This window comes from Oryctolagus cuniculus, chromosome 5 (genome assembly GCF_051225735.1).
Source record: "Oryctolagus cuniculus isolate XC-2025 breed Fujian yellow rabbit chromosome 5, ASM5122573v1, whole genome shotgun sequence".
Taxonomy (NCBI): domain Eukaryota; kingdom Metazoa; phylum Chordata; class Mammalia; order Lagomorpha; family Leporidae; genus Oryctolagus; species Oryctolagus cuniculus.
The window spans coordinates 117,212,553-117,329,121 of record NC_142871.1 but is presented as its reverse complement, the minus strand read 5'-3'; the positions used below and the strand labels follow the sequence as shown (position 1 = coordinate 117,329,121).

Here is a 116,569-nt window from a genome sequence, read left to right as displayed (position 1 = left end):
CTCAACACCCACCCCCCACACACACACACCCCTCCTACTTTTTCTTTGGAGAACCCTTAGCATAGATGTGGAATGATTAACAGCAGGAGGAATGACAGATTTTCTGGAAGCATTTGGATATCAGAAATAAGCATAGTATTGCTATTGCTGCTAGCCAATGTCCCCCCTCCACCTCCCTGCCCCAGTATTGAAGGGAAATGTTTTTCATGTCCACATGTTTTTAAACTGTCGTTCTAGGCCCAATTAGTACTCCTGTATTTTTAAAGGATATAATAGATAATATCAATGTGGTACACATATTAGGGTTTTTTTTTCATGAGACTTCCATTTCATCTGAGTATGTTTTACTGGGCCGTAATATAAAATATCTTTCTTGATATAGGTTGCAGTTTAAAAAAAATGAGGAAAACACTGCTTTTGGGAGCCTGGCCTTCAGACAGGAGGGAAAGGCTGGTAGCAGTTGCTGGTTCTCTGCTGAGTGCTGCCTTTGTAGAACCAGGGCTGCTCTTTAGTGGAAGTCGGTCACCACCTTCACCTCCAAAAATGCCATCTCAAATTCCTGCCTGCCATGCAAAGTGGTAAGAAGGAGGACGGAGTTATTTAGGGTCCAGGTTGGCTGGGCCCCCTCAGAACAGCTGGGGAACGTCCCTTGGTCTTTTCTAATGAGCTAGGCCACCTCCCACCAGCTTCTCAAAAGGCTGTCTGTTATGTTCTTTTCTGTGCCAGCTTATCTCAGGAAGAACACATGTTTTGTTTTTTCCCCCACTTATAGCTATTAAAATCTCATATTCATATTTTAAAAGTATTTTGATCTTAAAAAAAAAATCCCAATTTCTACTGTGCCTGCCCCAAATTCAGTACTGCCCCAGGCCTGGAATCCTATAGTAGAGTATGTGCTGGGGCAGGTAGAAAGGTTTTCTGCTTCCTTCCCTCCTCAGGCTTCTGCCCTTTGGCCCAGTTCCCCATGCTGCTGTGTCTGGCCCATTTAGGTTTGGAAGAATTAAGGGATGGAAAGCAGAGGAAAAAAGGCAAAGTCTTAAGCCTATGGCTAGTAATGTAATCATCTAGGGTGGGTTCTCTGTCCCCAAGACCATTTTTGTTGACTTCTTAGGACTCTTCTCCCTCAGGAAACTCATTCTCAGATGCAAATGGCCTGGTCTGCAGAGACTGCCCGCCTTCTTATAGGGCTCCTATCCTCTCAGCAGGTCCTCTTGGGTGGGGGCATTTGCAGGCTGACATGCCCTTTTCCAGGGTGTCCACTGTCACCCACGGTTGGGATTAACACAGCTCCGCTGGCTGTGCAGCTGAGCAGCTCAGTCTCTTTCTTGGAGACCTGTTTTAGCTGAGAAGCAGGCACTCAAATCTTCTGCTCGCCATACTGCAGGGGCACATGTCAAACCCTGAGTGTTAAAGCTTAGCTTGCAGCTCACAGCACTCCAACGATCCCTCTTAAGAAAACTGCATCCCAGTATTTCCTGTCACCCTTTCCTCTACGGAAGGGCAATTTCACAAAAGCGTTGGCCATCGCCTCAGCAAAGCGTCCATGGGTCTGCAGCAACCTGCAGCACATGAATGCACCTGCCAATTTTTGTCTACAGCTTTGGGCTTCACCCAAAGCCTGTTAAACATCCTCTTACCTGTTCTTTTAAACCAGGTGCTCACAACCCTCTACCCTCATTTCTAACCACTCATCTCTTATTTTCCTTTATCATTCCCACTAGATAAAATGTCGGTATCTTCATTGAATGTAATGGGGACCAGTTTTTAAATGTCAGCCCCACTGTAATTGTTGTCTCAGAGCTGTCTTGAGTAAGGTTAGCACTATCCAATATTCCTTACACTTGCCATCCACTGCTCATCTTCCATCTCCTTCCAAGTTTACCCAAGACTGAAAGCAGAGATTTGACAGTGCCATCACAAGGCACTTGCGGCACCTTGTGGGTGCCAATTGGCTGTGAGTTAGCCACTACTCAACAGCCCTGGCCTATATTCTGTGTGTACCACTAGGGGGCCTTGGAAATACCACTTAGTAAATGAAGGTATATCAAGCAGAGAAGACTTTTCTAAATATTTCCAGAGAATCAGGGGTTCCTTGGGTAAGTGACTCCTGAATATCCTGAGGTACTTGAGAAGGAACATGTTCATTAGACAAAGCAATTTACCAAGTGCTTTTAGCATTCACTACATCTCACCACCAGCATTCCTCCTCAAAGAAAAACCTTCAGGACAGAGATGAGCAGTTCTCATAGCAGAGCAGAATTAAAACCCAAGTCAGCGTCAAAGCTTGCTGTTAATTCTGCTCACCGGTACCTCAAGTAGACCTTTCCTGTTTAACTGTCACTCCTGTGGGTGTCCTTGGCTAACCATGGCCGATACCCACACTCATCTCCTGAGTTCTCGCCAAAGATGGTTCTAGAAAATGCAGCAGGCAACTGCAGGCAATCCAAGTGATACCAGCAATGCCCATTGGCCCCCATTACTATGGACATCTAACCATGTGGCTTTTACACACACACATGCTGGATCCTACCTCCTGCATTCCAAATGACTTCATAATATAGTAGGCACCAGACCTGGTGTGCTTCCTTCTGGAGCTTCCCACAAGCCCCCATGTTAAGGAAATTCTCTTTCTCTCCTTTACTATTACAAATCAAATAAAAATGATGCATGTTACCATCCAGCACTCCATATATGACCTTTCTCTCCACCCTGAACTCTAGTCTCATTCACACCACCACTATGGACAATATACCCCCAAGAAATGACAAATATAATTAAAACATTTAGACATGGGGCTTAAATGGATACACAGTTTTTCAAGTAAAACCAAGTAAGCAGCTGTATTAGAAAGCACTATTCTGTAAAAACATGTCAAGGAATTACAGCAGGAGATTAGACTGATAATTCTATGCCTTTTATTCCGTTATTTCAGAAAATATTTGATCATTTGTTTCAAAATGTACATTAAAAAATCCGTACAAAACTGTCATTTGTTTTAAAACCAGACAGAAACAGTGGAAAAGGGTTTTTGAAAAAAGTCCACCAAAAGTAAACAGATACCCCTCCCCCCGAACCCTTTTACATGAAAGCATAAATACCGAAGGTACAAATTTTCCTTGAGTTCCTTGTTGAAATTTGGTCCATAACATGAACAGACTAAAGTAGAAAAACAAAGAGACAATACATCCATATTTGCATTACAAGTTGCTCAGGGCACCAGCAGCCTCAGCTCATCCTTCAGGTGTTTATGAAACAGAGGAACTGAAAAATGAGGTTTATCGTCTCAGCACATAAACCCTGGAATCTGTACCCAAGGAAATGGTGGCACGTCATATCGCAGCCAGACCCTCCCAGGTGAGCAGGGCTATCCACCTGCGGTGGGCTCTCAGAAAAAAACCTTCCTCACGCAAATGACAAACTCTGGAATGCTTTTAGGCATGGGGACGGTGATGCCAGGCGCGAGCGGATATTCATCATATCTGGTTCCCAGATGCTAACTTCTGTCCCATCACGAGGATGGACTGTTTCTCAACAGATTGTAAAATAAGTAAATGGACTTGTAAGATGATGCTACATGTTCTACAGGAGCGCCATAGAAACCGCCCAGGAACAGGAGAATGACAGCAACAGAGAAAGTGGCTGACATTTCTTCTGTAAGGGATGACGACTACCCCTCCTCTGAGTCCCATCTCTTCCCCAGTGACGGGGCACTGTAAGGGACAATAAGGCCTGTGGACAAGACCACTGGCTGGGAGAGTTATTGCACAACCCGGAAGAGCAAGGAAAAGGCAGGCAGGCAGGCAGGGGCAGAGGACAGGTGGCTGCTGCTCACACAGGTAACACTGAAGAAGGGCCAAGAACAGTGTACAACAGCCAGGCCAGACCACTGTCCAATGGGTTATCTATGAGTTAACACTTGAGACTGGGAAGTCAAAGTAAACACCTTTTTCATATAAACTTTGGGTTGAATGGGCAGTAAAATAGATGGAAAAGAGGTTACAGCAAGAGTGCCTTTTGTTTTTCCGTCTAGAGTACGAGGGGCCTGGAAGAGCAGGGCTTGCTGTGTGGGGCAGTGGCCCAGGGGCCGGGAAGGGAACCTGGGAGTCTCCGAGTTTCCCTCAGAGGGTGCAGGGCACGGTGCCTGTGGTTGAGCCCTCACAGGCTTCTACGGTCACCCAGCAGGGCCAAAAGGGGACACACAAGGGAGACACTAGACACAAAGCAGAAAACACTCCAGACCCTACAGCAGTGGGGGTGTGGGTGGAACAAATGAGGCGAAACCGTCGATCCATGTCCCTTTTCTATTGAACTGCACTGAGGTACGGTGTCTTTGGCTGCGTACGACAAACAGCCCTTAGTGCCCTGGCAGTGGGGGTTGGCCTTACACAGTACGAGTGAAAGCCACACAGCAAAGTAAGGCACTTAGGACACAAAGAGAAAAGGGATCTGCTCAGGACAAAAACGCTGTAGGGAGCTTACAAGTCCCAGTGCCTCTCCATCAAAGACTGAGAGGTGGGAGGTGAGGAAGCTGGGGGCATGGGGTGGAGGGGGGGAGGTTGGTCTTTCCCAGCCTTCTGGGAGCTGGAGCTAATACCCATGCAAGAAGCAGAGAGAAGGCGGCAAGGCCTCCCTCACTGGGGCCAGCCATGGGCCAGAGAGGAAGTCTATTCAGGTGGTGTGACAAGGAGCTGATTCTCTGGTAGGAGACAGGCTGTAGCTGGGAAGGCAGGGGAGGGGAAGAAAGTGACCCCTGCTGTCTGATGCGTGGGCAGCCAGTCTTCTCCCTATCAATGACAGAGCAACAGGGGAGCAGACTGAAGTCTGCTGCTGTCAGGCCCAGGCCTTAAAACACAGGAGGCAGTTACACCCAGGCCACCCTCCCATCACTCACCCAGGCCTTGGAACACATGGGAGGTTGCCCAGCCACCAGGACACTGGCAAGTCACTCTAATTAAAGCATCCATGGGGTGCACTCTCTGTCCCACGCCTTGCTCAGCAGAAAGGTCAAAGGTATGGAGGAAGAAGGTCCCAAAAGCACACAATCAGCCCTGGGGAACACGGCTGGGCCTCAGGAGTTTTCAGCCCCGGTCAGGAGAAGCACCTGTGAAGGTGGCGATCTGGGTTTCTTAAACGCTGGTAAGGGCTGCTTTGAGATGGGAACAGACAAGGTTCTCAGCGTCCGCTTGGGCCTGATGACCCAGGCTTGCAAAGGGTTAGAATCAACAAGAAAGGGAAGCGATCGGCGCCCCTCCTGGCCCAGCCTGCTCCCCTTTCCTCCAGAACCAACACTTCCCTTTGGAAGGAGCAACCATGCAGCTCTCCATGTGGATGGCAAAGTAACCGAAACCCCAAGGAGGGAAATCGGCAATAGGGCGGCCTCTGTCCACCAGCACGGCCACAATGCTCCTACTGCTGCCGTCTGCTGGCCTCCCTGTGCCCGGATGCCGGCCAGGCATGTCAGGCAGCAGGTGCTGAGGTAGATTAGCATCTTTTCTCCTGCTCTCAGCGGATGGTGCTGGGGCGGCCTCTCAAACTCGGAGGCATCTGGCAGGGCCTTTGCTCAAGCCTAGGCACTTGCAACAGGAGTACACAAAGCTGAAAAACGTAGCTAACATGGCCGATTTAAGAAAAGCCAGCCCAGCTGGGTCACTGGGGTAGGGGAATTATTCCAGCTCCAGCAATGTGGTTCGTGTCAACCTGCCAAAGGCTTGACCAAGCTATGAGTTCAGTATCCCAGGGAAGCTGGTGTACCCTACAGTTCCTCTCCAGCCCCCAAAACATGAGCAAAGCCCAGGCTAGAGAGATGCCATTCTTACTCAGGCTCCTGGGGTTTAACAGAAAAGATTTTCTTTTCTTTTCTTTCTTTTTTTTTTTTTTTTTTTTGACAGGCAGAGTGGACAGTGAGAGAGAGAGACAGAGAGAAAGGTCTTCCTTTGCCGTTGGTTCACCCTCCAATGGCCGCCGCGGCTGGCGCGCTGCGGCCGGTGCACCGCGCTGATCCGATGGCAGGAGCCAGGTACTTATCCTGGTCTCCCATGGGGTGCAGAAAAGATTTACTAACTCCCATCACCGAACAAAACCCGTCCTACAGAAAACAAGGTCTAAGTCAAGGTCTGGCTGCTAGGCTGTGGTACCACGCACAAGGCACGGCCTATGGGCAACACTGGAAACCTGCAGCAAACTACGGGAACACGAAGCCACGTTCCTCCAGAACCCAGAGCAGCAACAAGCCACAGATGTGCGGGTTGAGGCGGCTTGAGGGCGAGTTGACCACAGCCTCCCCCACCCAGCACATCACAAGCACGCCACGTGTACTTGTGGAAGACCCGACAGCAGCTTCATCGGGGCTCCTCCGGGGTGTGGGGGTGGGAGGGAGTGTGTGCAGGACACTGGGGAGGTCCTGCCCATGACACAGAGAACCTACTAATGGGAGAGGAGAAGAAGGAAGCTGCTGGATGCACACTCCCCACACAGGCAATGCCCAGGAACTCACTGACACCACGGCAGGGCTGTTTGACTGAGATGCCTACAGGCTTCCGGGTCGGGTCTGCTGGGTTCTGCTGTGTGGCACAGAGAAGTGTCAGGAGAGGAGGCGGAGGGGTGGGAGAAATGCCCGCCTGCAGAAACACTGTCCTCCTACCTACGGGAAATCAAAGGCAGCCCAGGGTAGGCCCCCCCGATGTCTGCAACATTACTCTGGACATAGACAGAAGTCTAGAACGGTGGCCCTCAGTGACTGGCAATGACAATCTATCTATCTAGCTATCTGTGCAGGCGACTTGGACAAGGGAAGTGTGTTGGAGAGAAGACCCATCTCCCTCCTGTCTGGACCACCACCCGTGGTCTGTTTTCTACTGTGAGCTCAAGAAGAGGAGCCACATACCAACCACATGGATGTTCCTGTGCCCACCAAGAATCGCCCCCTTTGCCTCAGCAGAGTCCAGGCACTCTGCATTAGGGCCTTGTTAAGCCCAGCTCCCCTTCCGGAAGCCCTCACAAGGCACCATGAGGACTTGGAGGACTGGAGGCCTTGTCTTCAGGTGGAGGGAAGGGAAAGAACACGGGGAGGGATGGGGGCAAAGGGCTCCCAGCGACTCAGCCGTGCGTGCTCATCCACCCCGAAGAGTGGGCCTAGAGTCAGCCACCACACGTGTGCTCTACAAACATCAACAAGTGACAACAATTCAAGGAACACTCGACAAGGGAGGCCATAGGGAGAGTGGCCAGCTGGCCCTCCCTGGGGCACCAGGGGACTGGCATGGGGCTGGAGTCCTTGAGGCTTCATGTTTCTGCAGGTCAAGAGATGAAGTCAACGGAGGCAAGCCTGGTGCCGGACAGGCAGGTGTGTGAACAGCTGTCTGGTTTGGTTTTGAATGCTGGTGAAGAAGCCACTGCAGCCGGGACTACTGGAGAAAGGCCGCGGGCGACTGTGCTCTCATTTCGGAGGCCGTTCCCTTTCTGGAAGAGCCACTGTCGGCGACGCGCTTTGCTCTTGCTCTGAACCATGGGGAGCCGCACACGGCGATGCGATGGCAGGCTGCTATCCAGTCCAACGCCAGCCACTCCTGTGAGTCAGGGGACCCAACGGAGCCAACACCATCCTTCTGGATTGAGTCGCCACGTACCAGAGCCAAAAAGGCCTTGGCATTTACTACCAGCAGTGGCTGCTGTGCCTCGCGATGGCTCGTGCAGAATTGGAATCATACATCTCATCAGTTAATCAGCACCCAGGAGATTATGATCCAAAAGGGCCGGCCTCTCCTCTTCTTGCCCGTCCACACGAGGACCACCGAGGGGCCTGCTGCTGGCCGCAGGCTTCCAGACTCACAGGTCCCGGAGGCTGAGAGGCACAGGACCACTATCTGAGCTCCCTCCCATTGTAAAAAATCAGAGAAGAATTGCACGCGAAAGTGAAATAAAGAAGTAGAAAGAGAAGGCAGCAGTCACGGAGGAAGAGAAATAAGAGGCAGAAAGACAACCACAAGACCCGGGCTTCTGGAGAACCCAACATGGGGCCGAGGTGAAGACAGGAGGTGGCTTGAGGGAGAGAAAGAGATAGATAGATTTTTGGCTTTATTGAGAAGGGTTTGCGAAGAGTAAGAAGAGAAAGCCAAGAAGTCAGAAGAACAGCCCCGTTTAAAGACAGGTCTCTGCCATCTGAGAAGGGGCGTTGCAAGCCGGAAGGCAGAGGCAGAGAGGGAGGGGCCTGGCTCTGAGCCTCCCTGCTGGCCCCCGCCACGAGGATGCCTGTGCTCAGCACTTTGGCCTTAGGGAGACTTGAGTTTCTTAGTCCGTGGGGAGGTTCCGTTCTCTGCCTTCACCACTCCGTTTTCATGGTACCCTGGGAAGCGGAAAGAGAGGAGACGCACACATGGAGTTTCTGCTGGGCCTGCAGCAGGAGGTGGGGAGCAAGGGCCAGAGCAGCCCCGCGGCTGCACACGGAGGAGCCACCTGGACAGCGGCTGCAGTTCCCGCAGCCAGTGGAAGTCTGCAGACAGCCATCGCGGGCTTCCTGCTTTCCCCAGCCTTGACAAGGGGCCCCGTTTGAGGTGCTCGGTAAGCAGGGAGGCCCAGAATGACTCACAGTAACCCAGGCACAGGCACGGGAGGCCCGCCTGCCCAGGCCTGAGGCTGGGGCTGGATGCTCGCTGCCATCACTCAGCCTGCTGGGTTCCTCAGTTCCACTCGGCAGGCCCCTGCAGGGCTCCAGCCCGCTTTAACAACAACTCCCCGAATGGCAGCAACAAAAGGGAGAGTGTATGGGAGGCTGTAGTGATCAGGCCTTACTCCGATGCCAAATGTGCCTCTGATGCCATCTTTCCACGCTTGTTAAAAATATACCTGCATGCACCTGCTGCAAGGCAGAGACGTGTGAGTGCTGCAGCCTCACGCCCCACACTTCCCAACTGCAGAGCTGGCTCCTCCTCACACCCAGCTGCACACGTGTCTGCGCTAAGCACACCTGAGCCCTTGCCAAGCAGGCGGCTGCCTGGAGAAAGGCGGGTGAGTCAGAAAACAGATCCTGGTGCAGACAGGGGCCCCGGGGCTACACAGAAACTGCAGGGCTGGCAGTGCAGGGGCCAGGGGAGAAGTGGGTGTCCCACCCTGGCCGCCCACCTAGCATTGTGTCACTGTGAGTCATTCCTCTAGACAGAGGAGGAGCCAGCAACCTGGGAGACAAAGGGCAGGTGAGGACAGAGCCACTGCGCAGCGCAGGGCATGGGCGGCAGCACGTGGCAGGGGCCCAGAAGCCACCCTGAGGGCATACTTCCCGCCAGAGCTCGCCAGCCAGCACCATCCTGCCCCACAGTGGCCGGGCTCCGGGCCTAGTGAGGGCCAGCTCCGCCCACACTGTCCCTGGCCCATGCCCAGCCACGTGCCAGTCAGGGAGCTGAGGAGTCCCAGGCCTCAGGGAAGGAGTCAGAAAGGAGGAGCAGGCAGGACTGGTCTGGGGAGAGCCCAAGAAGCCGGGCCTGGCTCCTCCACACGCATCCCAGACAGACGTCACCGGCTGGGGCCTGGCACTCACCAGATTCCCTCTTGATGAGCCTGGCTGGTAGTCTGGGGGCAGCTGGCACTCTCCGCTTGGCACTCTGCTCGTTCCAGTACTCTCGCCAGTGCCGCAGCTGGGAGTGGATGAAGCGCCACATGAGCCAGGCCTGGGCAGCACATACCAGCAGCAGCACGCAGAGCCTGGGGGGTGGGGGTGGAGAGGTGGGCTCAAGGGCGGGCCCGAGGGCGGGACTCGGGCCCACAGCCCCAGGTACAGGGCAGGACCCTGCAGCTCCCACAGCCCGGCCCACCACCCTCACTGCCAGCACTGTCTGGCACCAGGAAGTGTGTGCTCCAGTCTTTCTCTGCTCTAGTGCATGTCAGGGTGTTGCAGCAATGGGGCTGGAGGACGGGGAAGGTGGAGGCGACAGGGGCAAGTCCAGTTCCACAATCACGTGACTCCCGTGCCCACAGAGAACCTGTGGCCATGTTGCCTCTTGGATCCACAGCACCAAACAAGGCTGATGTAGGCTCCAAAAATATGGGTAGGCCTCAAATGAACTGAATTGTGAGGCAGCATTAGTAATTCCATCTAGCAGGCCACTTAGAGGCAGAGGGGCCAGTGTACAACACAGCAGTCACGCCGCCTCGGAGCCACCTATACTGCAGAGCCTGGTTTTGAGTCTCAGCTCTGCTCCTGATTCAATTTCCTGCTCACATGGACCCTTTTGGAAGGCAGCAGATGATGGCTCAAGTACCTGGATCTCTGCCACCCACATGGGAGAACCAGATGGAGCTTCAGGCAGCTGACTTCAGCCTGGCCCAGCCCCGGGTATTGTGGTCATTTAAGGAGTAAACCAGTAGATGGAAGACCTTTTTGTGTCTTTGTCTCCCTCTATGACTCTTTGCCTTTCAAATAAGATGAAAAACAAACAAACAAAAAAGAATTAAAAAAAAAAAAAAACCTGAGAAGAGAAAGAACTTTTTAAAAAAGATTTATTTATATTCTTGAAAGGCTGAAAGGCAGAGTTACAGAGACAGAGAGAGATCCCACTCACTGGTTTACTCCCCAAATGACTGCAATGGCTGGACCTGGGCCAGACTAAAGCCAGGAGCTTCTTCCAGGTCTCCCAGGTGGGTGCAGGGGCCCAAGCACTTGGGCCATCTTCTACTGCTTTTCCCAGGTTCAGTAGCAGGGAGTTGGATCAAAAGAGGAGAAACTGGGACTCGAATCGGCATGCATATGGGATGCTGCACCGTTTTATCCACTAAGACACAGTGCCAGCCTCTCAATGTTTAAAAAAAAAGGGGGGGGGGGCAGAGTAATCCTGGCCAAGGCACCCTCCCATGCCTGTGGACTCAAAAAAACACAGTGGCTTCTTCCTCGCCTTGGTGGCAGGGGAGGGCATTACCAACTGCTGAGCACACAGTATTAAACCGGCCACATGTGGCTGTGCCTATCGAGACCGGAAGTGAAACTTCCCGTGTACCCTGAAGCACTGGACAAATGTGAGAGGATTTGCAGTCAGGAAGTGAAGATGTTCTAAAGGCAGCAGAGGCCGGTATCTATCCCCTCCTCAGGCCTCATGTTCCAAGACTCCCAGCTAACCAACAAGGAGCATGAGACGCAAAGATCTGCTGCCCCGTGACCTTCTGCGGAAGCTGTGCCAAGTTTAAGAGGCTCCTGGCCTGGAGCTGGAGTCCTGACATCTCCTCGGGCTCCTGCCAGCACTCACCTGCAAAGCAAGGTGTTGAAGTTCCCCTTCTCAGGGTCAAACGCCTGGTTTTCCATGCGAGCCAGTCCAAAGCCAATGGCCAGCACAGCGAGGGTGAGGATGAAGAGGCGGGTGACCCCAAACACAGCAGCCCAGGCGTTAAACCTGCTCAAGGAGGCAGAAAGGGGGCCCTTTGAGCAAGCTGTATCTGCTTCTCCAGGAGTAATCCCAAGTAGGAAGAGGATTCGAGAGGAGCCCAGGAAGGGGCTGGAGGGGTAAGATATCTAAGGATCAGATGCTCTGGAAAGAACATAATCTTAGGGGGCCGCCTTCAGCTAAGTGGGCAGTTTGCACCCAGGGCGGGACCCACCATAGCCTCTGAGCAGGCCAGCCTCTCACAGCCCCACTTACAGCTTCTCGTTGTTTTCGTCTGCAAAGTAGAAGAGTCGAGCCATGTGGAAGAGGAACTCGGTCGAGTACTGCAGCAGCAGCAGGATCAGGCCCAGGCGGCTGAGGCTGGGGGGAGAGGACGAGGCTGACACTCTTCCCCGAGAAGCCGTACCCCAGCCTGCCCGTCTCGGCTCAGGCTGCCCTGGGCCTGGGCTCTGCTTTCCACTCCCACATTCCCAGACAGGCCCTGGCTCCACCTTCAGGACTCAGTTTGGCAATCACACTTCCAGGAATGTTTCCTAACTGACCCCCCACCCTCAGCCTTTCACCTGTCCTGTCAGGGTCAGGAGTCCATCCCTGCCTGCTCCCACAGCAGACCATAGCACCTTGCACGCATCATCATCTAGGCTGGCAACAAGCACCCAGGAGGGTGCTCAGAACACGCCTGCCGAGCTCTGCGCGTGGAAATACGGCAGGTTCCTGCTGTCCAACATTTCCTTAGCCAAGTCTTCCCAGCCAAGGGGAAGGTGAGAAGCAGGAAGCACTCCTTCCACAAGGTGCTGCCCATACCTGCCTCCCTGCTCCTCCCTACACGCTGCTGGAGCGACAGTGCAGCCGGATTCCTTAGGCCCATTCTGCAGGTGACACAGGAGCTCCGACACCAGTGCAAGTGGTAGGTACCTGCAGTCCCTGTCCCTCAAAGACCCATCCAGGAACAGACCCTGCTGTGGGCCTCCAGAGACAGAGGGTGGAGTCCGAGAGCTGCCTCCCTCCCTTGTCTCTATTAATTCAAGTCAGTCATTGTCACAGCCAGCCTGCTGTGAACCCAGGTCAGGGGAGAGCGAACCCTTTTTTTTGCCAAGGGCCATTTGCATATTTACAACATCATTTGCAGGCCGTACAAAACTATCCACTTAAAAATTAGTCTGTTGTGGATTTACTGAATTTCAAGCCTGCAGCTGCCTTGGCAGAGCTAAATCAGGCCTTATATGGCCCATGGGCCAGACAGCCCCCACCATGACCTAGGAGATGATGGTCCCCAGGATCTCCAGGCACCTCCACAAAAGGTTACCATAGCAAGCTCTCAAAATACCAACCCAGAGAAAAGTACAGGGGATTCTCCTGCAGGGAGGAAGCTCAAGAGAAGCCAATGTATCAATGATAACTTAGCCATCAATATGGCTTTTCACAAAAGAGACTCTCAAGGCCAAACTCTGCAGCAACTCTTTAGACTCCATTTTTTCCAAAGGGAAAAGAATTCCTGGGACGCAGGCTATGGCAGCCTCTGCCCCTGGACCCTGTGAGGCAGGAGCCCAGCTTCTTCAGGGCTTGAAGGCTGCCTTCAGCCTGCAAAAGCCACGGCCCAGAGGCCACGGGAAGCCTGCCCTGGCTCTCTCTCAGGTGGGAGCAGTCACCGTCCTGGGTCCCCCTAGCCGGTGATGTGGACTCTCACAGAACTTACACTCAAGGGCCCTGACCACATCTGTAACTGTCTCTCCCCCTACAAAGAGAACAAACTGTGGAAGATAAAGACATCTCCCGCCGGGGCCGCGGCTCAATAGGCTAATCCTCCGCCTTGCGGCGCCGGCATACCAGATTCTAGTCCTGGTCGGGGTGCCGCATTCTGTCCTGGTTGCCCCTCTTCCAGGCTAGCTCTCTGCTGTGTCCCGGGAAGGCAGTGGAGGATGGCCCAAGTGCTTGGGCCCTGCACCCCATGGGAGACCAGGAGAAGCACCTGGCTCCTGCCTTCGGGTCAGCGTGGTGCGCCTGCCGCAGCGCGCCGCAGCGCGCCGCAGCGGCGGCCATTGGAGGGTGAACCAACGGCAAAGGAAGACCTTTCTCTCTGTCTCTCTCTCTCTCACTATCCACTCTGCCTGTTAAAAAGAAAAAAAAAAAGACATCTCCCATTATCCACCTTTGAACTCCCAAGTCTGAGCATGGCAACAGCACACAGGGGGCGCCTAATAAAAGCCTGCCAACCGATCGACCACGTGGATAGAAGCACAGACACACCAAGGAGCAGGCAAATCTGACCGAGCGCGGGCCGACACTCACTTTAAGAGGTACGCTCCAGCTATGTGGACCAGGTACAGGCAAATGTACTGGAGCTGCCGGGGAACTTCCTCCTGGAAGCGAGAGAAGTGACGATCAATCTGCTCATTCCCCAAGCGACGACGCTGGGGATGGGGGCCGGGGCAGAGGGCGAGGGAGGGGCAGACGCTGGCCCGCTCTCCACCCCCGCGCCAGGCTGCTCTGACACACTGCAGCCCCACACTCCAGGCTCCTGAAAAGTCCAAGGGTGAGGCAGTGGCTTTGGGGCTGGGGTCAGAGGGCAAGGTTTGGATTGAGAAAGAAGAGGCAGAGAGACTGGGGAAGTGGTCTTAGGGAAATTATACAAATGAAACCAAAATGTACACAGACTGTGGGAAGGCCAAAAAGCCCTCTGGTCAATCTCTGGATCAATTTCTCCCACAGCCACATGTCTGGTAGAGGGGGCAGGCAAGAGGCGGTGGCTTCCCTCTCCGGGGTTGACCGGGCACCTCTGTAGGTGCTATCTCATCACTGTACTCCTTCCCCAGGCCAGCCAACTCCCAGTGCTTCTGGGAGGGGCAAGGGAGGGTCCACTGGGAAGGGCTGATGGCAAGCGGAGAAGAGTGGCCTCCAGGGTCAGGGCAGGGCGTACTCACCTTCCGTACCTTCTGGAAGTACAGCTCAGGGAGTGCGTGCAGCCAGTAGGCCAGCTGGCACAGGTAGAAAAACTTCACCTGGAAGCTGGAGACAGGGGAGCAGGTCACAGGGACAGGGGAAAAGAGAACATCCCCCAGGGGGCTCGCCAAGCACAGCCGGCAAGGAGAGGCCAGGACTGGCTGCGAACGTCCCCAGCAAGAAACAGCCGCAGAAGTGCAGCGAAGCGGGGTTCTTTAGCCTCGATGGGAGGGGCTGACTGCACAGCAGTGTGGACGAGGCGGCGCCCACTGCACATGCTGAACACTCCATGGCTCTCAGCAGCAAGGGGAGACCGCACTCAGCTCCACGCCCTCTGCTCACGCTGCTCCTGAAAGGCTTAGGAGAGGCAAAGGGTGGCCTCCTGAGGAAGACGACGGGCTCAGGTGTTGCCCTCCTGGCCTCGGGGTGGCACCGAGAACGGCAGGGGAAGCTGCCTGCGACACAGCATCAGCCGGGGGAAGCGAGCTGTCAACGTCTGTGGGTCGCCAACAAGGCACAAAGCCCAGAGACCTTCCTGGAGCTGCTCTGCTCCTGCATCGGTCCCCGCAGCTTAGGTGCCTCTGCGGCTGCAGCTAATGCAGGTGGCATTTCAGCAGGGGGAGTCTCTGGTCAAGAACTCTGGGAGTGAGTGGCTCTGAGGCAAGTCTCCGGTCCGCACTACCTGCCCTACCAGGATCAGGACACAATCTGGTCCTCGTGCCAGCTGGCCCCATGGTGCTCTGGCCACCTGTGGGAGGAGAAGCCAGCAGACAGGACCGCGTCATGAGCATACTCACGGGAGGTACACGTGCGGGTAGTCTTCCCAGAGGCTTCTCGGGTTTGTTAGGTATCCTTCCTGCAGCGGGAGAGAAGAAAAAGCGTTGACAGACATGGACATGAGACTTCCTGGGACCCTAGGACCAGCGCAGCTGTCAGGGACACACCTAGCCCCACCTGCCAGGGGAAGAAAGGAGCAGGAAATGTGAATAAGAGGGGATCTGTCTGTGTGGGACTGGCTGGCCCTGGGCCAGTTTCTTTATGGTGAAGGAGCAGACACAGTAGGACGCACCATGCTCCGGGCTCAGAACACCTGTGTCTGGCTGTGGTCTGACACTGGATGCATCCTCTGAGTGAGCTCATTCATCTCCCTGGCTCATCTAGGGACTCATCTGTAAAGTGAGGATTAAAACATCTGCCCCTATGGGTACTGCTGGAAACAGAGGTGACAGTCTATGGGACAGTGTCCAGCACTGTGCCTGCACGTGGAGGCACTCGGGAAAGGCTTATAGAATGAACAAGCAAATGGACTCCAGAATCACTCCCCCATGGGAAAACAGAAAGCCCAGTCTGGCTTTTCACATCACCATGAGTAAGGAGAAGGGCTGGATCCCGTCAGCCTGCCCACGCATCTGGACTCTGACACCTGGCACACTGTGTGGTTTTCATTCTGCGGTCTCTCTGACCGTGAGCCCCTTCACACCAGGATCTGTTCTGGCCTTTCTCTGCATCTCTAGCTTCTACCCAGCACCTAGGACACAGTGAGGGAGTTAACCTGAAAACCTTCCCAACACAAAACATCCACAAATCCTGGATGAAATCCAACAAATAAGCTGAGCAGAAGTGGAGACCCCTGGAGGCTCCCAAAAATAGGTGGTAAAAGCCAGAGCAGGAAGCGATGGTGCGGCAGCCCTGAAGGCACTGGTCTTGGGGTCAGGGCTTGCATGTCCAAGTGGGAACAGAAGACAGTATCTTGGAGGTGGAACCTGAGATCCTTGTATAAAATCAAGACCCTGGATGGGCTACAATCTCAAAGACAGTGTGTGCTGGGGCTAGCATTATGGCACAGCAGGTTAAGCCAGGGCACTGGTTTGAGTTCCAGCTACTCAACTTCCAATCCCACTCCCTGCTAATGAGTCTGGGAAAGCAGTGGAAAATTGCCCAACGCCTTGGGCCCCTACACCAACATGGGAGACCCAGATGGAGTTCCAGGCTCCAGCTTTCCAGCTTTGGCCTGGCTCAGCCCTGGCCATTGCAACCATCTGGGGAATGAAACAGTGGACAGGAAACTCTCTCTAACTCTGCTTTTCAAATAAACAAATCTTTTTCCTAGAGACAGAGAGAGAGAGAGAGAGAGAGAGAGAGAGAGAGAGAGAGAGAGATTGTGTGCCGACAAACATAGGGAATTGAAACTGCCCAGCCTGGGCCCAGGATAAAAACCAAGACATTTACCCTAAAGACCTGCAATCTCAGGTTTACCCTCACATTGTCTAGAGTTCAAATATATCACACCAAGGTGTTCCAGGAACCACCAAGCTAAGAAATTGGTGTTAACAGTGTTGTATGCCAGTGCTGCCCTGGGGACATGCCCTTATTCCAGAGTGTACAGGTCTCTCACTGATAAAAACCTTGCTACAGATGTGTTTACAATTCAACATTACAAAATACAGGAGGAGCAAGTCAGCTGACACTATGAGAGTCCAGTAAAAACCCGCTGGTTGAATGAAAAAAAAAAAAAAAAAAAACGGTGAGTAGTTTCGGTTCTTACTTGCCGTTGGGAGAGGGCAGAGAAGGTTAGGTCAGCATGACCTCGTTATAGAAACATGGAAATGAAGGACCGGAGAGGAACAATCAGCTAAAACGTGGCAGTATTTATAGTACACAGCTGAAGTCTGGTGGGCTGGGCCAGCAATCTCCTGGATAACTTCAGGCCAGGATAACACTCAGGACAGTGGAAGAATCAACATGGCGATAGTCTGGTGAGAAGAACTCACAGTTCTGTCCACCGGATCTTCAGACATATTTCTAAGTGAGGGTGATCCACCCAGCCTCCAGTTGCCAAATGCCCTGTGACCTGGCAGTAAGCATTTTCAGCAGTCTGTGGCCCAAACCCTCTATAGTCTTGGGCCTGTGTTAACACAACAACCTCCCATTAGCACAGACTCACGGAACAGTGCAGACACGGTTAACTCAGAGAGAAAAGAAAATGTCTCGCCCCAGACTCTTACAGCATCAATTCTAACCTCTTGTCACCACCCCCGTCCTCCCCCATAAACGTGCAGAGATGGAGGGCTCTGGCCTCATGGGTGGTGGTGAGCTCTTTCATCACCCACCATCATCTTCCTCTCCGACATTCACACATCTGCCTTCATCAGATCTTGGACCCAGGTACAGGGACACGTGATCTTCCACACTCTCATTCCAGAAAAACCAGAGAGGTGAGAACGCCCTTTGCTAGAGGAAGCGCAATGTATTTAACAAGACAGACGGTACTTCTGGGACAGGGGGCTGATGGGGAGGAGGAGCAGTGTGAGAGGACTATGTCTGAAGCCCCACTGATCTCGTGATTTTAAACAGGAACCTCCTTGCCCTGGCCCTCTTTCCTTAGGAGACAAAGAGGTCAGGACATGGAAGCCAGCAAGCCAAGAAACTCCCAGAAAAATGCTGCCTGCTTGTGAATGTCCAGTCCACTGGGACTGGAGGAGGGTGGGGTGGAGGGAGGAGAGCCAGGGCGGCCAGAGAAAAAATGACTCACTGCTCTGACAACAGCCTTTTCCAGACCTCTGTCCAGGCAGCTGTCTGAGGGGGGGAACTGGGGCTGCGGCACCCTCTGAGCTTGGGCATGCCATTGCACCTGCACTCCCAGGGGCTGTGTGTGCAGCCAACAGGCCTCAAGCAGACGGTCTGAAGGAGCTTTGTCCTCTTCTCATTCTACGCATCAGCTCCATGAGCTGGAGCGATCCCGTCTGTTTCCCCAGAAGCCTTTCTTGGTGCTGTATGAACAGCAAGATCCACAGGAACAGCAGGATCCAGATGTGACCCAGCCAGCTGCTGCCTTGATTCAGACGTGCCTCACCTCCTCTGACCACAAGAACGCTATGCACTGGATCTGCTCGAGAGCCACGGATCTCTCAGCAGAAACAAGTTCTGATACAACCACCAGCACGCGAGTTCTGGTTCTCATTGAATAGTGGACTTTAGGTTTAAATACGAAGGGAGACATCCAAAGGAAGTGAGAGCAGACCGAAGGCCACCCACCCTGCTTTCTCTGCTGTAGCTTTTCTTCCTTTTCTTTTTCTGAATAAGGAATAGGAGATCAAAAGTAGATGAAAAGTTGGAGGTACAGGGAAAGAGTTGTGGTGTAGCAGGAAAAGCTGCCCCTTGTGACACCTGTATCCCACATGGGCGTCAGTTCATGTCCCAGCTGCTCTACTTCCCATCCAGCTCCCTGCTAATGGCTTGGGAAAAGCAGTGGGAAATGGCCCAAGTGCTTGGGTCCCTGCATCCACGTGGGAGACCCAGATGAAGGTCCTGGCTCTGGCCTGGCCCAGGCCTGGCTGTTGTGGCCATTTGGGGAGTGAACCAGCAGATGGAAGATCTCTCTGTTTCAAAAAAAAAAAAAAAAAAATGCTGGAAGTTGATATTCTTATAAAATTATTGGTTGGTCCAGACTCACTCATATCATCTGTATGTATGCAGAGACGGATATAGGAATAAACTTTTTTTTTTTTTTTTTTTTTTTGACAGGCAGAGTGGACAGTGAGAAAGAGACAGAGAGAAAGGTCTTCCTTTATCATTGGTTCACCCCTCAATGGCTGTGCCAGCCGGCGCGCTGTGGCCGGTGCACCGCGCTGATCCGAAGCCAGGAGCCAGGTACTTCCTCCTGGTCTCCCATGCGGGTGCAGGGTCCAAGCACTTGGGCCATCCTCCACTGCCTTCCTGGGCCACAGCAGAGAGCTGGACTAGAAGAGGAGCAACTGGGACAGAACCTGGTGCCCCAACTGGGACTAGAACCTGGGGTGCCGGCGCCACAGGCTGAGGATTAGCCTATTGAGCCGTGGCACCGTCCTAAACTGGTATTTTTAATAAGAGGGGTATGAGGTCCATTTTTGCTTTCTTTTTAAAATTTTTCTGCTTTGTTCACTTAAAAAAATGATCATCTATGATGTTTATAATAGCACTGCATTCATCAGTTAAAAGAAAAACTGTTGAAAGCTGAAGAAGGAGAACACATTTGCAATTTCTTCATTCATCCTCTCAGCCAGTATTCAGTGAGTACTTAGTACAAGCCAGGCACTGTACCAGCGACACAGCAGTGAGCATGGTGCTGGTGACCCGGCAACTCAAGAGTTTAGGAGGGAGCCTGGCACTGTGGTGTAGTGTATAAAGCCGACACCTGCAGTACCAGCATCCCATATGGGCACCAGTTCAAGATCCAGCTGTTCCACTTCCAATCCAGCTCTCTGCTATGGCCTGGGAAAAGCAATAGAAGATGGCCTTGGGCCTTGGCCTCCTGCACCCATGTGGGAGACCCAGAAGAAGCTCCTGGCTCCTGGCCTCAGATTGGCAAAGCTCCAGCCATTTCGGCCATCTGAAGAGTGAACCAGTGGATAGAAGACTTCTCTCTCTCTGCATCTGTAACTCTGTTTTAATAAAAGAAATAAAGAAATAGGGGCCGGTGCTGTGGCACAGGGGGTTAATGCCCTGGCCTGAGGCACTGGCACCCCATATAGGTGCTGGTTGGAGACCCAGATGCTCCACTTCTGATCCAGCTCTCTGCTATGGCCTGGGAAAGAAGTGTAAGATGGCCCAAGTCCTTGGGCTCCTGCACCTGCATGGGAGACTTGGAAGAAGCTCCTGGCTCCTGGCTTCAGATCGGCTCAGCTCCAGCCATTGCGGCCAAGTGGGGAGTGAATCATTGGATGGAAGACCTCTCTCTCTTTCTCTCTCTGCCTCTCCTCTCTCTGTGCAACTCTGACTTTCAAATAAATAAATAAATCTTTTTAAAAAACAAAGACATAAATCAAAAAAAAAAAGAGTGACAAGAAAACACCAGTATTGGGCCAGGTGCAGAAAAGGCAAACTGACAGGGTTCTGCAGGGAGGCAACATGTAGGTGAAGACTTGAACAGCAGGAAGGAGCCAGCCACGGGATGTCAGGTGATGGGGCACCTGAGCACAGGGACCACCCGTGCTAAGCCCAAGAGGCAGGAAGGGCCAGGCGGAAATGCCGATTTCACTGTAAATGTGAGGGAGGCTTTTAGGTAGCATGACATGCTTTAAAAGATATGTCTGAAAGCATTCACAATACTGTCTTCCTGTTGTTTTCTTTAAGAGAGAAAGAGACACCACAGGGTCACTGTCTATATTCACCGCATGGGGCAGCAGAACCCTAGGACCTCCTATTGCAATGTAACTGTAACTCAGCGCCAGGTCATCAGCTTTTCCACACACACATACATACCCTGCCCTGCCCAGTCTCTGGTAACCATCACTGTCCTCTTAATTTCTACAAGATCAACTTTTTTAAATTCTACATATCTGTCGCTCCCCCTCTTCACGGAGGAACGACACAGGACCCTGCGCTGTTCTTTCGTCTGCTCGGCCCTCCCCGGGTTTGCTGCTGGTTCTTCCCAGGTTGGCTACTGTCCCTTCCACCTCCGTGGAAGGGCGGTTCCCCCTGGCCGCTTTCCCCACTTCCACAGGGGAGCGGCACACCGCCGGCCGGCTCTCTCGGGGGCTGCACAGGTGTTCCCTTAGATGTTCCCCTTAGATGTTCCTGGTGCATGCCGTCTCTCTCCTCCTTTATAGTCCTCCTCCGCCAATCCTAACTCGGCTGCCCACACGCCGAGTACGCTGCTCTCCTCCAATCAGGAGCAAGTCCTACAGTTTATTGGCTGAACTGGAGGCAGCTGTGTAGAAGCTGTTTTCTTCTCTCCCAGCGCCATATTGTGGGAGAGCAGATGCATAGAATAAGTCTTAATTCCAGTAACTTAGTCCAGTCCGGATTGCTCCCCACACATATCCACAAATACGTACAATTTCTATATGTCTGTCACACTCTTTAAATAAAAACATAAAGATGCAGCTGGTGCTGAAGAGAAAAGCAGCTGGGGATGGGGGCTTCAAATGTCTATAAACACCTCCTTCTGGAAGGCAGGTGCTTCGCAGTCCTGGCCAGAGATGATGGCGGCTCGGACGTCACATCAGGGCTTCTCTGCCTTGGCACAACTGACAGCTGGGGGCAGCTCATTCTTTGCTGTGGGGGTTGTCCTGTGCTTTACAGGACACTGAGCACCATCCCTGGCCTCTGCCATGAGATGCCACATTGCCAAACGTCCCTTCAAGGCCAAGTGTCCCCCGCCCCTTCCCTGGCTGAGAATCACTGTGCTGGGGTTAGAGACCAGAAGGACAGAAGCTCAGTGTGTTCCGGAGGCAGAGGTGGCAGAATCTGCTGCTGCACTGACTGCGGAGTGAAAAAGAGACTCATGACAACAATGGCATCGTGAAGATGGGACTTCAGAGGTGAATTGGTGCTCCTTCTCTTACAAATCTACCTCTTCTTCTTCAGCCACTTGCCTCCCACACTCTAGATGGTCAGGCGGAGGAAGGGAAGGCAAGTAGTTAAATGGTATTAATAGGAGTTGGGGGCCGGCACCGCGGCTCAATAGGCTAATCCTCCGCCTTGCGGCGCCGGCACACCAGGTTCTAGTCCCGGTCGGGGCGCCGGATTCTGTCCTGGTTGCCCCTCTTCCAGGCCAGCTCTCTGCTGTGGCCAGGGAGTGCAGTGGAGGATGGCCCAAGTCCTTGGGCCCTGCACCCACATGGGAGACCAGGAGAAGTACCTGGCTCCTGCCATCAGATCAGCGCAGTGCACCGGCCGCAGCGCGCCAGCCGCGGCGGCCATTGGAGGGTGAAACAAAGGCAAAGGAAGACCTTTCTCTCTGTCTCTCTCTCTCTCACTGTCCACTCTGCCTGTCAAAAAAAAAAAAAATAGGAGTTGGGGTCATTATGGCTTTCCTTGGTGCCCTGGTCATTCCTCCCTGCTGACCAGAGCGAGTAGGGGAACTGGCTCTCACCATAACAAATGACTGCTATGTGTGTCCCCCAGAAAAGTGCTGCACACCCCCAAACTTATCAGCAGCCTACTGCCAAGTCCCTGAAGGATGGAAGAAGCACGCTGCAGAGGGGTGCTGGGCAGCGTGGCTCTGGCTCCAATCTGGTCTCCATGGGTCACGGCTGGGGTGGAATGTCTGTCGGCAGCGGGAGGGCTGAAGGGGTAGGTGATTCAGAGAGCAGGCTGTGCTTCCCCTGCAGGACCACGTCCAGCTCTGCTATCCAGAGCCAGAGAGGTGAGCATGGACTCGCCGTCAACGGGCCTGGGAGCCGTAAGTATAAGACTTCAGTGCACTGCACACAGCAGGGGGCACCACGCACAGTCTGAGTCTGCCCCCTGGACAGGGCAGCCCAACGGCCCTGCCCAAAGAGGACAGAAGTCTTAGGTCCCTCACTTAAGTTTCCTAGTGTGCTGCTTAGAAAAACCTCTCTGTGATGTCACGGTAAGAGGAACAAATGTGAGACACACAAGGGCATGTTGACCCCTGCTGGGAGAACGCGGAGACAGGGCATTCCTGCGGAGAGCTCACACTGTCACCGCAGGCAGAGGACTAAGGACTGAGCCATCCTCAGGAAGGTTGGGGAGGAAACCTCAGAGGGGTCACAGGGTTGCTGAGTTTTCCAAGCCCCAGGCCTGGGTTTCTCCCACCTGGGACGTGGTTACAGACGGGAGGTGCAGCAGGTGGGGTGGGGGCTAATGAAACATTTCCTAGCACAACAGGCAAGGTCTTGTTACATGGAACCCCAAAGGACCATCTGCATTCCTTGCTTTGAAGGCATTTTGCTGTTCCGAACACTGCTTGAAATAAGAGCCCTATTGTGTAGAAAGGGGAGGAAGATAAACTGTCTGGTGCTGCAGTCACGTATGCAATGGCACTGACCTTCAGAGGATCTGATGTGCATTCAAGGCGATGCCTTCCTGGCTTAAGGGAGGCCAAGGCAGTTAAACAGAAATTGCAGTGGACAGGGCTGGTGTTGTGGCACAGCAGGTTTGGTAGCCGCCCGACACAGAGCATCCCATATCATAGTTTCCGTTCCAGTTTTGGCTGCTCCACTTCTGATCCAGCTCCCTGCTAATGTGCCTGGGAAAGCAGTGGAAGATGGCCCAAGTGCTTGGGCCCCTGCATGCATGTGGGAGACTCAAATGCAGTTTCAGGATCTCAGCTTCAGCCTCGCTCAGCTCTGATTACTATGGCCATTTGGGGAGTGAACCAGATGATGGAAGATTCTCTCTCTTCCCCTCCCTCCCTCCCTCCCTGTCTCTCTGCCTCTCTCTGCCTTTCTCTCTCTCCTGCTTTCTATGACACTATGCCTCTGAAGTCAATAAAAGAAATTTTGAAAATCTGAAAAGACCGGTAGATCCAAGATGGCTGAATAGGGAAAAGACGGGCTGATTCTGACCATGGGGAAAATACCAGAAGGAACCACATTCCCAGGGTACAGTTGCAGAGAAGTTTGCAGTGAAAATCTAGAGAAAGAAGACAGACACTGTGGAGCAGCAAGGATGGTACAATCACACAGCAGTGAGACACCATCTCCTTGGAACAAAGTGAGAGGAACCTGTGGCAGCCCATGCCACAGGGTAATAGTGTCTGAGGGAGAACTAGGCCCAGTGACTTTGAGTCTGGCCTGGAGCACTAGTGGGGGACAGGGTGCCCACCTAACCCTGTGAAGGGAGAACACATTGCTTCTCTCCTCTCTCCCCCAACCACGGTGCCCGGCCACCAGCAGGGAGGAAGTCCCACCTCAATAAGGCAAGCAGAGGCGGCTGCAGCCCGTGTCTGACTGGAAGATTTCATCGGAGGAACAAATCTGCAGTCCCTGCTGACTCTGAGTCTGGCCTGGAAGGCTGCGGCAGGAGGGAGGTTAGGCCTGTGAAGCTCTCCCCTCCCCTCACTCTGTCAAGGTGCACTTGGGCTTGACTTGCATAGCAGAGCACCAACCAACCTCTATCAGGCAGGCAGCTGGCTCTGGAACAGCGGGGCTCTCTCTGTTTATGGGGAGGCTGACAGGGCTGACAGTGGATCCTCTGCTCCCTGTGACTGTGCAGTAGGACGCGGGGTGTGGCTGGGTCTTTGGGCAATCACTGGGGTCTGGCTTCAGAGGGTCCCTGAGTGCCTGGGGTGGGTCATCGCAGAGGGTTCTGCACTCACACTGAGAAGCACACAGATCCTTTGTATACTCATGCACCTGTATGGGTAGAGTACATAGCCAGTGTGGGCTTACTCTGGGCAGCTGAACACCTTGGCAGAGAGAGGCTGAGGCTGTGATCTTAACAGCAGGCGTAATCATACCGTACCCTTTGCTGACAATAGAGATCTGCCATGCACAACTTGGATGTCACCCTGGACTCTTGCCCCATCCTCATTCACTGGCCGGAGCTCCCTGGCCTCACCCAGCACATGTCTCTGGGTATCTGCTGAAGCAGCAGACACTCCACTAAGCCACAGGAGCAAATTTCAAAGACAAAAGGCCTTGAAAGGGAAAACCAAGTGTTTCCACAGATGCCTAAAAATAAACGCAGAAATACAAGAAACAAGAACAAGGAATACAATATAACTCCCAAAAAGGAACACAACACAACTTCAATATTAGAATGTGAAGACAAAGAGATTAATGAGACGCCTGAAAAGGAATTCAAAAGAATGATCAAAAGATTACTCAAAAACACAGAGAAGCAAATACATGAGATGAAGAAATCCACACAATATGGATGAGAAATTCTGCCAGAAGTAGATATATTAAAGAGAAATCAAACTTAAATATCAGAAATAAAGAATTCAATATGTCAAATAAAAAATACAGTAGAAAGCCTTAACAAGAGACTCAGTGAGGCAAAAGAAAGAATATCTGAGTTAGAAAACAAATTTTTGGAAGTATCTCAGACAAAAAAATAAAGAAGAAGTAGAAGAAGAAGAAATAATAATATTGAAAAAAAGAAAAAAACTGTGCTGGGCTTGCACCTAGACCCCCAAGTCCAAGCTGTCCCTGCCACTTTAGGGATGAACACGGCTTGTAGGCAGGCCTTGCAGAACAGTATAGAGCCATGTAGATGCATGATGGCTCTCTCCAGCTAGAAAGCAGCCTCTGTATACCATTTTGCCTCTCCCTGCAATACCAGGAGGATATAAAAATCCTTTAAGAAAATAAGAAACTTGCTTCTTGCTCTCTTCCCTGCTGAGCCCTTGCAGAGATTTCAACAGCAACCCAAGAGCCAGAGCCAGAGCCAGAGCTGCCTGGGGGCCGGCCCTCACCCTTCAGCAGTCCCAAGGCCACTCACCGTCACCACCACATAGAAGCACCATATCACCGAGCTGAGATGAAAGACGACCAGCTGTCCAGATTCGTTGAACTTGCTGTGTTTGACCTTGGAGAGATGAAGCCGTTTGCTGATTTTCTGAAGAATAAAGAAAACCCGGTGTGTTAAATATCTGAGTGTATTCATCCTGGGTGGGTTTCAGACTCCTGCTTTCTCCCCACAGAAGGGCTGAGCTTTGTTAAACGCTTGCAGTTGGACAGAATCTAAGTTATCTGGCATAAGCTTACTGTGTACATACAGTGCTTAGTTCAGGGTGAGTATTTTGAGAAAGTGCTAAATGAATACCTCCAGCCTACACCTAAAGAAAACATTTCCCAAACATGGTGTATTTGACACACCCACGGGGACACTGTTTTGTCGTATCTCAGACACTGTCTCCCATGTCATCAGTACCACTGTCCCAGGGGCTGACTGAAGGCGGCTGCGACAGGGACGGAGCCTTGAGTGTGATGAAGCTAGTCCAGTCAATGGGACCAATGAGTGGGTGAACGAATTCAGGGCTACAGTTTCCTCCCAGAATGGAGGGGAAAACTCCCCGCAGGGCACCTCCACAGTTCCTGACATGTCACTTACATCTAAAATGTACTCCTGAACCACAGCGTGCAAGATGATGGTGATGAAGATGTAGAACAAGATTGTGACCAGGTCCTTCGGGCCGTAGTGGTAGTGCACAGTCTCGCTGTCTGTGGAGGTAACAAAGAGTCCTGTCAGCATCCCTGGGATGAGGAAGCATTCTGGGACCCAAAACTGCAAAGAGACAGGAAGTAGGGTGTGCCATCAAATGCTACCCATTTGCTGTACCTCTAGTCTCTGCCCCCAGAATCCTGTCCAGCCTCTGGACTTGGCCCCTGGGAAGGGCCAACAGGGAGGGCTAAGGAGAACCAAGTGTACCACAGATGTGTGCTGTTTATCTCCTGAGTCTGGGTAGGAGGGTACATGGTTGGTCTTCACCACTGGTTCCATCACTCCCTGGCCGTGGGACTCTGGCTAAGTGACCACCTGCTGAGCCTCAATTTCTTCCCCTTGTGAAATGGGACTGCAGTCACACTTCACCCAGGAAACACATTGTGGATTAAGAATGTGGACCTGGAAGACAGAGAGCCTGAGCTTCTTCCCATGTGGCCTTGGGCATCTCTATGAGTGCCCTTCTGTGCCTGTTTCCTTATCCAGCAACTGAAGACAGCAGTGTGCCGCTCCCCGTCTTCGTGGAGGAACGACACAGGACCCTGCGCTGTTCTTTCGTCTGCTCGGCCCTCCCCGGGTTTGCTGCTGGTTCTTCCCGGGTTGGCTACCGACCCTTCCACCTCCGTGGAAGGGCGGTTCCCCCTGGCCACTTTCCCCACTTCCACAGGGGAGCGGCACACCGCCCGCCGGCTCTCTCGGGGGCTGCACAGGTGTTCCTTCAGATGTTCCCCTTAGATGTTCCTGGTGCATGCCGTCTCTCTCCTCCTTTATAGTCCTCTTCCACCAATCCCAACTCTGCTACCCACACGCCGAGTACGCTGCTCTCCTCCAATCAGGAGCAGGTCCCACAGTTTATTGGTTGAACTGGAGGCAGCTGTGTAGAAGCTGTTTCCCTTCTCAGCGCCATATTGTGGGAAAGCAGATGCATAGAATAAGTCTTAATTCCAGTAACTTAGTCTAGTCCGAGTTGCTCCCAGTTGCTCCCCACAGCAGTGCCTGCTTGTAGGGTTACTGTGAGAACCATGTGAATGAATGAAGAAAAAGAACTTGTAACACTGACTCATGCGTAGTGTTAGACACAAGGGTGCTTCAAAGATTCACGGACAACGGGATTAGAACATAAGCTATGTTGATATGAAAATTCTGAAATCTATGCATACAAGGGGTCTTCAACAAGTTCATGAAGGGGCCGGTGCTGTGCCACCTGCAGTGGTGGCATCCTCTATGGATACCAGTTCAAGTTCCATTTGTTCCACTTCTGATTCAGCTCTCTGCTATGGCCTGGGAAAGCAGCAGAAGATGGCCCAAGTGCTTGGGCCCCGCACCCACATTGGAGACCTGGAAGAAGCTCCCGGCCCCTGGCTTCGGATTGGCCCAGCTCAACCATTGCAGCTGTTTGGGGAGTGAACCAGCAGATGGAAGGCCCTTCTCTCTCTTTCGGCCTCTGCCTCTCTGTAACTCTGCATTTCAAATAAAAAATAAATAAATCTTTTTTTAAAAAAAAGTTCAGGAAATTCTATTATGAAAGAACTCTGCATGGGTTTCAAAATTTCTTTGCACCAAAATTAACTTACCTTTTTAAAAAAAATTTACTTATTTCAAAGACAGAGACAAAGACAGCACTCCCATGCATTGGTTCACTCCCCACTCCGGGACTGGGCAGAAAGCTGAAGACAGAGCCAGGGACTCAAGCCAGGTCTCCCGCACAGGCAGCAGAAACCTCGTCACTGCAGCCATCATCTGTTGTCCAGGGTCTGCATCATGAAGTAGCTAGAGTCAGGAGCTGCAGATGGGGACTGAACCCCGGGACCCTGTCTCAGATGGGATGTGGATTTCTGAATCAGGATCTTAACACCTAGGCCAAATGCCTGCCCCAAACTTACCTTTTAAATCTACTTCCCATGAACTTTTTGATGTATGGATTTGCTATTATTCTTGTTGCTGGGGTACTGTGAGGATTAAATGATCATTTATGTGTCCGGTGCTTATCACAGTGCCTATAACGTAGAGTAAGCATGCAATGACTGGTGGCTTACTATTCAGTAGTAATGGAGTAGACAGAATCCCAGGGCAGAGATACTGTAAAAGCCCTGCCACTGCAGCCTCCTTTCCTACATACAGAGGAGACTTCATACCCTTGCTCTAGTTAGTAGGCTGCAGGGCTCTGGGAGCCTGGCAAATGCTGGCCTGGAGCTCGTGGCCCTGTAAACCATCCGCCAGCTCCACGCAGACACACTGGCGGCCTTTCCAGCTGTGCTGCTTCGCCCTGAGTCACACACATATGAGTCATCGCTTTGCTGGGACACATTTACCAGAAGGTAAGCCCGGGCTGCCTTGTTCCAGGGTGTCCAGGGAGTGAAGGCAACCTGACTCGGTCACTCTGGGCATCAACACGAACCCTGCCACCCCGGCCTGCAAGACTGTGATGAGCAGGGAGAAAACATGCACTTGGCAACCAGACACACTTTCCTTTCTGCTCTCTCTCCTCCTTGCCTAAGGACCTCTGTGAAGGGCACTGAGCCCAGTGGCACAGCGCAACATGCAGCAAGAAGATGGACAAACCAGCACGTACAGGCAGACAGGCCCAGTGCAGCCAAGGGTGCATAGAGAGAGCCAGCACAGGTGTGGGCGCAACTTCGGCGAGGGTCGTCGGTCAAGGGGAACAGAACAGCACTCCAACTTGGGAGTAAGTGGAACAGCCAAGCCATGGTGGGAGGTATCCTAGGTGGAGGAGGCAGCCTGTGCAAAGTAGGACTGGAAGGAGGCTGTGGTGCTGGGGGTGGCAGGGGAGGTGATTATGGGAGCCACACGGCTGCTGACAATGGCTGGGGTGTTGCTGACAGGGTGTGGACATCACCTTGAAGGTAATGTGGGCACACCAAAGAATTCAATCTACTCTGTGGTCTAACAGGCTTACTCTGGCAGCAGTGGACAGTGGCAAGCCTGGAGGTAAGGACAACAGTCAGAAAGCTATCCCTGTACTAGGTAAGGAATGGGGGGCCTGTATCAGGCAGGAGGAGAAAGAGGAATGAGGAGGAGGGCTAGCACTGACAGAGAGTGGGTAAGATGCAGCGACTGACCCTCCCCAGGGGGCGCAGGTGCCACGCAGCAGGTGAGGTACTCAGCCTCCCATCCCTGTTCCACCATCATGAAGCCGGGATTGCAGTCTCCTTTCCTCTCCACAAGTGAGGACCAAGGGAGACTCATTCAACGGCAGCAGATTTTGAAACTATAAACAGACACTAAGTTTCATCATCAAGACCAGTGTGATTAGGCAAAATGGAATGTATTTTATACACAACCAAATGAGTGCAGTCTAAAGCTAATCAGAGAAAATAATCCCCATCAGGACTTTGGACCATGCATTCTGAATCCTGATTTGCCTCCCAAATACTCAACTCCAGCGAGATGTGACCCCTGTGAGCCCTTGCTTTTGACAACCGCCTCCACGTGCAATCCCAGCCAACACCATTTTCAGGGCATGAGCAGTGAGCACCTGGGCATGAGCTCACCTGCCCTCTTAGAGCTAGGAGGGTCCACATCATTCCCTTGTGGACTTAAAAGCCAGCGGCCAATGAACTACAACTCAACAAAAAAACAACTTGAATGAAAAATTGGCAAAGAGCTGGAAGAGACGTTTCTCCAAAGATATACAAATAAATGGTCATTAAGAACATGAAAAGGCACTTAACATCACGAACCATTAGGGAAATGCAAATCAAAACCACACTGAGATACCATCTCAACATCCATTTGTAGATTGTAGATGACTACAATCAACAACAATAACAACAAAAAAAAAACTCAGAAAATACAGTGTTTGGAGAGAATGTGGAGCAACTGGAAGCCTTGTACATTATTTGTGGGAATGTAAAATGGTGCAGCAACTAAGAGACAGAGCGTGCTGGTTCCTCATAAAATTAAAAATAGGATTATATAATCCAGCCCTTCCACTTCTAGGCATGTAAAGAATTAAAAGCTGGGTTTGTTTTTTTTTTTTTTAATTTATTTATCTGAAAGGCAGAGTTACACAGAGAAAGGGAGAGAGAAAGAAAGATCTTCCATCTATTGATTCACTGCTCAGATGGCTGCTAGGGCTAGACCAGGTGGAAGGCAGGAGCCCACAGACCCATGTGGATCTCCCACATGGGTGGAAAGGTCCCAAGTACATGGGTCACCTTCCGTTGCTTTCCCAGGCACATTAGCAGGGAGCTAGATAGGAAGTAGAGCAGCCAGGACTCAGACTGGTACTCATATGGGATACTGGCATTGCAGGCACTGGCATAACCCACCGTGCCACAATGCCAGCCCCAAAAGCAGGTTCTTGAAATAGTCGTACATCCATGTTCCAGTATTCACAATAGCCAAAAGGTAGAAGTAACCTAAGTGACCACCGATGGATGAATGGATACACAAATGCGGTCCATACATGCTATTATTCAGCCTTGGAATGGAAGGGAGTTCGGACACATGCTACAATAGGGATGAACCTCAGAACGCAAGGCTGAGTGAATTAAGTCAATCACAAAAGACAAACACTGTGAGACTCCCAAGATACAAGGTGCCTAAGGAAGTCACGGTCACAGAAACACGAAGAAGAATCATGAGTGTCAGGAACTGCGAGAGCAGGAATGGGGAGTGGCTGTTCAGTGGGTACAGGAGCTGCAATAAAGCAAGACGGAAAGAGTTCTGGAAATTGGTGACGTAAATAACCTAACCACTGCACTGTACACTTAAAAACGGTCATGACAGTGATAAGTTTTATATCTATTTCAGCACAATTTAAATAACAACGGCCAGATGTGATAAGTGTTCTAAAGTGGACTGAAGGCTGGGGTAGGGGAGGCTGGGCCTAAAGAGGCGGGGGATCACAAAAGGTGCCTACAGGTCACAGAATATACCCTACGGCAACAGAAAGCTCTGAAAGGCTTTAGTGACACAGGCCCCTCTTCCTGACACATGGAGAAGGGGTTAGGGCAGCAAGGGTGGAGACCAGGAGAGCAGCAGGGAGGCGCCTGCAGACAGCACAAAGGAGAGCCCTGCGCAGAGAGGATACCCCAGTGATGGAGAACGACAACCTCACTGGACAGATCTGAAATCCAAGGAACAAGAGGATGGACTGGCTGTGGATTCTTCTGGAATCTCACCCGTACCCTGCAGCCCTCCTTCACAGGCTCAGGGTTTTCCAACATGCATCACCTTTTTTGATCCTTGTAATAACTCACGAGACATGCAAGTATAGTGGATGAGGAAACAGGGTTCAGAGACTTAAGGGACATGGTCCCCCCTCCTCAGCTGTTGTGGCCACCTGAAGAGCGAACCAGCAGATGGAAGATATTTCTCTCTCAGTCACAACAGCTGCTTCTTTAGCTATGAGGTACAGCCAGTACAACCAGCTTCCCAACATTTCAAAAGCAAAGAGAAACATCTTTACAAGAAATTGCCTGGTTTTCAAATGTGGTGACTAATCCTAAAATGTGAAAAACAGTGTCTTTGCCAACACCAAATTGGCCAATGAAAACACATCTACAGGCCAATTCTAACTGTGGACCTATTTGTAATCACCGGCCTGGGTGACCCCTGACCCCTCCCCAACAACACCACCTTTGGGGTCTTCTTCCTATATATCACCATGGAGAATGTTCAGTGTGCTCTATTGTAGAAATTAATCTATTTCTAGAAGAAGACACCTTTAGTTGTGATCCTTCTTTGCACCTGCAGATGGGCTACTCCATCACCCAGCAAAAGTGGCACTTTATGTATGTATGTATCTAAGTATCTATTTACTCATTCATTCATTCAATTGAAAGATCGAAATATCTTCCATCCAGTTTCACGCTCTACATACCCACAACAGCCAGGACTGGGCCAGGCCAAAGCTGGGAGCTGGAAACTTACTTGAAGTTTCTAACATGGGTGGTACAGATTCAACTACTTGAATTATCACCACTGCCTCTAAGGGTGCATGTTAGCAGGAAGGTGGAACTGGGAACAGATCCAGGGCTCAGCCCCAGGCAGTATGATATGGGACAGACATCTTAACTGCTAGGTCATATGCCTACTCCTGCTTTGCTTATCTTTGATCACAGTTTTAAAAGAGACCTGATCTCCAAAGAGGGAGGTACCTTTCTCTGAAGGGAGGAGAGAACCTCCACTTTGACGATGACCGTGTCTAAACAAGATAAGAGTCGGAGAACTCAAGGGGCTTCCATAGCCTTGGAAACTCATGACTGGTGCATAGGGAGATTACTGATGCCATAAACAGGAGTGTCAATTTGTAAAGTCAACAACAGGAGTCACTGTGCACTTACTCCTCATGTAGGATCTCTGTCCTTAATGTGCTGTACATTGAGGCTTAATGCTATAACGAGTACTCAAACAGTATATTTCACTTTGTGTTTCTATGGGGGTGCAAACGATTGAAATCTTTACTTAATGTACACTAAACTGATCTTCTGTAAAAAAAAAAAAAAAAAGAAATTATCAATTCCCACTTGACTCTCACTGGGATTAAACATGACAATAGGTCTGATCTGATTTCATCATCATTTAAAAAAAAATCATCTATTATTTTTCACTTTATGTTTCTGTGTGGGAGCAAACTGTTGAAATCCTTACTTAAGGTATACTAAGCTGATCTCCTGTATATTAAGATAATCGAAAATGAATCTTGATGTGAATGGAAGGGGAGAGGGAGTGGGAAAGGGGAGGGTTGTGGGTGGGAGGGACGGTATGGGGGGGGGGGGAGCCATTGTAACCCATGAGTCGTACTTTGGAAATTTATATTCATTAAATAAAAGATAAAAAAAAAAAAAGAGAGACCTGAAATAATCAATAAGAGCCCTGGCTGTTTTATTTTTTTGTAACATACATACATTTATTTATTTATTTATTTATTTCAAAGGCAGAGTTACAGAGAGAGGAGGAGGATAAAGAGAAAGAGAGATTTTCCATCTGCTGGTTCACTCCCCAAATGGCTGCCATGGCTGGGGCTGAGCCAGGCCAAATCCAGGAGCCAGGAGCTTCTTCCAGGTCTCTCATGAGGGTGCTGGGATCCAAACACTTGGGCCATCTTCTGCTGCTTTCCGAGGTATATTAACAGAGAGCTGGATTGGAAGTGGAGCTGCCGGGTCTCAATCTGGCACCCAGAAGGGATGCCGGCATCCCAGGCGGAGGCTTAACCTGCTACACCACAACGCAAGCCCCAGCCTTGGTTGATTGACAGATTCTGTGAGCAGCTATCCTTGTGGGAAGTAACACCCTCTGTGACCTGTCTTGTTTGGTTTCTTCAGGCCAGCAGACAAGCTCCCGTTTCCTTCTGACATCACCTGCAAGTAGCCTCTCCTGCTCACTGTGCTATGCTCCAACCTGATCCTCCTCAGGCCCCAAGCTGGTGTCCACTCCTGGCAGCCATCCTACGTGCTTTGCAGAATGCTTAGAACCTGGGCACCGATTTTCCCTTTGTCTCAAACAGCAGTTGCTGAACACATCACCGTATTCCTTGGATCCTTCTTTCTCTCCCAGTGTCTTTCCTAATCCCTACAGATCTGGATCTGTAAATCTACTTCTGTTGCTGTCCGTATGGACAAACAACTCTATTTTCACATTATTTTGAATACTTTACACAATATATAAATCCAGAACTTAGATTAGAAAAAGTCACCGCACACAAGATTAAGAGGCGAATGATCACCTGGGGAAAATATTTATATATAGTCCAGATCCTAGACAAAGGGCTAATCTTGCTAATAGTTAAAAAGCTCCTAGAACTTGAGGATAAGATCAAAAGTCCAGCAGAAAAATGGGCAAAGGATATGAACAGACAGTTCACAGAAACAAGAAACACAGATGGCTCCCATATATTTAAAAAGATACTCAGTCTTACACAGAAGAGCATGCAAATTGAAACCGCCCTGAGATACCATTTCCTACCTATCAGATTGGCACAGATCCAGAGTTTAACAATATCCTCTTCTGGGGCTGTGGGGAAACAGACTCTCACACACACTGTTCATGGGAAGGCAGAATGCCACCAACTCTTTAGCGGGTTAGTTGGCAATTTCTGTTGACATTACAAATACATCAGCCCTTTGATGTAGCAAGCACATTTGTGGGAATTTACCCTCTAATTAGTACAATCAAAATGACACGTATATAAGGTTAGCTGCTATTTACCAGTAAATGAAATTAATGGAAACAACCTAACCTGATTTCATCTATAGGAAATGTAAATAAGTGATAGATACGCAAGTTGAGCATTCCTAATCCAAAAAAATCTCAAATCCAAATATGCTCCAACATCCAAAGCTCTCTGAGTTCTGACATGATGCTACAAGTGGAAAACCTCACACCTGACCTCATGCGATTGGCTGTAATCAAAACACAGCTGCACTAAAAATACCGTATAAAATTACCTTCAGGCTATATATAGAAGGAATATATAAAACATGAATGGATTTCATACTTAGACTTGGACCTCATTCCTAAGAAATCTCATCATGTATATGCAAATCTTCTAAAACCTGAACAAACCTAAAACACTTCTGGTCCCAAGCACTGTGTCTAAGGGATACTCAACCTGTAACACAGCAGAGCTCCTCCAAGTGTGGCCATGGACCACATCACCTGTGAGCTCAAAAATGTATGTGCCCAGGCCCCACTCCAGGCTTCTAGATCAGGATCTAGGAGTGAGGGGCCCAGGAATCCACGTTTAACAACACCTCCAGGTGAGTCCACCCGGCTACAATGAATAAAGAACTGAGGTTCACAGTGGAGCTCTTAAAAAATTCAAAGAGAAAGGAAACCAGAGGGGACACTAATGAGGGGACTCAGTGGCCATGTGGGGAGAGGTGCTGACTGGCAGGGGCACAGGAAACCAGGAACTCTGGACCTCCATGCAGACCAGGGATCCATGAGTATGCACACATGTGAATGTTTATCACGCCATCCTCTCCTCCATGTCTCCTAACTCGAGACCTTTCTTGAAAAAAAAAAAAAAAATGATGTTCTCTGCATACTGACATGAAATGACAGCCAGGATACATTCTTTACCGAAAGAAAAAAAGGAGTGTACACAGAGAACATACAGTATTCCACCTTTTAGGTAAGGAGGAAGAGAAAAGTAAAAATAAGTCCCTTTATTTGCTGCATAAAGCAGCCTTGGAAGGCCAGATGAAAATTCTGGAAGAGCCCACAGGAAATGACAGTGATGGTCCCAGGGGTGACAGAGAGAGATTGGGGAAGGAGCATGACTTCTCTGACTTCTGCTACAGATTTATATTGGAACCATGTGAGTATATCTGCTACTCAAAAATACTTTTTAAACAAGTAAGTCTTTAAGGTCTTCCTGCTGTGTACAAATAAAATTTTAAAGTGGCCTCTTTTCTTCCTTCTTGATCCTTTTTTTTTTCCATGGTGACCAAGCCAAGGCATGAAAAGCCTGGAAGCTCGTTTCTGGAGCTGCCACTTGGTTATCATGTGGTTCATGGCCTCTCTGTATCAGTTACCCCTTCGGGACAATGGGGACAAAACCATCTACCTTTTTTTTTTTTTTTTTTTTTTTTTTTTTTTTTTGACAGGCAGAGTGGATAGTGAGAGAGAGAGAGACAGAGAGAAAGGTCTTCCTTTGCCATTGGTTCACCCCCCCAATGGCCGCTGCAGCCGGTGCACCATGCTGATCCGAAGCCAGGAGCCAGATGCTTCTCCTGGTCTCCCATGCGGGTGCAGGGCCCAAGCACTTGGGCCATCCTCCACTGCACTCCCGGGCCACAGCAGAGAGCTGGACTGCAAGAGGAGCAACCGGGACAGAATCCTGCGCCCCAACCGGGATTAGAACCTGGGGTGCCGGCACCACAGGCAGAGAATTAGCCTAGTGAGCCACGGTGCCAGCCAACCATCTACTTTTTCTTAGAAAACTCTAAGAACAAAGCAGCTAAAAGAATACAACAGTCACAGTGTGATACCAAAACAACACTCTCACCAGAGCACCGTTTTACGCTAACAGCAATGACAGCTATGAGCCATTTATCAAGCACTTGCTCTGTGCCATGCACAGTACTGAGCGTGTGTCCTAAGTGATGTCACTTGCTGCTCACAGCAATCCTGAGTAGTAACCCCATTCACTGGCAGCTGTGGCTCACAGGCAATCAGCTAGTCAGGGGTGAAGCCAGATTCAATCATAGCACCAACGCCCGGAACCAAGCCCAGCATCTCCCTGCCAGGGCCCTCTGCTCCCTGACTCCCCTTCAAATCATCACACGGATGGCGCATACGTTGAACTGTGAGGCTTGATCCGTCCTGGAGGAGCAGGGAGGATGGGGGCTTAGCTCAGGCACGGGGTACACAGCCTCAAAAGGCAGCCTTCTGATGGACAGCCCTGACCCGTCTCCCGGGGCTGCTGGACCCTGGCATTTTAGTTGCAAGCACCATCATGGTTCTCAGGCACACACATGCACATATGCGTTCAATATCAAGGGCTGAACTGTGTCCCCACCCCTACCCCCCAAATATGTCAATCTGATCTTATTCAGATAGGATCTTTGCAGAGATAATAAGTTAATTAGAGGTCACTTGGGTAGAACATGCTGCAATATGACTGGTGTCCTTACAAAAAGGGGGAGACTTGGACAGCGAGTCATACACACAGAGGAGGTTGAGGTAAGAAGACACGGGCAGAAGACAGCCAAATACAAGCCCAGGAGGGAGGGGCCTGGAGCAGATCCTTCCCTTACTACCCTCAGAAGGAACCAACCTGGCGACCCCTGAATTTGGGCTTCTGCTTCCAGATCTGTGAGACAGTTTCCGTGGTTGAAGTCACCCAATATGTGGTTCTTTATTATGGCAACCTAGGAAACTAAGACACACACATACACACACACAGGCAGCTCCACAGATTAAAGATCTGGCTGATGGAGCTTCACAGCTACCATTTAACTCCATATTGCATGCTTCAGAATATATTTTCTCAGGGCCAGCAGTATGTGGTGCAGTATGTTGAACCTCCTCCTGCGGAGCGGCATTCCACGTGGGTGCCGGTTCCTGTCCAGGCTGCTCTTCTTCCAATCCAGCTCTCTGCGTATAGCCTAGGAGAGCAGCGGAAGATGGCCCAAGTGCCCGGGCCCCTGCACCTGTGTGGGATATCCGGCAGAAGCTCCTGGCTCCTGGCTTCAGATCAGCTCAGCTACGGCCATTGTGCCAATTGGGAAGTGAACCAACAGATGGAAGACCTTTCTCTCTGTCTCCCCCTCTCTCAGCTGGGGGGAAGCAATAATTTTTTTTTTTAGAAATAATTCATTAAGAGTCACATACCAAATAAAAAAAATCCAAAATTGGAGCTTTTCAAAAACTTGGATAAAATTAACAATTTAAACAAAGCTATTGTTAAGGACAAAAAAATTATTTCAGTCAGAATAACTGATTAGGAAAAAACTCCCCTAGTTAGTTAGGAGAAGAAAAGATTTGGTCAGGAGAAATGGGGAAATGAAACCAAGAAACGCAAGGCTGGGTCTTTAGCTCACTAGTTAAGACGAGTGCATCCCACACTGGAACCCTGGGTTCGATGCCTGGATCTGGCTCCTGACTCCAGCTTCCTGCTGATACAGGCCCTAGGAAGCAGTGGTGCTGGTTCAGGGGGTTTAGTCCTTGACACCACGTGGGAGACCTAGACTGAGTTCCCAGCCTCAGCCCAGCCAAGCCCTAGCCCCAGCCATTGCAGGCATCTGGGGCATAAACTAGCGGACAGGAGCTCTATTTATATAATAATGAAATAATAATGTGAAGTGGACTCTAGGGCAAAGGGCATGTGGCAGAGAGCTGGAAGAGCAAAATGTTCAACAGGACAAGAGACTCAGAAGAAGCGCGAAGCAACAGTTCAAAGATGCTGTTGCTGCCACTGGTCTTGGGATTCAGGCTGGTCAACAATCAGCCATAGCGACCCAGTGATTCCGCTTATGTAAGCCTCTAGAAGCTGCATACTGAGTGGGGTAAATTCTGTGGGCAATGACTGGGAATTGGATAAAAGCAATCAGAGGTTGGAAGAGGACACTTCCATGCTGTGTGGATGCAACCCACAAAGCTGTGAAACCCCACGAGATGCACACAGGATTTGTCCACCTGGCTGCACAACAGTTGCACTTGCTACGTTTCGTAAGTTGTAGCCATTGAAACAAATATCAAGCCCAGGCTGGAAGTCCTGAATCAGAGGCTCCCCATTTTTATCCAGATGTATGCTAGATATGGCCAGGGACATAGAGGCTCTGTTTATTTTTCTCTTATTTCTACAATGGGACCTTATAGCTGAAGGGGATCTTGGCAGCTATTTGGCCAGGTCAGAGCCAGGTCCCTGCCTCCCAGGTTGGGTTCCTTCAATGCCCATAATTCCACGTGGCAAACCCAGACTTTCCAAAGCTTTCCTGGGCCCTGCACAGGGTGTGAGCAACCCAGTTCCTCCTCTGCCCTTACTGGTGCATCCTTGGGAATCAACTCTCTGCGCCTCGGTTCCCTTGGTTGTAAAAGCATCCGGCCAGGCTTGATGAGTCTCAAGTTTCCTGCAGCCACAGGTCCAGGTTGGGCACCTGTAATCAAGCAGGGCCTTCCATCTTTAGAACCACCGTTCCCCACCTGTTTCTTCCCTTTCCTGTCCTCCACGAGCTCATCTTACAAAGAGGGGCTCAGGTTAATACATGACACTCATCTTTCAAGGACGAGGATATGATACAAACAGGAGACAATCCTCATTCCTGCTGGCGGACAAAGGAAACAAGAGCCACTCGGAGCCTTGGACAAAGGTCTTTGGCTGTATGAGGCTTTAAACCCACCAGTGTGAGGTGGCTTTTACAGGCAGTGTGTCTCACCCTAGAAGGGACTGGGAGAACAGTGGTCAAGCTATGGGGTAGGGACTTCCCGGGCTTTTCATTTCATAGCTGTAAAGTGCAGCACAGAAGATGGCAGTGATGAAACCGGCCAAGGGTGACTGAGCCAGGGGATGGATCCTTGTCACCTTTGACCACCACAAAAGCAACCGTTCTCTTAAAGAGGTCCCTAAACTCAGCCTTTCTGTTCTAGGTGTACAGCAACAGGTTGGATCAGGAATGTGAAAGCTTCCACGGCTCCCACCCACGTCACCTTTTTTTTTTTTTTTTTGACAGGCAGAGTGGACAGTGAGAGAGAGAGAGACAGAGAGAAAGGTCTTCCTTTTGCCGTTGGTTCACCCTCCAATGGCTGCCGCGGCCGGCGCACTGCAGCCGGCGCGCTGTGGCTGGCGCACCGCGCTGATCCGAAGCCAGGAGCCAGGTGCTTCTCCTGGTCTCCCATGGGGTGCAGGGCCCAAGCACTTGGGCCATCCTCCACTGCACTTCCGGGCCACAGCAGAGAGCTGGCCTGGAAGAGGGGAAACCGGGACAGAATCCGGCGCCCCGACCAGGACTAGAACCCGGTGTGCTGGCGCCGCAAAGTGGAGGATTAGCCTAGTGAGCCGCGGTGCCGGCTCCATGTCATCTTACAAACATGCCTGTGACCTCTTAGGGAGCCACAGGTCCTGCTGATAGCAAAATCTACAAAATTATCACCCCCACTACCCTCCACTGCTCCCCGCCGCACATATTTATAGAAAAAAAATAGACTAAATACTTATAGGGAAAACAACATTGAAATGTTGCCTGCAACGCTGGCATCCCATATGAGTGCCAATTCAAGTCCCAGCTGCTCCATTTCTGATCCAGCTCCCTATTCGTGTGCCTGTGGAAGCAACAAGTGACGACCTATGTACTTGGCATCTACCACCCATGTGTGAGACCTGGATGGAATTCCAGGTTCCTGGCTTCAGCCTGGCCCAGGCCCAGCGGTTGTGACCATTTGGGGAGTGAACCAGCAGATGGAAGATCTATCTTTCTCTGCCTCTCCTACTCTCTCTGTAACTCAGACTTTCAAATAAATAAATAAACCTAAAAAAAAAAAAGAAATATGCAAATACGTAGGTTTCCCTACCTTATTTTGAGGTTAGAAGCACAGGATTATACAAAAAGCTAACTGGAGCTTTTCACCCACATAGCTTAGAGCCTTTCCTCTCAAAGTTCAATGAGTTCAGGAATCACCTGTGGCTCTTGTTTAAAATATAGTTTCTGGGGGCCAATGCTGTGGTACAGTGGGTGCTGGCATCTCACATCAGAGCGCCAGAATGAGTCCCAGGTGCTCAGCTTCCAGTGCAGCTCTTTGCTAATGCACCTGGGAGAGCAGCAGAAGACGGTACAAGTACTTGGGCCTGTCACTCCTGTGAAAGACCAGCATGGAGTTCCAGGCTCCTGGCTCCCCAGAAACTGCAGTCATTTGGGGAGCCAGTGGATGGAAGATCTCTTTCTCTGTCTCCCCTCTTTCTCTATAACTACACCTTTCAAATAAATAAATAAATCTTTTTTAAAAAGGAGGTTTTCATACAGAAGGTTTGCAGTGGACTGGGAATCTATATTCCCAACAAGCTCCCAGGTCAGCCCGGTGGTGCTGGTCCATGAAAAATCTGAGGAGCAGGCACTGGAAAAGACTCCCCAGGCTTTCCGCCTTCAGGAACCACTGGAATGAGGCAGGAACCATCACTCTCCATTTTGCAGATGGGAGATGGAGACAATCCAGCAAAGCAGCGGCACCACCCAGAATAACCCTGCAGATAAATAAATGCTCAGTCCTCTGGGCCCTCCTGCTCTCAGCCAGAAGGGAAGCCAGCAGGCCTTGAGTCTGCCTGTGGGATGAATTAAACTGCTTACTTTCTGACCTTTTACAGCCTATATAGCTCTGACCAGAATACCAGCTGCTTCGTGGTATTTTAATCAGAGAGAAGACGCACAGAGTCTGAAGTCAAGACCAGAAACCTGACATTTTATTCTTTGCCACAGGTGGATAGACAAAATATGTACACGATGGCTAGTTAAATTTTTTATTTCAGATAACAGTGAATAAGTTTTTAGTATAAATATGTCCCATGCACAGTCTGAGATATACTTACACTTAAAAATATATACACATTGTTTGAAATTCAAATGGTAACGATCAGTCCTGGATTTTTATTTGCTACACCTGTCAACTCTAAGAGGGTGGCATGCAGAAATGAGAGCAGGGACTTGGTAAAAAGGAATATTTCCTGCTTCGTCACTGCTGACCTTAAAGAAAAGCACGAGGACACCAGCACGGCAGGTGCTCCTTAGATGCATGTACTTATCACTGCCAACTACTGTGTCCACCCCTCTGAATGGAGCTGAATTTTCTTAAGAAGCTGTTTAGAGGCCGGCGCCGCGGCTCAATAGGCTAATCCTCCGCCTGCGGTGCCGGCACACCGGGTTCTAGTCCTGGTCGGGGCGCCAGATTCTGTTCCGGTTGCCCCTCTTCCAGGCCAGCTCTCTGCTGTGGCCCGGAAGTGCAGTGGAGGATGGCCCAAGTGCTTGGGCCCTGCACACGCATGGGAGACCAGGAGAAGCACCTGGTTCCTGCCTTCGGATCAGCGCGGTGCGCCAGCCATTGGAGGGTGAACCAACGGCAAAAGGAAGACCTTTCTATCTGTCTCTCTCTCTCACTCTGCCTGTCAGGAAAACAAAACAAAACAAAAAAGAAGCTGTTTAGAATGCAACAAAATCATAAATTTATAGCCGGTGTTACAGGTTGAGCTGTACCTGCTCCTTTCTCCTCCCCTCCAAATTCATAGGTTGAAGTCTCAACCCCTAGCACCTGGGAGTGTGACCTTATTTGGAAAGAGGGTCTTTGTTGATGTAATCAGTGAAGATGAGGTCCCTAATCCAATGACTGTGCCCTTATAAGAGAGGGAAATGGAGACACAGAGACTAACATGCACACAAAGAGAAAGCCATAGTGGTGTGCTGTCCCTTGGAACAGAGGGAGCACAGCCCGTTTGACACCTCCCGACGATGAGATGACGCCTCCCGATCGTGGCTGTTTAAGCCACTCTGTTTGTGGTACTTTTGTTACAGCAGCCCCAGGAACCTCACACTGGAAGTTGGGAGGAACAGAGCAGGAAGAGGGAGTTACAGCAAAGCAAAGCAGTCAGGAGAGAGCCTCAGCAACATTCCGTGCCAGCTGCTTTCCTCAGAACTTGAAAACCTCAGCTGAGGAAGACACAGAGGTTTAGAAATACCAACCCTTCTGGAGGAAAACAGCTACTGCTCTAAAATGCAATTTGAAACACTGACTTGAGCAAGCCACACACCACTTAAAGAAGAAAGCTTAGAAGTCAGAGGTGACCCTGGTTATACAAAAAAACCCAGGACTAAAACGATTCTGGGGAAGGGTTTTACAAATCACACCCTTGACAGACCTGTTACTGTAAACGGTTGTTTTTCCCCTCCATGAGAGGATTGCTTTCCTCCAGACCAAACATTACCATATTGGGTTGGTGGTGATTAGGGAGCTCAGAACAAAATTAAGCAGGCTATCCTGATTTCATTGCTCTCTGAATTATTTATTTGCTTGTCACATTTCCAGTAGCCTCCAAATGGCAAGATTTAAACAAAAGATAGGCTACCTAACATTACTTTACCTTTTCTTTCTCAAGAAACTGAAACTGGATCAGTTTAGCATGGATTTTTTTTTTTTTTTTTTTAACTCACCTTGACCCAGGCTTTCCTGAGGCCTGGAGCTGGACTCTGGAAACAGAACTGAGTGCTGCCACCTTGGAAAAATTCCACACCTGGCAGGTTCCATCCCACGACCCTGCATTCAGGTGTTTTTGGTTTTTACCGGAGGGCCTTTGCACATGCTGATCTGCACGTCTGGAATGTTCTTCTTCTGCCCAGACCCCTCTCTGACCCCCCAACAAAGTTAAATATCTCAAAAACAACTTCTGTCAATCACCCTCTTACTCCTTCTCATACAACCTTGCAGATTTCCTTCACCGCCCTACCACAGCTATTACTGATGGCTTATTTATTATACATGCTTAATCCATGGCAAGATTTGTGAAGCCGGAGACCTGATGAGTTTTTTTACATGACTTTGTAACCAGTGCCTGGCCCACAACAGGCACACACATACAAAGATACTTCAAAAAGTTCAAGGAAAATGGAATCAAGAGATTTTATTCTGATGCGAATTTTTGAAATCCATACATACTGTTTTCATAATATGAATTCTTCATGAATTTTTTAATATTCTTTGTATGTATATATTTCAAAAATTGTTTATACTGAAGGAAACGTGGCTTCTAATTCCATTTTGCACAAACTTTTTGAAGTCTCCTTGTATTTTCCTGGACGGACTAATTAAACAAATGAATACATGATATGATTCACAGTGAAAGATGGACCCAGAAGAGACAGGTGGCTTCTGCCTCCATGGGACACAGGTTCGAAAATCTGTCCCCAAAGTCTTTCAATAAGTAATAGATGAAGTCAGACAGAAAGAAATCTCACCTTTTAAGTCAAGACACTTCACTACTCTACAACAGAATGAAGACAGGACTAGATTCAGCAAACAAAAATCCATCATTTGTCCATCAAGAAGGTACCCAGTGCTTTGCAACTGAGAAAGGAGTGACTCCTGGTTCCAGTGGTGAGGTCTGAGAAGCCCAAGGCTGCAGACCCCCAGCCCCCAAGGCTGGGCTTGGCCTTTAGATATGCTGGTTTGACCCACACAGAGCTGGCCTACGCCATGTCTATGAAATTTCCAAGTTGTTTTCCATTACATAAAAAAATCAAGATATTTCTACCTAAAAAGAGATTTCTTCTGATTCTTTTGTGGAGGGAGGCGGGAAATGGAAGGTCTTAGCCACAGAGGGCCTACAGAACAGCAGCCACTCAGATGGACCCTGTCCCCAATCTAGCCCACTTGTCACCTGCCCAGCCCTGCTGCTCCTGCCCACCTGGACTGAGAAGTGCTTGTGAAGACAGAGCAACATCCGGTGTGATGTGAGCTAGATTTCCTGTAAACGCTGGCAAACACTCAGGGACTGCAGGCCGGCTTATGATGCAGCTGCTCTGGTCAGCGGCCTTATGACGGTCCTACGTCAAGACACGTGTGGGCCTGGCATGTACTCTTGACCCCAACCCAGTCAGAATGCAGCACCCTGTCTCCCAGCCATATTTCCATACAGCACAAAAGTGCAAATCCTACATACTCTTCACACTGCAAAGTTCTAAAAGGAGGCCGCACTCTTCAGAATGGACCAGTGGCATTGCCTCATGCTCTGTGTCCAGCAGAAGTCAACATCAGATGCTTTAGAGAAAGGAGTCAGAGCCCCACAAGGCACCCCAGGGTGAAGCAGCTTTCTTTTGATGGCTGCAGCTGAAAGAGGGAAGCTCCCAGCTGTTGAGCCTGCATCACAGTCATCTCAGTGGTGAGAGGATGCTGGCTGCTGCAGTTAACAATCTAGACAGGTCAGACATGCACAGACGAAAAGGAAGCTTCCCAAGTCCCCAAGGGTTACCAGGGCCAGGGGCAGATGGAGACCAGCGCATTCCTTACCTGCCGTAGGCACACTAACATTGTACTGAGGTAAAATAAATAGGAAGGCAGTCTTGGCTGTGACCTGTAAAACAAAGGGGAAAGTTCCAATTTAACTTTTTTGCCACATCATAAGGGAGACATGGAGCCTGTAACCAGCTCCCAGAGCCCGCCTCTTTTTTTTCTATCTCAGACCCACAGACCCTCGGATGAATGGTTTTTCCTTCGTGCACAGTTAGCTCTGGCTTTTGTTCCATTTTTCTTTAATGACATCCTTTCCAATACCTGCACTGAAATCAAAACACCCCTGGGCACCAGATGGTACGGAGACTTGGACTCAGTGTAGAAGGAATGAAACAAGCTGTGCTTGGCAAGCGGGGAGCTCACAAGCGAAGGGCACAAATCTGTCTGCCATTCATTCATTCACTCAAGTATCTGTAAAGTTCATTCTGTGCACCCAGCTTCGTGGAAGATGGAAACTAACAGAAGGGAAGGTTGCAGCCTTCGCGAAACTCGGGCCCTAGCTGAGGTCTCCCTAGCACTCGGCCGCCTGCACGTTGGACAGCAGCCCTGAAAATCTAACCCTGAGCATCAGAAACAGAGAATTCAGCTGCTTATTTCACATCCCCCCTACCGTGCTGCATGGGACAGGATATCACACCCACATTGCCAATTTATTCATTTCAAAAGCTGCCTTTAAGATCTCAGTTGTGGCGTAAAAGAAAAACTGCGGTTGTCACTGGCTATTAATGGCCAGGTCAGTACTGTGACAGCTTAGCCAGCAGGGTGGAGATTACAAAATGTGGAGATTTGATGCCTGGACTCAAGGATCAAATGCTTGAGTTCAAATGCTAGCTCTGCTGTTTGCACGCCATGTAATCCCAAGCAAGTAACCCTACACCCTGAGCCTCAGTTTCTTTGTCCATAAAGTCAGGAGTATTTGCCGAACCTCAGCTCTGGGCTGGTGCTGGCATTGCTGTGAATGCTGTTGGAAGCTGTGCAGCTGGGACTGAGAACCACCATCCACACTGTCCTGGGCCATGCACGAGGCCAAGGGAGGAGCAAGCCCAAACCAGGCCTTTCCCAGGAAGCTTCGCAGACCCATCAATTAAGGTTAATGGCTCTTCTCCAGGCACAGAGGAGGTCTGAAGGATGGACACTGGGTGTGTGTGTGTGTGTGTGTGCAGCAAATGCACTTGGCCATGACCAAAGGTGGTGTGGAAACCAGTGAATGACATTGCAGACTCCCCATGTCACTCAGATTCTTTGCTTTGTTTTAGATTTACTTAATTATTATTTGAAAGGCAGAGTGACATAGAGAGAGGGAGAGGCAGAGGCAGAGAGTGTTCGAGCTACAGAAAGCAACTGTTTCCATCAGCTGGTTCACTGACCAAATGGCCACAATGGCTGGGGCTGGGCCAGGCTGAAGCCAGGAGCCTCGAACTGCATCTGGATGTCCACGTGGGTGGCAGGGGCCCAAGCACTTGGGGCTATCTTCCTCTGCTTTCCCAAGTGCATTAGCAAGGATCAAAAGCAGAGCAGGACACCTCCAGTCCATATTAGAGTACCTGCATTCAAGTCCCAACTCTGCTCCTAACGCTAACTTCCTGCTGTGCACACTCTGACATGCCTTAGATGGTGGCTCATGTACTTACTTGGTCCCTGCCACCCCCAGGAGAAACCTAAATTGAGTTCCTGGTTCCTGGGAGTGAGTCAGTGGACGAGAACTCTCTGCAAGTCTGACTGCTTCTCAAATAAGAAAAAGACCTTTTTCTATATTCCCCACCCATCTGGTGATTCAATTACCCGTATTCTCTTTAGAATACATGCGTTTGATTTTAGCCGAGATGTTATACTTACTATCTCCTTAGTCTCATTTTATATCCTTCTCCTACACAACTGCATACACCGCACACACACACACACACACACACACACACGCAGTTCTCCTGATGAGACTCTCAGCCATCCTCCACCACTCAGCTCCACTGTAACCCCCTGCACAAACCTTCCCTAACTGCTCCAGGCCCTGCTCTCTCGTCCTCAGGGAGCCCTGCATGCTGCACCTGCTGTATTACCACCTCCACACACCTCTTCCAGTTCCCATCAGGCAGTGACAATCTCACAAACCCCTCTGTGACCGCTCAAGTAACCCAGATGATACAGTGGGTGCTCCGTAACCATTCACTGAACAAGATGAAGAACAAAAAGCCGAGTCTGCTTCACTCAGCCGTTTTGGTTCCCTCTCTGTATCGGGAGCTGCTCCCGGGGCCATCACTGGCGTTGTCCTCTATCACAGTCTTTTCCTTTAGACCTGATTGTCTGTTAAACCTGAACCCAGCTCTGCTTAAGCCCCACAGACACCCCAGCCACAGGGGCTCTCCTGCTGAACCCCCTTCACAATGCCCCAACCACCTGACCCTCTACAATAGGATCTGCCATGACACCATCAAGGACAAACTCTGCCTTCTCAGAGTGAAATCCTGGAGAAGGAACATCAGAGGAGGAAGGCAGGCAGGGAGGAAAAATGTACCCAACCCTCTGTAAGCTTCGGCACACATCTCACATTCGATTTCACTTAGCAAAGGCACTGGTCTCCTAAGACCGTGGGGTGGAGTGCACCTCCGTGGGGTTTGGCTGTCAGGAATCCACTCTCCCCTTCCAAGAGCACGAGAGTTCCCAAGGGAAGTGCTTTCCTCCTGCTCATGGCCGTAGGAAGGGGACAGCCTCTCCCCAGGACAGCAGCCCGGCCAGCTGGGCTCTGGGTTTGAGTGGGAGTGGAGGAGGTGCTGGTCAGTGCCACATGTCCACCCACAGCCTTCTGCTGTGGTCCCTCCAGCCCTGGCCCTGGAGTACTAGCATTACCCAGTGTGTAATGAGGCTCTAAAGAGCCAGGGTCCATCTCCAAGCTACGTCATTGTTCGCCGTGTAGAGTACCGTGTTCAGCTCTAGCTGCACGACAGACTCCTGGAGGAGCTTTGAAAATCTCTATGCCAGGGGCCACACCCAAACTGATTAAACCAGGCCCCCGGAGCACTGACGTTTCAGCAACTTCCCCAGACCACTCCAATGTGCAGTTAAGTCTGAGATTCTCTACACTTCTTAAAAAAAAAAAGAAGAAGAAGAAGAAGACTGACATTTGGCATGTGGTTATGTGGGCTCTGCATATATTCTTAGCCTAAGCTTACATACACAGTCAGTTCTCAGCACTCACAGTAGTTACAGTCCAGGAAGTCACCGTGAATACCAAATTAGCCAATTTGGAAACACTGCTTCTAGGAGAAACACAGGGTCAGGTGCCTATCAGGCTCTGGTCACATTTGCAACAGATCAATATATGACCTTGCTTTTTCTGTTTAAAGACATCTTGCATAATACTCTATGCCATGGACTCACCGACACTAAACTCAAGGCCACCCACACTGTATCTAACTCAATGGAACAAGGCTGAAACAACACCTGCTTTCCCCACGAGGTACATCACGGCCTTCTTGTGCTGGGGAGCACGAGTCAGCGCTTCCACCCTGTCAGACGGGTCATTTTAGCAGAGAAATCACCCACAAAGAGGCAGAAAACATGAGCACTAAATGGAGGCAAAAAGGACACTTGTTCACAGTGTAATGAGAGCTGAACAGGATGGAGAAGGCTTCCCATCACTGGGAACGTGCGTGTGGGGCAACTTCACATTTTCGTTGCTCTGCATATGCCTGCGAATAACCACAGAGTCAAGGACTGATTCTGGGGTTACAGCTACATTTTAGAAAGTTAGTGAATTTGCAAAAACAAAATCCAGGAAAAAAATTAAGACAATGTATTAGAGCAAACCCCCATGTCAGCTCTAGGAGGGTCAAGTTGCTGTGTTGGGGCTGCCATTGCAGTGTAGCAGATAAAACCACTGTCCATAACGCCAGCATTCCAAATGAGCACCTGTTCGAGTCCCAGCTGCTCCACTTCCTATCTAGCTCCCTGCTATTGTGCCTGGGAAAGCAGCAGAGGATGGTCCAAGTGCTTTGGGCCCCTGCACCTACACGGGAGATCCAGAAGAAGCTTCTGACTCCTGGCTTGGACCTGGCCCAGCACCAGCCATTGTAGCCATTTGGGGAGTGAATCAGTGGATGGAAGATATCTCTCTCTCTCTCTCTCTCTCTCTCTCTCTCTCCTCTGTCTCTTCATCTCTGTGTAACTGTGACTTTCAAATAAATAAATAAATCTTATTTAAAAAGTTGTGCTTTGGCCAGCACCGCGGCTCAACAGGCTAATCCTCTGCCTGCGGCGCCGGCATACCAGGTTCTAGTCCCAGTCGGGGCACCAGATTCTGTCCCAGTTGCCCCTCTTCCAGGCCAGCTCTCTTATCTGACCCAGGAGTGCAATGGAGGATGGCCCAAGTCCTTGGGCTCTGCACCCGCATGGGAGACCAGGAGAAGCACCTGGCTCCTGCCTTCAGATAGGCGCGGTGCGCCAGCTGCAGCGCACCGGCCGCGGCAGCCATTGGAGGGAGAACCAACGGTAAAGGAAGACCTTTCTCTCTGTCTCTCTCTCTCTCACTGTCCACTCTGCCTGTAAAAAAAAAATAAATAAAAATAAAAAGTTGTGCTTTTAAATAGCTTTCATAAGATATAATGTACACACCCTAAAATTCACCCATCTTAATTGTACAGCTGTAAGAGGTTTATTTTTCCATTTCTTCCTTTGTAGGAATATTAAGTTCTAGGAAAGTGGGGATCTTGCCTGCCTTGATTCTCTTCCATTCATAGCCTCTAACAGAACTGAGAACAGAGCAGCACTCAGAAAACATTAACATAAATACGGGTTAAGCAGAATAGCCAGTGCTGTACTGTGCCATCAGCCCTACACCTGTCACCTGCCCACATTTATAGTTTTGTGTGTGTCCTCTCTCTCCCTGGGACAGTCTGAGGGCTGGGCACACAGTATGTAGCCCATAAACACCTATTTGATGAACTCATACCCCAAGCAGCTGTGATATTTAGTAACCATGAGTGAATGTTTAACATATGTTTCTGAACATGATTCCAAGAGAACAGGGCCCAGGATCTTGAAATAAGGCAAAAATACTAGATTCCAGTATTTTTCCATTCCTATCTCCTGGTAGTGGCAGCAGTAGTTAGTTCTAAAACTTACATATTTGGGGCTGGTGCTGTGGCATAGCGGGTAAAGCCACTGCCTGTGGAGCCAGCATCCCACATGGGCACTGATTCAGGTCCCGGCTGCTCCACTTCCAATCCAGCTCTCTGCTATGGCCTGGGAAAGCAGTAGAAGATGGCTTAAGTCCTTGGGCCCCTTTACCTACGTGGGAGACCTGGAAGAAGCTCCTGGATCCTGGCTTCTGACTGGCCCAGCTCTGGCTGCTACAGCCATTTAGGGAGTGAAATAGTGGATGGAAGACCTTTCTCTCTCCCTCTCTCTGCCTGTAACTCTATCTCTCAAATAAATAAATAAAATCTTTAAAAAAATACACCTTTCTCTGAAGGCAGCCATGCTTGCTCTCACTTGACCTAACCTCGGCAGAATGGTGTGAGTTTCCCCTTCTTACAGATGGGAAAGCTAAACTTGGTGCATGGAGAACTAAAGGGACCTCCGCAACCCTCTACGCAAGTGGAAAAGCCAACATTCAACTTGACTTTTTATTTTTCTATTTTTAAGTTATTTATTTATTTATTTACTTTAGCAAGACAACAGACAAAAGGTGCTTCCATTTGCTGGCTCATTCCCCAAATGCTGACAAATCCAGGGCTGGGCTGGCCAAAACTGGGATCCAAAAAACAATCCAGGTGTCCCATATGGTTGGCAAGGACCCTATCACTTGGGTCTGCATTAGCAGGAAGCTGGAGTCAGGAGCCGGAGCTGAGTATCAGACCCAGGCACTCTGACACGGGAGGAAGGCATCTTAACTGATATCTTAACCACTAGGCTACATGCCCACCCCAACTTGCTTTTCTGCTCCCCCCAAAATTCAGGATATACCAGTAGAGAACATAAATAGAATAGTGACATATACTGAAGGCAGGAGAGGACCAAAAACAAACTATATAGAAAGCAAAAACAAAGAGCAAAGAATGAGGTTGATCCACAAAAACTCATTCCAGGAAGTCCTACTCATTGGCCATGGGGGCCAGAAACATGGCTGTACACCTGATCAGTCATCAAAAGGAGGAGAGAGTGATCTGCTCTGATGCACCACATCCACTAACTGACAGAATCAAAATGCACCAGGCAAAAAAGCAAGCTTCATTCTCCAGAGTAAAAGCCATTCTCTGTACTTTCAAGTGTCCTTCTGCACCCCAAATCTTCACCCCATAACCCTCGTCCAACCTCAGACGAGGGATGAAACAACTCAGAAGCCTCTCTCTGCAACTACCGTTCGAGCTCATGAAGCACAGAGGGCCACGAAACAGGAGCATTTTAAAAATGTCACTCCAATTATTTCTCATCCTTCTAAGGCCGTTTATAGGAAACATTATTGAGCTTAATAGCATTTTAAATGCCAACCTCAGCGGGTGAAAGGTTAAAAGTGACAACGTGCTAACACATTAATGCAAAGGGAGAACATAAAACCATGTAGGAAAGACCACATATCTTTCTCTTTCACATACACCACACACACACACACACACAAACACACACACATATACACAGAGAGAGAGAGAAACGGTAATAAGTCATTACATTTTTAACTAAAACAAAGCATCAAACACAAAGGCAAGGATGTTGAGCATGCCTGTACAGCCATAACAAAACCTAAACTGCTCCACATGCCGTCTGTTCTGTTAGGGGCACGTGAACCTGAGCCCTTGGTTGCAACCAAACTGATGCTGATGAAATCACTGCTTCCAGCTCTGTGCAGCGGACGTGCATCCCAGTCCCAGGTCTACGTGGCCCAGCTGGGTGGCCCTAGGCAAGGTGCTTGAGCTCTGGACCCCAGTTTCTACATCCTTTAACCACAACAAATATAACAATAATGACTATCAAGTTCTTAGGGTCTGGCATGGTTCTATTGGCTTTCCATAAATGATCACATATAATTCTCTTTTTTTTAATTTATTTATTTCTTTTTTTATTTTTTAGACAGGCAGACTGGACAGTGAGAGAGAGAGACAGAGAGAAAGGTCTTCCTTTGCCGTTGGTTCACCCTCCAATGGCCGCCACGGCAGGTGCGCTGTGGCCAGCGCACCGCACTGATCCAATGGCAGGAGCCAGGTGCTTTTCCTGGTCTCCCATGGGGTTCAGGGCCCAAGCACCTGGGCCATCCTCCACTGCACTCCCTGGCCACAGCAGAGAGCTGGCCTGGAAGAGGGGCAACCGGGACAGAATCCGGCACCCCGACAGGGACTAGAACACGGTGTGCCGGTGCCGCAAGGCGGAGGATTAGCCTAGTGAGCCGCGGTGCCGGCCCGATCACATATAATTCTCAAACAACACTACAAGGTAGGTACTGATCATGCCACCAGTTTACAGACAGGCATAGGAAGGATAAGGCCGAAGAAGGTGGTTTAGAATGACTGTCCCTAAACATCTTCCCTATGCCCAACTTCCTGGATCCGTGTAACGTTCAAAGCCAAAGACATAGCCGCACACTGACAACATGCTGAGAGCTCTTTCCAAAAATGTAAGCTATACTGTTGCTTCTCCATTTGGGAAGACAAGGTGCAGGTATCATCCTACAGGAGGCAGAGCAAGGGAGTTAACCCACTGGCCCGCCAGCCACATGCACTGGGACCACCAATCCATCTCACTGCAAGTTGATGGCTGGGCCCAAGATAAAAGAGAAGAAAGGTGGCAAAACCATTCTCATTGCTTCCCTTTGCATACTAAATCCTTCGGTTGGGTTCACTCTGTTTTTACCTTGGCTGATACATCCATATATGGCACTTGGACGGGGCCCTGTGGGGACAGTAGCCACCGAGGACAAGAAAGAGAACGAGAGCCTTCGACTTTGAAAGAAACATCTTTGCAGGGAATTCTTCAAACCTTCTTGCCCAGCTCAGCCCGTTCTCGCGAAGCCCAACCGGCTCCACCACGCAGGCTTGCCTCAAATGGATTTTGCATCTTTCTGCTGAGGCAGTGGATAGGAAAATTTCCGTCAGACAGGAAAACATTGGAAAGTTACACCCAATCGGTGGGGAAGAGCCTTTTTTTTTTCTTTTCTTTTTTTTTTTTTTAATAAAAGCCTCTTTTAGCCTTTTTTTCCCTTGGAATGTTTGCATCCAGAGGTTCTGCCTTCAGCCAGCAGAGTCCCCGATCACCTGCGGGTAAGACAACGTACGTGGCGGGGACAGGATGGACTTGGGTCTGCAGCTCCCCTGCCGTACAATAAAAGGCAGACAGAGCTGAAACAAAGACGCTTTTCACTCTGGCTTTCCGAAAATCTCCGTTTTGGATGACCAGAGGCTGCTGGGAGGGCTGAGTGCCTGGAACGCAGGGGGCAGAGCTGTGACAGTACCTTTCTGTGTGGCTTTTAGCTACGCCTCACCTGAAAAACTGCCTTGACGCGAGGCAGTGCTGAACACACACATGCACAGATTCCTGCAAAGCCATGACAGCAAGGCAGAGAACAGACACGCTGTTTACAATCAAGACGGCAGCCTCACATCAGGTTAAAAATATAATACGTGTTCAAGACAAAAACTTGCAATCGGAATACCCATGATAAAACAGTATTACTTGCTTTATTATATTCAGACATTTTTATTGAAATAGAGAGGAACTGAGAAGAGATCATATAAAGAGTTTTTAAAAACTTGGAAGTCTGGCCTTTAAAAATTTTATTTTATTTATTTGAAAGGCAGAGTTACAGGGGGTGGGGGGGTGAGATAGAGAGAGAGGGGGTCTTTCATCTGCTGGTTGACTCCCCAAATGGCTGAAACAGCTGGGGCTGGGCCAGGCCGAAGCCAGGAGCCAAGAGTTTCTTCCTGGTCTCCCATGTGAGAGCAGGGACCCAAGCACTCAGGTCGACCTCCAATGCTTTCCCAAGCACATTAGCAGAGAGCTAATCGGAAGTGGAGCACCCAGGACACAAACTGGCGCCCATATGGTATACTGGCACTTCCGGTGGTGGCTTAACCTGCTACGCCAACCCAAGAAGTCTGGCTTTTTATTTTTATTTTTTATTTTTATTTTTTTAAAGATAGAGTTAGACAGTGAGAGAGAGAGACAGAGAGAAAGGTCTTCCTTCCATTGGTTCACCCCCCAAATGGCCGCTATGGCCGGAGCTACGCCCGGAGCTACGCCAATCCAAAGCCAGGAGCCAGGTGCTTCTTCCTGATCTCCCACGCGGGTGCAGGGGCCCAAGCACTTGGGCCATCCTCCACTGCCTTCCCAGGCCACAGCAGAGAGCTGGACTGGAAAAAGAGCAATCTGGACTAGAACCCGGCGCCCATATGGGATGCCGGCACCGCAGGCAGAGGATTAACCAAGTGAGCCATGGCACCAGCCCCCAAGTCTGGCTTTTTAAAAAGGTGCAAATGAGGCCAGCATTACAGTACAGTGGGTTAAGCTGCCACTTACGACACCAGTGTCCCATAGTGAAGCACTGGTTCAAGTCCCAGCTCTGCTTCTGAACCAGCTCCCTGTTAATACACCTGGTAAAGCAGTGGATGATGTCCTAAGTACTTGGGCCCCTCCCACCCATGTGGGAGACCAGCAAGGAGTTCTGGCACCTGGCTTTGGCCTGACCCAGACTGGGCTGTTGCAGCCATTTGGGAAAAATTGGTGAATAGAAGACCCACCCCACCCCCCACCCCGTTGCTCTGCTTTTTAAATAAGCAAATCTTATTTAAAAACTGCATATGAGGCCAGCCACGGCTCAATAGGCTAATCATCCGCCTGCGGTGCCAGCACCCCGGGGTTCTAGTCCCGGTCGGAGTGCCGGATTCTGTCCCGGTTGCTCCCCTTCCAGTCCAGCTCTCTGCTGTGGCCCGGGAGTGCACTGGAGGATGGCCCACGTGCTTGGGCCTTGCACCTGCATGGGAGACCAGGAGAGGCACCTGGCTCCTGGCTTTGGATCAGCGCAGTGCGCCAGCCGCAGCACACTGGCTGCAGCGGCCATTGTGGGGTGAACCAACGGAAAAGGAAGACCTTTCTTTCTCTCTGTCTCTCTGTCCACTCTGCTTGTCAAAAAAACAAAAACAAAAACAAAACAAAACAAAAACAACAGCTGGCGCCGCGGCTCACTAGGCTAATAATCCTCCACCTTGCGGCGCCAGCACACCGGGTTCTAGTCCCAGTCGGGGCGCCGGATTCTGTCCCGGTTGCCCCTCTTCCAGGCCAGCTCTCTGCTGTGGCCCAGGAAGGCAGTGGAGGATGGCCCAAGTGCTTGGGCCCTGCACCTGCATGGGAGACCAGGAGAAGCACCTGGCTCCTGCCTTCGGATCAGCGTGGTGCGCCGGCTGCAGCACGCCGGCCGTGGTGGCCATTGGAGGGTGAACCAACGGCAAAAGGAAGACCTTTCTCTCTGTCTCTCTCTCTCACTGTCCACTCTGCCTGTCAAAAAAAAAAAAAAAAAAAAAAAAACCAACAACAACAACAAAAAAAAAACAAAAAAACAAAAACAACTGCATATGAAACTTGAACTTGTCATACTGGACACCGGCAGTTTGGGAAGTTAATCAAGCACCAACAAAAAAGAGGTGGCCTCAGCATGGCCCTTCTTCACTTCCTTTGTATCTACAACTCAATTACAGAGTTGAGACCTACTATGTGCCCTACGGATTACCTTACATTAAAAAATTTGCATTTTTCATGAACTAAATACATTCCTTCTCTGAAAGCCTTGATTTGCATATCTTGATCCTTTCCCTGAAGTTGTCCTGGTTAGATATTCCTGACACTCATTACTCGATTACACACTTCGCCCCTTCCCCTCTAATGACTTTTCCCTTCATTTGGATAGTACAGCACACTCAGAAACCATCTCTCATAGACGCCGAACACTACAGATAAAGAAGTGCTCACACAGGGTAATTCTAAGCACATCAGTGTTCCTGAAACACTTCTCCTGCAGCACATGACAGAGTTTAGATTACTGGTTGCACGTGGATATTAGTAAAACACACACGTATTTTACTTCTGGCCAAAAGCCACCTGATCAGATAGAATATGTTTCAAATTAACTGAAAGGCAAACCAGAAAAAAGGAAGGTTTGGAGGACACAGCTTTGGGCTGCAAGTGACGTTGCAGTCAACATGAGGTAACACCTTAGAGCGCAGAAAAGGAACCACATCTCCAAGCTGTCAGTGTTATTTTATCTGATGTTCTACAAGACGCTTTAGTTGCATAGGGCAATCAGCACACAGTGGGTAATTCTGAGGTGACAGGTGTGTCTTCAACGGCCAGGCCAGGCCAGGCACTGTCTGCAGGCCGTCAGAGTGGGTGCCAGGGACAATCATCCCCAAGGAACTTCGGGTATTTCCTTAAGTTCAAGGAAAAAAAGGATTATTCAGAGCCCCCATATCCAGGGTAGCTGGACCAGGCAGGGCCCAGATGTATTTGTCCTCCTTGTACATAAGGAAGCCAACACTTGGCAGACAGTGATCTACTGTGACCACCTTTTTTAACTCAAAAATTACTTTTTTAAAGACATGAGCTTTTCTTTTCTTGGAAAGATTTTTAAAATTTATTTATTGGAAGGTGGTGGGCTGTGAGACACATCTACTGTCTACTGGTTCATTCCCCCAAATGCCCGCAACAGCCAGTGATGGGCCCGAATTCCATTCAGGTCTCCCACGTAAGTGGTAGAAGCTCAAGTACGTGGGCCATTATCAGCTGCCTCTTCGGTACATTGGCAAGGAGCTGGATCAGAAGCAGAGTGGCCAGCACTTGAAGAAGCACTCTAATACGGTACCATTCCAGTAATGGCTTAACTCACTGTGTTACAATGCCCTCCTTGCCATTTTTTTTTTTAATTTGAGAGGCAGAGAAATAGATGACAGAGATGCTCCCCATCTATGGGTTTGCTTCCCAGACGCCCACAATGGCCAGGATCCAGGAATGTAACTGAGGTCTCCCATGTGAGTGGCAGGAACACAATTACTTGTGCTATCACTGCTGTCTCTCAGGGTCTGAATTAGAAGGAAGCAAGTCAGGAGCCAGAGCTGGAATTGAACCCAGATAATCTGACTTGAGACATCGGCATCTGATCTACTAAACACCTGCTCCTACTTTGACCATTTTCAACTGCTGCCTACCATCTAGAAAGTTTCCTGTTCAAACATCAGCATGCCAATCCCTGCACTGTGAATGAAGAACCAGGCATGTGGAGCTTGCTAGGAAAATGAACCTTGAGTTCACAGGGACGCAACGAAGTGAAGCCATCTCCTGGGGCCATAAACCAGGCCCATCGGCAGGGCTGAGGATCAACTCTCCCCCATGGTTTTGGATTCCTGTAGGTATCTGTGCAGGGCACATAAAGAGAGGCCCTCACCCAGAGTGGCCACCTCCACCCGTGTTTAAAATGAGTGAACTGGGGGTGGAAGGCAAATGGATGAGTTTTTAAAATGTGTGATCTCTGCTGTCCCAGTTTCCACACAACCCTTCTCCATCAGGGAGTGTCAATGAAAAGAGACTAACAGATGTGCCCCCGGAGCTGGCAATGCCACCATTCCAGCAGCTCTAAAGATGCTCAGGACAGTCCAGGTGTTCTGCTGTGTGCATCTTCCTTACTTCTCTCTCTCTCTCTCTCTCCTCCCTCTCTCTCTCTCCTCTCTCTCTCTCTCTCCAGGTGTTCTGTGTGCATCATCCTTACTTCTCTTTCTCTCCTCTCTAGGTGTTCTGCTGTGTACATAATCCTTACTTTCTCTTTCTCTCTCTCTCTCTCCTCTCTCCTCTCTCTCTCTCTCCAGGTGTTCTGTGTGCATCATCCTTACTTCTCTTTCTCTCTCTCTCTCTCTCACCAGGTGTTCTGCTGTGTGCATAATCCTTACTTTCTCTTTCTCTCTCTCCCTCCCTCCCTCCCTCCATCCCTCCTTCTCTGACACATATAGATACACAGGAGTTATATTCCCTACCATGAAATCTTATTATACAAACTTAAAGTGATATTTTAAGTCATATCTAAAAGACTCAGTAGCCCAACCAGGCCAGTTTCCACCACGGCCTCTCAGCATGCCAGGAGTCTGACTGTGACCTCACACCCAGAGAAGGCGGCTCAGGAAGGAAACCAAACACCAAGGAGAGAGAGGAGATCCCAGTCTTCACTTACCTCTGGTGCTCAGAGGTTTCAGGAACCCTGACCCCAAGCTCCAAGTGCAAAGCCCCTCTGCTGTGAATCGAGGCCTCAGAGTGAGGTTCACTCTGGGGTGCATCGCACCCCAGGCCCTTAGGCAGCTCTGTTTCTGGGGAATACAGAAGGGGCAGAAACTGCCTGGGACACCAATGACCTTAAACTCTGGCCAAGAAGCACTGATAATCTCTCCGCACTGCAATCACACAGTGAGAGTCTTAGGAGGGGAGGACTGACACACACAAGGAGCGGGAGTGGGAAGGAGGAACATACTTCCAGCTGCCAAGGCCTTTGCGGCAGCAGGGAACCAGAAGGAGTGTGGTTCTCTTCCTTTGGCTCTTCCATGCAGTGCAGTGCAGTCCCCCCACTGCACACACATACCCTGGGACAGGAACGAAGCCCATGGTCGTGTGCACACAGGCAAAACAACTACCCTCAGGTGATGGTCCCATCATCTCTCCCCATCCAGGTGCCAGAGCATGACAGATCCACCTTCTGAAATCCCACAGGTGCTGTTCCATAGTCCTACGTGGCTCCCTACTGCCCAAAGATAATCAGGACTCCTGCCTGGCATTCCAGGATTTCACACCTTGGAAAGTGCCTCTACCTTGCAACGTAAATGGCCCTACTTTGCTTTTCTTTTTTTAAAAAAATGTATTTATTTTTATTTTATTTGATAGAAAAAAACATTTAGATAGAACCTCCATCTGCTGGTTCACTTCCCAAATGCCTGCAACAGCCAGGGCTGGGCCAGGCTGAAGCCAAGGAACCAAGAACTCCATCCAGGTCTCCCATAAGAACAGCAGGGGCCCAAACACTTGAGCCACCTGCTGCTGCCTCTCACAGTATGCATTGGCAGGAAGCTGGATGGAAAACAGAGGAGCTGCAAGTTGAACCAGGTACACCAATGGGGGTGCATGCGTTGCAAGTGGTGATTTAACTACTGTGGTCAAATGTCCACTCCATCCGCCACCTTTTTAAGGTTTGTGCCATCAACTTCCAGACTGGAATGTCACCCCTGCAATCCCAAACAACATTAAAGGCAGAAAAGCCACCACTCAACTTTGCAGCCCAGACAAGTCAGTATGCGAAAGACCATCCCACAACAAAATCATCACCATCAGAGGGCACACACAGGTGGTTCAGGAGGCCAAGGTGAGGGACCCCCAACTGAGGCAGGGTCTGAGGCTGCCTCACTATTGTGGAAAACTTCACCAAGGAGGTTTTGCCTGACCTAGATATCCAGAAAGGATGAACAGGCAAGGGGTTGGCACTGTGGAGCAGCAGGTTAACACCCTGGCCTGAAGCACCGGCATCCCATGTGGCTGCTCCTCTTCCGATCCAGCTCTCTGCTATGGCCTGGGAAAGCAGTAGAAGATGGCCCAAGTCCTTGGGCCCTTGCACCCGCATGGGAGACCCGGAAGAAGCTCCTGGCTCCTGGCTTTGGCTCAGCACAGTTCCGGCCGTTGCGGCCAAATGGGGAGTGAACCATCGGATGGAAGACCTCTCTCTCTCTCTCTCTCTCTCTCTCTCTGCCTCTCCCCTCTCTGTATAACTCTGACTTTCAAATAAATAAATAAATCTTAAAAAGGATGAACAGGCAAAAAGAAGACAGAAAGGGCGCTGTGGGTAGAAAGAACCATATGCATGAAGGAGCAGAGTAGGAGAAATAAGACTCTTAGGGAAAACGAGAGGTTTCTGTGTGGACAGTGATGAGGCCACAAGGCTGGCAGGAACCAGGTCCTAGAAGGGCCCTTTGGGGCTGGTATAAAAATTATTCTTGATCTGCATGCAGGAGGGAGCCATTTAGCATTTTAAGCACTTACTTTTTTTTTTTTTTTTTTTTGGACAGGCAGAGTTAGACAGTGAGAGAGAGAGAGAGACAGAGAGAAAGATCTTCCTTTTTCCGTTGGTTCACCCCCAAGTTGCTGCTACGGCCGGCAAGCTATGCCAATCTGAAGCTAGGAGCCAAGTGGTGCTTCCTCCTGGTCTCCCATGCAGGTGCAGGGCCCAAGGACCTGGGCCATCCTCCACTGCCTTCCTGGGCCACAGCAGAGAGCTGGACTGGAAGAGGGCAACCGGGACAGAATCCGGTGCCCCAACGGGGACTAGAACCCAGGGTGCCGGCACCGCAGGCAGAGGATTAGCCTAGTGAGCCGCGGCGCCGGCCAAGCACTTACAACTTTTAACACAATGCTCTGAATATCTCAGAAAGCTCACTCTGCTCACATGTACACACTGAGCTGGAGAGGGGAAGGCAAGCCAGGCAGCGTGCAGACCAGCTGGGAGACTCCCTACTGCAAGAAGGTGTCACACAGCCTTGACTAACCAAGCAAACTGCAAAAGACACAGGACAGTGCAGTTTTCAGAAGACCTTGTGCATGCTAAATAGGTGAAGGAGTGGTCAAGAAAGGTGCTCAAGTCTCATTCGGGGAAACAGACACACAAATGTGTAATTTAATAAAAAGTGCCAGGTGGGACGATGGTTATTCACAGGGAGTCGTGAGTGGCTAGAGGCGGTATGGGGAGGAAGAGATGGAGAAGGCACAGTCAGAGAAGCCGGAGTAACACCAGAGGGGCCCAGCAGCCCAGAGCAGAGCATGTCCAGGGATTCCACCGCCTAGGACTGTAGTGGGAGCCATGCCTGGGCAGGGGAGTTTACCTTGTTTCCTGATGGGTCCCAAAAGCCGGGAGCAAGACTGGCCACACAGTGGGTCTCCTCTAAGTATTTGTGGGATGACAGAATGTGTGAACTGTCAATCTGATTTGAGATGCAGAAGGACCTTGCTGAGCAAATGTTTGCAAGGAGAAGAGACAGAGAGGAAGGGGGAGATGGAGACCAGAGAAGAGTTAAAGGTCACAGAAGGGGTGGGAGCCGCTGCCTCTCTGGAGACAAACACGGTGAGAAAATGATGAATGCCTCTGAACTGCATCAACCCCAGGGCATCTCTGCAGGAAATGAGACCCAGATTTGCAGGAGAAAGAAGCCCAGGGGGCACCGGCCCGCGGCAGCTCCATCAGCTCCCAGACCCCTTGCTCTCCATGTAGTTCTGACAATTATCCCAATGCACCAGTCACAAGGCAGATACTCCATAAGCACCACCTGAAGTCAAGGAAAACGAAGTTGAATAGGAGGCTCTGGGGGGAAGGTGGCCCCTTCATATTGCCAGAGGGGCCAGGAAATTTGCTGCCACCTATTTAATAAGTTCTCCTGAACCACTGTTACAAGTCTACTCTCAGCAGCCGTGGCTTCACTTTAATCCATCTCTCAAGAGGGGGAGGCAGGGCCACTGGGATAGGTTTACAAGGAATAACTGTTCCCGTGTGCTCCCAAGGGGAGAACTGCTAGGGTGCCAGACAGCCTTGAGAAGCTGCAGCCTCCTATCAGTCTATCAGCTTTACTGCCTCTGGCCAGACCCATGGGGTTTGGAATCAGAACCCACAGACACATAGATAAGCACTGGCCCCAGGCCAGGGTCCACACTTTCAGGCCAGCTGGGCTGTTACACAGCCACAGGGCGATTCCAGAGCTGCCTCCCAGGTCTCACAGGGGCCACACCTGGCTTTCTAAACAGATGTGACGAAGGAAGCTTTACGTGCACGTGTGTGTGCACGTGTGTGTGCACGTGCGTGTCGGGCACGTGTGCAAAGCTGGTTAGTGAGGCATTGTTACACCCAGAACATGTCTCTGGGCAGCACTGTCTCCAGAAAAATGGAATTTAAGAAAATCTTCAGCCGTTCCTTCAATCAAAAAATATTGATGAAGAATACACTCTGGGCAAGACGTAGTGCTACAGGAGATGCCAGAAACTACAAGACCCACTGGCCAAGGCTGAGACCAAAATCAGGAGCTAGGCTATCAAACCAGCCCAACTGCTTCATTCAAGAGATGGTAAAAGTAACCATTTCTTTTTGAATATTTACTGCAAGCCAGGCAAGGTTAGGGCACTTTACATAATTGTCTCCATTAATCCTCAACAACCTTGCGCCAGCAATGACATCTAATGAGTGAGACCTCGTGAACTGGCAGGCCCTGTGCTAAACACTGAACAGAGCTTACCTCAATTAGCCTGCACCTCTATAAGAAACTATGACTTAACTACTATTTCCTGAGCCTCTACCACCTGCCAGGAACTGCTCTGAACACTTAGAGAAACAATCTCATCTAATCCTCCCAGAGCCCCCCACCCACCCTGTCCAAGAAAAGCAAGGGTAAGAGAGTGTAAGAAACTTGCCCAAAGGCATGCAGCTGTCTAGCCCCAGAAGTGGGCTGGGAACCCAAGACCCACCTGAGGGTTCAGTTCGACTCACCCACTTTGCCACCTGTACCATGCCCCCAGAACCTAATGGTCAACAGGGGACACTGACAACTGAAGAGTTTGTTTTCGGGGCTGGCGCTGTGGCACAGTGGGTAAAGCCGCTGCCTGCAGCACTGGCATCCCATATGGGCACTGGTTTGTGTCCTGGCTGCTCCACTTCCAATGCAGCTCTCTGCTAATAGAGCCTGGGTAAAGCAGCAGAGGATGGCCCAAGTGCTTGGGCCCCTGCTAGCCATGTGGGAGACCTGGAAGAAGCTCTTGGTTCTTGTCTTTGGCCTGGCTCAGCCCTGGTCACTGCAGCCATTTGGGGAATGAAGCAGCAGATGGGGACTGACCTCTCCCTGTCTCTCCCTCTAACTCTGACTTCCACATGAATAAATAAATCTTTTTTTAAAAAATTCATTTTAGGAAAAGGAAAGATGGCATAGATTAGGACAGTGTTAAGCAAGGGGCAAGCAGAGGCTCTCTGCTTGCTCTCACACAAAGACCACTTCACTGACCAGTGGACCCCTGGAGTCCTTGGCATGAAGCAGACTCAATACCTGACAGTGCTCTGGGTTTGGAGGGGCTTTACAGATCGGCTCTGGGACGACTTCTGGAAGGCCTTAAGCTGTGCCAGGAAGGTGAAGACAGAGTGGATACACGGAGTGAAGGTTAGAACAGAATCACCAGGGGGCTGAGACAGTGCAGGAGGCGGCCTGGAGACGGCCAGCTTTGCTTAACACCCTCATGACAGCTTTATGGGGAGGAGGGTGCGTCCACCGTGTGGTCCAACTTGAGACGTCACCCGTCTCCACTGGCCTCATACAAGCAAGTATAAAATGGGAAGAGGAGCAGGAATGCAGCTCTCAGAGCCCTCGGAGGTTTGATTCATTCATTTCTTCCTCCCTCCCTTCTAAAGGCTGCTACACCTCGGAGCGGACAGTCCCTGCCTCCTGAGTTCACCTGCCGGGCCGCCAGCTCCTCCAGCGTGGGGCACGTTTCAAAGCCAAGCTTCCCAAAATGACTGGAGACAAGATAAAGGCATGACCGCTTCCCTCAAAGTAAAGCAGGCAGCTCTGTGACTGAAAATCCCAAAGTCTTTCGTTCCAGCCACAGAATTCTAAAAACTGCTCCACATTCTATAATTCACTAATTAAATTTGATCAGTTACTTAATGGACAAGTGAGTCAGGAGCTCCTCCCTGCGAAACTGTCAGGGAAGCAATTTCCTGTTAGGTACTGAGAGTCAAAGACTAATGGTAATTGGACACTGATTAGAATCCCATTTATGCTAGCTGGAAACTTCTCTGGGTCCCCTGAGGGCTGAGAGTGCAAGGCCCTGGGGCAAGAGAAGGAAATGGGTTTAAGTGGTACTCAAGCATTATCTGAACCAACCACAGAAGGGGGAAGCAGAGGCATTTTAGTGTGCCACCACTTTAAGAAGCAAGGGTGTTTCTCATCCCACCAGAAATCAGAGCAAGAAACGAGGAGCCTAAAATAGATGGACTACACTGTTGGGTCTGCTTTAACCAGGAAATGTCTGTCCCAAAAGCCTGTGGTCAGGACCCTGGGTGTAGCTTTGCCACCTACAACTGCCTCTTGTAGTGTATAATGCAGGATTCAAACAGCAGGTCAAATAGAACCTGTAAGTGTTACGGGGCTGGATAACGCTCCACCTGCCCTAGGTCCCAGAGCAGAGAGTTTAGCCTTTATGGAGTCCCCAGGAGATAAGAGGATGTGAGGAGAGTTCATTTCCTGGCTCCCTCCCTGCTGGGCAGCTCTGAGAGTGACAGAGGCCCAGCTCCTCTACTGCCCGACTGTGCCCTCCACCCTGGCTCCGTATCTGCTCCATTGCCTGTACTTCGGGTTTAAGGGCATCTCTCCCTTTGTGCAAACCCTGTACCTCCAGCTGTTTCTCCTGCGCCTTTCCTGTCCTTCAGTGACCATCTCTCAGTTACCCCTCCTGTCTCCCACTGGGACCCTGCCCATACAGCTGAATTCTAACACCACATCCTAATTAGCCTGTCACTATAGCCACTGGCAGCCAGACACTCCAAGCCAGCAAATTCTCCTCCCTACACACAGGCTGGTACTATCCCTCATGAAACCAGTGGGAGGCAGACAAACAGCCAGTCCCGCAGGGCCACCCAAGCTCCCAAACACCAAGAGGGGGTGATAGCTAGCGGAGAAGGTTTTCTTTGTACAGAACTGGCTTCTGGCAGTTTCTGTTCAAAACAAACCACCACTGTGGATCAGTGGATCAGTAATGTCCTGTGTGAGTGTTTACAGAGGAAGGAAGAGGTGAACCCAGGACCTTGGAGACCCCACCGACCCCAGGCTGTGGGGAGGAGTCCCAGCCCCAGGCCTCAGGAACACTCACCGCACAGCTCTCCTGATGGTCTCAGGAAAATCCCACCCACCAGGAAGAGGGGCTGGCTGGCCCAGGATGAATAAGCTGAGCTGTTACTGTCTGGGAGGCGAAGGATCTTTAGCCCTTATGTCCTCCGAGGCTACAGAAAGGGTGGCTAGGGTGGAAGGGATTACCCAGGGAGTCCCACAAAGGGATCCTTTACTCTTTTCTTTTTCCAGGAGAGAAGCGGTTGGAGTTGTGGGTGGGGTGCAGGGGTGGGGGGAGGCTGTGATGAAGGAGGGAGGAGGAAGTCTGCAAACAGGCCCCTTCTCCCTGGGATGTCTTTCTACCTTTCCCTATAGCTGAGAAGCTGTCTGCCAAGCTTCCCACCCGCCCCGTGTAAACACTCGGGCACCAGCTGGGGTTTGGAATCTGCTGAGTCTCTGCCAGCTGGCGACCTGGAGATGGGTCAGATGAAAGGAATGCATAATGAGGGAGCTGGTGGGAGACAGAGGCTGTATTTACACAGAGGGGGTCTACAGGGGTCAGCAAGGCCCTGGCCAAAGCGGGCTCTGGGAGTGGAAAAACAAGAAGGGAGGAGGAAGGGGTTTCATGGTGCCCAAGCTCCAGACCCCAGCCAAATGGCCCAAGGCTGAGGCTGTTGTGTTCATTTCTTTTTTTTTTTTTCTCTGACTTCTTTGTCCCTGTCACCACAGCATCTCCCAAACAATCACACACAGAGCTCTGCAAAGTTCTCAGCTGGCTGCTCACGGAGGCTCAGTGTGATCAGACGCCTCGGACACTTGATCCCCTGCGATCCCAATTTGGGAACGTTAACACGGAAACCCAAGCCACGTGCTGACAAGCAGGCCCTGGGCCACGATCTGCCGGACAGAGGCCAGGCGCGAGGGGAGGGCAGAGGGAACCAGCAGCCCCGGGCAGCCGGCCTGGCTGCCAGCCTTCCAGAGAGTGACTTTGGGTTCCCCCACACAGAGCGCAGCAGGCGAGGGTTCAGGGGGAACAGCCCCCAGGATGAGCCCACAGGTCTAAGATCAACTTAGCCCTTCTACGGCTCAGCAGGGCACACATGGGACAAAAACAGGTGGAGATCACAAGACCTTTTGGTTATATAGTGGTCACACCGGCTTGGAAAGCCACCTGCAGCACCTCCCTCCCCCTCCCCCCCCCCCCCCCCCGCCCCAAAGCACCTGCAAATATCGAAACCCCCAATGGCTATAAAAATCTACATATACAAAGGTGGAAGCAGGCAGCTCCAAGTAGCAGAGGGAACAGAAGTGCCAGAGGAGGCAAGGGGTCTGTTCTCGGTTGCTCACCACAAACCAGACAGGTGGCCTCAGAGACTCCCAAGCCCACACGAGGCCTCAGCGTCCTCATCTTTGAAAGGCTGAAGGCCCTTTGCTCCCACGGCTTCCTGCACCTGCTTCCAGGATGTGACTCACCTCCAGGCAGGGGGTTTCAGACCCTGACTCTTCTGGCTTCCTTGGAAGTCCCAGCCATCACAGCCAGTGACATGCAAATCCACTCTTTCTATTGCGATCAGGCATCTCTACCTGAGGAGTGCATCCCTGACTCACACTGGACGTGCCAGAGGCGTGGTCTGGAGACCTCCCCGTATCTGTCATGTCCCAGGCTGCAGTCCACGACTCCCGCCTTCCCTGACATCCCCCTGTTGGCTTTGTCCTTTACTGTCTTATGAAATTCACTGTCTCTACTCCCAGTGCTACTTAAGAGCTTCCCATCCTCATCTCTGACCAGCCTGCAGGGGCAGCTTCTAACCGGGTTCTCTGTCTCAGAGCTCAAGGCCAATTCCTCCCCAGCCACTGTGGTAGCTGGAACAGCCAGTTTTGAATACATATGCACAAACATCTACCTGCCTACTTACAACAGCCCTTTCCATGGCTTCCCACTGCTTATAGGATAACGTCTAACTCCTCCATCTGGCATCCCTGAACCAGCTTCCCACCCAACAGTGATTATCATAACCCCCAAACAGACACAGTACAACTGCCCTGGGTGTCTTAACAATAGGGAATTCTGAGAGCATAATTCCATGAATTACAGTGGAAGTCAACAAATACATTGGGAGCAGATATTCAATACATTGAACGCCCTGACACGTCCTGCAATAAAGAAACACGTTTAACCTAGTCAACCTCTCAAGCCTCTGGGCCCAGGACGAGGCCTGGTGACTGCTTTCTTTGATTCTCTGAATGCCTTCGCTTGCCTAGAACACCAGTCCTCCGTTCTGCCTTCCACCTGCTCCTTTGCCTTGACCGTCCTTTGAGGTACCACCTCCTCTAGAAGCCTTCCACCATCCCACCCACAGCTGTTTCCTTCCTCACACCTGAAGCACTAAGCACTCAGCACTCACAGCCAAATGGCACTCCTTGTTGCAGGGTGTAGAACCTAACAGTTAAGAGGCTGGATTTGAATGCAGAAAGATCTGTGTTAAAAATCTCAAGCCTGCCTCTACTAAGTTCTGAGACAGAACTATTTACTGGCTTGATGTTGACAGAGAGAGAATCTATTGAAGAGGATTACTGGGGATTGGTGAGACCGAAGGTCCCACTGAGCACAAGGCACGGCACATCACGGGAACTCAATAAGTGCTTACGTTCGTTCTTTGTAAAAAATCATTGCCAGGCCAGCGTTGCAGCACAGTGGTTTAAGCTGTCCTCTGAGACAACAGCATCCCATACTGGGGTGCCAGTTCAAGTCCTGGCTGCTCCACTTGTGATCTAACTCCCTGATAATGTGCCTGGGGAAAGCAGTGGAAGGGGGCCCAAGTACTTGCACCCATGGGAGACCTGGATGGAGTTCCTGGCTCCCTCTTTAGCCTGGACCACAGCTGGCTATTTAGGCCATCTAAGGAGTAAACCAGCAGATGGAAGTTCTCTCACTCTCTGTGTCACTCTGCCATTCAAATAAAAAAGTACTTTTAAAAAATCAGTGCTGTGTCACAAATCATTTTCTTCCAGGGGGGGCAGCTGCTGGAAGGCCCAGGGCTAAGCACCATTCTCCTACCCTCCTCTACCTAAACCAGGACTGAAAAATGCCTGTTGATAGGCAACCACCCCAACAGCTCTGTCTCCCACTGGACATCAGCTAAATGTACACCTTACTGTCTGGAAAGTAAAAAGATGGGCACAGGCGGGTGCCAGCAGTCCTAGTCTGTCAGTCCTGAGCAAGAGCCTGACCATCAGATTCTTCAGGAAAATCAAATCCTGCAAATTCACAGGACCCCATGAACAGTACCACTGTGCCCTGCCACGACCTTCTGGGTACTTACTACACTCCTGGAAGGGGGCAAGCGAAGGGAACAGGTCCCACCCAAAAGCAGACCAGTGGCCCATTTCCACAGCCCCACAAGCAGGCAGGTGTGTTGGGGTGTGAGCTTTGTAAATTTTCAGTTGTTGTTTTCATAAGCTTAAAATTTCATCAGGGGCCATCGCATTCGCGTGACCTGTGCGGTTTCACTTCCACTTCTGGTCAATCTGGACCTGAGTTTTTCTTGATGCTCTGTACAGGCTTCTCTGAATGACATAAAACGTCCCTGTTGTCACTCTCCAAGCCACTCTTCAAACGGCTTCTGAAAAGCACGACTCTGCATTCGGAGCAGGTGGGCATGGCATGTCTAAGACCAAGGTTCAGGCTCCTCTTTCCAGCGCCCCTTAGCTGCTCTGCTGAGAGCACTCCCCCGCCCTCTCCTCTGCCTTACACGCACCCTCACGCTCACCCTCGCTCCAGCTCTCCCAGGCCATGCACCTCCCCTCCTCTCCAAGCAACAGGCTCTGCCACTCATCCACAGGTTTCTTCTTTCCACTGTCAAAATGAAACAGCTATAATAGACTTCTTCTGGTCACCAACACAATAAAACCAAGGTATATGTGAGAAAAGATAAAAGCATGGGGAAAACTGAGATTACTTAAAATCCTACAACACAGAAAACCACTGATACTATTTTGAGTATCATCCTTATAGATGCATTTCTATACAAATAAAACAAATGCAAGGTTTTACAGAAAAAGGACCATACTAATACATCATTTTGTAATTTGCTTTAAAAAACGTGCAAAAGTATGTTCCAGATCTCGTTCCACAACATTGTGTGAAGATCTGTCACCATTTTAAACTGATCCAATCAGTCCCTTACTGGCAGGCAGTAACTTCGTCTTTAAAAAAAAAAAAAATATTGATTGATTTATTTATTTGAAAGTCGGAGTTAGGGAGAGGCAGAAAGAGGGAGAGAGATCTTCCACCTGCTGATTCATTCCTCAGATGGCTACAACGGCCAGGGCTGGGTGGGCCAAGTCAAAACCAGGAGCCTGGAACTTAATTCAGGTCTCCCCCATGGGTAACAGGGACTCAAGTACTTGGGACATCTGCTGCTTTCCCAGGACATCAGCAGGGAGCTGGATTAGAACTGGAGCAGCCGGGACATGAACAGGCATCTACATGGGATGCCAGCATTGCAGGCAGCAGCTTAACCCACTGAGTCACAACACTGGCCCCAACCTCATGTTTAAAAACTACTGATATCTTAAAGTATTTGAATAGCAAAAAATACTATTGAATGGGGAAATACTATTGAGTGGGAAAAAATATCATATCTCGGTCTGTGCATTTTTGCCACAACCATGAAAAACCATAGTTGCCAGGGCATAAGAACAGAGCAGAAATTGAGTTAAGTGGAAGAGTTTGATGAAATGTTTATAAACATAGCAAAGACAGTCCTTTAAGAAGAATGTGCAAAATGCAAAAATGCCCATTACTTGAAAGCATGCTATAATGTTTACGTCACACCTGGTATAAAATATTTCAGACAGCTGATCTCCACTTTAACATCAGAGTTTTCTTCCCAGTGGGAAAGGGAGGCAGCAGTACTGAAGCCGTAAGATCTTTAAGAGAGGGAACAGAGGAGGGTGGTTCTGGGGCTCAGGCACTGCCTAGAGGGCATTCACGGGCAGAATCATGGGCAGGGGCTCAAAGCCCACAGCAGACTGACCCAACCTGTATAGTACTTAACCCTCTTAATGGCCCAGGCAGCAATATTTGAGTGTAAAAGAAGCGTCTGGTGAAGAATGGATACACCCGGATGTACAAACTGCACATAACCTAACATGAAAATCAGAGGTGCAGAAAATGGTTATGTAACGAAAGCTGCACTATCCATGGCATTAATTGACAAGTACTGTAAGAGGCTAACATCGACCAACTCCTCACTGCATATCAGCCATGTAAAAATGCTGAACACCCATCACTGGCTCACTTGATCTGTCTAAAAACCCAGGGACGTAATAACAAGTACTGTCATCCCCATTTTACTGACAAGACAGCGGGAGCACACTTAAGGAACTCAAGCTGTCCAGCGAAGTGAAAGAGCTGCTAACAGACCAGGCAATCTGCACTCACACTGCATACAGGTCACCGCATGGATAAGCCCCCCACCACACTGCAACATGAAACAGAGCATCAGGGAGCGTGTGCGGAGGGCAAAGGTGACTGAGCTTCCGGCCCGCCATCTGCTTTTCTGGGGAAAGGGAGTGAACCCCCTTCCTCTATAAGGAGTGCTATGTACTACACAACTATGCCAGGACTCTCTTTCACTTTCAAGGTCTCCACGGACACACACGAAAGCTAACGCGACCCGAAGCCAGCCCTCCCCAGTCTGTTCAGTATGGGAGTCCAGCTGCGTCACCACCGCGAGGACACGTCGCAGACGTAAATTAGGAGTAATCACAGAAGTCATTCGCGGAGGAAGCTGAGTGTGCACACGGAGGGGCAGTATATTTAGCCTAGACAGGACGGGTGGAAGGCCCAGGATACTATATTTGGGCAAACCGTTGATTTGGGGTTTGGTGAAGTTCTGGTTTTGGCAGCAACGCCTGTCTCCTGCCCTGCCCCCACCCAGGCCACGTGGGCCTGGCTCCAGAGCACTCTTTCTTGCAAGCAAAATCTTCCAACTTAGTCTCTCCAGAGCTCTGAGGGCAGGGATGGCCCAGTTCCTGCGGGGAGGGAGGGGCTGAGAAATGCAATCCACAAGTAGCCAAACAGGAAGGCAGAAGAGAAGCAGCCCTGAAGCACTGGCTGGGAGCACCCAGTGCTGTGAGGACCTCCTCACTCGGGCCACACTGACCTCTGAGCACTGATTTTCCCATCAGACTGAGTGGGGTGGGGATCTCAAGCATCTCAGAGGAGGTGCTCAATCAGCGTTCGCTGAGTGAATGTTAGACCACTTAACTGTACATTTTAAAATGGTTAATGTGACAGACTAAGGTTGTATATATTATAAATACAATTCAAAATATAATAATGAACTATCCATGCATTTCAGGGGTTTTCACAGAGTTCATGAAAATGTGTATTATAAAAAAGGGGAGAGGGAGTGGGAAAGGGGAGGGTTGCGGGTGGGAGGGACGTTATGGGGGGGAAGCCATTGTAATCCATAAGCCGTACTTTGGAAATTTATATTCATTAAATAAAAGTTAAAAAAAAACTATACAGGGTTTCAAAACATTTTGCACCGAAATAAACTTATCTTTTCTTTCCATTTTTCCATGAACTTTTTGAAGTACCCTCATATTACAGCCAAAAAAAATCAACAAAAAAGTAAGGGTACTCAGGTACTTCTAATAGTCACAGTAAAAAAATTGGTAGATGGGGCCAACACTGTGGTGTGGTGGATTAAGCCATGGCCTGCTGTGCCAGCATCCCATATGGGCGCCGGTTCAAGTCCCAGCTGCTCCACTTCTGATCTAGCTCCCTTCTGGTGTGCCTGGAAGGGCAGCAAAAAGACGGCCCAGATCCCTGGGGCCCTGCATCCATAAGGGAAACCAGGAGGAAGCTCCTGGCTTCAGCCTAGCACAGCCCTGGACACTGTGGCCACTTGGGGTGTGAACCAGCAGATGGAAGATATATCTCTCTCTGTCTCTCTCTCTTTCTCTGTAACTCTACCTTTCAAATGAATGAATAAATCTTTTAAAAAAAACTTTGGTAGATTTTGGTTGAGTAATAAGTATGAGGAGTGATAATTAGGAAACTTATGAACTATGAATCATGATTTACTGAAACAAGAAAAAAAATCACAAAGAGATGGCATATATGACCCTCATATTAGGCTCATTTGTGTGTCCTAAAGCAGGAAATTCAATAAAGTGAGGACATGGCTTAGAGATGGGAGCCTAAACCCATCCAAGAAATTACACTCCATGGATTCGAACAAAGGCACTCTCCTAACATCAGATCTTAGAGGTGGCATGCTCACTTATTAAGAGAGTAACACGGAAGACTGTTCTTGAACCTGAGCACTCCTCACAGGGGAAGGTGGTGGTTTACAAAGTGAGATCCGTGGCACGTTCCTACAGACCACTGGAAACGAGACGGTCACACAGGGCCAAGAAGTGCCTGGCGCGCCTTTAACAGGTTTACCGCAAACAGCACGTGCACCCGAGGAAGGGAGTGTGGCAGGCCGAGTTTCACACACATCTCTGACCTGAACCTCCCAGCTTTCCAAGGCCGGCCCCAGGGATTTCAGCAGAATGCAACCCAGATCAAGAAACATCGGTGTGACAGACAAGACAGATTACCAGGAAGACTGAGTCCTGACCTTGTCTACCCAGCTTACTGTCTGTGTGATCTCCGCCAAGTGTCTGACATTCTGCAGGCCTTCTGTTTACAATGAGCAAAGGACTCGGCTGTGACACAAGGGCTTGGAATTCTGGCTCTGGCACGTCCACACCATGGGAGTCCGGTCAGGTTACACAGACTTCCTGAATCTCAGTTCACTCATCTGTCAAATGGGAGTCATCTACGGTATCTCTCTCCGGGGCTGACGCAGAGGACTGGCTGAGAGGATAGAAGCACAGAGCTCCTGACAGTGGTCAGCAGGGAGGAAGTCCACCACACGCAATGCTCTGATTCTGTAAATGCTACCCCCGTGGTAAGGCCCGAGCAAGTCCCATAGTTTGCTCATGAAGAGCCCCTAGCTGCTAGAATCGGAAAGCTTTCTCACTTCTGGGCTTGGACGATTTGTGAAGACCGTGACATTCAGCACACGTGAACTGGTATTTATGTAGTCACGTGCCGACAGGTGGTAACATATCTTACATCGGTACCTACAGCTTCAGAACTACTTCTTAGCCCAGGTTCCCTTCTATCCAAAATTACAACTGCCAAAATTCAATGAATTTAAAAGCTATATATAACTACTATCAAATTTTTTTTAAAAAAAGAGGAATATATAAGGTTGGAAGTCTTCTATAACCCACCTCCTAAGAAATATAATCAATGTTGACAGTATGCTATGATCTTTCAAAGTTTTGCCTGTGCATATGCAAACATAAGTTTTTTATTACCATGGGCTCATCCTAAACATACCAATCAGCTAACCTCTTTTCCCTCCACACATGAGTCCATGTCAATACATAAATTTTGACCTCATCCTCATTGAAACAGCTACAGTATGGCTATACCGTGCTTTATCTCACCAGTTCCATATACATGGGTGTTTAGGTTGTTTTAAATAAGCTTTGACGTTAGAGCAAGAGCTGTCCCATGGCTTGCGGCGTCTTCAAGGAGGTAGAACAGTGCCTGTGGTAAGCATTCCATAAATTCTGTCACATGAGCTCTGACGCTGGCTGAGTTACAAACGATTATTGGCTCACAGTCTATCAAATGTAACTCTCAATAACCAATACTGCTATGTGAAGCCAGGATAAAGAGCAATATTTTGTAATACCAACTCTGAGCAGTAATTCTCAGATCAAAAAGACACACTGTTCAATACAGTTTCAATGCTGGCCCCTTGTCCACATTAAAATCATTTAAAAACCTGGGAATTCCACTCTCAGGTATACACCCAACAGAACTGACAACATGACAGCCACACGAAAACCTGAACTTGAATGTTGATGGCAACAGTATTCATAATTACCAAGAGGTAGAAACAATCCAAATGTCCATCGACTGAGGAAGGGATCAGCAAAATCTATTTCCATATACTAGAATATGATTGTCATAAAAAGGAATGACGTGCCGGTGCCGCGCTCACTAGGCTAATCCTCCGCCTTGCGGCGCCGGCACACCGGGTTCTAGTCCCGATCAGGGTGCCGGATTCTGTCCCGGTTGCCCCTCTTCCAGGCCAGCTCTCTGCTGTGGCCAGGGAGTGCAGTGGAGGATGGCCCAGGTGCTTGGGCCCTGCACCCCATGGGAGACCAGGAAAAGCACCTGGCTCCTGGCTCCTGCCATCGGATCAGCGCGGTGCGCCGGCCGCAGCGTGCTGACCGCGGCGGCCATTGGAGGGTGAACCAACGGCAAAGGAAGACCTTTCTCTCTGTCTCTCTCTCTCACTGTCCACTCTGCCTGTCCAAAAAAAAAAAAAAAAAAAAAAGGAATGACGTGTTGATACAGACTACAACAGGGACAAACCTCAAAAACACTGTATGTGAAAGAAGTCACATACAAACGTCCACATATTATGCAATTTTATCTACATAAAAACGTCTAGAAGAGCAAAATCCAGAGACAGAAAACTAAACCAGCAGTTGCTGAAGTGGGGATGGAGGCTGGAGAGAACAACAGAAAATGAATGTTAACAGGTCTCCTTGAGGGGTGATAGAAAGGTTCTCGAATGGGATAACGGTGATGCTGTAAGAAATGGCAAATGCGTTAAAAACCGCTCATTGTACAGTCTAAAATGGTGAATGAATTTCATGAGACATGAATTATATCTCAATTGAAAGTGCAGAAAAATTCTCTGAGAAGTGATTCATTGACAATTCTACTTTACCACTTATATACTGAAAAAAATACTCCAGGGGATGCATCCGAATGCCAAGAGTTATGCTGGTACTCTCAGCATTCAGGGAAGCAAGTCCTGCTGCCCTCGGGGGTCTCACCACTGTGCTGTGGAGAGGACCAGGGGACAGCGCTAGGGGCTATCAGAAGCATGCTGGGGGAGACGTGGGAAACACAGTAAGGAAGGGCTTTCCAGAAAAGATGGACTGTGGCCCAGGGGAGGAGCAGCTAGCCAAATGACAAGGAGAGCATTGGGAGATAAGACAAGAGGAACATTATATGGCCGGTGCCACAGCTCACTAGGCTAATCCTCCGCCTGCGGTGCCAGCACACCGGGTTCTAGTCCCGGTAGGGGTGCCGGATTCTGTCCCGGCTGCTCCTCTTCCAGGCCAGCTCTCTGCTGTGGCCCGGGAAGGCAGTGGAGGATGGCCCAAGTGCTTGGGCCCTGCACCGGCATGGGAGACCAGGAGAGGCACCTGGCTCCTGGCTTCGGATCAGCGCGGTGTGCCAGCCGCAGTGGCCATTGGAGGGTGAACCAACGGAAAAGGAAAACCTTTCTCTCTGTCTCTCTCTCTCTCACTGTCCACTCTGCCTGTCAAAAAACAAAACAAAACAAAACAAAACAAAACAAAACAAAACAAAAAAAAAAACAAAGAGGAACATTATAGAGGCACTGACAGACGATAAGCAGGAAGGGACCCAGTGGGAAAGAGCTGTACTATCCCAACAAGGCAAACCGTGTAATTTTAAAAAACCCAACAGGTTACCTGACTGCTGTTACAGACCAGGCATCGTAGTAGATGCCAGGAACATGAAAGCGAACAAGATCACAGCAGGCCCTGGTAGAACTCTAATAGACAACATATATATATATGTTCCTGAGTAAGTGGTAAATAAGCTATGGCTAAGTGACTGATTTAAACATGGCGTTTTAAAAAGGACAATTTGCCAATATCCATCAAAAATACAAAAGCACTTATGCTTTGACACAATCATCTCACTTCTGAGAAAACATCCCACAAGATATGCCTGTAAGGGTACAAAGTGACATAGTTACCTGGACATTCATTGCAGCATTGTTTTTACAAGCAAATGACTGGAAAACGGTTTGGGAAAAGTCCATCATGAGGGGACTGGGTAAGTGAATTAAGGTGACCCTGCACAATGGAAAATTAGGCAACCTTACACACAAATGAGGAAACTCTCTGTGTATAGACATAGGAAGAGCTCTGAGATATTTCTGTTAGCTGAAAAGCCAAGGTGCAAAAAAAGTGTAGATAATACAGTTTGTTTTTCGCAAGAAAGGGGGCACTTTTTGTAAGAAAGGCCCTACTGCCCTGTGTCTTTCCTAGAAGAAACCTGATTGAATCACTCCCATGCTTGGAAATCTGCAATGGCTTCCAATTACCTAAGCTGAGGAGCAAATATAAATTGTTGAGCAAAAGTCTCCATGGCCTGAACTTCACCTGGTAGTCCACACTCATCTTCCTCACTTCCTCCCCACCCCCCAACACTGGCAACAGGGAGCCACCTGCCACCACCCCCAATGCTCTCCATCTGGCCAGGACACACTCTCCCCCAGCACATGTGCCTGTCCAGTGCCCCTCAGACCTCAAAGCCCAGACGTCTTTTTAAAATAACTTAGCCCTAACTCTCCCGGAGCAGGGTTATGCTCCCTTCCCGGACACACACGCTGTACCTCATATATCCCAGAGCAGCCACAACACTGTCACCTCCCTAAGGACGCTCGGCTCCGTGACGGCTTGATCTTCACCTTTTCATCTTTTATCCCCAGGCCCAAGAACAGTATTTGGCAGAAAGCAAATAGTTGGGCCAGGGCTGGCTGAAAAAATCAGTAAGAGAAATGCAGCAGTAGGCAGAGAAGAGGAACCAACTCTACCGGGGCAGAGGGCGAGGGGAGGGCTTCGAGCAAGTGGTGTTCTTGCAATGTCCAAGGCGGGCACTGAAGGAGAAATAGGGTTAGTGGGACAAAAAGGAGATTTGAGAAGATCTGAGGTGTGGGGGTGCAGGAAGAAAAGCAGAGAAGTGCCAAAGAGAAGGGAATGTGCAGGCGGCACAAGTGGGCAGCTTCGGGTCTAGGCCTGAAAGGTGCAGAGGAGCCCAGGACAAGGGCTTGAAGCCTTCAGGTGGGAGCCCTGAAAGAAGCTCAAACAGGGGAGAGCCAGGCTCAGCCCAGTGTCTGAGGACCATCTGTAGCAGCTGCGTGGAGCAAAGACTCGGGCCAAGTCAGGAACCCGCACAGACATCCAGGTGAGGGATGCAAGTGTCGGAGCCACAGCCAAGGAGCACGAAGAGCAAGACAGGAGGTGAGACTGATAGACTCAGTGATCAGACCCGGGGCCAAGGCAGGAGACGGTGACGGCTGAGGCTTTCCGGCTTGGCAAGTGCACTTGTTACGTTCCCCAGCCTGCACACTACAGTCGTGCTTGCTGGTAGGGGTCCGGGTTCTAATAAAATCCTGAGTAAAACCACCAGGCTGTCCTAACAAGACCCTTAGATGCTCAACGAGGGTGCTAGAAATCAGACTGTGGAAAATCTCACAGCATCTGTTCCTAGAGGTCTGCAAAGTCTGGCAATGGATAGCACTTGACAGATCAACAAGTCCCCCCTCATATTGTAACCCACTTCAAGGAACTCTTGACGGACACCCCTTCAGGTACTCCCAAGTAGATCCCAGTGTACGGTGAGGCTAAATAACTTTCCTGAATGAATGCTCTGTTCAGGCCATCCTACGTCCCTCTGTCTGCCAAGCCCACCACATCCCTCCCCAGCTCTCCTATCCCTAGAAAACCTCCACAAAGTTCCCACTCCCTCTGCCTCCACTGAACACTGGAGTGTCCCCAAGTTAAGGCCCTGGTACTTCCAGCCAACCCTCTTCTCGCGTACGTAGCAACAAACCAAAAGGTGGAGGGGAAATTTTTTTTTTAATTTTTTTATTTTTTGACAGGTAGAGTTAGACCGTGAGAGGGAGAGACAGAGAGAGAGTTATAGAGTTACAGGCAGAGAGAGAGAGAGAGAGAGAGAGAGAAAGGTCTTCCTTCCATTGGCTCACCCCCTAAATGGCCGCCACAGCTGGAGCTGTGTCGATCCGAAGCCAGGAGCTGGGTGCTTCCTCCTGGTCTCCTATGCGGGTGCAGGGACCCAAGCACTTGGGCCATCCTCCACTGCCCTCCCGGGCCACAGCAGAGAGCTGGACTGGAAGAGGAGCAACCAGGACTAGTACCTGGCGCCCCAAATGGGACTAGAACCCGGAGTGCCGGCGCCACAGGCTGAGGATTAGCCAAGTGAGCCACGGCGCTGGCCGGAGGGAAAAATTTTCAAACTTAATGGGTCCCCACTATGTGAAAAATTACAAATCACCTTAGTTGCAAACAAATACAGTTTAAATGAGTCCAAAGGACATGTCAGTGATAGAGCCATGCCAAGACAACACAAGGCAGTAAGCAGGACAACAGCCACGCCCAAGGGCAGCACTGGCACCGCTGCACACCTCGGGTCATAAGGTGCAGGGAAAAGCCGTTTGTCTCTCCCAGATTTGACCACCCTTGAGCACCCGACACAACTGCCTCACTGCCTGCCCTAAAGAGAAGATGTACGGGGAAGACACAGCGAGAGATCTTACAGTTTTTGAAGCCTCGGAGCCAACATGAGAGACTTGAGGTGTCTGAGTCCCACCCGCTCCTCGGAGCTTACTTCCTGATTGGGGAGGACTGAAGATGTCCCCAAGTCAAAGTTCCCCCGTGATCCACAGCCACCTGACCGACTCCCTATCTCTAATCCCACTCTCCACAGTCTCTGCCACAACCCCTTCGCATCTCTGTGTCCCCAGCCTCTTCACAGGCTCCCCGGCATCTCCAGGACTGAGTCTCTACTCAGTGGCAGGGTTTACGAGGCCATCTGTGATGTGAACCCATCTCCCCTTCATCTCTCCTCTTCCTCACCTGGCCCACCTCCACAGCATCCTGTGACACGAGCGTATTGGATCTCACTAAAGCATACAAGCCCGCACCCCCTTCATCTCTGTCGTCACAAGGATGCACTACTCCCTCTGTCTAGTGTCTTCCCACATCTCGCAGTCCCTGGCCTTACTTAGCATTCACCTACCCTCATTCTGAGCTAGACCCTCCTCCATGTCCCCAGAGCACCCCCTCTAGGAGACTACTACACACCGAACCCCGCCGTCTGTTACACACAGAAGAGCAGGGGGCAGCTCAGCTGCAGCGCTCCGTATTAAGTGACCATACCGTCTCCTTTTATCTGTCTCCCTTACTTCACATTAAGGTAAGTTTGTATTACAAGGCAATGTGTCCTTTTCCTCCACGTCTGCAGCATCTACGGCAATGGATCACACAGAAGCACTGTTTAACTGACATTTGCAGAATAAGGGGGCAAGTGCTGAGAACCAGCCAACCTCTCTTGAGCCAAGTGAAGAACAACCTAAGAGTGGGACACTGGTCACGTGGCTACACTACACCTGTAGGTTAAAGGTATGATAAGTGGTGACAACCTGGCAAAGCCGCACTGGTCATGCCTGGAGTCATCTGAGCCCAAGAAACCCAGGGAAGTGTGCATATACATTTGGAATAGGACACAACTCTAAACATGATATTCATCTACATTTCATATACACCTTACATACAGAGTCTGAAGGAAACTCTAGGCAATAACTATAATTAATAATTTTGTGCACAAAACAGAGTTGCACATTGCAGAACTTTTCACTTGTGGCATCATGGTGGCACTCAAGAAATTTCAGATTTGGGAGCATTTCAGATTTTGGATTTTTGGATTAGGGTGTTTAACCTGCACCATGTACCATTCACTTTTTCATGGAGTTACAGGATAATCACTACAATCAAGTACTGTGCTATACTATTTGATTATAATAACCTCAAAATCTACTGAAGCCGTTTGCTCATGTATTAAATGACACTAAGTATTCATGGCTCTTTTAAAAGTTTTCTTGTACCTTCGAAGTATGTAATAGTGGATAATCCTCCCACCAGTCTACCTACCCCTGCCACTTGTGCCGTTCTCTCACTCTTTCTTCTAGGAGCTTTATACAGTCATGTGCAGAGGCAGGGAAGGGGGCTCTGAAGATGGCTCTGAAGGGTTGGCCTGCGTATAGCAACCAAGCACAGGCTTGGCCATAAGCAGGCTCCCTGACTTGCACCCTGCTTCTCAGCTATGCTCCAAATGAATGAGGAAGTCACAGAGGGGAGGTGTGCATGGGTGAGGTACCGCTGTACCGCAGCAACCCCTTCTGAATGCTCCAGTAACAGAAAGGAACACATATTGGGCTCTTAGGCTGTACTGAGCTCTCTCCTAAGGGCTGCATTTGAATTAATAGTTCCGATCCTCCCAACAACTCTATGACACATTAGCCTCATTTCACCAGTTGGGAATCTGAGGCACTGAGAGGTTAAACAATTTACCTATAGAGTGTGGAAAACCAGAATTCAAACTCAGGCTTCTGGCTCTGGAGCCATGATTTTAACACTGTGATCCATGGCCTCTAACAGGTTCCTAATGGAACCACCACTTACTATTTGTTGCCTACAAAAAGAAAAACAAAAAACAAACTCATAAGGGCAGATGTTATGGTGCAGCAGGTTAAGCCAGTACTTATGATGTCACCATCCCATATCAGAGCACTGGTTCAAGTCCCAACAGCTCTGCGTCCAATCCAGCTCCCTGCTAATGTGCCTGAAAAGGCAGTGGAAGGTAACCCAGGAGCTTGGGCCCCTGCCACCCACGTGGGAACTCTTCTTGGACAGTTCCAGGCTCCCAGCTCCACTATGGCATTTGGGTAGTAAACCAGCAGATGGAAGATCTCTTTCTCTGTCACTCTGCCTTTCAAATAAATCTTTAAAAAAAAAAAAAAAAAACTCACAAAGCAATATGTCCAAGAGAACTTTCTGCAATAATCAAAATACTCCCTTATCAGGGCCTGCGCTGTGGTGCAGTAGGTTGATCCTCTGTCTGCAGCACCAGCATCCCATATGGACACTGGTTCTAGGCCTGGCTGCTCCTCTTCTGATCCAGCTCTCTGCTATGGCCTGGGAAAGCAGTAGAAGATGGCCCGAGCACTTGGGCCCCTACACCTGCGTGGGAGACCCAGAAGAAGCTCCTGGCTCCTGGCTTCAGATTGGCCCAGTTCTGGCTATTACAGCTGTTTGGGGAGTGAACCAATGGATGGAAGACCTTTTTCTCTGTCTTTCCCTCTCACTGCCTTTAACTCTACCTCTTAAATAAATAAATAAAATCTTAAAAAAAAATACTCCATATCTATGCTAGCAGGCTTTGGAATATGGCTAGTCTGAGTACGAAACTGAATCTTTCGATTTCATTTTATTTTAATGAATTTCCATTCCAATAGCCCAACATGGTTAGCAGCTACCATACCAGATGGAACAGGTAAGGACTACTTTTAGTGAGTCAAAATTGTGAAATGTCAAACATCTGTGGCCACAGAGCACTCCTACTTGGCTTCAGGACAATGTGAGTGAACACTAATGCTCCTCTGTTTACCCATGCTGTCTTTCATTCAGTCCTGTTATTTTCAAGAAAGCGAGCAGTTGAAGGAGCCTGTGAGATGGCACAGCAGCTGCCGAGGGAATGGTATTAACTGCTGGAGCAAGGGCTTTAGAGTGCTGCTGGAGTGTGCAGCGGGGGCTGCCACATCACAGGTCAGATTCAGTCCCTACGTTCGCACTACTCATCTGGGAAAAACAAGCCAGAGATGCGCGCGCACACACACACACACACACGTGTGTGATGAACATATCACAGAATACGAAAGTACTTTCAGGTCCAGCAGAGGGCATGGACCATTCTGCCCAAGCAAGGACCCCCCCAGATCTGCTGATGGAACTTGGAGAGGCCACAGGGCCTCTGGGAATGAAAGTCACAAGCCACGCCCACCCCTCCCTTGCCTACATATATTCCTTCCTGAAGAATGAATTTTCTCCTTCCCTACCATATCCACCGCTAAACTGTATTACACACCAAATCCAAATTCAGGCTACCTCTGATTTCAACTCAAATGAGAAATGACAGAGATTAGAAACTGAGTCCCACAGCCTAACAGAAGCACAACTGTTCTCTGGTTACCATAGGTTGAGCATCCCTAATCTAAACTCCAAGATCTAAAATGCTCAAAAATCTGAAACTTTTTGAATGTTTCAGATTAGGTGTGGTCAACCTGTAAGTTTAAGCAAACATTCCAAAATCCAAAATATGTTGAAATGTAAAACACTTCTGTTTCCAAGCACTTCAGATAAGGATAGTCAACCTGTTCTCCTAAACCTAAATGGATGGGAGAAAGTGTCACCTTCCCTCCCTCCCAATCACTGACCACTTGAGTTCTGCACACATTCTCCAGCCCTATTTCACATGCCCATGTGTAAGAAGTCATGAACGACAGTGCTGGGTAATTAGTGCAGCAGTTAGGATGCTGCATGGGACACTCACATCCCATCTCAGAGTGCCTGGGTTCAAGTCCCTGCTCCACTCTCCATTCCAGCTTCCTGCTAATATGCAGCCTGGGAAGCAGCAGAAGACGACTCACGTAGTAGGGTACCTGTCACCCACGTGGGAAACCCAGACTGAGTTCTAGCTCCTAGTTTCAGCCTGGCCCAGCCCTGGCTGTTCCACGCATCTGTGGAGCAAATCAATACATGAAAGATCTCTCTCTGTGTCTCTGACTCTCTACGTTTGAAGTAAGTTTTAAAATAAAAGAAAAGGGTACAGAGTCGACAGTCGACACTCCCATGAAGTAAGCAGGGTCGAGAGGGATACGTGGTCTGTGATGGGCCACAGACTATTACTGGGAGAAATCAGGCCCCAGTCCTTACCCCTTCCACACACACCTCCCTGCCGCAGGCCCTCCAGGGCACTGGCCACTTCGCAGGCCTCCAGGACTGACTCTGCAAGACAGGAGCACACGCTCTTGCTCTTGTGCCCAAACCAGAGACCAAGCTTTAAAAAAAAAAAAAAAAAGAAACTATCACCCATTCTTTCCACCTCAACATTCCTCTTCCACACAGTCCCTAAATCCATACAAACAAGTTATTCCTTGCCCATCAAGGTCAAAAGTTGATCCAGACAAAGTCAGACAAAAAGGAAAAACACTCTGAACTCCAGAAGTATAGGGTCTGAAAAGCTCAATTCTACTCCAAGGTCCAAGGAATTCCTCCCAGCCGGAAACCGGGCATTGTGAAGCAGGCCCTGCGACTTCCTGCAGGACTCCAGGAATTGCTGGAGGGAAGGCTTCTCCAGCTCAGGAGCCCCCGGCGCTCTTAACCTCCAGGAAAGGAGCCGATAAAAGGGTCCTGGCACCTCTGAGTCCAAGCCTCGCGCCCACTGACTGGCGATGCTATCTTTTCCTAGATCCTGGCACCACACCAGGCATGCAGCCTACACTGCCAAGCCTTGCTGACCTACTGGCTTGGTCCTGAGCCTTCCTCAGAGCAAGGGGGTGGCGGTGAATGAAGGAGGGAGCAGTAATTGTACAAATCCCATCTCTACTCTTAGTCCCAAGGTTGGCACATCCTTACCTCTCCCGAACAGCTACAGAAGCCTTCACGATGGTGGTGGATCACTTAGCAGTCTCTCTTTAAAATACTATATAGGGGTTGGTGGCACGTGGCATAGTGGGTATAGCTGCCACCTGTAGCACCGGCATCCTATATTGGTGCCAGTTCAAGTCCCGGCTGCTCCACTTCTGATCCAGCTCTCTGCTATGGCCTGGGAAAGCAGAAGTCCTTGGGACCCTGCACCCACGTGGGAGACCCAGAAGAAGCTCCTGGCTCCTGGCTCCTGGCTTCAGATCAGCCCAGCTCTGGCCGTTGTGGCTACTTAAGGAGTGAACCAGCAGATGGAAGACCTTTCTCTCTCCGCTTAAATACTCTATAGGGGCCAGTATTATGGCATAACAGGTAAAGGTGCTGCCTGTGATGCCCACATCCCATATGGGTGCCAAGTGTTTGGGCCCCTATACCCACATGGGAGACCAGGCTGAAGTTTTAGGCTCCTGGCTTCAGCCTGGCCCAACCCCGGCCATTGCAGTCATTTGGAGAGTGAACCACCCCATAACTCTGCCTTTCAAATAAATAAATCTTTTTAAAAATTATCCACAAAAAAAAAGGAATTAAATACCCCCTAAGAGAGAATGTACCATTATAAAACAGACGAAGGAATAAACTGATTAAGCTAACAATACTCTGGCTCCGCAAATGCAGTAGCTTTATTAAGATGTCCTCTCCCCATCTCAAAGGCATCAGGGACTCAGAAGGTTACGTCCTTCCTACCCCAAGTGCAATCATCACTTCTACCAACCCAGAAGGTACATGACAGATGATGGGGGTTTGGCATTCAAAGGCTTAAGAAACTGCATGGAAGAGTTCTCCTAACTTCAGCCAAAGTTTCAATCAATAAAGCTCTCCCAGTAACAGAACTAGCACTTATGTGCATTCATATACACACACTCCCTGTTGGGAACCAGATGTTTGAGTCCCCACAAAATTCCTATGTTGAAATATCCTTGATGTGACAAAAGGAGGTAGAGTTTTTGGGAGGTGATTAGGTCACGTGAGTAGAGCCCTCATAAATGGGATTAGTGTCCTTATTAAAGACCAAAGAGACATTTCCCTTTCTCTCCCACTCCCCTTTCTGCCACATGAGGATACAGAGAGGAAACAGCCGTCTGTGAACCTGGAAGTGGACTCTCCCCAGGCACCACATCGGCCAATGTCTTGATCTTGGACTTGGCTAGCCTTCAGAAATGTGATACATAAATGACTGCTGCTTAAACTACCAAGTCTATGGTATTTTTGTGATAGCAGCCTGAGTGCACCAGCTTTATGCACTAAGAGTATCATTTGTGCCTCTGAAGACACCTAGGAGTGACCGCCACTCTTCTCTAAACACTGATGACCTTACCCTCAGGGTGTTAGGTCTCAATTTAATAAGCACCCCCTTACCACCAACAGCAATAGCTAAGGTTGAGGCCCAACAGCCTGAAGGCGCACCTGCCACTCACATGTAGTTCAAGACCTGACCCCTACCTACAAATCGTGTTATCAGCTTTAACCTACTGTACTGTAACCTCTCAGAGGCCAAGGAGCCCACCTGAGTCATCTCTGCATTCCCAGAGCTCAACATGGGTACTCAGTCACTCAACAAACAGCTGACAAATGAAAGAACAGAGTCTTTGCCTCCATTTGAATGTTGAGGGGTCTTCAAAAACTTTCATGGGAAATGTGTATTTATTTCAAAATTTTACGCATCCAAATAAACTTATCTTTCTGAAATCCTTCTGAAGCATTCAAAGGTAGGTTCTAGAATCCCAGTGAGCAGAACACCAGCGATGAGCCTTACAACACAGGTTCAACAGGCCTGCTGCTGAAGCCTGGACACATTGCCCATAAAGAATTCTCGTCATCTCAGGGACTCCTATCTGTCATGGAAGGACAGACCGACATCCTCCCCAAACCCAGGCTGACCCAACCACTGTTTCCACAACTCACGTGTTTTTAAAGGTGAATAAGAAATCATCTGAAGGCGCCAAAAAAAAAAAAAAAAAAAAGGACAACAACGATGGTGACATGAGTTCAAGCCCCAGTTTGGACCAAAATGTACTTTGTTGTCCTAAAAAAAAAAAAAACCAACCTAACCTACAGGGGTCTTATTCTCCTCGTCTGTAAACACCGTAGATGACCACTTCAGCTTTCCTGTAAGATATTATTTTATTTATTTGAGAAGGGGAGAGACAGAGATATAGCGCTCCCACTCATTGGCTCTTTTCCTAAATACCTGCAATGCACCAACAGGAAGCTGAAGTTTGGAACCAGAGTAATGAATGGAACCCAAGTATTCTGATGTGGGATGCTGCCTTCTTAACCACGAGGCCAGATATGAACGCCGACTGGCCCAGTGATGTCTTCTTCAACTTGTAAAATGCAAAGACCAGATAAGCCCCTGAGCTAGGGCCACAGTATTAAACTTCACAGTAAGGGCAGTGAAAACACAACAGCCAAAGGCATCTTTCTGCACACGCATGCCAGCTAATAGTAGGCAGACACTTCAAAAGTAGGTAAAGCGTCTGCCCGTTCACCTATATTCACATGTGGCATGCACACATATCTGGGTCAGTCTCAGCCATGTCTTTCAGGGAGATGCAAATTGCGATGATTGTTTCTGGCAGAAAAGCCTCCAAGTGGAACAACAACCCACAGACATTACTTCCAGGTAATAAACAGATTCCACTCAGACAAAGAAAAATAGAGCCGCCTGTGGCTACATTCCATAGACGCCCCGCTTGTGGAAGCACCAGGGTTGAGCTCTAAATGCAAGCCAGACATTGCTGACTTCTTATTTTGGCTCCCTCTCACGCAGGGTGGATGATCCTCGGCCAAGTCTCTCCTCTAGAAGCTGAGCTCTGGATGGGTATGACAACCCCCATAAACCATCCCAATTACAGGGTGAGGCCAGTAAAGCGTTTCACAGATGTCAAGTGCTGCCAAGCCCTCCAGAAAAACCAGGGAAGGTGTCAGGAGGCGACGTGGCTCAGGTGGACGGCCACAGAGCTGCCTCTCTCCTAAGACTGGGCTCCCACAAACTCACTGGAGGGCTCCGGGGGCCTGAGAGCCCCCAGCTCACAACCTGGCTCCACTTCCTCTGCTGAACAGCAAAGAAAGCCTGGGGAGCCTACACCACGCAGAAGCGATCCCGGGGAGCTCCTTAAACCCCAGTTCACTGGCGATGCTAATAGGCTGTGGCAAAGGCTCGGTTCTCCTCTATTGCAGGACATTTGAGACAGCGGAGGTAAATCAAGGCAAAGTAACAGAATGCGCAGAAGATAAAGGAATCCTGTTAGTGGTTTTACTGTTTTCCTTTCCCCTCACCCCTCCTCTCTTTAACCATTAGGTACCAAAGGATACCAGATACACAGCGCTGGATAAAAAAGGTAGCAAGATGGTATCAGCAGAGTTTCCCACCATGGCCTGCTAACAGTACTCTCACTGATTAGAAAGCACTTCTGTCGTTTGAGAACTCTAATCCACTCTTATCAACCCTCTGGCTTCGTCATTTATCAGGGTGGGAACCAGAGGTACATCAGCTAGGCCACAGAGTGATTTCTGGGGCCCCTGCCCGTGAAGAAGCAGATCAAAAAGGAGTTCGTGCCTGCCAGAGAGCAGCTTGCACCATAGCAACACATGTGATTCTGCAAACAGCCAGGACTGAGGGGCCCCGTTGTGACCAGTCTGGACATTGCCTCCAAGAAATCAGCAACTGAGCGTTCAGACAACAGAGCAAGCAAGAGAAAAGTGGCACCTAGTTAGCTTGCGGGGCAGTCTCCTCGGGGATTTCACTTTGCTACACAGCTGACAGGGGCAGTGCTGAGACCCCCAGTATCCATGGCCTGTGTTCTAATAAGATGGATGGCAGAGGGAAAACAGATGTTCTGCACAGAACAGTCACACCATGAGGCTCCCTAAGAAAAAGAGGGACTTGGGTGGAGCGATCATCCCGTTTAAAGTGCAGACAGCTATCACTGTAGGATGTGGGGACAAGGTCTCTGTCTCAAAACACGTCAGCTCTGAAATGAAATGCAGCCAGGGTACCTGATGAGCCACCTAAAGGTGGAAGGTAGACTCACAGACCCAGCCATGACGCTAATCCTGCCAGTCAGCAGTGTGACTGTGGAGACCATTAAGACTACCATCAAGGACAGATTAGTCCTTAACTGGTAGTCAGGGTTAAACACTCACTCACTAGAGCCGATGCTGTGGCTCAGTGGGTTAGGCCGCAGCCTGCAATGCCAGCATCCCACATGGATGCAGGTTCAAGTCCCGGCTGTTCCATTTCCAATCCAGCTCCCTGCTAATGTGCCTGGGAAAGCACCAGCAGATGCCCCAGATACTTGGGCCCCTGCCACCCACATAGGAGACTGAGATGGAGTTCCTGGCCCCTAGCTTCAACCTAGCCCAGCCTCAGCCACTGCAGCCAATTGGGGAGTGAACCAGCAGATGGAAGATCTTTCTGTATGTCTCTCCATTTCTCTCTGTAACTCTGTCTTTCAAATAAATAGATAAATATTTTATAAAAACCTCACTAACCAATCAACACCATCTTTCTGGATTTCACATTTTTGCTAAGCGAAGAAGCAGAAATAACCAGCACACCCTGCCATCCTTTAGGATAGAATTACACCAAAGGCTTGACCAGGAGAAAATCCAGCTCCCAATTTCTTCTCTGTTGCTCAAATCACTGAGCCATGTACGCAGAAATCCAACCACTGAACAAGGACGCCCAGGAGAATCTGGGGCCCCTCTCGGTTTCCTCTAATTTCTCTAGAACACCACTGATAACTACTTCAGAGACTACAGGGGAGATGCACAAAGCCAGGCACTCTAACCGCTGGTGAAGCAACTTCTTCCAAGCGTGCTGTAAGTTAGCCACAGGCAAACGACCTACGTCCAGAGCCGTGTGCCTGGGCTGTTTGCTCATGTCCTCCTATTAAGACTGGGGTGTTAAACAGGACTGTTTTACAATGCTAACACTGAGAGACAGGGCCAGCGGCCTCATTCCAGCCGATGACGCCTACAGGTATGTCTGGGAGGACGTGAGCTGGTGCCACAGACCCCGTGTACTAACAGGCTGCGACACAATGGGCCCTCACAGTACATGCTGCAAACATTTCACCCTGACAAGTCCATCAATGTGTCAGGGAGAGGAAAGGAGGCAGTTCCTGGAGAAAAGGTAGATCAGCCGTATCGGCCTCCAAAACCATTAAAAAGCGAAAACCAGCCACTACGCAAAAACTCCCCTGGGCCCTAAATCTTAAGTCATGGCAGACCCAAGAGAAACCAAACCAACGAGTGACAGGCCCAGATTTTCAGAAACGTCTCTTTGCAGCTGCAGAGCCTATAAATGAGCTTTAAAAAGAGAGAAAGAAAAGGAAAGGGAAAAAAAAAAAGAGTTTCTGTCTCAAAATGACATTTTAAAGGTGGTATATAAATCGCTTCCTCTCCCTGCCAGGCGCTCCTTTTCCTCCTGCTCCATTCGCTAATGAAAGAGTTTTCCTCTTCCTCTGCCTGTTTCAGTTTGAAACGTGGCACAGAATTGGAAGCTGGAAGGGAAGGCAGCAGCGCGCGGGGAGGGGAAGGCTCCTTTGGAATCGGACACACCCTGCAGGAGGTCAGGCAGGATTCTACCTACAAAAGGACCCAGGGACCAGAGAGCTGGGCAGAAAACTGCCCCTTGCGCCACCTCTCCCAGACGCAGAGCTAAGAAAGAGAAAGCTGGAAAGGAAGGAGGGGGAAAATAAAGTTCCACATTCCTGACATTTTTTAGCCAAGTGCTGTGGCTGCACAGAACAGCTCTATTCCAAGCAGCCTGTAGGATCGGGAGAAAACCTGGGTTCAGGAGGAAAGAACTACCCTGGCCCTGGAAATGGGATGGCTCCAAACTAAAACCTGAAGGGGTGTGGGGGGTGGGGGTTACTCTTCAAGGGGGTTTCCACGAGGAAAGGATCCCATTGGAGGGGAGCTGGGGTCATCAGGTCCCTGGGGACAAAGTGCTGAAGTTCCAGGGTCCCTGCGAGGGACATGACAGCCCACTGAGTGCTGATGAGGTGAGCGGTGAGCTGGGAAGGAAGGAGCAAGGTGGGGATGAGGAGATGCAAGGGTTACAGCTGCCTGGGGCGCGGGAAGTTGGGGAACAGGGGCAGCTCAGTGGCAGAGGCTGGGTGGGGGACCCCACAGGGAGCAGAAGCCAGGAGAGCGGCTCCTGGTGGGAAGAACCATAATTGAGTTTTCCGGGCTCTGCTGCTGAATGGAGGAAGCCAAGCCTGGCCCGGGCCTGATTCCCCTCTCCCTTTCTAGCACTCCCCTTGTCCTCACTCCTAAGAACAACTGTCCGCTCTGGATTGCGTCAGCATCCCCACCCCCATCACGTGTGTCCCTGTGTACACACACATGCACATCACACACCTCCAGGGAAGGACCCAGAAGACCTTCAGTAACGTGTGGTGAGTCCTGTACTGGGATAAGGAGGGCTTCCTCCTTTGGCTTCACTCTGTGAGGATGCCCACCCTGGTCCCCCTGAGGTCCCCAGAAGTATCAGAGGCGCCTCTGGTCTCGTTTGGCAGGGGCAGCAGAATCCTAAGGGCCCTCTCCCAAACACCTATCCGTGTAGAGAGTCAGTGGGTATGAGTAGTGAAGACCTACTATGTGCCTCACACAGTAGCAATGAATCCTTCCCACTGGAAGTTCAGGGCAACACCCTCTTTCCCACAGAACAACTCTGATGGACAATGCCAGCAGAGAGAGGAGATACCTGCCCTGTAAGTCCTATAGGTCCAGGATGCTACAGGAAGAGGCAGGGGGATGGTGGGAGAGGGGGCCTGCAGCAGTGGCCCTCTCCACGCTCCAATCCTCAGGGCAGGTGGAAGTTTCCATACGTTTCTTTCTTCTCATCTTGCGCCTTTATCTTCTACCACATACTGGGGCTAAGTGCAGCAACTTTCAACTTCCACAGATTGGCAGGTTTGACACAAGACCAGAGGCAGACAGGGAAGGAGGTACCAAGTTCAAATGCTGGGTGGCTCCTTTTGAACAAAGATAAAGCGGGGAGAGCCGCAAACCTTAACAGATTCTACAAACACTACAGAAAGAGCCACAGGCTTTTGCAGGAGACTTGGCCGGCTGCAGAGCGCGTGGCTCTGGGGTTTACAGCTGTGTCTCTCCAGCAACACCCTCCAAGACTAGGACACAGCAAGGGAGGCCTCTTAGAATGGAGCCCAGTACATAGCACGGGCCAGGTGAAACAAATTCTCCGCCTTTCACTACGCCTTATGATGATAAATAACAACAGGGCACCGAGAGCAAGAAAGTGGTTTTCAGGCTGGCGGGATCTGTTACGGCGTGGGCTGCTGCCGTGACCTCCGTTAAACCTTACAATCACCCTGCAAGGATGACAGACTTCCCCAATTTTCTTTGAGGATGGAGAAACTGAGGCTGCAGTTTCTTCAGATTAGTGACACGGCCGGCACTGGGACCCGGAGTGGGGGTGGGGGGGAATGATCCTGCCTTGACAAAACCCTAATCCATACACCGTAGGAAGGTGGCGGGGTCAAAGGAACCTGCAAAGTAGAGCCCAATCTTGGTCTCCAGTTGGTGTCTTTCAGCCCCTCAAGCCCAGCCAAGCACACACTCACCCCTCCAGCCCTGGCTCCAGGCACCACAGGGAAGTCCCCAGCTCGAGGACAACTCCACCAGCCAAGTAGGACTCTTGTTCACCCATAGGCAGGGGGACACGGATGGAGTCACCCATCTCCAAGGCAGTGTATAAATGCTTACAACTTCCCCACACACCCCTGGGAATAGATAAGCAACCATGCCCAGAAGAGAGGACAAGGAGCCAATCAGAAGAACCAGAGGCCACCACGTCGAGGGAGAAGGCAGCACCAGCAACGGATCTCACTTTGGAGACAAGACATGCCCAGCATACCCATACCCGTTTCCTCCATCCTTCCTTCCTTCCATCACACTAACGCGGTCTGCAGGAGTAAGGGGAACTTCCCATCAGCCCCCATGGGCTCTGGCACCCTGCTGGCTTTACTCTAACTCCTTGTTCCCTGAGGCCTACGTAACCCATGGCTGTCCGGGCAGGACCCCATCCTCTGCCCACTCCCACCGCTACAACTACAGGAGAACCTCCTTTCCGCTACAAATAGAGAGAGTCCCTGACCCTCTCTTTGCCCCGTTAGGGGTTGAGGTTCAGGTCCACCATGGATGGATCGGAAAGGACAGCCCACAAAGCTGCACAAAGCGATCAACGGTACAGGCCGGTGGAGTAAGTGGCCCATTCGGCCAGAGAGAAAAAAAGAGGGAGCAAGAGGACCGCAGAGGCTGGCGCTGGGATGGGGCCAGGCCCGCACGTGAACACGCAGAGCACGTTCCAGACTGGAAGATGCACAGCACCCACAAAATCAGACGGGAGGTAGCAAAGGATTCGGGTCCCTACCACTGGAAAAGCCCAGAAGAGCCGGCGGCGGCCACTTGTGGAGCTAGGGGGTAGCGGGTGGGTTGTGCAACGCCTGCGGGTCTGGGAGTCTCCCAGCTTGGCTCCGGGACGCCAGAAAGGGAACCTCACGCGTGGGGCCAGGGTGGCAGCACTGCGGTTGGTTCGAGGCCAGGCTGGGGTTTCAGGGCTGCAGACTGAGCTGCAGGATACGGTGGGTACCCAAGGGGGCGGCAAAGCATGGCACCGCTGCCACGGCGCCGGTAGGAGGTGCTTTCTGGGCTGACCTGGGTTCAGGACGTGGGGGGTGGGGGTGGGAGGGTGGCAACGGTGCACACGGCGGGGGGAGGGGGTTCAGCGCACAAAGCCCGGGGTGCAGATAATGAACCGGGCAACAGGGCAATCCGGCTCCCACGAGGTCTCCTGGGACCCGCAGGGGTGTGCCGGGTGCCGCGCGAGACGCAGCAGCGCCGACCCCTCCGACACCCTTCTCCCCGTTCCCTCTCACCTCGAACATAAGCCCGATGAGGACGCAGAGCACCAGGCAGAAGCCGATGTCCGCATGGTTGTGGATGACGAACTCCTGGCTGAAGAGCGGGTAACTTTTCGTCCTCCTGCGGAAAGCCATGGCAGCGGGCGCGCAGCGGCCGGCCGGGCCCGCACCCTGCGCTCACGAGCCGCAGCGCAAACTTCGCCAGCCCCGGCCCGGTCCGCCCGCCGACCCGCCGCCCGCTCGCCCAGCGCGGAACAACTTCTGGGCCCCGCCCCCTTCCTCCGCCTCGCCCCCGCCCGGAACCGCCCCCGGCCGCAGCCCCCTCCGCACCCGCGGCCCGCACTCGGCGCGCAGGGCTCGCTGCGGCCCCGCCTCCTGCGCGCTTAACCCTCGCGCCGCCGGGGACGCGCGGGAGGCCGCTGCGGCTTTGCGGGCGCCCCGGGGTTGCGAGCGCGGCCCCGCTCTTCCTCGCGCCGCGCCCGCTCCGCGCTCGACCGCATGCCCGGCGCTCCGGTCTCGGCCGCTTCCCGCGCGGAGGGAGCAGGCCGCGGAGGAGGCGGACGCCCGGGCCTGCCCGGACAGGAAGTGGGTCTGGGTTTCCCACTCCTCGAGCCCCGCTCCTTCCTCCGCGGGGAGGGAAGGGCTGGGCGGCCGCGGGGTGCGGGGTGCCCCGGCTCGTGCGCCGCGGTCCCTGGGGCTGAGGCTGCTGCGCTGGCTGAGAGGAGGCAGGGGAGCCTCGGGCCGGCGTTTTCGCTGGCCACAGCGTCCTGCACGGACAGGATAAGAACGGACGTTGAATCGACTGTGTCTTGAGAGCGTGCAGAGGACTAGGCTCCGTTTGGGTGGCCTCGCAAGTGCAGCAAACAAAAGACCCTGGGGAGTTGCGTTATCAGAGGGGAGAGAGAGTCCGGGTCGCTGACTGCAGTTTTGTCCCTAGCTTCTGAGGCCCTCGTGCTACCGTAAATTAGTTTTACACTTCTCACCCACGACTGCCTTCAGTCTCGATTGATCTGAAGAAGCGAGAATAAATACTGCAAAAGAAAGAGGAACATTCTCATTGAATATTACATCTTAAGTTTAATATTGTCTTAAATGTACTTCTGAAAGGACAAAAGGTCTTTTTAATAAGTTAATTTACATTGGCAAATACTGGATTTAATCCTACCGGTAATGAAGGAGTCAGCTAATCACTTTCTAGACGTACAGAAATATAAAATGAACAGAGAACTATTTAATTCCTATTCCTTTTTTATATTAGCTCCGCGGTTCTTTCACTTCTAGGCAAATATGATTTCTTTAAAAACGGCACAGTTTCTGAAATGTGATTGAGCGTGGATGGGAGTCCTAGAGAAATTCTACTCCTAAATTTGCATTCTTCGGTATTTAACATCTAGTCTTCAGTTTTTGACTCTTAAGGAAATGCGAAACTAGGATACTAAATTTGATTAAATCCCATTTGACCTTTGTTTATGGAAAGAGCTTTTTATTTGAGAGAGAGAATCACCCTATCTGCTTGTTCACACCCCCAAAAGTCTCCAACAGGGAGGGCATGACCAGGCTGAAACCAGGAGCAAGGAAATTAACCTGGGTCTCCCATGTGAGTGGCAGGGACTCAGTACTCCTCAGCTGTTATCTGCTGCCTCCCCAACACATAAGCAGAAATCTGGATCAGAACTGGAGTAACGGGGACTTGAACCAGGGACTCCTGAATGAAATGCAGTCATCCCAAGAAGCAGTTTAACCTGCTGTGGCACAGCACTCACTGGTGAGCTTTCTTAAAGTTTGGCCTTAATCTTTTCTTTGTTTCCAGATTTGTTTATTTGGAAAGCAAAGTTACAGAGAGAGAGGGAGAGACAGAGAGAGAGAGAGATCTTCCAGCCCCTGGTTCATGCGCTAAATGGCTTCAACAACTAGGCAAAAGCCAGGAGCCTGGAACTCCATCTGGGTCTCCCACACGGGAAGCAAGGGTGCACCCACTTGGGCCGTCTTCTGCGACTTTTCCCACGTACATTAGCAGGGAGCTGGATCAGAAGTGGAGCAGCTGAGACTCAAACTGGCACTCATATGAGATGCTGGCATTACAGGCAGCGGCTTAACACATTGTGCCACAACACCAGTCCCAAGCTGGGCCTTAGTCTCATGATAAACTGTGGACCACCTCGATTTTCCATCTTTGAAGACAGGTTCAAATTTTCAGCCTATAACCATGTCTATTAGGCTGAACATTTTGAACTTGTCTTCCCTTAATGGGTCAATACTGTGAGGGTGGGCATTAAAAATGCTTTGGACACCAGCAATCCAGTAGCGGAATGGGCAGGGAGAGTAATGAGCAGGTTGTGCTTGGGTTTGAGTGCTTGCTCAGCTTCTTACCCAGTTTCCTTGTAATGGACACTTTGGGAGGCAGCAAATGATGATGCAAGTACCTGGGTCTGGGCCAGCCACGTGGGAGAACCCAATGGAGTTCCAGGCTCCCGCCTTCATCCTGGTCCAGTCCTAGCCTTTGGACCATCTTCCGCTGCTTTCCCAGGCACATTGACAGGGAGCTGGATCGGAAGTGGAACAGCCAGGACCTGAACTGGTACTCCTATGGAATGACTGCACGGCAGGAGATAGCTTTCCCTGCTAAGCCACAGCACCAGCCCTGCAACTCTTTCAAACAAATAAATAAATCTTAAAAAATCAAAAAGTGGGATGTTGCCAAACTGGTTTTAACAAGAGTTTGGGCTAAAAGTCCTGACAAATATGTTTTATGTGTATTTATTTATTTGGAAGAGCAGCAGAGGGAGAGAGAGATGGAGATCTGCATCTTCTGGTTCAGCTCCAAATGCCCACAACCGCCCGGGCTGGGCCAGGCCAAAGCCAGGAGTGTGGAACTCCATCTGCGTCTTTCCTGTGGGTAACAGGGACCTAAGTACTTGAGTCATCATCTGCTGGCTCCCAGGTTTCCACAGTCCTGTGAGTTCCCCGAGTGGCTCCCATCCACTCCCACCTCCACCATTCTACACCTGACCCACGCTACTTACCCATGGGTTTTCCTGTCCAATATCTTTCCTTTTAATATTAATTCCAGTAGAAATGTTTGTGGAGCACCTACTAAGTGCCCCACACTGTGCTGCTTACTGGGGGACTAAAACACAACACACCTCCCATGTGGTTTTAAAATGTGTCTTCAAATTATTTGATCCTCTGCCCTTCAAGAGGTGGCCATGACCAGATGGCAAGGTGGCAAGAAGAAGCCCCTGACACAGCCCAAGAAGCAAGCCAAGGAGATGGATGAGGCTTTCAAGCAAAAACAAAAAGGAGAAGAAACTCAAAGAGCTAAAAGCAACCGTCACGGGGGAGGGCTCCTTGGCCACAGGTGGAATTAAGAAATCCGGCAAAAAGTGAGTTGTTCCTTGTGCCTGAAGTAATGGTGCCCTTGATTCCAGTCCTATCTGAACAACCGGATTCCTGGCTGTAGCATCTTTTGCCACCCATAATTAGAATGAAGTGTTTAGAATGAAGTGCTATCTTGGAGCCTGTTGTACATTTACAAACAAACTTTTGTAAAAAAAAAAAAAAGGGGGGGGGAATCACTATAGGTAGCTCACTGTCTCCTTAGTTGTTTTCATCCAGCCTTTTTTTTGACAGGCAGAGTGGATAGTGAGTGAGAGAGAGACAGAGAGAAAGGTCTTCCTTTTACCATTGGTTCACCCTCCAATGGCTGCTGTAGCCTGTGTGCTGCAGCCAGCGCACCGCACTGATCCGAAGCCTTGGCACCGGCCCATCCAGCCATTCTTAACTGAATTTAAAGTAAACCCAGCTGAGAATCCTTCCAGAGTTTGCATTTTGGTCTTTGTTTTGCAAATTCTGTATCACCTGGAATTAAAACAGCTCACTGGAAAGGTTAAAAATAGAATAGAGCCCCTGTGCCGAGGCTCACTAGGCTAATCCTCCGCCTTGCGGCGGGCGCTGGCACACCGGGTTCTAGTCCCAGTCGGGGCGCCGGATTCTGTCCCGGTTGCCCCTCTTCCAGGCCAGCTCTCTGCTGTGGCCAGGGAGTGCAGTGGAGGATGGCCCAAGTCCTTGGGCCCTGCACCCCATGGAAGACCAGGAGAAGTACCTGGCTCCTGCCATCAGATCAGTGCGGTGCACCGGCCGTGGCGGCCATTGGAGGGTGAACCAATGGCAAAGGAAGACCTTTCTCTCTGTCTCTCTCTCTCGCTCACTGTCCACTCTGCCGGTCAAAAAATTAAAAAAAAAAAAAATAGAATAGAGCAAGGTGGCACATGGTGGTTATTCATGCCCCTCCTCTTGATGGTGGGCTGGGCTTAGTGGCTCCCTGCTAACAGAATAAGGTATGCATGATGGTTGTTGCACCTCAGCACTAGGCTATGAAAGGCACTGTGGGCTCTCCTTTCCCTCTCCTAGATCACCTGCTCTGGGGGAAGCCAGATGGCACCTTGTGAGGATGCTCATGGTGCTCTGGACAGGTCCACATGGCAAGGAGCTGAGGCCTTCTGCCAGCTGCCCGCACTAACTTGCCAGGAAAGGGGGAGCAGATTGCCCAGCGCCGTCAAGCCTTCAGATGAATGCAGCCCCCGGTGACCTCATGAGAGACCTGGAGCCAAAACACTCCAGGTAAGCCTCTCCCAAATTCCTGAGTCCCAGCAACCCTGAGGTGGCTGTTTGCTGTCTTAAGCCACTAAATCTTGCTGTATCTGTTATGCAGCAAGAGGTAAGTCATGCACACTACCGGCGTTTACAATATTTTAGAACAGACAAAGGCATCATCACAATTCAGGGTAATGATCGTGATTCTAAAACCGATTTCAGGGGCAGGTGCTGTGGCACAGTGGGTTAACGCCCTGGCCTGAAATGGCGGCATCCCATATGGGCGCCGGTTCGAGACCGGACTGCTCTACTTCCAATCCAACTCTCTGCTATGGCCTGGGAAAGCAGTAGAAGATGGCCCAAGTTCTTGGGCCCCTGCACCCGTGTGGGAGACCCAGAAGAAGCTCCTGGCTCCTGGCTTTGGATCAGCACAGCTACAGCCGTTGCAGTCAATTGGGGAGTGAACCATCGGGTGGAAGATTTCTCTCTCTCTCTCTCTCTCTGCCTCTCCTCTCTCTGTGTAACGCTGACTTATAAATAAATAAATCTTTAAAAAAAATAAAACCAATTTGATGTATGTTCACCATGAATATAAGTGAATATAAACAAAAGGTAACTTAATTCTGTCTGGAGTATAAGGAAGGGGACATTTGGGCTAGGCCTTTATCTGAGAGATTTTACTTACAAAGAATGCAGAAGAGGGGTGGGAAATATATTTGGAGGCTTGAGCTGAAGCCAGACTGCAACAGGTTTTGAACGCCACAATGAAGGGATGTGACTTTATTCTGCAAACAATAGGATGGATTGGGAGGCTTTTAAGCAGGGTGGATCTGTCTTTAGAGGAATACTATCAGGAGAATGGAAGATCATTCCGATTTAAGCAGTGTGCTGTCAGCAAGTCCACTTGGGAAATGTAACAGTCCAGAAAGACATGAACACTACTCAAAGAGTATTAGTGATAAGAAAACAGGGGAGATGAATTATTTCAGACACATTTCAAGGATTAATTAATCACATTTGGTGACTGCTTAAATATAAGTCATAAGGGAGTTGAACAAATCAAAACTTCAGGCTGGGATAATATAAATAATGTTGGGATCATTAAGAATATATATGGAACAATAAATAGATAATGAGCAGGTTTAAGAGAAGAAGATGGGGTCGGTTTTGAACAAAATGGGGGAGACAGAACATCCAGACTGGCACCTGAACACTTCAGCTGGAAACTTATGGGTTGGATTTGGGGAGGGAAAACCGGAACTAACGGTTATCAGTGTCCATTTTTAATAGGACTGATGAAGCCATAGGTGAAATAAGTGTTCCAGGAGAGCAAGAAAGAATATGAAGTCAGAAGATTCCCACTGAAACCCAACACCCAGAAGGGAGACGGAGAAGGAAGAAAAGGAAAGGGCGAATGGGGTGGAAGAAGTCACAAAGGCAGGTTAGATCAGGTAGGACAGGAATGAGATGAGGCCCTTGATTCAACTGCTTTTGAGAATCCACTTTTAGCTGAACATCAGAGTAGGCTTAACAGTATATGAGAAGAAAATGGGAAAGTAATTATTATGTTTAAAAAAAGAGAGAAATGGATGGTGTCTTGAGAGATACAGAAGATCTAAGGAATGGTCTTTACATTTGACTTTTGAGACTGATGCATGTTAGGAGACAGAGAAGAAAAATCTAAGAGAGTGGGGTGTAGAGGACTTGGGGCATGCACTGAAGATCCTAAAAATACAAAAGTTCACTGATGAAACCAGGAAAGAGGCTGGAGGGAGCTCCAGCAGGATCAGGAAGGCATATTCCTCTGAGATAGGGCCAGGAACCTAAGAATGGGGGACTGTGTAATTGCATCCGTAGGTGGAGGAAATGATCGCATTACCTCTCATTTATATGGCAACTTTGCAATTGCTCTGTGAGGAAGCAAGACAGTTTTACCAGCTCCTTCTTGTAGCTGTTCTGAGACACATGAATGACCAAGGGCCACATAATTAGTGGGTCGCGAAGCCTGGGTTCAGACCTGTGAGTCAGGCTGTCAGCACAGGAGTCCATTTTCTGGATCTTCCTTTAGGAAGTTCAGGCTTCCTATAGCATAGCCCCACCTGCCCCTCTCTACCTATCCAGTCAGGCTGCTGATTCTTGACTACATCAACTCTGTTTTTAAATGTTTACTTATTTATTCTCACCTGCTTGAATGCTGGGGGTATGTGGGTGGTGTTATCTTCCATCTGCTGATTCATTCCCCAAATGCCTACAATAGCCAGGGCTGGGTCAGACTGAAACAAGGATCCTGGAACTTTAGCCGGGTCTCTCATGTGGGTGGCAGGGGACCCAAACACTTGAGCCATTATTTACTGCCTCTCAGGATACATTAGCAGGAATGCTGGACTGGAAACAAATGAGGTAGGACTCCACAGCACTCCAATATGGGATGCAGACATCCCAAGGGGTGGCTTAACCCACTGCATCACAATGCCCACCACTGTATCAACTCTAAATTGGAGTAATCTGTCCAAAACAGACCTGGTGGTTTCTCATCTCCATGTGTCTTTGTTCACCTTACAATGCCCTTGATCCATGTTCCTTTGCCTAAAAGACAACCATGTTTCAAAATAGTCGCTATGTCTTTCTTCACCAAGCTTCAGACAACTAGTCTGGAGGCAGGACCTTGTACATGGCTCTCAGGTAGCACCAGATTCTCCTCCATCAGTGTGTTTGACGCTTCAAGTCAGGAGTTCTCCCATGGAATACTGTTGCATTCCAACTGCACCAACCACAAGAGAACCACAAGTGTGGGTTAAATGCACAACTGAATGAGAGACACTGCTGTGTCCACCTTGTCTGCATGAAACACAGCGGCTTTTTTGTTGATGAATTATCCCGATCAGCTAACAGTAACAAACGCCCCACCCCCACAGTAAGTGGAAAAATGTATTTTCTCACACAGGGAGAAGGCAGAAGTCAATTTATTCCCAAGGATAAGTCATACATCAAAGGCTTACTTTCCTTCCACTTTGGCACCTGGTATCAATTCTTGTCTCAGGCTTGTCCCTCATGGTTATGAAGTGGCTGCAACAGCTCCAGGAATTCTATCCTTCAACAAAGGACAAACCAAACAACAAGACCAAAAATTCAGACAAGAAGGGGAGAGGCATTTTGAAGAGTGAAGAAAATTTGCCTAGAAATTTTTCATACTTCATTGGCTATAGTTGAATCCCATGCCCACTCCTAAACCAAGCATTGGCAAAGTGAGTGGAATTGACATGATTATGTTGACTTTCCCAAGAAGCAGAGAGGCTGAGACATCTAATCTCCTTTGAAGATACTGGTTGCCTGTTACCTGGACAAAACAGCATGGCAAGAGGGGCCGGGGCTGTGGCCTAGTGGGTAAAGCCATCGACTGCAGTGCCGGCATCCCATATTGGTGCTGGTTTGAGACCCAGCTGCTCTACTTCTGATCCAGCTCTCTGCTGTGGCCTGGGAAAGCAGTAGAAGATGGCCCAAGTCCTTGGGCCCCTGCACCCACGTCGGAGACCCCGAGGAAGCTCCTGACTCCTGGCTTCGGATCGGTGCAGCCCTGGCCATTGTGGCCATTTGAGGAGTGAACCAGCGGATGGAAGACCTCTCTCTCTCTGTCTCTCCTCTCTCTGTGTAACTCTGACTTTCAAATAAATGAATAAATCTTAAAAGAAAAAAAAAACAGCATGGCAAGAAAAAGTAAAAATTGGTATGGAGCAGGCACCCAGAATGAGTCCATAATTTTTCAGTGTATTTCACCCATTGTTTTGCCATTTTGCCCCAGAGAACATGTGGCACTTGGCCCAAAATAAGCCTTGCTTTCTGATTTCTGTGCACTCTGCACATGAGCCTTGCCAGTGTCACTCACCTTGCAGCCACTGTCAGAGCATCTGTATAAAGAACCTCCTTTGACAAAGCAGTGCTTGTACTCTGGCAGATGGATGTTTTATATCAGACTCCAAAGCATCTTTCACCAAAGGATGAGACTTTACAGCATCAGATCTTCCTACCCCCAGTACTGCAACAGTTTAGTGCAATCAGTGTGTACCAAGGGGCAGGGATAGTTAGAATGAACTCCTTTGGGGCAGGCAATAAGGGGTTACACATCTCTAAAGGGAAAGACAGAGAAAGAGAGCAATCTTCCATCTGCAGGTTCACTCCCCGAATGCCTACCAGAACAGGAGCTAGCCCGGGCCAAAGCCGGGAGCCTGGAACACCATCCAGAACTTCCATGTGGATGACAGGGACTCAAGTACTTGAGCCATCATCTGCTGCCTTCCCAGGTTGCATTAGCAGAAAGCTGGAACAGAAGCAGAATAGCTGGAACTCATACCAAGCATTCTGTTAGGGGATGTGGGCATCCCAAGTAGCAGTGCCACTGGGCCACAATGCTCGCCCCTAAAGAATTTTAAAACCATGATAAATCCCTCATTGCAGTGTGTCATTCTGGATTTAACCCTGGAACAACAACAACAAAAGGATATTAGTGCAAACACTGGTGGAATCCAAATAATGTCTGTTGTTTGGTTAATAGTACTATACCAACATTAATTTCTGTGTTTTGATAAAAGGACCATAGCTTTGCAAACTGGGTGTAAGGTATGTGGGAACGCTGTTATTTTTGCAACTCTCTTCATAAATCCAAAATTATTTCAAAGCAGCTTTCAAAATATCAAAATTGACTGAAAATTGGTCTGCTGTCTTATTATCATCATGTATTGGGGATCCTAAACAATGCCTGTGATAAAGTGTTTCCTCTCCTCCCCAAAGCTTTTTGGTCAAAGTTTTAAACAATTGTAGATACTGTACAACCTTTAAACACACACACACATACACACAAGCTTTAACTTAGCATAATTCTATTATTTATCTTTTAATAAGCACTATATTCTATATTCAAGTAAATCCCCAAAAACCCTTATATATACAGTTAGCTCCTGATATATGCAATTCAAATACATACATTTGTTTGAATCCCATTGGAATCATCTGACTTTGTCTCCAACCCTATGGCTCTATGTGTTTGAATTACAAATTTGAAGCAAAAAATACTAGCATGGTAATTATAAAGATGAAGAAGACAGAACTTACGTTACTTTAATTCCATTACTCTGTGTGACCACTTAAAATTTGAAATAGTGAAATAGAATGCAATGAAAATGTAATTATTGGTAATTAGTGTTTCATGACATGATTATTTATGGAATTTTTTTCATAGAGAGGACCCAGGTATTAAAAATGGTCCATTCCAGGTATTGAATATGCTAATTCTGAGAGTGAGTCCAATTAGGATTCTAAGTATTAGAGCCTCCCTACAGTTCATATATCCATTCCGTCACTCTAGAGACAAAGACCCAGAAACTTGCTGCCATTAGTAATGATGTCTTGAGGTGGACCAAGAACAGGCCTCCTTGCTCCTGATCTGTTGCTCCCAACATTGTCTCTGCACCCTATGCATACTCTCCTTTAATAGAAAGGCAGTAACTCAGAAAAACTAAGTCCGTGGTCCAATGTCAGCTGGTGACTCAGTGGCAGAGTATAGTGTGGGAACCAGGACTCCAGGGCTCTAACCACTGCACCACATGTCTCCTTTCTGTTGCTCATGTGGCTAGAGACAGATTAATCCCAGACGACGAATGAATGTGCCACATGTGGAAAGGGGGTTGCATTTTTAAAAAAGAGACACAGTTCCATATTGGAAATGAGTAAACTTGAGTCAGAATTCCCATCACCAGAAAATTACTAAAATACATTTGGGAAGCAAATTTCATGTGCTGTTTTCCACTGAGTTCTCCAATTTGGGGGTGGGGGAGAGGATATCTGTGGATGGAAAGAGTGTTGGAAACTTAAACTGCCCACAAAAATACTAAACTTTAGTTTTCCTATGTATGAGGAGAAAGCAATGACAATCAGAGTGGCACTTTTTTTTTTTAAATTTTTTGACAGGCAGAGTGGACAGTGAGAGAGAGACAGAGAGAAAGGTCTTCCCTTGCCGTTGGTTCACCCTCCAATGGCCGCCGCGGCTGGCGTGCTACGGCCGACGAACCGCGCTGATCCGATGGCAGGTGCCAGGAGCCAGGTGCTTCTCCTGGTCTCCCATAGGGTGCAGGGCCCAAGGACTTGGGCCATCCTCCACTGCACTCCCTGGCCACAGCAGAGGGCTGGCCTGGAAGAGGGGCAACCGGGACAGAATCCGGCACCCCGACCAGGACTAGAACCCGGTGTGCCAGCGCCGCAAGGCGGAGGATTAACCTAGTGAGCTGCGGCACCGACCCAGAGTGGCACTATTATGATACAGCAAGTCATTATAATGCAGAAAAACTGAATAGAAAGAACTCTGTGGGAAGAATATTTTCATGAGCCAAAACACAACTCATGAACCCCTGTGAATTGACTGCTGTGTCTGTGTTCTCTGAGCAGCTCGGTCCTAGACTAGGGAGAAACGTAGACATTCATTAGGCACCCCCTTTTACACTTTTATTCCCAGTGCTTGAAATTCATCCCATCTCTGTTTCTCAGTGGGAACCAGGTCTCCAACCCAGTGTTTATAACTTATTCACTGTGAATTATCAGATGTGGTCCCTGCATGCAACCACTAGGGTTCTGTCTTTGCACAGGTCCCTACTGCAGCAATTGGCTAGGTTTGCTCTCATCCCCACTGGACTAATAATTGACCTCTTACCACATACTTGTAAAGGATGATGGATGGATGGATAGGTAGATGAATGCATGGATAGATGAATGGATGGATGGGTGGCTCAATGGATATGTAGATGAATGGGTGAATGGATAGTTGGAAAGCTGGATGGTTGGATATGTGGAGGGGTGGGTGGATAAATGGTCCAATGCACAGGAATCTAAACCATTCCATCTTTATACTGATATCCAATGAAGTTGGACCGTGAAGGAGCCCCAATGGAATTCTATCTACTTTCACACAAGAGATATGTCCAGGACCAAAGCTATGTTTACGTTTGGTGGGGGTTTTATTTATTTATTTTTAAAAGTTTATTTTTTATTTATTTGAAAGGGAGAATTACAGAGAGAGTGAGAGACAGAGAGAGAGAGAGATCTTCCATCCACTTGTTCATTCCCCAGATAGCTGCAACAGCCGGGGCTGGGCCAGGCCAAAGCCAGGATCCCAGAGATTCTTCCAGGTTTCCCATGTGGGAGCAGGAGCCTAAGCACTTGGACCATCTTCTGCTGCTTTCCCAGGTGCATTAGTAGGGAGCTGGATCAGAAGTGGAGCAGCCAGATCTCAAACCAGCACCCATAGGGGATGCCAACATCACTGACAGAGGCTTTACCTGCTATGTCACATTATGAGCCCCTTGGTAAGAGTTTTTCTCAGGGTAGACTTTAAGACCCTACAAAGAAGCAATTAGCTTTCTATCTGTGTGCCTACTAATATAGTAGGTCCTAGGTAAATATTTGTTGACAAAAAATAATGAATGAGGGCCCAGCGTGGTAGCGTAGTGGGAGACCTGGAGGTAACTCTTGGCTCCTGGCTTCAGCTTGACCCAGCCTTGGTCTTTGTGGTCATATGGGGAGTGACCCAGCGGATAGAAGATTTCTCTCTTTCTCTGTAACTCTTTCAAATAAATAAATAAATATTTAAAAAAGTAATAAATGAATGATTTGAAAAACACAAGAAAGTCTCCTCCATCCCTGAAATCCCATCCCAAGTCTGATTCTATGTGGCTTTACTCTGATATTAAAATTTCAATCCTTTAAAAACAAATGTATCCAGAAGTATCTTGCTTGCAAAATATTTCTGGATGTTAAAATCATGAAACCCTTTCCATCTGTTGCAGAAACTAGCTGGGCACAATGCTATTTCTGAACTGGTGAGGCTGCACATGGGGCAGATCCACAGTCTCTGGCTAGACTGAAAGACTTGCTGAAAAGTAGAAGTCCTTTTGTGTAGAAATCATCAGGGCTGTGAGAAGGCCCCCAAGAGTCCCCTCTTAGGATTTCAAGCAGTAAGTCTCTGGCTACAGTGCTTTCTCAACAGCCCCTGCTCCTGATTTGATGGGAATGCCTCACTTTGTCCCATGCATTTCTGCAAACTAAGCATGGTGCTGAGGTGAAGAAAGAATGAAGAGAAAACAGGAAAGGTAAAAGCAAGAAAGGAAACACAAGAAGGGAGATACACAACAGTAGAGAGAAGAGAGGAAACGAGGGAGTGAGGCTGGATATGGGCAGGGGATTGCCAGGAGTGGGAGAGATAAAAACTAGATTATATTTGGAGCACAATGCCTCTAGTAATAATATTATCATTATCTTGCCTGAACAGATGTGCAAGGACTCCCTTCTACTCATTACACAACATGAAAATGGAACACGTTTCTATCACCCTCGTTGGGAATCTTGGCAGATGCTGTCAGAAAGTGCATGCTGTTTCTGAAATGTGGTTTTTCAATAATGCTTGCTCTAGTTTTTGACTGGGTTTGGGAAAAAGAGGAGACAGCAGTTGATTGTGCTTTTCTTTTGCTTTTAATTTTGAAATTCTTCTCTCCAAGAAGTCTTGCCTCAGCTGACATTGAGCCTTCTGATAGCCATTTCAGCATGATTGGTGGTCTGGGGCCACCCAGCTTTCTTAGGGCCATGCTAGAGCCCTATGCTCAGGGCCCATGCATTTGAAATAGCCTCCTTGTGGATTTCACCCCCTCTTACTCCAACCTTATTCATACCTTTCATGCCCTCCATTCCAATTCGGCGCTGACTTCAGTGTCCCTGTCTCGCATTACGATGGCTAAAATATGTGGTTCAAGGAAAGTCCATTGTTTGTTCCCAGCTGAACAAGGCTCAGGGAGACCAGCAGTGCCACAGATGGGAGTAGGCACCATTTGTCCCTGAACTGAATTCATGCAGTGTGCAAGCTCCCCATGCATGGCAAACACCACCTTTCCCTGGGAAGGTAGCCAAGGCCTGGAGCCTTGTGTAGGAAATCCCCTGTGAGAGGCCCTTCCTGAGCCCCACAGAAAATAGTTCTTTTCATAGGCTCTGAACCCCTCTCCTTTCTAGCGGTAAATGCCCACATCACATCCCCCTTCCCAGTCTTCTACACTCCGTTCATGTGCCACGTGCCCTCCGCCAGGAACCTCAGACTCGTGCACCCATCTCCTTCCCCTCCGCCATCAGCTGGCTTCTCTCAGTCTCAGATAGCCTCTTCCTTTCCCAAGCTTAGTTGTTGACTCTCCTTCAATCCAGTGCTCTGTGCTCTCACATGGAATGGTTCCAGGGGTGGACATTGGGCCTAGAGGCCAACATGACTGTGACCCACATCAGAATGCTTAAGTCCCAGCTCCGGCTCCTGACTTCCTGTCTCCAGCTTCCTGCTGATACCGATCCTGGGAAGCAGCAGGTGACATGGTTTCTGCCACCATGTGGGAGACCAGGATTCAGTTCCCAGCTCCCAGATGTGGCCCAGCCCAGCCCCAGCAGTTTTAGGCATTTAGGGAGTGAACCAGTGAATGGGAGAGCTCTATGCGTCTGTCTCTCTGCCTCTCAAATCAATAAATACAAATTTTAAAAAAGGAAAAAAAAAAAAAAAGAAACTACTTTGTGCCCTGACTTAATATCTCCAGAGGCTCCTCTGAGGCTTGAACAGAAATGATTGTTGACTTTGCCTGATTAGCAAGGGGAGCAAATTCCATGGATGCCTCTGCCCCGAAGTCTCAAAGTTCAGACCTCCAGCCCGATAGCAGCAGCGAGGTGATGGAGGCAGCCTGAGACAGCACAGAAAAAATAACAGTGGCAACGGCTTTTTATGGAGCAGTTTCTGGCTGCCAGGAGATGGGCTAAAGCCTTTCGGATGGACTTTTAAATTTAACTTTCACTACAGCACTCTGCCGCAGGTACTATTACTAGTCCCGTTTTATAGTCAAGGAATCGGAAGCCCAGAGATGTGAAGTCATTTGTCCAAGGCCTAGATTAGTAAGAGGCAGACCCAGAGTATGCCTTGGGGATGGGATTTCTGCACCCACTCAGCTGCCTTTGTTGGCATGGCCTGGAGACGGCAGGAAATCTGGATTCCAGCCCAGCCCGACGGCTCCTCAGGTGTGTCCTGCAGCCTGTCACACTGTTCCCAAGTCTCTGTTTCTACAGGATTCGAGGTGATTTCTTAGAGCCCTTTCCTATGGGGATATTGTGATTTTTTTTCCCTCTAAGTATAAAAGTACTCTGATCTCCATATTTACTGGGCTCAAGGCCAACCCTGAACAGAGATGAATTGATTTGGGTGACACCTAAGGTCTCCATTCATGCTTTTTTCCCTCTGCCCAGGTCAAGCTTCTGGGTGATCTCCACTGTTCCTCGGGGTGTCAGGGCAGGGTCCCGGGAAGGATGCAGTGAAAGTTTATCCATCTAATGCACATCAGGATGCGCAACCTGAGCTCCTGATAGAAGAAAGCTTTTTTCTTTATGTGTATCCTCATTTGTAATGGTAAATGTACTGAAAAATGCTAGTCAAAGGCGACTTCCTTGGTCACTCCATTCAAAGTGCCTGGGGAGAGGGATCTGTCATATTTTGGAATGAGATGGAGTCATAAACAAGGTCATGTGATCAAAGACGCTGGCATCAAACCCCCTGCTGGGAAACTTCAGTGAGTGTACAACTCCACAGAGAGAAGTCCACATCCCTTAGCTTGGCCTCAAGGAGCTCCATAAGCACACCCTCACCTTCCCACCTTGACCTCTGCTTTTCCTAGAAACTGTGAATCGCATCCACCTCTCCCTCCACCAGTTCTGAGTGAGCAGGCAGACTTTCAGGTAGTAACTGTTACCACTTGAGGAAAATGTTTATCATCCGATTTGGTTGATTCTCACGTGCACACTTGTTCTCACTAAACATCTTACTCTTTTGACATGGATGTCACCGTCCACGCATGCCATTGTTTATTTGTCAGCACCTTTTCTTTCTTAGTGGAATGTAAAGTAATAGTGTATCTATCAATGAAGGTACCTCAGATTGGAATGAAATAGTTAAGTGGACTATTTTTTGAGTTCTAGAAGCTGAGCCAGAGTCTGAGAAACCATGAGCCATTCTCTGCATCTTTTTCTCCCAATCAGGGCTGGGTCCTGCCGTATTGGGGGTGATTTCTGGAAGTCTGAATAGCTTCCCTAGGTGCATCCATGTTTTCTTTTAAACATATAAACTTTATTTCTCAACATAAGCTCCACTAAGATCAAGACACTTTTTTTTTCACTTATTTTTATTTATTTGAAGGGCAGAGTTACAGAGAAAGAAAAGACAGAAAAAGATCTTCCATCTGCTGGATCACTCCCCAAATGGCCACAATGGCCGTGGCTGGGCCAGGCTGAAGCCAAGAGCCTGGAGCTTCTTGGAGTTCTCCTATGTCACTGCAGGAGTCCAAGGACTTGTGCTGTCTTCCACTGCTTTCCCAGGCACATTAGTGGGAGCTGGATCAGAAGTGGAGCAACTTGGTCTTGAACTGATATCCATAGAGGATGCTGGCATTGTAGACAGAGGCTTAACCATAATGCCAGCCCCCATGGGTGACATATGCAATGTTTAATGACCAGGCTTCAAAACAGAAGGTCATTGACAACAACCGTTAAGTCTGTCCTGAGTTCCCCTGGTGACTCCCATCCCTGGCTGTTGCATTCCTAACTCTTTGCTCTCATTACCTGTTTTTATGGATACTTGTCATCACATTCATGAAACTTGGCCTGTCACCCAATCCCAGGGGACAATTCCTAACCAATCTAAGCCAAGCATGGTTATCCCAGGCTTCTTTTCCATAACTGGCTGTAGGGATGTGTATGTATGTGTGTATGATAACAAATTACTACAGTTGTAGTTTAGAAAAACATAAAGGCATTTGCTTACAGGTGTATAGGTCAGAAGGCTGGACAAGTCTCACTAGGCTAAAATCCATGTGCTAATAGAGCTGTGTTCCTTTGTGAATGTTCTGGAGGGAATCAATTTCCTTGCTCTTTCAGATGCTGGTAGATTTTAGTTCCTTGCAGCTGAAGGATGAAGGACCCTGTTTCTTTGCTGACTGTTAGTTGGGGGCCCTTTTTTAACCCCGCCATTAGTGGCCTCTCTCTGATTTTTTTCCCATAGCCCCCTGCATCTCGGAACCAGTAGAAACTCCCTCTCACTCTGCTTTCTTCCTCATGCAGCTGGACTGATGTGATTAGAGTGGGCACATCTGATAATCGTAAATGGCCTTCCCATCTCAAGGTTCACACCCTTACTCACACCTGCAAAGTTTCTTCTGCTGTGTGAGATAATATAGTTCCAGGTCCCAGAGGACCACAGTGTGAACATCTTTGAAGACTTTCTTCTGCCCGTTATACCATGTGATCCATTCTGGTCAGGGAAATATAAAAGGAAGTCTTCTGGGGTTTAGGGGAAGGATTTTGCTCCCTGATTGAAGAGAGAGACATGAAGGAGGTTTGCCCTACCCTTGTCTACTTTGACTGAGCTGGTGTGACCCGTGGCAACTGTCTTATGACCGTAAGGCATCAACACCAAAAACAAAAGAGATTGGGGCCAGCATTGGCGCCTACAGCACTGGCATCTCACATTAGTGCTAGTTCAAGTCCTGGCTGCTCCACTTCCAAACCAGCTTCCTGCTAATGCACCTGGGAAGACAGCAAAAGATGGCCCAAGTACTGGGCCCCTACCACAAATGTGGGAGACCTGGATGGAGTTCCAGGGTCCTGGCTCCTGCCTCTCCCAGCCCCAGCTATTGTGACCATCTGGGCAGTGAACCAGTCAATGAGAGGTCCCTCTCTCTCCTAATTATCATCATCATAGCTACACAAAGAATAGCTGTTAGTTCTAACAGTATCAGAGTGAACAGACAATTTGACCGTTTGATAATAAGGTTTAAACATAGAAGCATCCCTAGAAGTACTTACTTCCAGACTTCCTGTGAGTTATGTAAATGCTTTTATGGTTTAACCCACTGTTAGTCAAATGTTCTGTCACTTGCACTTGAGCTCATCCTACTGAAGTTCAACCCCTTCACTACTGGCCCAATCCAATACTGCCTTGATTTACTACTTGATCATTTGTTTACCTGTCCTACCTAGTATTTTGATCCTACTATAGTTATAATATCCATCTCCTCCCCTGACTTTGTCCCACTTAACTAAGGTCTTGACTCCTGCCCACTTCCTGGTGGCCCCCCAAATTTCTATTATAGCTGGAGATTAGTCTTGGATTAGCAGAGTTTGCATAGCCCATGACACTGCATGCAGTGACTGATTCGTGCCTGAACTTGTCACCTTTCAAATGTGGTTATTGAACTACCATCTGTCTTCACAAAGGCTCGGTCCCTCACCTGCCCTGTCTCTCCCAGTCTCAGCTCTGCTCTTCTTGTTAATCATATGCTTCCAGGGTCATCTCATACCTACACTCTGCTCATCTTGATATTCCTGGTGTATCTTAATATTCAGTTATCCAAGACAGCTGGCCATTTCACTTATATGCTTTGACACCATTTTTCACACTGGTTGCTCAGTCAGAAACACTCTTTCAAATCTGCACTCATATCTTGACAGTTAAACCCTTGCCATTAAAACTTTGTAACAATATTCTGAGTATAGGTGATAGATGTCATGTTTAGGGTGGTGACATGACCAGTGAGAGCTGGAATCTAATGCGAGGCTCTCTCTGCAAAGCCCTGTCCTGTGTCCTGTGTTGTGGCACAATAGATTAAGCCACTGCCTGCAATGTCAGCATCCTGGGTGCTGGTTCGCGTTCCAGCTGCTCCACTTCTGATCCAGCTCCCTACTAATGTGCCTGGGGAAGCAGTAGAAGGTGGCCTAAGTGTTTGAACCCCCACATCTACCTGGAAGGAACTCCTGACTCCTGGCTTGGGACTGGCCTACACCTGGTCATTGCAGCCATTTGGGGAATAAACCAGTGGATGAAGATCTCTCTGTGTAATTCTGCCTTTCAAATAAATAAATAATTTTTTTTTAAATCCTGCCCTTTCACTCCCTTCTTTAGAATTTTAGAGAAAGCTCTCAACCCAGGTTTTGATGGACTTTTTTTTCCCAATCCATTATAAGCACCTTGAGGGCAGGGATTTAACCTTATTCTTTTTCGTGTGTGTTCCTTTTCTTTAAAATCAGTTATTGAATTATAATTCTTTTTATCAGACAATATGTATTGATACAATACAGTACATGCAATATCAATGATATCTGGTGTTCAATCACATAAAATAAATACTTAAAAGTGTATTTTACTATATGTTCTTATAGGCAGCATGACTATATTTCCCAGTTTTCCTCAGTTCCAGCTTTCACTCTCTGTTTTTAATTTTTTTAAAGATTTTTTTAACTTTTATTTAATGAATATAAATTTCCAAAGTACAGCTTATAGATTACAATGGCTTCCCCCCATAATGTCCCTCCCACCCGCAACCCTCCCCTTTCCTACTCCCTTTCCCCTTCCATTCACATCAAGATTCATTTTCGATTCTCTTTATATACAGCAGATCAGTTTAGCATACATTCAGTAAAGATTTCAACAGTTTGCTCCCACACAGAAACATAAAGTGAAAAATACTGTTTGAGTACTAGTTATAGCATTAAATCTCAATGCACAGCACACTAAGGCCAAAGATCCTACATGAGGAGTAAGTACACAGTGACTCCTGTTGTTGACTTAACAAATTGACACTCTTGTTTATGGCCTCAGTAATCACCCTAGGCTCTTGTCATGAGCTGCCAAGGCTATGGAAGCCCCCTGAGTTCACCGACTCTGATCATATTTAGACAAGGCCATGGTCAAAGTGGAAGTTCTCCCCTCCCTTCAGAGAAAGGTACCTCCTTCTTTGATGACCTGTTCTTTCCACTGGGATCTCACTCGTGGAGATCTTTCATTTAGTTTTTTTTTTTTTTCCCCAGAGTGTCTTGGCTTTCCATCCCTGAAATACTCTCATGGGCTTTTCAGCCGGGTCCACATGCCTTAAGGGCTGATTCTGAGGCCAGAGTGCTGTGTAGGACATCTGCCATTCTATGGGTCTGCTGTGTATCTCACTTCCCATGTTGGATCGTTCTCTCCCTTTTTTATTCTACCAGCTAGTATTTGCAGACACTATTCTTGTTTATGTGATCCCTTTGGTTCTTAGTCCTATCATTATGATCAATTGTGAATAGAAATTGATCACTGGGACTAGTGAGATGGCATTGGTATATGCCACCTTGATGGGATTGAATTGGAATCCCTTGGTATGTTTCTAACTCTACCGTTGGAGGTAAGTCAGCTTGAGCATGTCCCAAATTGCACATCTCTTCCCTCTCTTATTCCCACTCTTATATTTAACAGCGATCACTTTTCAGTTAAGTTTCAGCACTTAAGAATAATTGTGTATTGATTACAGTATTCAACCAAAAGTACTAAGTAGAACATACAAACAAAAAATACTAAGAGGGATAACATATTAAGTTGCTCATCAACAGTCAGGGTGAGGGCTGATCAAGTCACCGTTTCTCATAGTGTTCATGATTTATTTATTTATTTGAAAGTCAGAGTTACACAGAGAGGAGGGGCAGAGAGAGAGAGAGAGAAAGAGAGAGAGAGAGAGTTCTTCCATCCAATGGTTCACTCCCCCAATTGATTGCAACGGCTGTAGCTGTGCTGATCTGAAGCCAATAGCCAGGAGTTTCTTCCGGGTCTCCCACACGGGTGCAGGGGCCCAAGAACTTGGGGCACCTTCCACTGCTTTCCCAGGCCACAGCAGAGAGCTGGGTCAGAAGTGGAACAGCCGGGTCTCGAACTGGCACCCATATAGGATGCCGGCGCTTCAGGCCAGGGCATTAACGCACTGTGCCATAGCACTGGCCCCGTGTTTTTTTCTGTTTTTAAAGATTTATTGGCACTATCGCTGGGACACAGTAGGCTAAGCCTCCTCCTGCGGTGCCCACATTCCATATGGGCGCTAGTTCTAGTTCTGGCTGCTGCTCCTCTTCCAATCCAATTCTCTGCTATGGCCTGGGAAGGCAGTAGAAGATGGTAGAAGATGGTCCAAGTCCTTGGGCCCCTCCACCTGTGTGGGAGACCCAGAAGAAGCTCCTGGCTCCTGGCTTCAGATTGGTCTAGCTCTGGTTGTTGTGGTCATCTGGGGAATGAACCAGCGGATGGAAGACTTTTCTGTCTGTCTGTCTGTCTCTCTCTGTAACTCTACTTCTCAAATAAATAAGTAAATTTTTAAAACATTTGTTAACAATAATCATACACCTTGATTCCTTATTAACCCCTAGGGTCAATGCTAGGCTTGTAAATGGTTAACAACTGACTCATGGAGTGGGGAGGAGACCGCCTTGCCTCCCACACAGCCCCCTACAGGCTTCCTTTGTTGAGTCCCACAGGGAAAACTCCCACTTAGGGCTGATTCCAAGTTGTGGAAGGCACTAACCATGGACTGGGTGGAGATGCACTGTACACAGCACATGATTAGTTCCTTTTCCACCGCGCAGACATCATCGATGGAAGTAGCCTAAAGGACACAGATAACAATAAAACTTAGTGACATAATTAGGAAATGATGAGTTGGGGTATTTATTACATGCGTTTAAATCTAATTCATTCAATTGTGATTTTATGTAATTTAATCTTTAATGATTGTTAAGTTTAATTATTGACTTGCAAATTTCCTGAAGATCTGACAACTACACCAGTAAACTGGTTGGAGGCAGTGTCCACACACCACTGCTGGAGTCTAGTAAAACGCTTTGCTTTTAACAGCCATGGAGTTGGCGGTGAGGATGCTGCCAAAAGGACCATGGTTATCCATTTAGGAGCTTTGACTGCAGCTACTAAGCGCAGATTTCAAATCTGTTGCTACCTCTGAAAATTCCTCAGTTCTCTTCTCCATATTTAACAAAAGACCAAACAAATAAAAAATAGTTGAGGGTGAGGATCCACGAATAGCCTAGGCCCCAGTCAAGGGCTGGGAATACTGAACTCTGCCCAGGGTCAGGGTGGGGCTGTTTCATTGCTTCCAGTCCAAAACTGTTCTCTGCAATTGAGCTTGAGCAAGTCTCTGAGCTAACTGTCTGCTCCTCAGCCTGCCTCTCCCTGGCCACGCCCATGAAAGACATACTGAAGAAAAAGTGCCTGTCCTATTATCACTGCACTACATTCCAGAAGGGGCAGCTTCCAGGAACCGGGGAAACTCGGGGAAAAAAGGAAAGACTAAATTGCAGCCTCCCAGAGGCATGAAAAGTCCTGCTCTTCAGCTACCTTAACCTTTTGTTATGGGCAGTGCTGATCTTAATGGAAACTGGAGTGGGCCGGCACAGCTGAGAGAGAGAGAGAGAGAGAGAGAGAGAGAGAGAGAGAGAGAGAGACAGCTGGTGAGTCAGCTGTGGTGCGTTAGAGTCAGCACTCTCCCTGCTGTGTTCAGGGATTGAACCATATATGGACTCAAGACAGACGGTGCTGCTGATTTGCACCAGGGCTTCCCTAGAATTGCATTTTGTGATTAGGTCATTGCTACCAGTAAAAAGGAGACCCTAGAAAGTCAGGTCGGATGTTGTGGCCCAGCAAGGAAAAGACGAGAGAAGGAGGTTGCAGCCCCTCAGAATTCAGACCGTGCTTGGGAACCAAAGGCAGAGCCTGAGAAAGCTGTGGGAGTGAATCTCAGCAGTGGGTGCAAAGGAAGAGGACCAGCCCCTTTGGCAGCCTCCATGCTGCCTCCCGCTGGCTTGGGGCAGCCTCAGACAAGTGTCATAGGGGTCAAGGGAAGTGGCTCCCGCTTTCAGCTGTGACAGCTTCTATGCAGCAGGTGAAGGCAGCAGCGATGCAGCTGAAGATGCAGGAATCCCACTGGCCAACTTGGAGCCATTCCAGGCTCTGAGTTACTCTCAGGCCAACGTGGCTTTACTCAGGTAGAACACAGCTGGTTAATCTCCAATACCCTCATGTGGGTGCAGGCTGGTCAGCCTCGTGTGACGCAGGCTGTGGGAATCCAGGAGAAAAGGCAGAGATGGCGGCTGGGGGAATGATCTGGGAAAGTGGCTTTTTCAAAGATGCCTAATAAATTGGATCTAATTTGTATATGAAGCACTTTCTTTTGATATTTCAGCAATTTGGTGCTTCAACTTCTGTTTTTCCTTAAGAACCAGCTCGAATTGACTGAAGACACCTCTCTCTGCCAGAGAGAGGGAGAGGTCTTCCTCTCTCTCATTTGGGTTCGCTCCCCAAATGGCCGCAACAGCCAGAGCTGTGCTGGTCTGAAGCCAGGAACCAGGAGCTTCTTCTGGGTCTCCCACATGAGTGCAGGGACCCAAGCATTTAGGCCATCTTCTACTGATTTTTCAGACCAAAGCAGAGAGCTGGATCAGAAGTGGAACAGCTGGGACTTGAACTGGAGCCCATACGGGATGCCAGTGCTGCTGGCTGGGGCTTTAACCTACTGTGCCACAGTGCCAGCCCTGAATATATCTCTTGACTTGGTTTGAAAGACCAAAACTATGGAATACTTTATCACACAGTGAGAATGGACTACTCGATATGCGAAACACAGACAAATCTCACAAACATAATGTGGAACAAAAGGAGGTAGACACAAAAGAGTACTGTGGAATCTCATTTATATCAAGCTCCAAACAGGCAAAGCCAACCTGTGGTGTTAGAAGTCAGCATGGTGGTTCCTTTGTTGGTGTCTGTGGCCAGGAGGGCCCCAGGGATGTGAGTAATGTACTAATTCTTTCTTTGGGTGCTGCTTACACGGATGTGGATACATGGAGCTGTCCACTTGCATGGACACTTCTGTATGTACTCATATGCCATATTTCAATCAGAAGTCCCAAGTCTTCTAGCAAAAAAAAAAAAAGGAACCAAAATGTACTCTTGTGAAATTAATGGTCACAGTGAACCCCTGTATGCAAACCAAAATCAAGCCATGGAGTCAGTGAGGCAGCGTGGCTAGGGGTTGGAAGACTGATTTCCAGTGCTACTTCTTTTAAAAAGATTTTTAAGATTTATTTATTTATTATTTGACAGAGTTAGAGAGAGGCAGAGGCAGATACAGAGAGAGAGAGAGAGAGATCTTCATCCGCTGGTTCACTCCCCAAATGGCAGCAATGGCCAGAGCTGGGCCGATTCGAAGCTGGGAGCCAGAAACATCTTCTAGGTCTCCCATGTAGGTGCTGGGGCCCAAGCATCTGAGCCATCTTCTATTTTCCAGTGCTACTTCTGTTCCTCATGGGTGAAAAGGTCTTGGAAACTTAGCTCTCCCATTGCTTACTTCCTTGGCTGCAATGCAACAAGTCAGATTTGATTAGAATTGGGGTGGGAAGCTTTTTTTGCCAACAGCCATTTGGATATGTATAACAGCGTTTACAGGCCATGCAAAATGATCAACTTAAAAATTAGCCTGCTATAGATTTATTGAGTTTCGAGTCCCAACTGTGTTAGTCTTGGCAGGGCCAGACCAAATGATTTTGCAGGCCTTATCAGACATTCTGCACCCCTGAAAGAGTGAAGGTTCCTCTTTCTTACCTGTCTCAGAGGAGATGACTTAGTTTTCTTCTGGCCTCTTCTGTGATGTTTGTGTAGGAGAAAGCTCTCCAGACTTGGAGTGCTCATGCATGCACGCACACACACACACACACACACACACACACATTAGAAGTATGTGACCTCCTAATCAGCCTCGACTCTCCCACTCATCCTCTCCTTCTTCACCCTCACCTCTACCTTCCTTGATATTTGTCAATGTATTCATTTCCTAGTGCCTCTAACAAAGTGTGACAAATTGTGTTGCTTAGAGCAAGAGAAATGTGCTGTGTCACAGTTCTGGAGGGCGCAAGTCCAAGGTCAAGGCCATGCTCCCTCTTTCTTTCTTTCTTTTTTTTTAAAAAAGCTTTATTTGAAAGACAGAATTACAAGAGAGATGTAGAGCCAGAAAGAGAGAGGTCTTCCATCCGCTGGTTCACTCTCCAAATGGCTGCAACGGCCGGGGCTGAGCTAATCCGAAGCCAGGAACCAGGAGGTTCTTCTGGGTCTCCCATGTGAGTGCAGGGGCCCAAGGACTTGGGCCACCTTCCACTGATTTTCCAGGCCATGGCAGAGAGCTGGATCAGAAGTGGA

General features: G+C 49.4%; 1 protein-coding gene and 1 pseudogene across 3 annotated transcripts; one reads left to right on the top strand and one right to left on the bottom strand.

Moving 5' to 3' along the window:
* Nucleotides 1-2,892: 2,892 nt before the first annotated feature.
* Nucleotides 2,893-92,142, bottom strand: TRAM2 (translocation associated membrane protein 2). Of its 2 annotated transcripts, XM_008263046.5 has the most exons (11): nt 91,891-92,142; nt 44,655-44,718; nt 26,088-26,197; nt 25,476-25,592; nt 15,101-15,159; nt 14,285-14,369; nt 13,653-13,723; nt 11,619-11,723; nt 11,229-11,372; nt 9,530-9,693; nt 2,893-8,341 (listed from the first exon to the last, which is right to left on the bottom strand). In XM_008263046.5, exons 1-11 carry the CDS (start codon nt 92,008-92,010, stop codon nt 8,268-8,270), a joined length of 1,113 nt encoding a protein of 370 aa, XP_008261268.2. In that variant the 5' UTR covers nt 92,011-92,142; the 3' UTR covers nt 2,893-8,267. The 2 variants fall into 2 exon arrangements, with proteins under 2 accessions (XP_008261268.2, XP_089189297.1); XM_089333171.1 differs by lacking the exon at nt 9,530-9,693.
* Nucleotides 92,143-93,085: 943 nt separating this feature from the next.
* LOC108177432 (translation machinery-associated protein 7 pseudogene) lies at nt 93,086-95,262 on the top strand (annotated as a pseudogene). The gene is made up of 2 exons (XR_016233997.1): nt 93,086-93,640; nt 95,074-95,262. The product of XR_016233997.1 is annotated as a translation machinery-associated protein 7 pseudogene (transcript).
* The last annotated feature ends 21,307 nt before the right edge of the window (nt 95,263-116,569 follow it).

Excerpts from the sequence above, each read along its gene's own strand:
- TRAM2 (XM_008263046.5), bottom strand. The coding sequence starts at position 92,010 with ATGGCTTTCCGCAGGAGGACGAAAAGTTACCCGCTCTTCAGCCAGGAG. Across the intron at positions 26,198-44,654 it reads TGTTAGTGTGCCTACGGCAG|ACAGCGAGACTGTGCACTAC; the intron begins GTAAGGAATGCG and ends TTACCTCCACAG. Across the intron at positions 13,724-14,284 it reads ACTTCCAGAAGGTACGGAAG|GAGGAAGTTCCCCGGCAGCT; the intron begins GTGAGTACGCCC and ends TCTCGCTTCCAG.